This window comes from Lampetra planeri, chromosome 4 (assembly GCF_965212315.1).
Source record: "Lampetra planeri chromosome 4, kcLamPlan1.2.h2, whole genome shotgun sequence".
Taxonomy (NCBI): Eukaryota; Metazoa; Chordata; class Hyperoartia; order Petromyzontiformes; family Petromyzontidae; genus Lampetra; species Lampetra planeri.
Window position 1 is genome coordinate 18,765,833 of NC_136110.1, and position 144,179 is coordinate 18,910,011.

At 52.8% G+C, this 144,179-nt stretch overlaps 2 protein-coding genes across 2 annotated transcripts; both read right to left on the reverse strand.

Annotated features, from left to right (window-relative positions):
• Positions 1-24,349: 24,349 nt before the first annotated feature.
• Positions 24,350-80,521, reverse strand: LOC144717601 (potassium voltage-gated channel subfamily KQT member 4-like). Its single transcript, XM_078593095.1, has 11 exons — positions 80,474-80,521; positions 79,373-79,468; positions 63,614-63,806; positions 56,978-57,053; positions 43,869-44,206; positions 42,697-42,793; positions 42,184-42,255; positions 41,904-42,035; positions 41,632-41,767; positions 28,300-28,472; positions 24,350-27,557 (listed from the first exon to the last, which is right to left on the reverse strand). The coding sequence occupies exons 1-11, from the start codon at positions 80,519-80,521 to the stop codon at positions 26,852-26,854; spliced, it is 2,067 nt and encodes a 688-aa protein (XP_078449221.1). The 3' UTR covers positions 24,350-26,851.
• Positions 80,522-80,974: 453 nt separating this feature from the next.
• LOC144717611 (potassium voltage-gated channel subfamily KQT member 4-like) lies at positions 80,975-113,618 on the reverse strand. The gene is made up of 5 exons (XM_078593108.1): positions 113,468-113,618; positions 102,312-102,487; positions 86,436-86,526; positions 85,700-85,881; positions 80,975-81,310 (listed from the first exon to the last, which is right to left on the reverse strand). The coding sequence occupies exons 1-5, from the start codon at positions 113,616-113,618 to the stop codon at positions 80,975-80,977; spliced, it is 936 nt and encodes a 311-aa protein (XP_078449234.1).
• Positions 113,619-144,179: the final 30,561 nt, after the last annotated feature.

Genomic DNA, 144,179 nt, shown 5'->3' on the forward strand with positions numbered 1-144,179 from the left:
GGGACCTACGCGCCACGGTGGGAGGGTTATCTGGGAGGGTAGCCCGACTAGAGGCGGAGGGTGGACAGCGGCGTAATGGGGGGGGAGGGAGTGGGCAGGGGGCCCACTACGGAGCCGCCCCCCCTCCCCGGGCATGTTATATGTGCAATCGCCGAGGGCATCTAGTGAGAGACTGTCCTGAAATTACCCGAGCTAGGCAGGCGCAGGGGGTTAAACTCCAACGCCTCCTAGTGAGCGGACCAACTAGGGGTGCAATCGACGTGGTCCCGATACAAATAGACGATAATGAGAATAATGGCGAGCGAGTGATCCATAAACAGGTTACAACGACAACACCCAAGGGCGCGGGGACCTCGGGCGATTGGCTGCGGGAGCTGGTGGCAGGGATAACGGGAGCCACGTCGCTGGTGGAAGGCCAGGTGAATGGGCAGCGCACCCGGATCCTACTGGACACGGGCGCCGTGGCCTCTCTCATGAGCGTCGCGCACTGCAGCATGCTCGGGGTGGACGTGGGCTGTCTGCAGGCCCCGGATCGCGCGCTGCACACGGCAAGCGGAGCCGGGATGGGGTTGCTGGGGAAGGTCTCCCTCGAGGTCCGTCTAGGAAACCAGGTGTGCACACAGGAATTCTACGTGTCGAGTGTGTTGTGCCACGAGTGCATTGCAGGAACGGACCTCCTGGAAAAGTTGGGACTTAACGTACAGCCCCGGCAACGATGCGCTACGGTGGAGGGCAGCGGGGAGCGGATTCCGTTCCTAGGACAGGAGCCGAATCGCCCACGCTTCACACCCGTGGCCGCTACGCTGGTGTCGGCCATCACCATCGGACCTCTCGCCGAGATGCTGGTGCCAGTGGCAACCCTCTCCACCGACCCAACCCACCGACCATCGGGCGAGGTAATGCTGACTCCTCACCCGGAGTTGGCATCGCGATACGGGGTGGTAGGGTCAGCCACACTGGTAAACGCAGATGGGGGCCGGCTGTTTATACGTGTGTTTAACCCACACAGTACCCCGGCAATGATACGACGACGCACCCCGGTAGCCACCGTACACCCCCTGCACGCTCGCCACTCGAACGACTCGGTGTTCGCACTCTGGGCGGAGGACCCTGGCCGCCCCGAGGACAGCCAGGATCTGGCCTGGCGGGTCGGCCCGACCCCCCGAGCCGAGATTGTTCCACTGCAGGATGCGTTACATGTGCCTTGGGCAGCCTTACCTAAGGGGGAGGCCGATCAACTGCGCGGGTTATTGCGGGAGTACGCCGACGTGTTCAGTGAGCACGATTCGGACGTGGGCCGGACCGACCTGGTCAAGCACCAAATTGACACAGGTGCAGCCCGACCCATCAAACTCCCCGCATACCGAGTGGGCGCGCCTGAACGGACCCAGATCAAAGAGGCAGTCACGGATATGCTACGCGATAACATAATTCAGCCCTCGGCGAGCCCCTGGTCAGCCCCAGTGGTACTAGTAACGAAAAAGGATGGGTCAACCCGGTTCTGCGTCGATTACCGTAAACTAAATGCAGTCACGCTCGGCGATGCCTTCCCCATATCCCGCATCGACGACACCTTCGACAGTCTCGCAGGAGCGCGGTATTTTTCCACCCTCGATCTGGCGTCCGGTTACTGGCAGGTGGAGATGACGGAGGAGGATCGGCCAAAAACAGCATTCACCACCCCGATGGGCCTGTTTGAGTTTCGAGTGTTGCCGTTCGGACTCACTAACGCGCCCGCGACGTTCCAGCGGTTGATGGAGTTGGTGATGCGGGGCTTACAGTGGGAACAGTGCCTGATTTACCTGGACGACGTAATAGTGTTCAGTAGGTCGCTGTCCGAACACTGGTCCAGGCTGCAGGAAGTATTCCAGCGACTGCGAGCAGCCCATCTCAAGCTCAAGCCGCGTAAGTGTTACATTGCGCAGCGTGAGGTGGGGTACCTCGGACACCGAGTCAGCGAGGCAGGGGTGAGCACCGATCCCGAGAAGGTGCGTGCCGTAGTGGATTGGCCGCGGCCGAGGAACCTGACGGAGATCAGGTCATTCTTGGGACTCGCCACTTATTACCGTCGATTTGTAAAGGGATTCAGTGAGATTGCACGCCCCCTCACCCAACTCACCTCCCCTAAGAACCCCTATCAGTGGTCGGAGGCCTGTCAAACGGCTTTCACCACACTCAAAGACCACCTCACCCACACCCCCATCTTGGCTTTCCCAGATTTCACCACCCATTTTATTTTGGACACTGACGCCTGCAGCAGTGGGCTGGGCGCGGTGCTGTCGCAAGTGCAGGGTGGGACGGAGCGGGTCATCGCGTACGCCAGTCGGACCCTGAGCGGGGCCGAGCTGAACTATTGCGTAACCCGTCAGGAACTGTATGCCGTGATTTTCGCTGTAAACAGTTCCGACCGTACTTGTACGGCAGGAGATGTCGTGTGCGCACCGATCATTATGCACTGCAGTTCCTCCTTACATTCAAGGAACCGCGGGGGCAGATGGCTCGATGGCTGGCGCAGCTGCAGGAGTACAACCTGCAGATCGAGTACCGAGCGGGGCGGACACATGCGAACGCGGACGCCTTGTCAAGACGGCCCGCAGTGCGCGCTGAGACGAGGGAGGGAGACGCCTGCCCGTGTTTCACGGGGGGACGCTGCCGCCAGGCAGCAGAACCCAAGGAGCGCGCGGAAACTAAACTCCCTCCCCCGAGAGAGAGTGCGGTGTGCGCCGCAGGAACCCCTGCAGAAGGAGCCCGGCGACAGACGGATCATCCCACCCCAACCGGGCGGATCCAAGAGGATGTCGGCTGCGCCTTCCCGGGCTTGGACAACGAGCAGCTGCGACAAACCCAGCAGCGGGATCCGGATCTGGCGGCGGTGGAGGCGGCACTGCGAGAGAAGAAGGATGCACTACCAGGGCCCTGGAGCGGTTTGTATGCCCGGTTGTGTGTAGAAAACGGGGTGGTGAGGGAACTGGCCGACGCTGGGCAGCCGGGGTGCATCTGCGTTCCCGCCCATGTGCGACCCCAACTACTACGACTGGTACACGACCACCCGCTCGGGGGCCATGATGGGGAACGGCGCACCCGGGAGACTCTGCGTCGCCAGTATCTCTGGCCTAAATTGGCGCAAGATGTGGCCGCTTGGGTGCAGGGCTGCCGAGCCTGTCAGCAGTGTGGGCAAAAGCCGGCGAGGTACCAGGTACCCCTGAGGCCGTTCCGAGTCAGTCGGACGAATCAGTTGGTCGGAATCGACCTGCAGGGGCCCTTTCCACGATCCCACCGGGGCAACCGATATATTCTCGTAGCGGTGGAGTACTTCACCCGCTACCCCGTGGCGGTGGCTATCCCGGATAAAACAGCCCTCGTAGTGGCCCGGGCCTTCGTGGAAAACTACGTACTTAAGTGCGGGATCCCCGAACGAGTCATTACCGACCAGGGTAGTGAATTCGAGGCCGAACTATTCCAGGCGCTGTGCCGAGAGTTCTGGATCCAGAAGAACCGAACCACGGCGTATCACCCCCAGGCGAACAGGATGGTAGAGAGGATGAACCAGACTCTGGCCGGGAAGCTTAAACGCATGGCGGCCGCGAATCAACAGGACTGGGATGAACACCTCCCCTATGCCCTGTTCGCCTACACCACCGCCGTTCACACATCTACAGGACAGACCCCGTTCCTAATGATGTTTGGTCGCGAGTCTCGCCTGCCCGCAGATCTGCTGTTCGGTGTCCCTCCGCCGCAACGGGAGGAAGGGAGCCACCCCGTGGAGCACTTGCTGGAAACCCTGCGAGGGGCCAGGGGCCGAGCCTACCCGCACGGAGAGGCCGCGCACCAGCGGCAAGAGCAGGGCGCCCGACCCCGTATGGAGCCCCCCTTCTACACTGCGGGCTCCGAGGTGAGGCTGTACACTCCCCGCGTCGGTGCCGGACAGGTGGGGAAGCTGACCACCTACTGGAGAGGACCCTGGATTGTGAGACGGCAGATCTCACCATGGACGGTGCTGATTCAGGGAGGAGAGAGGGGCCGGGAGATGGTGGTCAACATCCGCCGACTGAAGCCGTGGCGAGCAGCCCCCGAGGGGGGGAGCCCCGCCGTCCAAGTACCCCGAAACCCCGGGGTCCCCCCACCCCCCGTGCCCCACGGAGCCCCGGGCTCTGAGGGGCCCCGGGCGGGGCCGGGGGCGACGAGGACGGCGACCCTTAAACCCCACCGCCTCTGAGTTTGTTCCCCAGCCCGCAGGTGCCAGAGGCCGAGGGGAGCCGTTGGAATGGAGGAGGAGACCACCGCCGGAGCCCCAGGAGATGGAGCCGCCACCCCCGAGGCCAGCCACAAGGGCCGGGCGAATCCTGCGGACCCCGCGGCGATACCTCGTGGGGGCAACCCAGGCGAGGTGCTCCAGTCAACCCGGGACGGGGACTGGCACCCCGGGGGGCTATGTGGTGCCACAGCGACGGGCCGCTCTGCCGAGCCAGGGAGCCGCCCGACTTCCACCACCGCACTGCCCCCCATCACCCCCCCCCACATAAGCACGCACCCGCACCCACGTAGGGCCTCGTGGTCGGGTCACCTACCCTGAGTTTTCACCCGAGGGCCCCCTCGGGGGGTTACCCCACGGTTTCTCAGGGCCAGGGAATTGGACAGGACCCTTCCCAGGCCAAGTAACACTGCGGCGCCATGGGCGGATTTGAGATCGCACGACCACGGCGAGCTCAGAGAGCCCCGCAGTTAGAAACGCATACAAACACAAACACGGGTCAGCAGGGCAGATAGCTGGGATCAGGACCCGAGGCGACTGATTGGTCGAAAGGTCAAAGGCCGGCGGGATCGCAAAAGAGCGGGAAATCCTAGGCTCAGGATTGGTTGAGAGACCAAGGCGGTCGGGACGGGGGCGCCTAGCCTTTGATGTGAATAGTTTAAAAGAAAACGCAGGGGCAGTAGGGAAGTCTCTTCTTCTGGAGTTTTGACACGGAGTCAGCGACGAGGGAGTCATCGGGCGAGCCGCTAGATTGTCTGCAGGACGATCTGAGCGCCGCAAGGTCACCAAGAACTACAGACGGTATCGTATTACGCGCCTTACCACACCTCAGAGCGGAGAGTAGGATCCGTAGGAGAGGGTTAGTTCGGGGTAAAGACGAGTAGGAAAGCGGTTTAACAGAGAGCGCAGCATAGAATAGGGCTGCACGCCACCAGAGAGTGGGTTAGAAGCGCCTTGCTGGCCCGCACACACACACGGGTGGCTCGGTGGGTTAACAAGGGCTAATAAAATCTCGAGCGTAGTAACAAAACCGTGTTGTTGGGTGTTTTTGAACGTGGTATTAGCGTGCACTGCATTCGCGGGTGTGTGGTCGTTGTATGCGTAAAGGCCGTGGTCTCTGTACGATTGTGCGGGTACGGAGGTGTGTGTGTTAACGCCCGTGGAGAGCACTTTTGTGTGTTGGCGTGCCTACGCAGCCGTGTGAGAGGAGAATCGTCCTTGTACGATACTTGGGTTGACGTGCACGCGCGAGTGCGGGAGGGGACGAGTCGTCGTGTCGGCGTGCGCCCCGCTCGCGTGTGCGAAACCGCGGTGCGCAGTGAAGCTGTTAGCTTTGTGCGAGCTTGCGTGTGCTCGTTACTTGCGTAAAGTGCGGCGCGGTGGTGGGCCCCTGACCCCCAACCCCGCGGCTCGAGCGCGTAATCGGCTGCGCATTGTTGTACGGTTTGTCTCGCGCGCACGGTGGCGGCAACTTGAGTCGTTGTGTCGGCGTGTGCCCCGCTTACGTGTGCTCGTTACTTGCGTAAGCTCTCGGCGTGCGTAATCGGCGTACCCCAGGTGCGCGATCGTAACGTGAGCGGCCAGCGCGGCGCAGAGCGGCGCAAGAGTGGGTATCGCGTGTGGAGCTGTGTGTGGGTGTGCGCGTACGTAATTAACCATGCCTGCTACGCGGACCCGCGGTGGAGGGGAATCCTCGGGCGACGGCTCCCACACCATGGGTGAGGAACCTAGCAGCGGTTCGCTTAGCAGCGGGGGGGCGATTGATGATGTTAGTCCGGCCGTTAGCATTATCGAGGGAGGGATCTCGGGGGCTAGCGACCTCCACAAATACAATTCACGTCAACACTATGAAACTCAACATAAAGATACATATGATTGTTTGGTCGGAGAAGTGAGAAAAGATAAAATATTAAAACTGAAAAATACATTAACAACTCAGCAAAATACTTTTGTGAAGCAGAAGCAGCTAAATATTTCATCACTGCGAGCAAGTTTTCAAGTTGCCAAGCTAATAGCGTGCACTGGCAGGCCATTCGTGGAGGGAGAATTTGTTAAAGAATGCCTTCTTTCTGTTGCCAAAGAGATGTGTCCAGAGAAGGCCGATTTATTTAGTACAGTGAGTCTTTCAGGACCTACAATTACACGGAGGATTGAAGAAATGGGAGACAATTTGCATCAGCATTTGCAAAACTCCACAAAAAAACTTTCCTATTTTTCCTTGGCACTCGACGAAAGCAATGATGTTCGTGATTCTGCACAACTTATAATTTTTATTCGTGGGACGAATGACTATTTCGAAGTCACAGAAGAGCTTGCTGCACTGCAAAGCATCAAAGGAACAACTACAGGAGAGGATATCTATGAAAAGGTTTGCCAAACTGTGAATGGTTTGGAGCTGAATTGGGCTAAACTAGCCAGTGTGACAACTGATGGTGCTCCTAGCATGGTGGGGTCTAAGAAAGGAGTAATTGCTCGCATTAACCAAGAGATGGACAAACATAACCATTCTCATCCAATAGCCATACACTGCCTCATCCACCAACAAGCGCTGTGTAGTAAATCACTGAAGTGGGACTCTGTTATGAAAATTGTGGTATCTTGTGTTAACTTCATTAGAGCTCATGCACTAAACCACAGACAATTTCAGGAATTTCTGTCTGAACTAAATGTTGACTATGAAGATGTTCTGTACCACACAGAAGTCCGTTGGCTGAGTCGAGGGAGAGTTTTGAAACGTTTTTATGACTTACTTCCACAGATTACAGTTTTCTGCTTTCAAAAAACAAAGAAGTACCAGAGCTCAATGATGCAGAATGGAAATGGCACCTTGCCTTTCTGACAGATGTAACAGAGCTATTCAACAGTTTCAATGTGCAACTTCAAGGAAAGGGGAAGCTCCTCTGTGATATGCAATCACATGTCAAAGCATTTGAAGTAAAATTAGGCCTCCTCATCAAACAAGTTAAGGAGGAAAACTTCTGCCATCTCCCCACAACTCAAAATCTGTTAGCGGAAAAAACATTGGTTGCAATTCCCAAACAAAACATGTGTGGATTCACTGGAAAAATTGCAAAAGGAGTTACATTTAGATTTAAAGAGCTTCATCTCCATGAACAGGACATACAGCTTTTCCGTAACCCATTTTCTATTGACATTGAAAATGTGGATACAATTTACCAAATGGAACTGGCTGAACTGCAGAATTGTGACTCTCTGAAAGACGCATTCAAGTCAAGCAGCCTTCATAATTTATATGCATCTCTCCCCTCTGAGACATATCCTCATCTCAGGAACCATGCACTCAAAATGGCAACCATCTTTGGCAGCACTTATGTCTGTGAACAGACTTTTTCCAGAATGAAACATTTGAAATCTCCAACCAGATCTAGACTAACGGATGCACACTTGCATCACTTGTTACGACTAGCAGTGACAAATATGGAACCGGACATTGACCATCTCATTAGCCAAAAGCAGGCCCATAGTTCCCATTGAAATACTGGCAAGTTTGTTGATTTAACTTTACTTGTTCTTCATTTTAAATATTGTATTTGTTCCCGTTTTGTTTCTTCACTTCAAAATAAGATATATGCAGTGTGCATAGGAATTTGTTTATAGTTTTTTTAACTATAGTCCGGCCCTCCAACGGTCTGAGGGACAGTGAACTGGCCCCCTGTTTAAAAAGTTTGAGGACCCCTGGTATAGTGTATAGCATATTATATAATAATAAATAGTATTAAAGTGTAATGTTTAATACAATGTATAAGGTAATATATAGTATCGTAATTTTATAGTGAATATATAGCAGTGTGCTATACAGTTGAGTGGGTAGAATAAAACATAGTGTAATATGACAAGGTATAGTCAATAAGCATATTAGTTGCTGCGGCGCCATATTATTAACATTCCTTCCCTTTATTAATTCTGACCTTACTCCCTCCCTTTGATGCTGCTAATCCTGCATAATGCATGGGCATAATGACTTTAAACCCCTCGCCAAACCTCCTACGCATTTCACAAGTAGTGCTAATCGCATATCTGCATTTCCCATAAATATGCTAAATTCCTCTTGATATGCAAATTATTTTGTCAAGACGCTCTTCGCCCCTCAATCCCAGCATAAATAGTCGCTCCAAGCCTGGAGCGTGCCATTCAGACTCTGTCTACTTGACGGACCTGTTCTCCACCTGAGGACGGCTGCTTGCGTTGTGGCCGAAACGTCGTGAGAATTCTTTTATTATGTTTTATTTTTATTATTTTATTACTTCCCTTCTACGTGACTTTACCGAAAGAACCAAGAAGATGAATCCCTGCAGTCACGAAAGCTTTAAATCGAAATTTATACAGCAGGCGTCAAGGTCGGGATCGAACCCACGACCTCCTGTAAACCAGGCGAGGTAGTTAACATCTCCACGGGGAGAGACAGACACTACAACTTGAAATATACAGCAGGCGTCAGGGTCGAGGTCGAACCCACAACTTCCTGTACACCAGGCGAGGTAGTTAACATCTCGCCACCTGTACCTTGTACACGCCGGCAGTGAACGATGATCGGGAATCCTCGTCTCACGCGCGATCTCTAAGTCACGATTACGCACGCGTGCAGCTCTTAAGGAATGTATGTATGTTGAACTTACTTCGCACCGTACGTAGCGAACTGTACTAATCTGTGGGTCTCTATAGGTCTCGATGGGTGTTTTTACGAGTGGGTGTCGCTGTGGGTCTCAGTGTATCTTTATGGGTGTCTCTGTGGGTCGCTGTGGGTCTCTATGGGTCTGGGTGTCTGTGGACCTCCGTATGTCTGTTGAACTTCTTTCGCACCGTACGTAGCCAACCGTGCTAATCTATGGGTCTCTTCATGTCTGTGTGGGTATCTCTGTGGGTGTCTCTGTGAGTCTTTGGGTGTCTCTGTAGGTGTTGTTGTTGGTGTTATTCTTACCTGAGGATGGCTGCTTGTGTGGCAACTGAAACGTCGTATTCTATTGTTATGTTATTTTCTACGCGACTTTACCGAAAGAACCAAAGAGTCATTCCTGCAGTCACGTAAGCTTCGAATATAGTTTGAACCACCTCCACTGGGAGGTTTTATTCACAACTCACACTTTGCTTCTAATTTATAAATATTTGGGAGAACGTTAATCAATCAGGCTATGCGTTAACTGTGTGTTAGCCGACTCTCTACGTTGCATTACATTACACTCTCTAATTTTACTAAATTTGTTGTCAAACTTCCGATTTCTCCTTGCTTGTCTGTTCCACACGTAACCTCTAATTTTGCAATCTTTGGAAGAACGTTATTCAACCATCTGGTGTAAGTCAATCAGTTTCAAAGTCAATGCCCATATATTACCGGATAATTTTTGTTGGCATGTTCACCACAAGTATCGCGTGTGGTTAATGCAGACACGATTCCTTGCACAAGATTTCACCTATTTGGTGTTTGAACATCTTAACACCTCCTGTTTTATTGCCAGAAAGGCGTACACAACTATTCAGATTTTTTCACCCCCCCCCCCCCCGCGTCAGTGTTTTGCACATGGCAATTGCTTATTCGGTTACGCTGCAGTCGCGCGCTCGGGCCACGAGATGGAGACGCGTGGACACTGTGGCGCAGCCGCACGGCCAAGCACGCAGCGACGTCTCGTCGTTGTCGTCATCATAATCTCTTTCTTCTTCTATCGCTGTGGTGTTGTTAACCTTTACTGCAGCACCTTGGTTCTCAATCGTTGGAGAAATGTAATAATCTTCATGCACACTTTGGGTTTGATGAAACGGAGTAACTCTTTGGTTCTTTCGGTAAAGTCACGTAGAAAGAAAATCAATTACATTATAGAATACGACGTTTCGATTGCAACACAAGCAATCGTTATCAGGTAGAAAACAAACCTAGTAAACTTAGAAATACAATGCAATACAACACAGAGAGTCGGCTAACACAACAGTCAACACCCTACCTGGTTGATTACGTTCTTCCAAAGATTGCTAAATTAGAAGTTATCAACCAGGCTATGCGTTAACTGTGTGTTAACCGACTCTCTGTGTTGCATTGCATTACATTTCAACAAAAAATTGCTAAGTTCGTTTTCTCAAACTTCCTATTTCTCTCTCTAAAATTTAACAGGCTTGCATAGATCAATTTGCTCTTTCTCCCCCCCCCCCGGCCGCTGCGGGGTGGATTTCCACACAACTCTCTCTAAAATTTACCAGGCTTGTATGGGTCTTCCTCTCCCCAGGCCGCCGCGGGGTGGATTTCCACACAGCTCTCTCATTGACATGCTAATTTCTCTGCTCCAGCACCCCCACCTCTCTCTCTCTGCCCCCCCCCTCTCTCTTTAAGGCCTCGACATAGAGGCGTTGTGTCTGTGTGTCTATGTGTGTGTCTCTACGTGTGTCTGTCTGTGTGTCTCCGTGTCTGTGTTTTGTCTCTCTCTCAAATTTAGCAATCTTTGGAAGAACGTGATCAACCAGGTAGGGTGTTGACTGTTGTGTTAGCCGACTCTCTGTGTTGTATTGCATTGCATTTCTAAGTTTACTAGGTTTGTTTTCTACCTGATGACGATTGCTTGTGTTGCAATCGAAACGTCGTATTCTATTATTTAATTGATTTTCTTTCTACGAGACTTTACCGAAAGAACCAAAGAGTCATTCCTGCAGTCCCGAAAGCTTCAAATCAAGTTTGAAATGGAGTAAGTTGTAGCTTACGTTTTCGATTATTTACTTTCGAAAAAAATCTGGCCATGTCTCGCACCCCCCCAGAAAGGGCATCTTGCACCCCCAAGGGGGTGCGAGATGGACCTCAGGTTAAGAAGAACCACCGCTCTATCACATAAGGCTGATGTAGATTGCAGAGCAACATCTACAATTTCAATTTCAGCTGGTCAAGCCCAGATAACCGCGTCAGGAGTAGCGGAGTAGTGTATCATCAACGCTGCGATGTCTCCTTAGTATTTATGAATCGGGGCATTGCGTCGTTACACGCTGCACGGTCTGTTCTGGATGACCACAGTCGCACACTGCTACTGGAGAGTTTTTTTACTTGCCGTTTGTGCAGCATCAGCTACCCGCATCTATTGCTGCCATGGTTTGTGCAGCGGATGCGGTGTAGGGTGGACCGTGAGCAGCTTTGTGGAAAATCAAACCCCCAGGGATCTTCTGCGTTGGGTCTTCCACAACAAGGCGGTGTTTATGAGTGGCCTGATGGAGAGGGTGGGTACTGTACAGCGTGGAGCAGTGGAGCAGTGGTGTAGCGGTTAGCGTTCCAGTGCGCCACCAACCCGCTGACCCAAGTTCGATTCCCGCTCACGGCCACCAATACCAGTGACGATTATCTGAACCGGTCCTGGGCCTTCCCTCCCCCAGGTTTACTCAGCCTCAAATGGATACCCGGTGTGGTGCGTAAACATCTCCACTTGGGAGACAAAGGCGGCCGGGCGTGGTGCTGGCACGCCCACCTCCTCGTGTGCCGTGTGGACCTTCATAGGTTGCTACTCGCTAACAGCACTTGCCTCAACAGCCTGTTAATACTATACGGGTCATCTTTGTCATAGACATGCAATGTCTCCTGCATGTTATATCCACTGCTTAATATCGTGTCACTGATATTCTCCACCAACGACGCTAATGATTGGTTTGAGCTGTGCATTGTCGAGTTTTGCCTCGAAGAGAGAGAGAGAGACCCACCTATCACAGATAGGTGGGTTTCAAGCAAAGTCTGGCTGCTGAGGAGACACTGAATGCGGAGGAGACGGGCAGACGTGGAGGGGACATTGTCTATCAGGCTCATAGAGATACATAGAGACTCAGATATACATAGAGACTCTACATTGAGATACATACAGATGCATACCGGCTGAGCCCTACGGAAAACGAACATGTTCGGCTGGCGGTTGACGACATGTTAGCTGAGGACATTATTTCACCGTCCACCAACCCATGGGGAGCCCCAATTGTACTTGTTAAAAAGCACGATGGTAGCTTGTGCTTTTGTGTTGACTTCCTAAGCTTAATAAGGTTTCTGTCGCTGATGCGTACCCTCTACCTCGAATGCATGACTCACTGAATTCCTGCAGGCATGACAGCTTTAAGTCAAGATTTAACCACAAGGTTTGTTTGAATTAAATCGGCTTCCGATGGGTCTTCTACGTTCCAGCAATTAATGGAACTGGTTCTGACTGGTCTCCAGTGGGACTCGTGCTTAATATATCTCGACAATGTTATCGTGTTCAGCCGTACGTTTGACGAACACCTGGCACGGCTACGTGCTGTCTTTCTCAAAATGCGTGCAGCCAACCTGAAAATTAAACCACAGAAGTGTCACTTCCTCCAGAAATCGGTTCGGTATCTTGGCCACATAGTAAGTGAATCGGGTATTGCGACTGACCCAGACAAAACCGCGTGTGTACGAACTTGGCCGACCCCCACGTCGGTGGCGGAGTTGCGCAGTTTCATAGGATTTGCGTCATATTTCCGCCATTTTGTCATCAGGTTCGCTAAACCTCCATGCCATGACTGCAAAGGGGCATAAATTCCACTGGGGGGAGGAGCTGGAGGCCGCATTTGGTGCACTCTGGGATGGCTTGGTGAACACCCCTCCCCTCCGCTACTCCGACTTTTCCTTGCCGTTCGTCCTTGATACAGATGGAAGTAACACTGGATGCAAGTAACACCTATCCCAAGTTGTCAATGGCGTCGAGAGTGTTGTCGCATACGGAAGCAGAGTGTTGTCTCCGGCCGAACAACGGTATTGTGTCACGCCGGGAACTGTTAGCTATTGTGTTTTTTGTGCAACAGTATTGCCCTTATGGTAGACACTGTGAGGTGCGCTCTAACCAGGCAGCGCTCCAGTACGCGCTGCGTGTTGATCAGCCATCTGGCCAACTTTCATGCTGGTTGGAGGTCCTCCAGGACTACTCCTTTAAGGTTACTTATAGCAAAGGCTCCCGTCACACGAACGCTGACGTCCTGTTGCGATTATCAACGAGCGGCAGGTGCGCGTGCTTTTTGGGCTCCGGGTGCTGTAAGACACCCAACGAGCCCTCGCCCCCTCCCCTTGCGGCGTCGGCCGAGGTTGTAACATCTGAGGTGGCCGAGGGTCCGGTAGCGCGTGACGCCATCATTGGGTTGGAGCACGAAGAATGGGGGCGCCTCCAGGTTGAGGACGCTTCCCTGCTTAAAATGCGACGCCATGTCAGAGAGACTGATGGGGGCGAGGATCGACGGGGTGTCGCCTCTGTAATTCTTAGAGGTGGATTACTCATGCATTGGGACGGAGGATTGTGCCTTCATAACATTGTAATGCCCACTGCCCTGCAGGGTAAGGTCATTTGGGTGGTACACGAGTGCCTGTTGCACCTGGGTGTGCATAAGACGCTGGCCACACTTAAGTTGGACTTCTTCTGGCCTGGCATGGCTGAGCATGTCGCTAATTTGTTGCGCGCGGCGGAAGCCGCCGGCGAAACCCTGTTGTCCACCATTGCAATCGATTCAGGTTTCCTGCATAAATGAACTAGTTGCTCTGGACACCCTTGGTCCATTTTCCACTACCCCTCGTGGGCATAAGTACTTGCTAGTGGGAGTGGAATATTTTTCACGATGGCCTGTGGCCTGGCTGCTCCCCAACCAGTCGGCAGCGACGATCACTGAGGCATTCCTCAATGGCTATGTAATGGACAAGGGTGCTCCCGAATGTCTTCTGACCGATCAGGGCAAAAATGTTTCTTCAAAATTGTTGCGAGAGGTGTGCGATTTGTTGGGAACAAAGAAAGTATGCACGTCACTGTACCACCTGCAGACGGATGGTATGGTTGACCAGCTGCACAGGACTCTGACCTCCATGTTGAGCCATGAGGTCAGCGAGTCCCAACTCGACTAGAATTTGCATATTCCCGGAGTCCTATCTGCATATAGGATGGCCCCTCACGCATCCACCGGCTACTTACCGTTTTTTAAATGTACAAAAGAGAACATGACCCCCCGATTGATGTTCAGTTACAAGCCGCGCCCAACAAGGCGAAATCTAAAATGTCTTACTCCGTGCGCTTCACCCTTCAAAAGCTTTCCGAAGCGCGGGAAGCTTCCAGGGTTAATTCCGATTCACGCCAATTGGCCAATGAGCAGCTCAGGGGTTTCCATGCTTCTGCACATGAGTGGGCGCCTGGGGACAGAGCCTGGTTGCACTGTCCACAGGTACCGGTGTATATGTCGCCCAAATTGTTCAAACCCATGAGAGGGCCAGTTGATGTGATTCGGGTCTTTCGACCACGGTGTGTCCAGATCCGCTTGAGGTGGCAGAATTGGTTTGTACATCCCTCACGCCTCAAGCCTTTCAACGCTCCACGCGAGTTCGTTCCACACACCACAGGGGCAGAGTGTCAGATGTGTCCGGCGAGCTGAGGTGTGTGCCCGCTGAGGTTGGTCCTCAGTGGAGTCGTGTGATCCCGTCCTCAGGTGCCGCGCGCCTGACGTCCCCCGAGCCGCCGCCTGCGCTGTCTCCACTAGATATGGGAGAGGAGAACCCATCAACCCGGCCTACTGCTCTTCGTGAGGAGCCGGGTTTGACGTTACATTTGCATATTCCACAGGGAGAGCGAGCCCACCTCCCCTGGAGGCCCGGCCACAAGGCTTCGATCAAAAACTCCTTGGTTTTCGTGATCCCCATCACACTCCCACACTGTCAGTTGGTTGTCGCACTCGGTAGGCCGTATCGGCTATTGGCTGAACCTAGCCTTGATTGTACTTGCGGGTGTTTGTTACATGGTGAGGGTGGGAGATGTTGGCGATGGAAAGGATTCCGAGCGTTCGCGGTTTACTGAATTTTTTCTCATGTTGTTCTGTACTTACACCCTTTCCCCCGTTGTTAATGTACATTTGTACGTAGTGTATATATTGTATAGGTGGGCTTGGGTATCTAATTGGTAATTGTTATTGTTGAGGCACACATAGTATTTTAGTCACTTTCATTCACTTTTTATCACCTTATTCACTTGGTTTGTTTTAAGGGGGAGTTAACAGCCGGGACGGCTGAATGCTATGAAGGGGGGAGGGGGATGATGTAGTGACATCGTGGACGTCACTGTGTGGTGCCGGCCCTAGAGAGGCACGGCATGCAATGTACTTACATCGCGGACATCACGTATGTAGCGACATCGTGGATGTCACTGGGTAATGCCGGCTCTAGCGAGGCACGGCGTGCAATGTATTGACATCGCGGACACCCCATACATGTGGGTATAGTAGCAGCCCTAGAGGGGCTCGGCGAGTGCTTATAGAGAGCGCTGAGTGGCACCCCGCTCGGCTTGCAGCACTGTCCCCTATAGGAGGGGATGTGAGGGTGCCGGCCATGAATGGGGTTAATGTAGGCCATGGCACTCTGGTTGACCCTGGAAGGCACGTGACGGATACAATCTACACAAGGGTCCCAAAGGGGGGCTAGGGGTGGTCACGTGTCGGGCCAGACCCTGCTAGAGGATTCGAGGTGGTCGTGGCCAGAGAGGGGGCAGCCACGACCAGTGAGGATATAAACCGGGTCCCCTGAAGATCAACGTTCTACGTTCTACGTCCGAAAAGAGTCACCAACACGTGGACCTGGACCCAAGCCGGGGTCCTGTCCATTGTAGCTACTCCTAGTGTAATTAATGTAGTTAGCCTGGTGGTCCACCACCATAGGTTGTCTGGTAAAGGGGCAGTTACCCCTTTGTGTTGGTGTCAATAAATGTGTTCCCTCCAAAGAGTACGTCTTCGACTCAGTTGAATCCACTACACATAGATACTTTACATTGAGATACACAGAGATACATAGATACTCTACATGGAGATACAAAGAGATACATTAGATACTCTACATTGAGATACACATCGATATTATTAAAGAAAAGCCACAGTTGTGCGATTGTGGCCATGCAACCCAAAGGCGAGGGACCGCACAGTGCACCCACTGCAAGTCTGCACTCCTTCAACGGAGGAGGCGTAGGAACAGCGACACGACACGAACTCTCGTTCTGCTGAAGCCCTCTCATCATGGCCACCAGAAGCTCCACCAGACCCCTCACATTAGCATCTTGCTAATGACCCATCAACGCGCGAGAAGGAGGATAATTAATGAAGATAAATAAACAAGAGAATTAATCAAGATAATGAATCAACAATTCTGCATTTTCATGCGAACAGCAAAAATACGGTCATGTGTGTAAGTCCGTTCTAAACGTTGTACACAGTGAGTGTTGTATAGTTAGTATAGTTAGTTACTGCACACAGAATACTAAGCCCTTACATACTGGATACTCGGTGTAAGTGCCACTTGTGGTGCGGAGGGTGGCCATGGCGTAGTCACGCCCTGCCTGTCTGAAAGTTAAATATGTTTAAATTTATGTAAATATATATTTTTGCCTGTCATATGCTAGACACTGCTTTAGTCACAACTTGCGATTTGAAGATCGGATGTTTAATTTTTACCTTTAATATAATTGGTTGAGGCCAATCATAGCAATGGGGAGATTGTCGTCACAATGATAATGAATGTTCTGAGAGAAAGTGTGAGAATAACCCATCGAGCTGCTACTGATGGCGGATACAAACGTATACGCCGCTGCTGCTGTAGGCTAAATTGCATTCAATCACCAGTGACGACACTGACATTGCATAATTGCTAAAAACAAAAGAAGCGATTACGGTTTTTTTTTTTATAATACCCTTGAGTGTCTCTACAAAACAAAATGAGATGCAAAATGTTTCCTGGCAAGTGTCCGGTCAGCAGGACGCCTGTCCCAGCCTCGGTAAAGCCACCGAACATCTTGGGAGGCTCAGCCCGGGCCACGCTGCCGTCTGGATCTGGCAGCGCCTTACATCGTGAGCCCCGTCCACTGTTACACAGCCACGCCCACTCAACCACGAGCTCCTCCGGGTTGCTGTCAGCTACCCAGGTGAGCACGGTCGGCTATGTACGGTGCGAAAGAAGTTCGACATATGTACGTAGTGCAACCCACCACTCAGGTAGCCCCGCCCACCAACCAGGTAGCTACACCTACCACCCAGGTAGCTCCACCCACCACCCATGTAGCCCCGTCTACTACCTACGTAGCCCCAACCACTACTCAAGTAGCTCCACCCACCACACAGGTAGCCCCACCCACCACTCAAGTAGCTCCACCCACCACTCAGGTAGCCCCACCCACCACCCAAGTAGCCCCATCCACTACTCAAGTAGCCCCACCCACCACCCAAGTAGCCCCACCCACCACTCAGGTAGCCCCACCACCCAAGTAGCCCCACCCACTACTCAGGTAGCCCCACCCACCACCCAAGTAGCCCCACCCACTACTCAGGTAGCTCCACCCACCACCCAGGTAGCCCCGTCCACTACCTACGTAGCCCCGCCCACTACTCATGTAGCCCCATCCACTACTCAGGTAGTTCCACCCACCACTCAGGTAGCCCCACCCACCACCCAGGTAGCCCCACCCACTATTCAGGTATCTTCACTCTTTGCATGGGTGGGTCACCGGGAGGGTCTGTCTGGAAGCACTGGGACTGTCCCGACAAAGCCAGGACATTTTGACGTCATCGCGAGCAGATGGCCTCGACCACCTTCCATGACAACGCGTTAAAGGCCCGTTAAACAAAAAAAAATGTTTTGCACAACATTGCTGGTGGAGCCATGGGTGGATCCGAGTCACTGTTCATGACGGCACTGTTGCATCATCAGAAGAGCCCGAAATAATTATCTGTTGCGTCAGTGTAGCGCACTTTATTATTACATGTCTATCGCAAGTGGTGCATCATGATAAGAGTTGGAGATTTTACTTGTCCAGCCAGGAGAGCTACCCTAAGATGCAGGGATCTTTTTCAGGAGCGTCCTGCCGCTAACATTTTTTTTGCTACATTGCATTTTTTACATTAAGATATTTTCCGCACCAATGAATGAGTTGTCGAGACAATCGAGGAGGCAATGCTGTACCCCTATATAGATCGAAACAGATGGCGATTAGTCCGCTTGCTCTACTGCCTTCTCCTGGTGAGCCAGGGTGTATGGCACCTCTAAGTCTACGGGAAGGATTACAGGCCACGTGCGAGAGTTGCAATTATGATGTTGGTGCTACCTTGACGACAGCCATTGGCACTTCGGTGGCACTTTGTTAGCGCAGGGCTTGGCTGCGATTGTTTAACTCGAAAACGTAAAAGTTATATGCACACACGCACATTCTGGGCGCTTCTAGCGGCAGGACTCATGACACTGATTTGCGCTCGGCTTTCTACCGCACGTGGCTCGGCGCGATGTCCGACGTTTTGCTTCACGTATGGAGGGAGCTTCTTCAGGAACACATTCCTGCTTCCGAAGGAACGACAGAGCGACCGAAGGCAGTCCCAACACGTGGAGCGAAATGTCGGACGTTGCGCCGACCCACACGCGTGCGTCCGAGGGATCTTGGTGTGTGCGAGACTGTTCGAGACCCTCTATTGGATGGCCGGTCGGCCTGTGGCTACATCTGCGGCACAACAGATGAGCTGCTGCACCTATCTGACTCTACACCTCCATTACCTCAAGATCTACAACCTCTGTAGGCCACGTTCGTTCCTCATCATGCCCCACCCATTATTCTTTATGACCCGCCCCTTCGCGACTAGGCCCCGCCTCTTCTACTTCAGGCCCACCCCTACTATTTAGACCCCGTCCTTTCCGGATTAGGCCCCGTCCCTTCCTTTCATTACAACCCCTGACAATTAGGCAGCGCCCTTCATGATTAGGCCCGCCTCTTCCTCTTCATGCCCCGGGCCCTTTCTATTTAGGCCCCGCCTCTTCCCACCTATTAGTGATGAGGCCCCACCATTCAGTGATTCGGCCCCACCACTTAGTGGTTAGGCTCCACCACTCAGTGACTAGGCTCCACCACTCAGTGACTAGGCCCCACCACTCAGTGATTACGCCCAACTACTTAGTGGTTAGGGTCCACCATTCAGTGAAATAGGCCCCACCACTTAGTGGTTAGGCTCCACCATTCAGTGGAGCCAAACCACTAAGTGGGGCATGGTCAGTGGGGGGGTGAGCGGAATCAGTAGGCGGGGTCAATGGGGGTGGGCGGGGTTAGTAGGGGTGGGTGGGGTCAGTGGAGGGTGGGGGTGGAGTGTATTCATGCCCCCCATCTCTCAAAGAGCAGCGAGAGAGCCATGGACAAACTTGACGGATTGGATTCCTTCTTTGTTTCTCTTAAACTTTTATTGAAAATATCCCAACACTTCGCGGTCGAACTTCATGATATGATTTCCAAACGGCTAGACAATTTTGTAATCTTAAGCTGCACATTAACCGATTGGGTCAATGTTCTGTAACCGAGACCACCCTTAGGTGCACGGATTACTGAACATTACTCTTCCTCTGCTTCCTGCTGGGATCTTACACTCACGCTCGCATCCACGAGGGGCCGGACAAACGGAGGGTGGGACATATCCACATTGCACCCCACCGACAAACCCTGACACAACCGAAACCCACTCTCATGACGCACACCGCTCCAGTGGGCGCGTGGCACCGGAGTCGCTCCGCCGCCTTGTTGATCTCTCCGCCGTCGTGGGTTGGGGGATTGAACCGGGCTCCTCTGACCTGTGGCCTCAGTTGTGCCAATACCACCGGACTGAGAAAGCAAAAAAAAACCACCGCCGGGTTCCCAGTGGAGTGTTTTCTTTGCTGCGGTTAGCCAATCACTCTGGTCGGCTAAATTACGCGAGCACCACGGTGCGCGAGGTCAAAGATGACGGGTTAGCCTGCGGAGAGAGGAGTTCATCATCACCAGCATCACAACAAGAGAATGAGTGCCGGCTGGAAACGCACACACACTCGCACAGATTTAACAACGCACAAAAGGCGTGCTGCTCACACACAGCGGGAAGTTTATGGTTATAAATAGACAACTATCTCCCGTGTAGCCTGAGCAGACTGTTGGGGCAAGTGCTGTTAGCGAGCACCAATGAAGGCCGGCATGGCACACGAGAGGGTGGGTGGCCAACACCACGCCCGGACGTCTTTGTCTCTCCAAGTGGCGATGTTTACGCACCACACCAGGTACTCATTTGAGGCTCAGTGTACCTAGGGGAGGCCCAGAACCGGTTCAGATAATCATCACTGGTGAGCGTGGCCGTGGGCGGGAATCGAACTAGGGTCGCCGGATTCGCTAACCGCTACGCCACCACTCCCCACACACAGCAGGAAGTTGGTGGTTATAAAGAACCAGTCCTGCCACAAACATTCAGCTCCTGAGCCGGTGGTTCGGACAAGGCTGTGAACTTTGCACACACAATGAGGGCGACCACGTGCTAATGCACGCAGGGCACGATGGGAGTCGTGCCTTCCTGCTGCTTTGTGAGCACACTTTGGCACGTTGTTAAAACGTATCCTTCCGAGGTCCTGTCCATGTGAATGTGGAATTGGCACCACTGGCGCAGGGGGACACCAGGTGGTGCATCGTTCGAGACACTTTGACGCAGGATAACAAAGCATTGCATTGTGGGCATGTGCACGTGAAATAATTGCTTAGACAAATATGGATTACAAAAAATATGTAATTTGAATGATAATAACCTTCCTCAAATCAAGAATAACAAAGTCGACACGTAGTAATGGTGATGATGATGAGCATGAGAACTGAGCAGAGGTGTGGACTCGAGTCATGTGACTTGGACTCGAGTCAGACTCGAGTCATGAATTTGATGACTTGCGACTCGACTTGGACTTGCATAACAATGACTTTGTCCCACCTATGAGATGTGGACTCGAGTCATGTGACTTGGACTCGAGTCAGACTCGAGTCATGAATTTGATGACTTGCGACTCGACTTGGACTTGCATAACAATGACTTTGTCCCACCTCTGGAACTGAGAAACCAAAGTCATGCGAATTCCATCACATTTCGCATCACCCGTCGACAAACCACAGGCTTCACTCCACATCTCAAATTAGATTTCCCGTACGTCCCATTTAAGTGGCGATAATGATGCCTTCCTGCTCTCACAATACGGTTCGCAACTTATTTAAAAAAAAATATAATTCGGCAGACATCCCCTGCCCTCCCTCCCTCCCACCCACCCACCATGAAAACTCATCGTTTTCTAAGGAAACGAAGCCTAAATTTAGCGAACATGCGTCACATCATGCACGGTTGGCATGAACAGGGTACAGCCAGCGGGTTCAAGATCACGCAAATCACGCCGCTCGCACGAGACGCGCACACACACGCACATACAACAACAACCGCCATTCGCCACTAAGTGTCGGTGACGTCACCACGGCGCTTTGCCAGGCCATGTGCACCTTGAGGCCACGTGAAGTGTTGAACGCCCGCTGGCAGGTCACGGGGCAGACCCAGGTGCCACGGGTCGACTGAGATGACTGGCCGATGCACCACCTGTGCCCCCTACAGTGCCAATTTGCTGTGCTTTATCCACCCGGCGCTCCGCTCGTTGTTGTGAGCGTCGCTCCAAACATGCATGCGCACGCACACACACACACGCAGGTTCCTTCCGTTGGCCTGCCGCGACTCTTGGTGATTGGGGGCACTGTTAAAGACCACCAGAGCACCGGAGCGGCGCGAGTGAGCGAGCGGCAAATGCGCCCCGCGTTTTGTCTTCCCGACACGGGCGCCTGCTCGAGAGAGAGAACGCTTCACCGCACGCACGCTTAAGGCTGACCGGACCAACGGGAGGCTCGCAGCGTTTGCAAACCGTGGCCAGGAATTGGGACCCCCCCCCGCCCGCCTGCCCTCCCGAGGCGGCTCGCTGGGCTTGTGGCGCAGAGCGTCGCACCGGCCGTCACAGCACTGCAACTCGCGTACCAATACCAACACCCGCCACTCGCCACTACGTAACGGTGAGGTCACCATGGCGCCTGTGCCAGGCCAGGTGCACTTTGAGGCCACGTGAATTGTCGAAGGTTCGCTGACAGGAAGGTCTCGGGACGAACCCAGCAGGTTGACTGGTAGATCACACCAGCTGTACCCCACGACTTTACCAACTTGCCGTATTTTATCCGCCCGGCGCTCCGCTCGTTGTTGTGAGCGTCGCTCCTCTGCCCTCCGTTGTTGCTGGAGGACTACTGCCTCCAACTGCCCAGTAGCATCCTTCACGAGCCTCCTCCACAGAGGCCGATCTTGACACCGCTGGTACCAGTCATTGGCAAGTCCACGCAGCTTCACATCCTCTTGTACCACATCACTTCATCTCTTCTCTAGCCCGTGTCGTGCCTGTTTAGCCTCCGCTATCTGGCCAAACATAATCTGTTTAGGTATGCGGTGGCTGGGCATGCGGGCTACATGCCCCAGGTAACGCAGCCTTGCCTGCCAGAAACTCACCGATGGGACTTTGTCCAGATCTTTCAAGGATTTCTGAGCTCCTCACACAATCCAGCCTGGTTAAATCCAGGATAGATTGTATGCAGGCCAGCCTAAACAAAGACAAATATCCCCCGTATAGCCTAATAGACTGTAGGGACAAGTACTGTTAGCAAGCACCTATGAGGACCGGAATGATACACGAGGGGGTGGGTGGCAAGCGCCACGCCCGACCGCCTTTGTCTCCCCAGTGGCGATGTTTACACATCGCACCGGGTACTCATTTGAGGCTGTGTCGACCTCGGGGAGGCCCAGGACCGGTTCAAATAATCGTCACTGGTGTTGGCCATGAGCGGGAATCGAACCCGGGTCGCTGGGATCATAGCGCAGCGCGCTAACCACTACACTACCACTCCCCTAAACACACACACACACAGACACGCGCACGCACTGACATGCACACGGGCCCACACGCACGCTGTTGCTGTTTTTGTTGTAGGAGCGGTGTTGACTCACACGGACATCGATTCACTGTTTGTTTCGTTGTCGCGCAGACAAAACATCGCTCGGTCCTGAGTAGAGTATCTTGAGTATAGCCTCTTGAGTAGAGCATCTTGAGTAGAGCATCTTGTGTAGAGCATCATGAGTAGTGCATCTTGAGTAGAGCATCTTGTGTAGAGCATCTTGTGTAGAGCATCTTGTGTAGAACATCTTGAGTAGTGCATCTTGAGTAGAGCATCTTGAGTAGAGTATATTGAGTAGAGCATCTTGAGTAGAGCATCTTGTGTAGAGCATCTTGAGTAGTGCATCTTGAGTAGAGCATCTTGAGTAGAGTATATTGAGTAGAGTATATTGAGTAGAGCATCTTGAGTACAGCATCTTGAGTAGTGCATCTTGGGTAAAGTATCTTGAGTAGAGTATATTGAGTGGAGCATCTTGAGTAGAGTAATCCGCCTCAAGGACCCTGTACTCGTTCTCTGCAATGTTGACGGTTTGTTGTTGCTATTGTTGTTGTTATCTGTGCTCACACAGCACCACGGATCTTTTTTCGTGTAAAAAAAAGCTGGGCAGCTGGCGAAACGGGATCGTCATCCGTGTAACAAATCAAATATAAGTGCACATCTCAACCATTACCGTATTCTCTGTAGTGAAAGTATCACTTTCGCTCCCCTGTATTTCAACGCAAAAGTTCGGGGACTGCGTCTCACTCTCCAGAGCGTCTCACACTCCGGAGAATGCAGTAGGAGTGTTTCCCAAGGGGCTCTCAGGACGACGGCCTCCAACCAACCTTCCCTCTTGCCTCCACGCTGAGCAAAATCCAAGCAGGCAAATAAAAAGGAAAGTGAGTAGGCATTGCAGAAAAAATGCAAAGTAGCCATGACAAAGTAGCCATGACTTTGGGTTCATGCAGCAGTCTCACAGTAGTTATTTGTCACCCACGTTCACTGGTTGGTGGTCATTCACAGGCTATCTTTCTACGTGGGGCCGCATAGACACGGCGCGTAGGTAATACGGCTTTCTTGCCTACGCACGTCGATTCGCTTCGCTTCATGTACTTGGGGAGGTTCTTCTGAAACACATTCAAGTTCTCCGACGGAACGATGCAGCAACTTGTGGTAGCCCCAGCACGTGGAGCGAAACGTCGGACATAAACCAAAAACGATTAAAATTTTACCAGGTAAAGGCCCACTGAATCATGTAGCTCTTTTTTAGAAACGACCTGGCTATCACAAATGATGGCGCAACGAAGTGGCTTATCACGTGGACATTCATAGGAGCCAAATACTCTAAACGTGTGATTTTTATTCTAAATGTGGAGGGAAAAACCAGGGGACCTGGAGAAAAAGCCACGCGATCACGGGGAGAGGGACATGTAAACTCCAAATATACAGCTGGCGTTAGGGTCGGGATCGAACCCACGAGCTTCTGTATACCAGGCGAGGTAGTTAACATCTCCTAGCCACCGTGACGCCACATCAAAAGTGACTTTTTGTAACGTCTTCCACCTCTCAAGATGCTTCCGACAAGCACGCGAGTCGGTGGGGGCCACTGAGCCGCGGTGGCCCCGGGAGCATGCGCAGTTGTCCCCACGTGTCATTACGAACCGTTCATCACTTCGCTTACGATCGCAGATTTCTCAACATCTCGGAAAATGGTCTGTGACCAACGAGGCTCCCAACCATTCTCACCCCAAGCACCACCGTCAACCGTCAGTGTAATTAAGGGTTGCACATGTGGTAGGCTTTCGCGCCCAATGTTATCCATTAAAGGTTTTTTTTGGGTTAGATCACGTAAATATAAATGTTTCGTTAAACCCGCCACCACGTAAACAAAACACGCCAATTCGTTACTAGTTCAGTACACCGGTGCGTTGGAGAGTGAAACCCACAGCATCTACAATTCGGGCAATTACAACCAGCTTCATCAGGTGACAGCCAGGAATTGGCAAAGTGTCTCAGGGTGCAGCGCGTGGTGTTTAGCAAGAAAGAACTCCAGCCGCAACAGCTCCACGCTATTAATTACCACAGGGCGACGAGCCACTTCGCTACGCTATCGTTTGACAGCCAGGTCGCTTTTGATAAAAAAAGCTACGTCACTCTGGTGGGGCCTTACTTGGTCGAATAAAAAGTAGTTTGGTAGTTCATAGTTTTAGGGCACTTCCCACGGCCCCGCCGAGGACCCCCCCCGGTGTCCATTGGCGAATTGGCATGTGACGGTTATGGCTCGTGCCGCACAGGGACAGCTGTCATTGGGGGGGGGGGTCCCCTAGACTAAAACACCTGCATCATGAAGATGCTCGTCATGTTACGGGTGTGATATAAATGCATGTTGAGGGTGGAATTTAATCACCATCAGTCAAGTTCTTATGTCAGAAAGTCGATCGGCTCTTCAATCAAAAATGCCGAAGGCTATAGATTTGGCACGGCATGGCAGCTGATGTGACTTGTATATCTGCCTCCCAGAAAATCCAAGTAAATCGATGGCAGTAAAAGTATTGGAGGCATGATGATTCTCATCTTTCCATTGTCAAGCTCTGTAAAAAAGAAATGAAGTGGTTAACAAACCAGTGGGCAGTTAGGCACGCGGGGACCTCCCGCTGCGCTTGCGATGGGCTCACGGTGTGCACGCTGCCACGCACTCGACACCGGCGAGTCACGAGGATAGCGACTAAACGTCGCGCCCGTTGGTTCTACAGATACCTGAGCCAACTCCGATCGGTTTGCTGTGCCACCAAAATCGCGGCGTCCGTAAAAAATCGCGACTCAAATCATCGCCAGCAACCGCTTTGTCCATGAGCGAGACTGTCGCTTGGACGAGGAAGCGACGCTGCGCGCACTCTCATGCTCGTGACGACCGCGGTCGGCGTTGTGTGCGCGATGAAACGCATCGCTGCAAACTGCTGAGCAGCTCGCGAACCCGGGCCGAGGCCAACGACTCGCTGCACCGAGAACCTCCCCCCCCCCCGGTGCAACCACGGCAGTGGCTGAGACTTGGATTGGAACCCAGGCTCTGAGCGGTGCCGGCTCAGCGCTCTGACTTTCGAGCGACCCGGCCACCACCTCACTCACTTCCTCTCGACGGCAGGGAAGGCTTCTTGAATGGCTTCCTGGCGGGGTTGGCGTCAGTACTCAAATGGAGGCAACGCTCGGGCGAGAACTAGTGGCACCACGGCTCGGGAAAGCCAAACGACGACAACAACACATAACGCGTTTCCCAGAGGCCCCGGCGCGCCGTGGGGTAGGCAGCGAGCTCATCCGGACCACGGTCACAGGGATCCACCCACAAGTTTCCGGACACAAGTCAACTCGGCCAATCATCCCTCGACGTCTGGGAAAACGGGTAACGCTTTGTAGAAAGTCAATGGTGGTTGTCCTGTGGATAGACCGGCCCCCGTTAGAGAAATGTGGAATTTACACTACTGGCTCGGGGGCTGGCAAGTTAAATAGGTTCCACTCGGCGCTCATTGTAGGTGGGAGACGCACACGTCGGATAAACGAACGGAAACACAAAGCAAACACGAGCATCGTGCCGCGTGGCGACGCCACCGTCTCTCGTGAGCACCTGAGAGCTTGGGGCCATGGGGAACGAAGCCAACGGCTCCTCCACCCCACGCGGGCCCTGGGAGCAGCAGCAGCAGTCTCCACCCACCACACCGTGCATCCACGGTTCGTGATTCATCACCTCCACGATCCCCATCGCCTCCGCTTCCTCCAACATAACCACCCCGCAACCACCCCTACCCTTCGTCACCACCGCCTCTCTTCCGTCTCCTCTTATTCATCCGCCCTACACCTCCGCCTCCTCCAGCACCCCCGCCACCAACCCCCCCGGTGGCGGGAGCGGCAGGGAGGGCGGTTTTGGGGAGGGGTGCCGCCCCTCGTCCGTCTCGTCCACCGTGTCGAGCGAGCCCTGCTCCTCGCGGCCGCACGACAGCGAAGAGGAGGAGGAGGAGTTGCGGGCGAGGGCCGGGCGGGTGCACGGAGCTCGCCATGGCAGCTCCCACGTGCACGGCGCCATTCCCTCCTCCAGCGCTGACGGCTGTGGCGGGGCCACGCCGGGGGCCACGCCAGGGGCCATAGCGGCTACGGCGGCGCTCGTCCCAGCCACGCCGTGGGGCCGCTCGGACGTCCGAGACTTCTGCTGGTGCTGCTGCTGGTGAAGTTGATGATGAGGCTGAGGCCCGAACGGCGAGTCCAGGTCGTCTGGAGAGGAGGCAATGGACCGCCGAGGGTACTGGACGCCATCGAGGGGTGCATACGCCAGGGCGGAGGGGAAGAGGAAGGCCGAGGCGGCCGCAGCCGCGGCGGCTCTGGTGGCGCCGCCATCGCGGTGACCAGCGGCCTCGACAGCCACGTTGCAGGTGCCTGCCGAGTGGCCTGAGCCGCCCGTCCCGCCCGTGTCGCCCGTGCGGGGCGGCGAGGACTCCGCGTCGGTATCAGCGTGCAGCGGCGAGAGCAGGCCGTCCGACGTGGAGCACGGCGTCGCCAGCGACCTGGGGCATCACCGCAGCCATTGAGCACGCTCAGGATTGTGAGGCGACCGCGAAGGGGTGGGGGGCCACGGGGGAGGTGAGAGGAAGGCGTTGTGGACGCACGCGCAGGGAGATGAGATGGGCAAAATACAATTAACCCTTTTACGTGTCATAGACGTCTGCAAGTTGTAGGGTTGGCGTCTCGTTTGCCGCTCAATCAATCTCTGAACGCGTGAGCGGCTCGGTGTTCGTTTTATTTAGAGAGGCGTAGGAGCACCGTTGATTTTAAAGACATTGTACATACCGCAGAGAACCGTAGCGACACGACCGCTATACTCTATGACAGCGGGCGGCAAACAGTGCCACATGCCCTCCCGCACGTCTTTTACTTCCGTTCGGAATCGATTCACGTAGACGTACATCAACGGAATGGGAAAGGGTTAATAAATAAGGACAGGGCTGGGAGTTTTGTGGAATGGGCAGGACGCGTAATGAGAATAGCCGATGAGGAGATGATGGACGCAAATTGAGTACGGGCGGTCATGAGAGGTGGTGGCGGCAGCTTGGGGAGGCCCTCATCCAGCAGTGCACCGATCACGACTCATAACGATGACGACGATTGTGAACGGCGACGAGTCGGCTCCCGCGCCATGAAATCCCGACGCATTTCACCATCGCTTCCTCCTCCTGCCCTGCCCCGTCACTGTCGACAGCTTGGCTCGCGATTCATGGCTCCTCACGACGATGCTGTCGAGGCACGCACCTGGAGACACTGAGGCGGCCGCGCGGCGTTGATGGCGGTGCCGAGGCCAGCGACGCGCCGTCCACGGGGCTGCCGTGCGAGTCCGGCGTGGCGGCCGAGCAGCCGCCCCCCTGGCCCAGCGACTGGCGGTAGAAGTCGATGAGGAAGTCGAGCTTCTTCTCGATGGACTGCACCTGCGCGGGGCCGGCAAAGAAGGATGAGCGACGCCGGCAACGCCGGTGCCTCCGCCGCATGGGCAGGGCCCAGCGACGTGGGCCACCTGCTGCTTACTGCTGCCGCTGCTCCTGCTGCGATGCCTCCAACTAGAGGCCGACCGAAACTGAATTTCTGGTTTTGGCCGAAACCGAAACCAGACTGAAAGTAAAAAATTTACTTTCAGCCGAAACCGAAGCCGAAACCGAAAGTTTAACTACACTTTTGGCTGAAACCGAAACCAAAAGTTTAACTGCACTTTCGACCGAGACCGAAACAGAAAGGTATATAACCGAAGTTACGGAACACAAGATTTATGAAATATGTCATGATGCAATGCTACTTTAATGAAAAATTATCTACAACTAATCATTCAGAGCCTGCATTAAGAGTCGCTAAATATAAAATCTTCAGGTGTTACTTACTTAGTACAGTAAAACCTTGGATTGCGAGTAACTTGGTCTGCGAGTGTTTTGCAAGACGAGCAAAATTTTTGAAGGAATATTAATTTGATAAACGAGCGATGTCTTGTAATACGAGTACTGTAGTACGTACAGTATACGCTTTGTCTGCCGAGCGTCACGTGATCACAACTGAGCCAATGGTTCTTCTCTCTCTCTCGCTGCGGAATTGTGGTAATCGTCTCCCATCCTCGGTCTCAGTAAACGTGCCTCACTCATATAGCCAACATCCGTGCGAGCGTACAGTATACTGTTTACTATAGTGTTGTGACCACGAGTGTGTGCGTAAAGCATTTTTTTATTTTGTGTCCAAGTGTCGTGACTGTTCTTTAGTAACTGTACTGCAAGTGAAAGTCGTCCTACACAATAACCCTCCTCTCCTCTCTCTCGTCTCCCTCACACCAGCCACGATTAAATTCAATTAATAAATGTTATTACTTTATATTAAATTTAAATAATAAAAATATAAAAAGGTATTTTGTATTAATCATTTTTATATGAATACAGTATTTTTGGGTTGTGGAATGAATCATCTGAGTTTCCATTAATTCTTATGGGGAAATTCGCTTTGATATATGAGTGCTTTGGATTACGAACACGTTTCCGGAACGAATTATGCTCACAATCCAAGGTTTTAGTGTAATTATATCCAAACAAACGAATGTTGTAGTTAAGAAACAAAAGTTTTTCCGCATTCAGCCAGACAGGCTGCCGTCTGTTGACCGGTCGTATATACATTTGCAGACCATGGTTGCGGCTGTAACCTCGCTCCCAAGCTGCTGCTGCTGCTGACGTGTGTGTGTGTGTTTTCAGCCTATCGCATAGGATTGGCTAGCGCCGACTGACCGGCCGATAGGCAGAGTGATAGACGTAGCACTCGCGTTATATTCTAAAAATAGATCTTCGGTTGACGAATGACGACCGAAAGTCAATATCAGTTTCGACTGAAACCGAAACCAGAATCGAAAGTAAACCGAAAGTTAAAAATTTACTTTCGGCTGAAACCGAAAGTATGCCGAAAGAAGCCATTTGCCAACTTTCAGCGCCGAAACCAAAACCGAAACCGAATTTTGGTCGGCCTCTACCTCAAACCCATGTTTGCACAATGCCCTTACGGCTCCTCCTCATTTACTTTAGCGAGCTGCGGCATGTACAAAACTCTTGGGCACATGACAGGTACTGCAAGATCTGACCACTGCCGCGCCTCTGATTAGCATGGTTAGCTACTGTCTCGGCCTCGCTGTGCGCTGCTTTGCACCACTATCCGAGTAGATAACGAGGTAAAACTGATGGAAAAACACAGCACAAATACAGCATCTGTTAATACTTGGAAATATCAATACAATGAACACTACAGCATCATAACATTGTCTTAGATAACATGAAATAGATCCTGGATCACCTACATTAGTACTGAATTGCTATACAAGAGAATAAGCTACTGTTAAATAAGGGCACATCGTGTAATCACCATACTGCAGCCTAAATGTACAGCACTAGACACAGGGGCGGTTTCTTCATTAGGGCAATTGGGCGACGCACCACCAATGTCATTCAACCACAGAGTCACGCTAGCCGTCACTGTGCCTCTGGATATAGTCCAATCAGCGTCATGTCACGTTCTGTGGAGTACCGCCTCTTTTTTGGCGATTTCACTCCGGCTGAGAATCGCCCCGTGTGGTCCCATAGACTTACATTCAAAGATGTTTTTTTTCTAACGGGGGGCGCTGCAATGCATTCTCTATGGCTTCCGGGAGGGCTCGCACTAACGTGCTTACGTCATCATACGTAAGCACGTTGCATCCAACAATATTATTTGTCGCCACCTAGTGGAATCTTTAATAAAAGAAACTTGAGTGGATTGTATTAATAGTGAGTATAGAAACAAACAAGATGTATTGTAAGAGTCACTTTATTTTTCATTAATATTAAAGAAGTGAAGTTGCCTTTACATGCTTAAGCTGTTAATTTATCCTTTGCATGGGTGGACCTTATCCTTATAAATCATCCAGACATTTGCCCCCGCTGAGAGATTTTGCAGGAGCCGCCACTGACTACACATAACACTGAACTATGGATGAGATATTTCGTCATCTTTGCTCTCAAGATCGCAATAAGGTTACATGGGTCCAAGTCTGACTCGACTTATTCAATTACAAGTAACATTCACAATAAGGCAAGTGGCAGGCTTCGTTGTTAACTAGGCCTCATATTTATCATAACAATTTAACATCATTATAAAGGCCTTTACAGCATTATACCGGCCATTCCAACATTATAACAGCATTCTCACTATTATAAGAATAGAAACGAACTTACAGACAATGCTTCTTAAAGTCCCACAATGAACAGTTGCACGTCTTCACTGGGACGCTATTTGTGCCACCATTTTGTCCTCTGTGTATGGGCTAATACCCTGCTCACCTGCTGCATGGCTTAGAGCAGGGGTCCTCAAACTTTTTAAACAGGGGGCCAGTTCACTGTCCCTCAGACTGTTGGAGGGCCGGACTATAGTTAAAAAGAACTATGAAAAAATTCCTATGCACACTGCATATATCTTATTTTGAAGTGAAAAAACAAAACGGGAACAAATACAATATTTAAAATGAAAAACAAGTAAAGTTAAATCAACAAACTTGCCAGTATTTCAATGGGAACTATGAGCCTGCTTTTGGCTAATGAGATGGTCAATGTCCGGTTCCATATTTGTCACTGCTAGTCGTAACAAGTGATGCAAGTGTGCATCCGTTAGTCTAGATCTGGTTGGAGATTTCAAATGTTTCATTCTGGAAAAAGTCTGTTCACAGACATAAGTGCTGCCAAAGATGGTTGCCATTTTGAGTGCATGGTTCCTGAGATGAGGATATGTCTCAGAGGGGAGAGATGCATAGAAATTATGAAGGCTGCTTGACTTGAATGCGTCTTTCAGAGAGTTACAATTCTGCAGTTCAGCCAGTTCCATATGGTAAATTGTATCCACATTTTCAATGTCAATAGAAAATGGGTTACAGAAAAGCTGTATGTCCTGTTCATGGAGATGAAGCTCTTTAAATCTAAATTGGAACTCCTTTCGCAATTTTTACAGTGAATCCACACATGTTTTGTTTGGGAATGCAACCAATGGTTTTTCCGCTAAGAGATTTTGAGTTGTGGGGAGATGGCAGAAGTTTTCCTCCTTCACTTGTTTGATGAGGAGGCCTAATTTTACTTCAAATGCTTTGACATGTGATTGCATATCACAGATGAGCTTCCCCTTTCCTTGAAGTTGCACATTGAAACAGTTGAGTAGCTCTGTTACATCTGTCAGAAAGGCAAGGTGCCATTTCCTGTCTGCATCATTGAGCTCTGGTACTTCTTTGTTTTTTGAAAGCAGAAAAGCTGTAATCTGTGGAAGTAAGTCATAGAAACATTTCAAAACTCTCCCTCGACTCAGCCAACGGACTTCTGTGTGGTACAGAACATCTTCAGTCAACATTTAGCTCAGACAGAAATTCCTGAAATTGTCTGTGGTTTAGTCCATGAGCTCTAATGAATTTCGATTTAAAGCTTTCATGACTGCAGGGTTTCATCTTCTTGGTTCTTTCGGTAAAGTCACGTAGAAGGGAAGTAATAAAATAATAAAAATAAAACATAATAAAATAATTCTCACGACGTTTCGGCCACAACGCAAGCAGCCGTCCTCAGGTGAAAACCAGGTCTGTCGAGACGACAGCGTCTGAATGAAACAGCACACGAGCTTGGAGCATATATATAAGCTGGGTTGGAAGGGGGGGGAAAGGGCGCCTTGAAAAAATAATTTGCATATCAAGAGGAATTTAGCATATTTATGGGAAATGCAGGAATGTGATTAGTACTACATATGCCCGTGCATTATGCAGGACTACTTCCCTTCTACGTAGCTCTAATGAAGTTAACACAAGATACCATAATTTTCATAACAGAGTCCTACTTCAGTGAATTACTACACAGCGCTTGTTGGTGGATGAGGCAGTGTATGGCTATTGGATGAGAATGGTTATGTTTGTCCATCTCTTGGTTAATGCGAGCAATTACTCCTTTCTTAGACCCCACCATGCTAGGAGCACCATCAGTTGTCACACTGGCTAGTTTAGCCCAGTTCAGCTCCAAACCATTCACAGTTTGGCAAATCTTTTCATAGATATCCTCTCCTGTAGTTGTTCCTTTGATGCTTTGCAGTGCAGCAAGCTCTTCTGTGACTTTGAAATAGTCATTCGTCCCACGAATAAAAATTAGAAGTTGTGCAGAATCCCGAACATCATTGATTTCGTCGAGTGCCAAGGAAAAATAGGAAAATTTTTTTGCGGAGTTTTGCAAATGCTGATGCAAATTGTCTCCCATTTCTTCAATTCTCCGTGTAATTGTAGGTCCTGAAAGACTCACTGTACTAAATAAATCGGCCTTCTCTGGACACATCTCTTTGGCAACAGAAAGAAGGCATTCTTTAACAAATTCTCCCTCCACGAATGGTCTGCCAGTGTATGCTATTAGCTTGGCAACTTGAAAACTTGCTCGCAGTGATGAAATATTTAGCTGCTTCTGCTTCACAAAAGTATTTTGCTGAGTTGTTAATGTATTTTTCAGTTTTAATATTTTATCTTTTCTCACTTCTCCGACCAAACAATCATATTTATCTTAATGTTGAGTTTCATAGTGTGGATGTAAATTGTATTCTTTGAACACAGACACTATATTCTGGCATATCAGACACACAGCTCTTTCCTTGTACTGCATGAAAAAGTAATCATAAGTCCACTGTTCTTTGAATATCCTACACTCCGAGTCAATTTTTCTCTTTCTTGACATCATTGTTTTCTAGGGAGTCAAAATTGCTATTAGTAAAATACCAATATATATATACAGCGCTACAAAAACAATATACCAGCAATAACTTTGCCCACACAGAGACATACAGACTGCACTGCCCATCAATGCAGTCTGATTGGGGGAACTCCGCTTTTACCCCAGGCTCACACTGGTGCGGGTGCCATTAAAAAATAATTACACCTGCAGTTTTGTTCACAGCGCAGCCGGCCCCTCCCACATGCCCTGGCTTCCTCTGAGTCCTGGGAGGTGGAGTAGTAGTCCGGCTGCGCTGTTCGGTTCCTCCCACCGCCTGAAGCTTGATTGCGGCCGGACTACAATTCCCATGATCCAGCGCTTCAGCCGGCCAGCCAATCGGCGGCGGCCGCCCCCTCTCCCTCTTCCACCAATGACCGCCCTTCTCATGAAGAAAAAAAGTAACAGACAGGCAGCGGCGGCAAAAACACCTGGCGGGCCGGATAAATGTCCTCGGCGGGCCGCATGTGGCCCGCGGGCCGTAGTTTGAGGACCCCTGGCTTAGAGCATGTCAAATCGTAAATTCCTGGTCACGTGACCAAACTCAACATCCAAACAGGAAATTCCTGTGTACACACCCCCACACCTGCCGTGAGGCAGAACAGCTACATATGGTGTGAAAGAAGTTCAACGTATTTCCATGCAGATGCACGTTTCTGTCCAGTGCTCGCTGAGCAGCATTAGCTTCCGGTTGCTGAAGGAATATGCCATGAGGTGGCGATCATCACACACACACACACACAAGTTCTTGCCACAAATGAACCACAATACATCGCTGATCTCGTCAAGGAGCGTAAACTATCATCACGCAAACTCTGCTCATCCTCGCAGCAGCAGCTTTTGGTTGGCCATCGAACAAAGTCGGTCACCGCATCACACGCTTTCAGACGCGCATCTGCAGCCGTCTGGAACTATCTTCCTCCCGATATTAGGAAGCCACTGGATCGATGCACTTTAAAATAATCTAGACTTAAAACACATTTTTTGAGAACTGCATTTTGTCTTCTTGGTTCTTTCGGTAAAGTCACGTAGAAGGGAAATAATAAAATAATAAAAGAAAACATTATAAAATACAATTCTCACGACGTTTCGGCCACAACGCAAGCAGCCGTCCTCAGGTGAAGAACAGAAAGAACCAAGAAGATGAATCCATGCAGTCAGGAAAGCTTTAAATCGAAATTTAACTGCTTTTTGTGTTTAGTTTGTTGTCCTTCCCCTGCACCTCCGATGAGTACGGTTTGCTATGTACGGTGCGAAAGAAGTTCAACATACATACATTAAAGCCTCACTACCTCATCTCCATTGCCCATTCACTTCCCCTTCCGCTCGCCTCTCCACTTCATCCCGACCCGCACACGCCCTCTGTAACCGTCACACATTCCTCGGCTCCTTGTCATCTAAATAACTCCACGTTCGTGTCACCGTTTTTAAACTACGTTGTAGAGCGCCTTGAGCCAAGGTGGCTACGCATGGCGTGAAAGAAGGTCGGAAATACGTACAAACATTCCCATGGACGAAGGGGCAGCAGCAGATTTACAGCGGCTTCAACTGTCCGGACCGAGACGCCGTCGCGCACACATCGATGGCGCTGCACCGAAATAACATCGCACGTAAAACTCTTTGCTGCGTCACTATCTTACCGTCCCTAGATTTACACGATGCGCATTACTCCATTGCCCTTCACGGCAATTATATAATTGTGCATGAGATGATTAGTGGTTGAGATAAAGAGCAGATTTGTTAAAAGTGGTGGTGTAGTTATGGTGACAGTAGAACAGGTGTGAGTGATGAAGGAGGGGTTGGGGTAGTGATAGGGATTGAGGTAGCAGTCGGGGTAGTGATCGGGGTTGGGTAGTGGTAGTGGTGATAGGGGTTGGGGGGGTGATAGGGGTTGGGGTATTGATAGGGGTTTGGGAGTGATGGGATAGTGATTGGTATATGGGATAGTGTACATTGAATCTCTTTCGCATCGTACATAGCCAATCGTGCTAATCGGAAGGTGCAGGGGAAGGACAACAAACTAAACAGATAGGGGTCGTGATAAGCACGGTTGCATACGGAGGGTCTGAAATAATTTCAACATACATACATAGATTGATAGGGGTAGTGATAGGGGTTGAGGTAGGCCTGGTCGTAGCTGTGCGATGCACACATAGAGATGCATATACACAGAGATACAGAGGTACAACACTGTGTTTGTGTACAGTATGCGCGACTCAGCAGGCAGCTGTTTTCTTGACGATCCGTGCGCGGTAACGATGATCATCATGATACGTGACATTCATAAGGCAGCTTTCTACTCAAGGCACTGGGAATCACAAATAAACAAACCATGGGCCTAGGCGGGGGAGAATAGAGGGCAAATTGAAGGCAATTCTGAGAGTGGAAGGCACGGCAAGAGTGAGCGTGCATCGGAGCGGGGCTCAGAGCACACCGCCGCGGACTCCACGTGCGCCGTGGTGGAGAGATGATAACTACGTCGCCTGGTATACAGGAGGTCGTGGGTTCGATTCTGACCCTGACGCCTGCTGTATATTTGCAGTTCGCACGTCTCTCCGGGTCCTTTCAGTGTTCTTCCCTTCCACATTTAGAATCAACATCACGCGATTAGAGTATTTGGCCGCTATGAATGTCCGCGTGATGACGATGAGCTACTTGGCTGAGCTATCATTCGCGATGGCCAGGGTCGCTTTTGAAAAAAGAGCTGCACAGCTAAGTTGGGGGTCAGCCTTACCTGGTTAAATACTAAATCGGAAAATAGGCGCTCCGCGGCCGGGGAGCGGCGGCGCAGTTGTGGTTGTCGCAACGGGTGCACCTCTTTTTGTGATCCGCCAACCCCACGATCCGAGCGGCTGGAATTGATCCTTATGGTGGTACCCCGGGGTACCAAATTTTTCTGGGACACAATTTTTTCCATGATTGTCTTCTCTTTGCGCCTGCAGAGGATCGCTTGTGTTGTGATCGAAACGTCGTGGTTTTATTTTTTTCTTAATTTTTTAATTATTATTTGTATTTTATTTTTTATTACGTTAAGAACCAAGAATAAGTCTACATTATAGACTGTACGCTCACTCAGTTTAATAATAATTTCTGCAGTCTACATTATAGAATGCCAATACGCTCACCAAGCTTAAAAAACAGTCTGCAGTCTACATTATAGACTGCCAGTACACTCACTCCGATTAAGAACCAGGCTACAGTCTACATTAATTTATTTTTGTTTTTAATTATTTTTATTTTATTTGTATTATTATTTGTATATCTACGTGACTTTACCGAAAGAATCAAAGAATAAGCAAATAAACACCCAGAAAATAGAAGGGAATGTTTAAAATAGACATGGAAATTTAAAATAGACAGGTGGAGGTGATGGGTCTAGCAAGTCCAAAAGCGGTTCGAGAGTTTGCTTGCTTTAACAAATGCGGCTTGCTAACAGTGGTCTGGAAAGCGAATCGTCTGATGGACAAAAATAATATTTGTATTCCAGAATCAGAATATGTATTTAGACTGGAGGATGAGTCCGATGGGCTCTGTAGCTCTTGTTCGTTGATGTCAAGTAAGGGGTGGCTGGGTCAGCAAGTTACCACAACAACAAACGATAGATAAAACGGAGTACAAGATAGAGAAAAGGTAAGCCAGTCACGAAGAGTAAATAAATAAACTGCAGTGTGTACGAATACAAATTGCATATTTACATAAATCCCGGCCGATGTATCAACACTAAATGCAAGCTTGGGGCAAGGCAACAAAACAACAAACAAAACCGGTCCCAGACCACGCCAAGATAACAACAACACAGACCAGCAGCAGCAGCCTCAATAAAATGGCACGTTACAATCGAACCCTCAATACGCGGCGGTCACTTCAGCGCGGACACAGAATGGAGGAGCGCTGCCCCCTCGCATCCGCTTCAAAACGAGAACTCGGCGACCGCGAGAGCGCCGCTCCGTGCCAAGCCAACGGGGGGGGCAGCCGGGGGGGGGGAGGGGGGCGACACCACCCCATACTGGACATCTGTGTCAAAAAGAGCTACCTAGCTCAACGGATTCCTCCAGTCTAGATATCTTGATTGTGAGGTGCCACAAGCCCCCCCCCCCCGCTCGCCCTCGCTCCGCTTGCGTGGCCGACCGTTGAGGACGGCAGCTGAAGAGGCGCAAGCCCCGGGGAGCGCTCGGCGCGAGAACACAAAATGGGAAACGCAGAGATTCAGTGCAGTGGCACGCGCGCGTGTGTATGTGTAATAACAGCTATCGTGGGTTCACGTGGGGGATTGGCTTGCCGGTCCTGCTTGTAGCCAATAAGGGTTGAGATAGGGAGTGTGGGGCCGCGTGATCACGGCATGTCAGCAGGAGTGATTGGCCCAGCCAATTGGGGCCCCAGCCAATGGGGATCCGGGTAAGAGGCGTGGTCTCGGGATTGACAGGGAACCATCGAGAACGGTCGAGATTGTCCATGAAGGATTGGCTGGGAGGACCACGTGACGAAGGGATTAAGAGGGAGAGAGAGGAAGGATCGAGGAGGAGTCTGGGAACTGAACGGGGGCGAGAGCCACGCGCGTACGGGGCTCCGGGTGCCACGTGCGCGGTGGGAGCTGGTGGGAGTCCGCTGCCGCTACGTTGCCTGCCAGCAACGGAGCGTGTGGGAGCAAGTGTACCGTCAAGTGAAAATAAAGAGGACCGATTCCGAATCCGTCTCCGGAGAATTATTACATATGTATGCGCGTGTGTGTTTGTGCGCGCGTGTGTGCGCGCGCGTATGTATGCGCGTCTGTGCGCGTGTGTGTGCGCGCGCGTGTGTGCGCGCGTGTTTATGCGCGCGTGTGTTTATGCGCGCGTGTGTGTTTATGCGCGCGTGTGTGCGCGCGTGTGTATGCGCGTGTGTGTTTGTGCGCGCGTGTGTGGGCGCGCGTATGTATGCGCGTGTGTGTGTGCGCGCGCGTGTGTATGCGCGTGTGCGCGTGTGTGTGTGCGCACGTGTGTATGCGCGTGTGCGCGTGTGTTTGTGCGCGCATGTGTGCGCGCGTGTGTATGTGGGAGTGGTGGTGCAGTGGTTAACGTGCCGTGCCACGAACTCGGCCGCCCGAGTTAGATTCCCGCTCACGGCCAACACCGGCGACGATTATCTGAACCGTTACTTGGGACTCCCCTCGGTCGACTCAGCCTCAAATGAGTGCCTGGTGCGGCGTGTGGTAAACATCGCCACTGGGGAGACAAAGGCGGCCGGGCGTGGTGCTGCTCACCCACCCCCTCGTGTGCCGTGCTGGCATTCATAGGTGCGAATGGCAAACAGCACTGACTCCAACAGTCTTTTAAGGCTATACCGGGGAACTTTGTCTTTATCTTTGTTTGTGTTGTATGTGTTTATGTACACACGATAACGTGCGTGCGTGCTTTTACGCACACACGAGACCATGCGTGTGTGTTTATGCACACATGAGACCATGCGTGTGTGCGTGTGTTTATGCACATACGAGACCGTGCGTGTGCGGTCTCATCTGGCAAGCTGCTTAGCTTCCCAGATCTTGACGCGTTGCAACGCGTTCGCTGCTCGTCGAAGAGGCTCGCGGTACGATTCCGGCGGCGCCCTGGCTAATACTGTGCTGTGTAGCAACATTGCCACGCGCCACCTGCTTCACAGTGGACGTTGAAGATCCCGTGACGACGTTCGTTAAATAATGTCACGCGAGCCGGCTTCACGCGGCCCAAAAGCTGCTAAATTTTTAAGATTGCCGTGAAAATTACTCGAAACACCGTATCCCACGGAACTGAGTACTGCCTTTTCCTGGCCGGCCAGGTTATGGGTCCTCCTTGAAGCCCATGGGAAGGGAATTTCACAACATATGTGTGATTCACCAACCCTCGCTGCATCCTCCACAGTGCTGGATTAAAAGTGGGTGTGGCCACCACCACCCAAATTGCAGCTGAAATCCGATTTTGTAAAAAAAAAAACGCCAATTCACCACTAAGGTTCCAGCCGGTGGCTCGAACCTTCATGCAAACTCCTGTCATCCTCGCAGTGGCTTATGGCTAACCATCGGTCATCGCATCGCGCACTTTCAGATGTGCTTCTGGGGTCGTCTGGAACGCTCTTCCTTGTGATATTAGGAAGCCACTGGAGCTGTGCACTTTTAAATAATTTAGTTTGAAAACTAATTTCTTTAGAACTGTTTTCGTGTTTAGTTTGGTGTCCTTGCCGCGCGCCTCCGATGAGCACGGTTGATTACGTACGGTGCAAAAGAAGTTCAACATACGTACAGGGTCGGCACATTGCGAGTCACCAGCACCCTCATCATCAGTCAAGATAAATTCACTGCTGGATGGAGGCCTTACCAGGCCGCCGCCACCTCTCACGATCCCACGATCCACCGAGCGCCTGCTCAGGAACCGATCTCGTCGCTCCGTCTCCTCGCTAGAGGGTCCTCTTGGGTTCGTTCCATTCCTTGGCAGCTACTCTGCCATTAATGTTCACTAGCGGAACATCATCCACCATGGGCGGCACGCGCCTCCTGCCCAAGCCCCACACGCTTCTTTCTCTCTCTGCACGATGGAGATATCGCCGATGGCGAACGCAAGCGACACATTTACGAACGTGGCACCCGCTTATGCGACGGTGGCGAGATGTTAACTGCCTCGCCTAGTATGCAGGAGGTCGTGAGTCTGACCCCGACCCTGACACCTGTTGTATATTTAGAATTTGCGTGTCTCTCTCACCGTGGTCGCGTAGATTTGTCTCCAGGTCCTATGGTTTTTTCCTCCACATTTTGCATCGACATGCGGTTAGAGTATTTGGCTGATATAAAATGTCCACGCGATAAGCCACTTTGTTCCGTGATCATTTACGATAGCCCGGTCGCTTCTGAAAAGAGCTACGTAGCTCAGTGGGGCCTTACCTGGTAAAATAAAAAGTTTATTTTTGCTTTAAGATTTTGTACGCAGGACAAGATCATTGGGTCATTTGGTCAATGTGCGACAAGCGGGGCGGCATCCGGGGCAACCCAGAGTGCAAATGCTACAGCTGCAAGACTGATGCATCGCGTGGAGGAGGGGAAGGAGGAGGGTTGCCCTTTGAGCGAATTTCAACCAATTTTGTTGAACCCGGTGGTGAGAACTCGATGGGCAAGAGTGGGGTGGGTCAGCAGGATGACGACAGAAATGAAACAGAGTAAAAGTAGAGCAATGAAACAAAGTTAAATTGGTGCAACCGCATTCCAGATTAACAAAAACAACATTGAAGAAAATTTATTTTTCGGAACGAAGGTTGGCTCGGACAAATTACTTTTAACAACCATTACACGGTTAAAGTTGGATGCGATTGTCGGTAACCTCGATTGTAAATATGCGAGGTGGCTGAGTTTGGGGACGCAAAACACGGACCGGTGTAAGGAGAACAGAGAGAGAACCTAGAGTGCTGAACCCTCCTGCTGCTGTGGGCCATGCAGGGGCCTGGCCCGGCAGAGCGACTTCACGAGCGGCAGCACCGCGCACACGCCCTCCCCGGGGCCTCGGTCGCTTCCTAGGGCCACGGTCACTTCCCAGGGCCACGGCCACTCCCCCGGGGCCACGGCCACTCCCCCGGGGCCACGGCCACTCCCCGTGGCCACGACCGCTCCCCCGTGGCCACGGCCACTCCCCCGGGGCCACGGCCACTCCTCTGGGACCACGGCCACTCCTCTGGGGCCAGGGTCACTTCCCAGTGCCACGGTCACTTCCCAGTGCCACGGTCGCTTCCCGGGGAGATGGCCGCTCCCCCGGGGCTACGGCCGCTCCCTGGGGCCAGGGCTGGAGGGGAGAGTCACAGCGAATTTTCCCGCGAGGTGCATTACCTGCTTCTCCACCTTGATGACCCGACCCATCATGCTCTGGTCTTCCCGGATATCAGACTCTTGGGACACCTTTTCCCGCGATCGTATTCTCTCAGTGCTCAACGCCGGCTGGACCTTGCCCACGATCTGATCCACCCTGGACGCGGGAACGGGGGGCACAGGGAGATGGCGACGTCCTTATCAGCACGGCCTCCGGAGCCGACGCCGGGCGATCTCGGTGCCCGTGTGCCGGTGCCCGCCCGGGGCCGGCGCGCGGTGTGGTTGGCGCTCACCGGGCCTGCAGGCTCTTGATGCGGCTCAGCATGTCCAGGTGGCCCGCCGAGTACTGCTCGATGACGTCCTTCACGTCGTATGGTCGCAGCGTCTCCTTGAACTTCCTCTTGGCCACGTGGAACTTCATGATCCTGAACGCATGGCGACGAGCGGCGGCGGCCACACGTTTGAGTCTACCGTCTACGCGTGTGTGCGTCGCGTGTGTGTCGGGTGTGTATTGTGTGCGTGTGTTATTGTGGGTAGCGGTAGTGTAGCGGTCAATTTGCTCTACTTTAATACCCAGAGTCCTTCACGTCGTATGGTCGCAGCGTCTCCTTGAACTTCCTCTTGGCCACGTGGAACTTCATGATCCTGAACGCATGGCGACGAGCGGCGGCGGCCACACGTTTGAGTCTACCGTCTATGCGTGTGTGCGTCGCGTGTGTGTCGGGTGTGTATTGTGTGCGTGTGTTATTGTGGGTAGCGGTAGTGTAGCGGTCAATTTGCTCTACTTTAATACCCAGAGTCCCGAGTTCTATTCCCGCTCAGGGCCAACACCAGTGACGATTTTCTGAACTGGTCCTGGGCCTCGCCTAGGACAACTCAGCCTCCATCAAATGAGTACCTGGTATGCTGTGGTGTAAACATCGATACTAGAGAGACAAAGGCGGCCGGGCGTGATGTTGACCACCCAGCCCCTCGTGTGCCGTGCCGGCTTTCATAGGTGCTCGCTAACAGCACTCGCCCCTACAGTCTTTCAAGGCTATACGGGGGATCTTTGTCTTTGCGTGTGTGCACGCGCGCGGTACGTACCGCACACCGCGGATGGCAATGCGCAGTGCAGGCGTGAGCTCCTCCACCGCCATCTCACAGTGGCACCTCCGGTCGTCAAACACCTCGTCCGTGCTCTCTAAGGGACAAACGAGTGACGTGAGCAAACACCTTTGAAGGTCGGCGCCGCAATGCGCGAGGGGGTGAGTGGCCAGCACCATGCCGGGCAGGCTGTGGTTCACCAGTGGTTTATGCGCCGCACCAGCCACTCTTTTAAGGCTGCGCCGACCTGGTGGAGGTCCAGAATCGGTTGAGATATTCGCCACTGTGGTTGGTGATGAGTGGAAATGGAACCACTGCACCATCGCTCCCATCCCTGCTCTGCATATGCACGTACAAACATCTCCTGCACAGCCTTAACACATTTCTAGGACAAGTGCTGTTAGCGAGCACCTATAAAGGCTGGCACGGCACACAAGGGTGTGGATGGGCAACACCAAGCCAGGCCGCTTTTGTTTCCCACGTGGCGGTATTTACACATCGCACTCATGCACTCACTTGAGGCCGAGTCGACTTAGGCGAGGCCTAGGACCAGTTCAGAGAATCGTCACTGGTGTTGGCCTTGAGTGGGAATTGAACTCGAGTCGTCGGGGTCGTAGCACGCCTAGTACCACCACACCTTGCCAGCCTCTCACGATTCCTGGACAATGTACCACCAACCACTCTGAACCAGTCTCTCTCCACTGCTAGACAATGAACCACCAGCACACCGAGCCAGTCTCTCTCCACTGCTAGACAATGTACCACCACCACCAGCACACCGAGCCAGTCTCTCTCCACTGCTAGACAATCTACCACCACCACCAGCACACCGAGCCAGTATCTCTCCACTGCTAGACAATGTACCACCACCAGCACACCGAGCCAGTCTCTCTCCACTGCTAGACAATGTACCACCACCACCAGCACACCGAGCCAGTATCTCTCCACTGCTAGACAATGTACCACCACCACCACACCGAGCCAGTCTCTCTCCACTGCTTGACAATGTACCACCAACACCAGCACACCGAGCCAGTCTCTCTCCACTGCTAGACAATGTACCACCACCACCAGCACACCGAGCCAGTCTCTCTCCACTGCTTGACAATGTACCACCACCACGCCACTATCACACCGAGCCAGTCTCTCTCCGCTGCTGGCTGACTGCCTACCCTCGGAGCACTGGCGAGACTGTGCGGCGCGGAGCCGCAGCGAGGGCCGGAAGCGCGTGCGGTCGTTGAAGCTCCAGCTCTTGGTGACCTTGGCTGGGCTGCCGGGCCCTGCCGTGTCCGTGCTGGGGGAGCGCCGATCCGCGCCCAGGGGGGCCCGGCCCCCCGCGCCCCCACGGGGGGGGCACTGGGCCCCTCCCCCCGACCCCGCCGCCATGCACCCGCCCGTCGCCGCGCCGACGCTGCCGCCGATGCTGTAGCCGCCGCCGCCGGCGGTGGTGGCGGCTGCGGCCCCGCGGGGACTGGAGAGGCGAACTCGCTCGCGCAGACTCAGCTTCTGGCTGCACACGACGCGGGCACGCGGTGGGGCGCTCTGGTGACGACGATACCGCTGCACGCGTGCTGTACACCACGCCCGATGACAGAGACACTCGTACACGTGTGTGTACTATACGAACTATTTATTTATTTTACCAGGTAATGCCCACTGAGCTGTGTAGCTCTTTATCAGAAGCGACCTGGCCACAAATGATAGGGCAGCGAAGTGGCTTGTCACGTGGAAATATATAGCAGCCAAATACTCTAAACGCATTTAATTTCTGAATGTGGAGGGGAAAACCGGAGGACCCGCAGAAAATTCCACGCGACCATGGGGAGAGAGGGACACGGAAACTCCAGAGAAACAGGCGTCAGGGTCAAGATCAAACCCACGACCTCCTGTATACCAGGGAAGGTAGTTAACAACTCGCCACTGTGGCACTACTAGGCAGGTCTCCCAGATTAGACATTTTAGACGATCCAAAAATGTTTCCGCTTCGCGTCCGATTGATCCGAAATACGTGACATCACGTGAAGTGACGTCACTAACGCAGGAAGTGATGCCACATCGAGTGACGTCACTGTCATGAGCAGGAATACGCCGTTAGATCATCGCGTCGTGTGAAACATGAGGAAATCTAGAATGATCTAACATTTTCTCTAACAAACCCAAATCTATTTTCCCCACATTGGAAACTAAACCCTAATATATATACACAGGACATAATCACAAACACAAAAAACAACAAAGACAAAATGTTGGGACAAGAGCTCTCAGTAAAGACAAAAGATCCCCCGCATAGCCTTAACAGATAACAGACTGTTGGGGCAAGTGCTGTTAGAGAGCACCTATGAAGGTCGGCAGGGCAAACGAAGGAGTGTGTGGCAAACCCCACACACGGTCGCCTGTACTGATGTTTACACACCATACTAGGCACTCGTTTAGGGATCAGTCGACGTAGGGGAGGCCCAGGACCAGTTCAAATAATTCACTACTGTTTTTTGACCTTGAGCGCGAATCAAACTTGTGTTGCCGGGTACATAGTTTAGTGCGCTAAACGCTACGACTCACCACTAGAAAAGCAAAGCCCCCCCCCCCCATACAGCCTTAACAGACTGTTGGGGCAAGTGCTGTTAGTGAGCACCAATGAAGGCAAGCATGGTCAGTACCCCGCCACAGAGGCGTAGCTAGGGGGGGGGCAGGGGGGTACATGTGTCCCCGGGCGCCAAGGTAAAGGGGCGCCAAAATGAGGCTTACAACGTTACATTATAACTTGTTGCGGCGGGCGCGGCAGCCTGAAACTACTGCACAAATCTACACCTCAACCTAAAAGTTTATATATCCCGCCACACACCGCCTACATGTCATGTAATTACATTTTGGTGCGCGGAAAATTTGAATGCGGATGAGGATAAAAATGTTGGAAACTTTCTCGCGCTGATCAAACTCGTTGCTCAGTATGACCCATTGTTAGCAAAACACGTACAGCACGCAGGAGAAAATCCGGGATCAGTTTCTTATTTGTCACCAGAAATGCAGAATGAATTTATCCACATACTTGCGTCGACTGTAAAGAACCAATTGTTGAGTGATATCAGGAAAAAAAAGTACTACGGTATCTTACTTGACTCAACTCCTGATCTAGGACATCGGGAACAGCTTTCTCAGGTCATAAGATTTGTGGATGTGGATTTTCAAACTAAAAAAGTAACTATCAAAGAATCATTTTTAGGTTATATCGAGATACATGCAAAAGATGCAGCAAGCCTAGAAAGAGTCATCGTCGAGAGACAGAAATCTGACAACATACCTCTTAGCCGACTGTCGGGCACACTGTTATGACAATGCTGCTGTGATGACTGGGCATATATCCGGCCTTTTACAACGAATATGTGACAAAAATCACAGAGCATTGTTTGTCAACTGTGACAACCACAGCTTAAACTTAGCAGGAGTACACTCAGCTAAACAGGATCCACTTGTCACATTTTTTGGAACAGTTGAAAGTATATATTTGTTTTTCTCTCGTTCAACAATTCGTTGGGAAGAGTTAAAAAAAGCTGTGCCCATCACAGTAAAGCAGGAGTCTGAAACACGCTGGAGTGCACGATCAGAAGCTGTTAAAGCTATCTATGAAGGACTGGATAAACTAGTAGGGCTGCTAGACAAATTATCGGAGGACGTAACTATGACACCTGAAACCAGAAGTGATGCAGAACAGTTACAGGCATGCGTATTAAATTTAACTTCATAGTTTTATTACATTTCTGGAATGTCATTCTTGGAAAAATTGATCGTGTTCAGAAGCGCTTACAGGATCCTACTATGAATTTCAAGGAAGCAGCAACTGATCTTGAATTTTTGGAGCATGAATTTTTCAAGCTTCGTGATGATTTGAGCCAAGTTGCTGTGGAAAACGCCAAAACAAGATGCACGGCATGGGGGATCGATGTGGACAGAAGAATTAGGCGACGTCGGAAGATGCCAGGAGAACTGGCAAGAGATGCAGGACTTTCAGCAGAAGAAATTGTGCGCGTTATGAAGAGCGTATTTTATCGACTTCAACAGGAGATGTCAACATGGTTTTTACGACTAAAAGACCTGAACACAAAATTTGGATTTCTGCTGGACGTCAAAACTCTTCTATCCGACACAGATGTCGATGCAATTCGTCGAAATTGCACAGATTTTGGAAATTTCTATGACACCGACATCAATGGCCACGAATTTTTCACGGAAATTGGAGATTGCAAAATGCTGCTCAGTAACCGGAATGAAGTTCTACCAGAAACTCCTTTGGATCTTCTTGGTTTTATTGTGTTTTATGGAGACGACATATTTCCGAATTTGCGAATTTCACTGCAAATTGTATTAACAATAGCAGTTTCAATTGCAAGCTGTGAGCGGTCGTTCAGCAAATTGAAACTTATTTTGTCGTATTTGCGTGCTTCAATGCGACAAGATCGTCTCAGCGATCTTGCTCTTCTTAGCATTGAAAGAGAAACATTGGAAAAAACAGATTTTGATTACGTGATTGACCAGTTTGCGACAGTGAAATCAAGAAAAATGTATCTTTTGTAAACTATTTCAACCAGTCTACGATGTTTCGTAAAAATTTGTATTGTTATTCCTTATTCGATGTAATAGGAAAATGTGATTAAACGGGGGGGGGGGGGGGGGGGGGCGCCAATTTTATAGTTTGTCCCCGGGCGCAAAATATCCTAGCTACGCCTCTGCCCCGCCAAGTCACCTTTGTCTCCCCAGTGGTGATGTTTTTACATACGGCACCAGGTACTCATGTGAGGCTGAGTCGACCTAGGGGAGGCCCACGACCAGTTCAGAAAGTCGCCCCTGGTGTTGGCCGTGAGCGGGAATCGAACTCAGGTCGCTGGGTTCGTAGTACAGTACGCTAACCGCTACAATACCGCTCCCCACTACGCACATGAATGGACACATATTTACAATACATCATCCGCACACATATATATTTTTTTCTCAGCGTAGTTTATCAGTCGTGCACAAAGAAAACGTGCACACATCATCTCACACAACATTTGTGTCAATGCGTTAAATGCGCGCAAGTCACACAAGTCATTTACAACCACCGCACCGCCCGCTCCCCACACACAGCCCACAGTCCCGGCATGCGTGCACCTTTGTAGGTGCTCGCGAACAGCACAATCCTTTGCAGGGGCTAAACGGGGATGTGGCATCCTCGTCCAACGTTCGCAGGCACACACACACAAGCATGCAATGTGACTGTGGCCAGAAGCCACACGTGCGCTTGCAGGTGCACGGTTATACATGCAGCCCTTCCAAGCGCTCATGCAAACGTGGTGCACACACAGGCACAGGCACTCGGTCGCCTGCTGGGATGAACACAGCACCAGGATGCCGTGTGGATTTTGCCTCCTATTGTACATCGCGGCAATGCTGGTGTGTCGTTGTGGCGTCGTTCGGCAAGGAGAGTGGGACCAGGAGTCCCATTCAGTCAGTCGATTAATCGACTAAACTTCGACTGCTTCTTCCGTGGTCGACTACCCGGGGCCCCTTTAAGAACGGCACCCCGCCTCGCGAGGGCTGGAAACCCCATTGCAAGCTACGCCTAGCGTGATGCGGCCGATGATGCCGATGGTGTGACCGAGCACCAACCTATCGCCTGCCGTCGAGCGGCACACGTGGGGAACAGAGGCGAAATGTTGTGATTCCAGCAATCCGCTAAGTGGAGTAACGTAACCGATAATTGGTAGAGTGATCAATCACCCGAGCAGCCGGATCGCCCCCCCCTTACGCCTCCGTTGCGATTTCAGTTGAGACGAACGATTCGGGAATTCGGTAGTTACACAAAAAGCTCCCCGGCACGCTGTGTAAAACGTCGGACATCATGTCGGCACGCAGAACGACGCGTGGGAGAGCTGCGCCGCACAACCTCGTGAGCGAGCGCCGCATCGTAAAGGAATCCCGGGTTCCCAGCGAGCATCGCTTGACAAGTGGAAAAACGTCTCCCCGGAACTCCGACGGCGAGCAGAGAATGAAAAGTAAGAATAGGTCTGTACCCTTTCTGGCAATAAAACAGGAGGCGTTAAGATGTTCAAACACCAAATAGAAACCTTTTGCAAAGAATCAAGTACTGCATTAACCACACGCGATACTTGTGGAAAACATCCAAACAAAACATGCTCTGATATATGCATTGTTTTTAAAAACGTATTGGCCTACACCAGAGACAGCCTTCTTTAGGGCCTAGAGTCTAGACTCACCAGTGTCAGACCAGAGAACGCCAAAAAGCGAACAGCACAAAGACAATGCACGTTCAGAGCATTTATAGCTCGGGGTGAGCAGCTACAAAATGGGACTTTTTTGCCAGTATCAAAGCATGAAAAAATAAGAATATTATCAGAGCATGTTTTGTATGCATGTTCATCACAAGTACGTGTGGTTAATGCAGTACATGATTCCCTGCAAAAAGGTTTCTATTTGGTGTTTGAACATCTCCTGTTTTCTTGTCAGAAATGGATGAACATCTGTTCGAATTTTTCATTCTCTAATATTGGCAACAATGGTCTCATGGCGAGAACAGCGTCGCGCGATGCCCCGTGGACGACGCCGCAACGGCCCCTAACGTCGTGCAGCAAGCGGCGCTATCGAAGATTGGGTTTGTAAGGGCGGAGCGTGTTTCTTGAGCTGAGCAAGGCTACTGTCGTAAGGGATTGGGGAAAGGGGCGACGGAGGTAGGAGAGAATTCCAAGGTGGAGCGGTGCGAGGGAAGAAGCGAAAAGAGAAGTGGGGTGAGATGCAGCGTGGCGAGTGAGAGGGTGAGTGCGTGAGTGAGTGGGTTGTTGTGACCTGTAGTGTGGTAAGTGAGAAGGTGAGTGGGTCAGTGAGTTGTTGTAACATGTCGTGTGGCGAATGAGAGAATGAGTGAGTGGCTGAGTGTATTGTCGTGACCTGTAGTGTGCTGAGTGAGAGGGTGATTGCGTGAGTGAGTGGGGGAGTTCCTTGTTGTTGTGTTGGCGTGCTGCGCTATGAAAATGGGAACCCGAATTCGATTCCCGCTCAAATTGAGACGCACGTGCGAGTCAAGGCGATTATCGAAAAACGGCAGCCAAGTGTAAACTGTGGAAGAGCGATCCTTGTCGCGGTCTCACCCCCCCCCCCCATTGAGTCAGCCGTGTCCACGCAGAGCGAACAGCAAGACCATCTGAGATACCAAGGCCCTCTGAGACACCAAGGCCCTCTGAGACACCAAGGCTCCTCTAAGACACCAAGGCCCCTCTGAGACACCAAGGCCCCTCTGAGACACCAAGGCCCCTGTGAGACACCATGGCCCCTCTGATACACCAAGGCTCCTCTAAGACGTCAAGTCCCCTCTGAGACATCAAGGCCCCTTTGAGACGCCAAGACCCTCTGAGACACCAAGGCCCCTCTAAGACAACAAGGCCCTTCTGAGACACCAAGGCCCCTCTGAGACACCAAGGCTCCTCTAAGACACCAAGGCCCCTCTGAGACACCAAGGCCCCTCTGAGACACCAAGGCCCCTGTGAGACACCATGGCCCCTCTGAGACACCAAGTCCCCTCTGAGACATCAAGGCCCCTTTGAGACACCAAGGCCCTCTGAGACACCAAGGCCGCTCTGAGACACCAAGGCCCCTCTAAGACGCCAAGTCCCCTCTGAGACATCAAGGCCCTAGAGACACCAAGGCCCTCTGAGACACCATGGCCCCTCTAAGACGCCAAGTCCCCTCTGAGACATCAAGGCCCCTTTGAGACACCAAGGCCCTCTGAGACACCAAGGCCCTCTAAGACACCAAGGCCCCTCTGAGACATCAAGGCCCCTTTGAGACACCAAGGCCCTCTGAGACACCATGGCCCCTCTAAGACGCCAAGTCCCCTCTGAGACATCAAGGCCCCTTTGAGACACCAAGGCCCTCTGAGACACCAAGGCCCTCTAAGACACCAAGGCCCCTTTGAGACACCAAGGCCCCTCTAAGACACCAAGGCCCTCTAAGACACTAATGTCATCTGAGACACCAAGGCCCCTCTGAGACACCAAGGCCCCTCTGAGACACCAAGGCCCTCTGAGACACCAAGGCCCCTCTAAGACGCCAAGTCCCCTCTGAGACATCAAGGCCCCTTTGAGACACCAAGGCCCTCTGAGACACCATGGCCCCTCTAAGACGCCAAGTCCCCTCTGAGACATCAAGGCCCCTTTGAGACACCAAGGCCCTCTGAGACACCAAGGCCCTCTAAGACACCAAGGCCCCTCTGAGACATCAAGGCCCCTTTGAGACACCAAGGCCCTCTGAGACACCATGGCCCCTCTAAGACGCCAAGTCCCCTCTGAGACATCAAGGCCCCTTTGAGACACCAAGGCCCTCTGAGACACCAAGGCCCTCTAAGACACCAAGGCCCCTTTGAGACACCAAGGCCCCTCTAAGACACCAAGGCCCTCTAAGACACTAATGTCATCTCAGACACCAAAACCCTCTAAGACACCAAGGCCCCTCTGAGACACCAAGGCCCCTCTGAGACAGCAAGGCCCCTCTGAGACACCAAGGCCCTCTGAGACAGCAAGGCCCCTCTGAGACACCAAGGCCCCACTGAGACACCATGGCCCCTCTAAGACACCAAGGCCCCTCTGAGACAGCAAGGCCCCTCTAAGACACCAAGGCCCCTCTGAGACACCAAGGCCCCTCTGATACACCAAGGCCCCTCTAAGACACCAAGGCCCCTCTGAGACACCAAGGCCCCTCTGATACACCAAGGCCCCTCTAAGACACCAAGGCCCCTTTGAGACACCAAGGCCCCTCTGAGACACCAAGGTCCCTCTAAGACACCAAGGCCCCTCTGAGACACCAAGGCCCCACTGAAAGACCAAGGCCCTCTGAGACACCAAGGCCCCTCTGAGACACCAAGGTCCCTTTAAGACACCAAGGCCCCACTGAGACACCAAGGCCCACTGAGACACCAAGGCCCCTCTAAGACACCAAGGCCCCTCTAAGTCACCAAGGCCCCTCTGAGACATCAAGGCCCCACTGAGACACCAAGGCCCCTCTGAGACACCAAGGCCATCTGGGACACCAAGGCCCCTCTAAGACACCAAGGCCCCTCTAAGACACCCTGGCCCCTCTGAGACACCAAGGTCCCTCTGAGACACCAAGGCCTCTCTGAGACACCCTGGCCCCTCTGAGACACCAAGGCCCCTTTGAGACACCAAGGCCCTTCTGAGACACCAAGGCCCCACTGAGACACCAAGGCCCCTTTGAGACACCAAGGCCCTCTGAGACACCAAGGCCCCTTTGAGACACCAAGGCCCTCTGAGACACCAAGGCCCCTCTAAGACACCAAGGCCCCTCTAAGACACCAAGGCCCTCTGAGACACAAAGGCCCCTCTGAGACACCAAGGCCCCTCTGAGACACCCTGGCCCCTCTGAGACACCAAGGCCCCTTTGAGACACCAAGGCCCTTCTGAGACACCAAGGCCCTCTGAGACACCAAGGCCCCTCTGAGACACCAAGGCCCTCTGAGACACCAAGGCCCCTCTAAGACACCAAGGCCCTCTGAGACACCAAGGCACCTCTAGGACACCAAGGCCCTCTGAGACACCAAGGCCCCTCTGAGACACCAAGGCCCCTCTAAGACACCAAGGCCCCTCTGAGACACCAAGGCCCTCTGAGACACCAAGGCCCCTCTGAGACACCAAGGTCCCTTTAAGACACCAAGGCCCCACTGAGACACCAAGGCCCACTGAGACACCAAGGCCCCTCTAAGACACCAAGGCCCCTCTAAGTCACCAAGGCCCCTCTGAGACATCAAGGCCCCACTGAGACACCAAGGCCATCTGGGACACCAAGGCCCTTCTAAGACACCAAGGCCCCTCTAAGACACCCTGGCCCCTCTGAGACACCAAGGCCCCTCTGAGACACCAAGGCCCCTCTGAGACACCCTGGCCCCTCTGAGACACCAAGGCCCCTTTGAGACACCAAGGCCCTTCTGAGACACCAAGGCCCCACTGAGACACCAAGGCCCCTTTGAGACACCAAGGCCCTCTGAGACACCAAGGCCCCTTTGAGGCACCAAGGCCCTCTGAGACACCAAGGCCCCTCTAAGACACAAAGGCCCCTCTAAGACACCAAGGCCCTCTGAGACACAAAGGCCCCTCTGAGACACCAAGGCCCCTCTGAGACACCCTGGCCCCTCTGAGACACCAAGGCCCTTTTGAGACACCAAGGCCCTTCTGAGACACCAAGGACGTCTGAGACACCAAGGCCCCTTTGAGACACCAAGGCCCCTCTGAGACACCCTGGCCCCTCTGAGACACCAAGGCCCCTCTGAGACACCCTGGCCCCTCTGAGACACCAAGGCCCTCTGAGACACCAAGGCCCCTCTGAGACACCAAGGCCCTCTGAGACACCAAGGCCCCTCTAAGACACCAAGGCCCTCTGAGACACCAAGGCCCCTCTAGGACACCAAGGCCCTCTGAGACACCAAGGCCCCTCTGAGACACCAAGGCCCCTCTGAGACACCAAGGCCCCTCTAAGACACCAAGGCCACACTGAGACACCAAGGCCCCTCTGAGACACCAAGGCCCCTCTGAGACACAAAGGCCCCTCTGAGACACCCTGGCCCCTCTGAGACACCAAGGCGCCTCTGAGACACCCTGGCCCCTCTGAGACACCAAGGCCCTCTGAGACACCAAGGCCCCTCTGAGACACCAAGGCCATCTGAGACACCAAGGCCCATCTGAGACACCAAGGACGTCTGAGACACCAAGGCCCCTCTAAGACACCAAGGCCCTCTGAGACACAAAGGCCCCTCTGAGACACCAAGGCCCCACTGAGACACCAAGGCCCCTTTGAGACACCAAGGCCCTCTGAGACACCAAGGCCCCTTTGAGACACCAAGGCCCTCTGAGACACCAAGGCCCTCTAAGACACCAAGGCCCCTCTAAGACACCAAGGCCCTCTGAGACACAAAGGCCCCTCTGAGACACCAAGGCCCCTCTGAGACACCCTGGCCCCTCTGAGACACCAAGGCCCCTTTGAGACACCAAGGCCCTTCTGAGACACCAAGGCCCTCTGAGACACCAAGGCCCCTCTGAGATACCAAGGTCCTCTGAGACACCAAGGCCCCTCTAAGACACCAAGGCCCTCTGAGACACCAAGGCCCCTCTAGGACACCAAGGCCCTCTGAGACACCAAGGCCCCTCTGAGACACCAAGGCCCCTCTAAGACACCAAGGCCCCTCTGAGACACCAAGGCCCTCTGAGACACCAAGGCCCCTCTGAGACACCAAGGTCCCTTTAAGACACCAAGGCCCCACTGAGACACCAAGGCCCACTGAGACACCAAGGCCCCTCTAAGACACCAAGGCCCCTCTAAGTCACCAAGGCCCCTCTGAGACATCAAGGCCCCACTGAGACACCAAGGCCATCTGGGACACCAAGGCCCCTCTAAGACACCAAGGCCCCTCTAAGACACCCTGGCCCCTCTGAGACACCAAGGCCCCTCTGAGACACCAAGGCCCCTCTGAGACACCCTGGCCCCTCTGAGACACCAAGGCCCCTTTGAGACACCAAGGCCCTTCTGAGACACCAAGGCCCCTCTGAGACACCCTGGCCCCTCTGAGACACCAAGGCCCTCTGAGACACCAAGGCCCCTCTGAGACACCAAGGCCATCTGAGACACCAAGGCCCATCTGAGACACCAAGGACGTCTGAGACACCAAGGCCCCTCTAAGACACCAAGGCCCTCTGAGACACAAAGGCCCCTCTGAGACACCAAGGCCCCTCTGAGACACCCTGGCCCCTCTGAGACACCAAGGCCCCTCTGAGACACCCTGGCCCCTCTGAGACACCAAGGCCCTCTGAGACACCAAGGCCCCTCTGAGACACCAAGGCCCTCTGAGACACCAAGGCCCCTCTAAGACACCAAGGCCCTCTGAGACACCAAGGCCCCTCTAGGACACCAAGGCCCTCTGAGACACCAAGGCCCCTCTGAGACACCAAGGCCATCTGAGACACCAAGGCCCATCTGAGACACCAAGGACGTCTGAGACCCCATGGCCCTCTGAGAAACCAAGGCCCTCTGAGACCCCAGGGCCTAGGAGCTTGGCTCTCTTTTCGATTGATGGATACGTTTGATGTTTTCCGATTGACGCAATAAAGCTTGACGCAATAAAGCATGATTTTCTTTTTGTGGGAACCATACGTACAGCAGCACTGCACCGACATTTATTTTTTACAATAGTAACTCGTTGGGTGAAGACCTCCCCCCCTTCCCCCAACGCCACGTTGGTCGTGAGCATTGTTTGACCATACTTCACCATGCTGGTCATTGCGTGTTGATGAAGAGTGGAGGAGCGGGGACCGGTTCAGATACCAAGCACCACTGCTGCTAGCCGTGGCCGGAAATCAAACTCAGGTGGCCGTGATGATAGGTTGTGTCGACTCCCAACCAAGAATTGAACTCACGATGACCTGCTTGTAAGTCGAGTGCTTTAAACATCTACTGTCACATCTCCGCTCAGATGATCCCCTGGGGCAGCGCTCATCACCATTTGACCCAGTGGTGTCACTGTAATCTGATTACAGCGTGAAACCCAGGTCAATCGATGGCAATGCAATTGTAATCTGATTACAGGTTTGAAGATAAGTCAATCAATTAAGGCCACCACCTGTAATTGGATCACAGCACGTTGGGGAAATAATATTGCTATTTTCCAATGGAGAACCGGTTAAACGTGACGTTTTGAAAAGTTCTCAACTTGAATTAATCTGATCGTGACCCTCTCATAGGCCAATTGCCAGAGCACGACTTCACGCCTTCAGCGGCCGCCGGTTTCGGAGGGAGAAATGGTAGTTTGCGTGGAGGAAGCCAGCGTTGCCTGTTTCACGTCTCTGTCTGCAGGGAAGATTTTTGGGTTATTTTTGTCTTCCAGGACAAGAAGCGATTGCCGTGCAAGTGGCACCGAGGCTGGCGTGGCGCAGTGACCAGTGACCACACTGCGGTTTTCTAAGTTTATTCAGCGAGTGGCTCACGGAGGAATAGCCATTTAACGTGAAAAAATTAGTAATAAAAAAGTTACACTCAGGTGAAAAAGAAACATCAGCAAAGACGACAGAAAAAGTGCCCCGATGCACGACTTTGGGATTTACGAAAGTGGATTCAAGTCGTCCAAAGACACCTCACACGTCTATTTTATTCTATTTAGGATTTATATGGCAGTGCCCTTTCAAGGGTACTTTACAATGCAAGCCCACGGCAGTACACAATGGGGAAAAAGGAGAGCAATGAGTGGGGTGGTACAGCTATCAGTTAGGGAGGTGACGGAAGGGATGGAGGGACAGGAGCTAGGAATGGAGCCGCGTGATGTTGCAGGGGTAGATAAGGAGGAATGATCTGGAGTGTGATGGTGAATGAGGGTGACAAATGGGTGAAACGTGGATGAGAGGCATGGATGAGGGTATTAGAAGGGGGGTCGGGGCAGAGGTCTGGTGACCGGATAGTTGGGCTGATTGAGGAGCACAGAGCAGGGCTGGGGAAGAGATGTGGTGAGGTGCACATAGAGAAAGTGAGACGTGGGAGCTGGGTCAGGTCGCGAGGGAGAGACCTTCTGGAGCCGCCAACGACGTCATGAGGCAACTTGCCGAGTCCTGAGCTCAGTGAACGGATGCAAGTGTAGTGCGTGTGTGGGATCGCTGCTACTAGGGCATCACGTCCGCGTCCCAGACTGTTGCTCGGGTTTGTAGCTTTCACAGACTGACAGACAGCTGGGAGTAGTCTTTGTCGCGTGATGGTTAATTCGATTTTTTTTTATTCGGCCAAATTAAGCGCAGGACTAAACGTAATGTGGCAGATTCCAGAACCCGGTTGACCCCGAGCCTGGGTTTCGAAGGGAGAACTCAGCGGTATGTACGTTGAACTTCTTTTGCGCCGTACGTAGCCAACCGTGCTAATCGGAGGTTGCGGGGTGGTGCCAGTTCAGTGCTCTGCCTTCTGAGACAGCAGCCGCCTGCCCCTCATCGGTCAACGACGAATTCCTGGAACGCGAAGCAGCACAATGAGCGCATCTCTCCGGAGAGCTGCTAACGAAACCGTCCCTGCCATCACGTCCATCGGTTGATTTTTTTGCTTTCGTTTCCGATCGAGGAAAATTCCCGTCATGCATACCCGCATGCCAGCGGTGAGGACACAAAAGAGTAGAGGCCCTGAAGCCGGCTCCACGCCTGGGCGATCGGTTGTGCAACTCAGAATCACTAGCACGCGGTCGTTCGTGGGACTGGTGGCTCACAGCGGAAACTGACTCGGATTGGCAGCGTCGATCTGCTCGGCGGCGATCGGCAGCGACGCCAGCTGCCGCGAGCGACCTACGAACCGCGGAACGGTCATTACGGCGCTGCGAGTGCCGTTTCATCTCCTCGTTGCAAAAGAGGCGGCAGATTCACGAGAATCCGAGCCACGACAACAACGTTGGCAAGAAGGAGATGCGTCGAGTGATCCTCGCGCGTTACGAGACGAGCGGAGCCACCGCCACCATCGTTAACGAGTCAGTTGCCGCGACAGGACTATGCCACGCTTCCATGATCGCGAGAACCCCGTCGCGCAGCGACCGCTCTATCGGAAGGCAGCAGCGGCGGCGGGCGATGATCCGAGCTGCGCGATTTGGAGAGTAGCGATTTTTAATGCGCAACTCGATCGTCGTTGGGGCGTGAAAACGCGGCACTAGAGCGTCACCACAAACGCATGCCCCGCACGGCACACGCAAGCCGCACCGTGGCCGGTACCTAGCCTTGCGAATGGTCCGCATCCGGGGAAACCGCAGTGTGACATGTTTGGTATTTCTGGTGGGAGTGGAAAGACAGGGCGGGAGGGGGGGAGCATTACGTGGGGAGAGGGAAGGGGGGGCAGGAGGGGAGAGTTACGTGGAAAGAGGGTGTGACCAAGCGAGACCTGGGTGGTGTGGGTGCCATCTGCAGGGAGGTGGATAACGGTGGTGACAAGGTCGATATAACCTGTGGCTACGGTGGTGATGACGATGGTGATGATGACAGTGGTGATGGTACATTTGTAGCATTGTTAGTGATGGTGATGATGACAAAGTTGGTAAAAAGATTGTGGTTGTAGAAAGGTTAATTGAATTATGATGAGCATTATGGTAATCATGCTCGCAGTAGACATGATAAGGACAAATATGAAGATGATAACTGACTCAATTCAAAGCTTCCGTGACTTACAGGAATAACTCTTTGGTTCTTTCGTTAAAGTCACGTAGAAATAAATTAAAATACATAATAGAAAACGACATTTCGATTGCAACATAAGCAATCGTCATCAGGTACGATGCAATACAACACAGAGAGTCGGCTAACATAACAGTCAACACCCTACCTGGTTGATTACGTTCTTCCAAAGATTGCTAAATTCGAGAGAGAGACAAAACACAGACACGGAGACACAAAGACAGAAAGACAAGCAGAGACTCACACAGAGACAAACAGAGAGAGACACACATAGGCACACAGAAGCAACGCCTATGTGTCGAGGCCTCGAGGTGTACCTGATGACGATTGCTTGTGTTGCAATCGAAACGTCGTATTCTATTAATATTTTATTTTATTTCTTTCTTCGTGACTTTACCGAAAGAACCAAATAGTAATTCCTGCAGTCACGAAAGCTTTGAATATAGTTTTAACCACCTATACTCTTGGTTCTTTTCCAAGACGAAGGTACTCTGCAAACCTAACGGCTACCTTCAGAGATTTGTTCATGAAGCCATCCAGATATATAAACACAGACACAACTTCAACCGAGAGGATGGATACAAACTGAGCAATCAATGGAAGGACGTTATTAACCAGGTAAAGTCTTAACTGACTGTGATGTTTCCATCCAACCTGCATATGTCAGCTGTTATTTCGACTCTCTGTCTCTCTCTATGCCTCTCTCTTAGATCTCTCATGCTCACATGTCTGTTGGATTACACTCTCATACTCACAGGCCCTTCGGATTACACCCGTTGGGTTGCACTCCCTCGTCGAGGAGGCCGTTCTTCTTCTCCTTATTTTCTACAGTTACATGCTTATTTCTCACATTAACATCATGCTAATCCCTCACATTAACATCATGCTAATCCCTCACATTAACATCATGCTGATCCCTCACATTAACATAGCCACTTCCGTGCCCTCGTTTAGGAGGCCGCTCTTCTATCTTACAGTTACATGCTAATTTCTCACATTAACATCACTAACCCCGGCCACTTCTTTGTAACCCTTGAGCTACACCCATTTCAAACCTTTTAAAACAGTCTGCCTCAGCAGCAGACCATGCTTTCCCACCTGATGATGGACGCTTGTGTTGCACCCGAAATGTCGTGATGTATTAGATTTTCTACCTACGTGACTTTACCGAAAGAACCAAAGAGTATGGATTCCTGCAGTCACGAAAGCTTCAAATCAAGATTTTAACCACCTCTACGGGGAGGATTTGCCGTGCTTGTTTGTTTCACACCTAACTTCTAATTTAGCAATATTTGGAAGAACGTAATCAACCAGACTATGCGTTACCTGTGTGTTAACCGACTCTCTGTGTTGCATTGCATTATACTTCCTAATTTAACTATATTTGTTTATCCGTGCTTGTTTGTTTAGAAGTCCAGTGCCAGCTCCTCCGTCCGCTTTGGGCAGGCCGTGCTTGTTTGTTCCACACAACTCTCTCATTGTTCTCTACCCTCCCCCCTCTCTGCCCCACCCCCTCTCTATTTAAGGCCTCAACACAAAGGCGTTCTTTCTGTTAGTCTCTGTGTGAGTCTCTCTCTACTTGTGTGTCTGTCTATGTGTCTCCGTGTCTGTGTTTTATCTCTCTCTCAAATTTCGCAATCTTTGGAAGAACGTAATCAACCAGGTGGGGTGTTGACTGTTGTGTTAGCCGACTCTCTGTCTTGTATTGCATTATATTTCTAAGTTTTACTAGGTTTGTTTTCTCATTCATTCGTACCTGACAACGATTGCTTGTGTTGCAATCGAAACGTCGTATTCTATTATTACGTAATTTAATTTCTTTCTACGTGACTTTACCGAAAGAACCAAAGAATGATGACGGTCATCATGATGATGGCAATCCACAGCGATGTAGATGAGCGTGTGAACGTAGGATAAGCAAGACGGCATCATCGGGATGAAGTCTGAAAGATGATATCACGGCAATACAGCTCATGAAACGATGACAGCGTTCGTCAAATGTGGCCACTCTCTCAGTGCCACTCTCCCTGAGCCACTCCATCTGCGCCACTCTCTCTGAGCCACTCTCTCTGAGCCACTCTCCCTGAGCCACTCTCTCTGAGCCACTCTCACTGAGCCACTCTCTCTGAGCCACTCTCACTGAGCCACTCTCTCTGAGCCACTCCCTCTGAGCCACTCTCACTGAGCCACTCTCCCTGAGCCACTCTCCTTGAGCCAATCTCGCTGAGCCACTCTCACTGAGCCACTCTCTCTGAGCCACTCTCTCTGAGCCACTCTCCTTGAGCCACTCTCTCTGAGCCACTCTCCCTGAGCCACTCTCTCTGAGCCACTCTCCCTGAGCCACTCTCTCTGAGCCACTCTCACTGAGCCACTCTCTCCGCTCCACTCTCTCTGAGCCACTCTCTGAGCAACTCTCTCTGAGCCACTCTCTCTCTGAGCCACTATCCCTGAGCCACTCTCTCTGAGCCACTCTCTCTCTGAGCCACTATCCCTGAGCCACTCTCTCTGAGCCACTCTCTCTGAGCCACTCTCCTAAGCCACTCTCTCTGAGCCACTCTCTCTGAAGCACTCTCTCTGAACCACTCTCTCTGAGCCACTCCCTCTGAGCCACTCTCCATGAGCCACTCTCCCTGAGCCACTCTCTCTGAGCCACTCTCTCTGAGCCACTCCCTCTGAGCCACTCTCTCTGAGCCACTCCCTCTGAGCCACTCTCTCTGAGCCACTCTCTCTGAGCCACTCTCCCCGAGCCACTCTCCCTGAGCCACTCTCTCTGAGCCACTCCCTCTGAGCCACTCTCTCAGAGCCACTCTCTCTGAGCCACTCTCCCTGAGCCACTCTCTCTGAGCCACTCTCCCTGAGCCACTCTCCCTGAGCCACTCTCTCTGAGCCACTCTCTCTGTGCCACTCTCTCTGAGCCACTCTCTCTGAGCCACTCTCTCTGAGCCACTCTCTCTGAGCCACTCTCCCTGAGCCACTCTCCCTGAGCCACTCTCTCTGTGCCACTCTCTCTGAGCCACTCTCTCTGAGCCTCTCTCCCTGAGCCACTCCCTTTGAGCCACTCTCTCAGAGCCACTCTCTCTGTGCCACTCTCTCTGAGCCACTCTCTGAGCCACTCTCTCTGTGCCACTCTCTCTGAGCCACTCTCTCTGAGCCTCTCTCTCTGAGCCACTCCCTCTGAGCCACTCTCTCAAAGCCACTCTCTCTGAGCCACTCTCCCTGAGCCACTCTCCCTGAGCCACTCTCCCTGAGCCACTCCCTCTGAGCCACTCTCTCTGAGCCACTCTCTCAGAGTCACTCTCTCAGAGCCACTCTCCCTGAGCCACTCTCTCTGAGCCACTCTCTCTGTGCCACTCTCTCTGAGCCACTCTCTCTGAGCCTCTCTCTCTGAGCCACTCTCCCTGAGCCACTCCCTTTGAGCCACTCTCTCAGAGCCACTCTCTCTGTGCCACTCTCTCTGAGCCACTCTCTGAGCCACTCTCTCTGAGCCAATCTCTCTGAGCCACTCTCTCTGTGCCACTCCCTCTGAGCCACTCTCTCAAAGCCACTCTCTCTGAGCCACTCTCCCTGAGCCACTCTCCCTGAGCCACTCTCCCTGAGCCACTCCCTCTGAGCCACTCTCTCTGAGCCACTCTCTCTGAGCCACTCTCTCAGAGCCACTCTCTCTGAGCCACTCTCTCAGCGCCGTCGCACGCTCGAGGCTGAGCGTCTCACACCGCGTGGGGGAGACCAACCTGCAATGCATGTCTCCTTGTTCCTTCCTTCAGAGAGGGGTCACACAACGGGGGGTGGTGGGGGCACAAACACAGAGACACGCGTGAGCCACAAGCAATAATTATTGTATTCACGTCGTGCGCGTAACATACACGAACCGTCTCTTAGAGAGCAGATGTATTTAATCTTTAGCCTAAGGGGAAACCCCCCACCGGCTGCTTAAAATATGATCACCGGGGGCCAGCGTCGTCGCGAGAAACCTGCGGCTCGCAGTCTCAGGCTCGCGGGTCGGGATAGAGCTGAGATCCGATGAGCGGATCGTCCGCCGCCACGAGAATGTGGAATTTTCACGACCCCTTTTGAGGCCAGGGCGACGCAACGACGTCCGACTTGAGCGCGATTGCTGGGACGCGTTTATTTCGACGAGGTGCGCCCAATCGGTGTATGGGTTGTCTCGCAGGGGGGGGGGCAAATGAAACGACTCTACTCGTGAACAAAAGTGCAACAGGCGACTTGCAACAACGGCTCGCCTTCATTTCCCCGGGTGAGCCACCAAAACTGGGTGAGGTTTCACTTACCGCCGGCGTCGTTCCTGCCCACCCAACCTCATCAGCCCGCGCTGCCCAGTGACACTGCGTGGGGGAGGCCTTCATCCAGCAGTGGATTGACCCTGGGCTCTAATTATTTCCGCACAGAGCCTGTTCTCGTGTAACGCCGCGGGAGTAGGTGCGCTCCTGGAGAACACCGCCTTATGGAAAATCCCGTGGTGATGATTAATAAATCACGTAGGGAAAAGCAGAATCCATGATAACGCGTGAGATGCGAACACAGCCTGAACATAGACCGAGGCGTGTGGGTGGCATCTCGAAGCATCCACCAGCATCCCACTGCCTTGTGCGATCCTACGCCGGAGCAGCCGGTCGACCGCTTATTCCTACTCGCGCGACGTACTTCTGTTCACTCGATCCCGTTCTATCCAATTTGCATCCGGCGTTATTTTAACAAAAAATGTTATTACCCAATACATTCGCTGCGTTATATATCCAATTAGGGTCATGCAAATGAGACGCAGCGTTATAGGGAAACGGACTGTATTTAAAAGTCTAAGTGATTTCCAGATCAAATGAACATCGAGGGATTTGTGCTGATCTCCCGTATGCAGCCCTGCAAGAGAGCCAGTGGTGGAAATTCCACGTTGCTATGGCAGGCACGAGTCTATCCATAGGACGACCACTGCTGACTTCCCCACAAAGCGGCAGTTATTTTAATCGACGACGGATGGCCGACGGGTCGAGTCAACCTCCGCCGAGGGATTTGAAGGAGCAAACTTCCGATCGCTCTACTGCCGAGCCACGCGGCGAATGCTCTGGATTTGATCTTCGCAGAAACGGCCGGGTTGTCGTGATGCCAGCGGACATACTGGTGGGAGGGGGGGGGGAGAGAAAGCGCCTCCGCCCCATCGCACGTTATAGGGTGGCACGGGGGGCACGGGGTACCCGACAGCCACGGGCGAGTACCGGCGCAAGGCTCCCCCTTGGCAGCGGGGAGCCCACCCGTCGTGTAAAACTCGCCACGTCCACCGCAAATGCAATTTAACTTTTTTTTTTTTTCCAGGTAAGGCCCCGCTGAGCTGTATAGCTCTTTTCAGAAGTGACCTGGCTATCACATATGATCGCTCAATGAAGTGGCTCATCACGTAGAAATTTAGTGCAGCCAAATACTCTAAAAGGCGTGATGTTGATTGTAAATTTGGAGGGAAAACCGGAGGACCTGGAGGAAAATCCACGTGACCACGGGGAGAGAGAAACGCAAACTCCAAATATACAGCAGGTGTCCGGGTCGGGATCGAACCCACGACCTCCTGCATTACTGGCGAGGGCGTTCATATCTTGCCAGCGTGACTTAGTCGACACAGAGCAGCACACGGGCAGCTCGAGGCTGGGGGACACGGACGAACGAAGGTCACAGACAGGCACGGGCGCGAACGCGAGAGGCGATGCCAACCGAGCCGAACGCACGGCCACGCCGCGTAGAGCGCGATCGAAGGACGGGGACGCTCGCGAGGCACGGACACGAAGAGAGCGCTGCCACCACGGCAACGCAAGCGGCGAGCGACACGATGGAGTACGCGCGCACACGCGCACGCACGCACAGGCACGGAGATTGCAACTGAGCAGGCACGAAGCGGCACGCAGCGCACGTTGCACGAAGCAGCACGCGCACGGGTGCAATCGCAAACACAACGAAGCAATGCAGTCCATGCAAACCAAGCCGAGTGTGCATATTGCGAGCGGATGAGTGGAGCGAGCAATGGTTACATGGTGCGGGGTGCCCCTGGCGATGGCGCGCGCCGACACACTTGGATAAACGCGGCGATGCGTAGTGCTGTGGAGGTGGCGCTGGTGGATCACTCGGAGATTCCCCGCTTGCTCTGAGATCCTCAGGTAGCCGAGAGGTGGCAGCACAGCCAGTGGGTCGCTGGCTTGTCTATGAGGATTGATTTTGAGTGGCATCCTTTCGTTTGTGTTGCTTTTCTCCGGGCATTTCAGCTTCCACCCACATGCAAATATACAAACATCCCAATGCAGGACCCTGCTGGATAGGAATCTTGATACCGATTTATCGTTGATTTTTTTGTGCAAAGCCAAGTGGACGACCCGGCCAAATTTGTGTTGCCAAGACCCTCCACCACCCAACATAGCTAAACGAGTTTAACCGTCACGTGGTGCATAAGCGTCTAGCGATGCACCATTTTTATTATTGTTGTTGTTGCCATGTCGGCTCGTTCGCCGGTGAGCCAAGGAACGATCTTCACAGCCAAAGTGCATCCAGTTCTCTATCCCACCGACGAGCTGATGCAGCAGCAGCAACAACAATCGGCGCAATGCTACATGCTTGTGCACCACGTGATTATTTAATTGACCATTTTTATTTTACCAGGTAAGGCCCACTGAGCCATGTAGCTCGTTTTCAGAAGCGACCCGGCCACACATGATAGACCAACGAAGTGGCTTTTCACGTGTGGAAATTTATAGCAGCCAAAGTACTCTAAACGCGCGATGTTGATTCTAAATGTGGAGGGAAAACCCGGAGGACCCGGAGCAAAAATCCACACGACCACAGGAAGACATGGAAACTCCAAATATAGATTAGGCGTCAGGATCGGGATCGAACTGACGCCCTCCTGTATACGAGGTAGTTAACATCTCGGGTGATGGAGAGGTCTTCCGACACACATTTGGCCCGATCATTCACATAGCCTCGCCCCAAAAATCAATCACGAATCATAACACCAACGGCGAGGAAGACCTGCCGCGTTACATTCTCGGTTCTCTTGATTTTACGAACGTACAGAGAACGTTGTTGCGTAATGTTCAATGCGGGGCCACCGATGGCTTGCGGTCCTCCGTGCCCAATTAATGAGACTGACTCCCATTTCCACTTTCCCATTCTCTAGCCATCGTGTGCACGGGGGTTGGTTTGCAGAGTCGGCACGCCGTGATGGTGGTGGTGGTGGCTTCATCGGCATTCCGTCCGCGAGCCGGCGGCAGGGAATCCACGCAGAGTCCTAGGGGCATCACTCTGACGTCTGCAGTTCGGCCCCGGGAGGTCACCATGGGGGGTCATCACCATATACCCACAGCCAAACCACCCACTCGTGTCGCCTGCAGCCGACAGCCCTGGGCAGGTTCCCCCCAAGCACCGCTGTGGTCGGATCGCCCTCCTCTCAGGTTCCAGAGGCCTCGGGACGCGAGTCGCAGGGAGGAGGAGGGGGGTTCTCACAATACCGGGCGACGGGAGAATTGCACGCGAGTACCTCGCCGTCGTTGAGTCGGGGTGTTCTCCGCATTCTAGGACAGACGCGCTTCATCTCCTCCTACTTTAAAGTTGAATTTGGGGGTGCGCGTCTTGCAGTCCGCTAGATGCGTGCATGCGTGTGCGAGGCCAGACTTGTGCAGCCCTTAATGACACGTGGCACCAGATTTGGGGTGCTTCCTACGTTCCGGAGCGTCGGGTGATGCGGAGAATGACGACAAGCAAAGCGGGTATGTGCATGCGCGCCGTTCGACCTCAGCTCGACATGCGTGGGAAAATAACTCGGCTGAGCGAGCGAGTGAAATAGAAAACCCTCGCGCCCACGTCCGAGCCAGCTGCACGTTGGCGACAGGGGCTTCATCGCTCACTCTGTGGCACGCAGGCGGCGCTGCTAGACCGGCTGTCGGGGTGGCACGTGACCGGCAGCGGCCACGGCCATAGCGCCGGGGTACAATGGATGTGGTGTGCCGAGTGCAGAAATATTTTGTTGTGGCCGCCGCGTGCGTTCAAGGGAAGCAGAGGGGCCACCCGAGGGTTGCCACCGGTCAAGCCGGGGTCGACCCGGACGGTTTCTGCGAAACTAGCGGCGATTGATTTGTGCCGAGATCTGGGCACCGGGCATTGCTGCGTTGAACTCTTATAGCAGTCAACCGCACGGTGCTGCTCTTGGTAAATAGACCGCGCGGTGACCGAGGATGTGTCCGGGTTCGGTCTCCGGCGGGACGGGCGGCAGCCGTACCCTGGTTGGCGGTGGCGCTTTGTTCAAATGAAGCGGATGGACCATGCACAGTGCGAGAGAGAAAGAGAGGAAGAGAGAGAGACAGAAAGCAAGCGAGTAGCAGAGGCGGTCGAAAGTTACGTGCCTGAGGGTGGGAACGCATTGGTAAATTCTCCACGTGGAGACCAGGTACGGGTGGCTGGGGTCAGTCGAGTAAAAGCGCCAGGCTGCCTACACAGAGGGGAGGGGGGTCAGCGGGAGGTCGTGGTCACAGGGCGAGCGCCGCACAGAGTCACGCGGGCAGAGACACGGAGGGGGGGGGACAGTGACGGTTCATGCGAGGACGCGAGGGCATCGCAAGATTGTTTGTGGAAAAGGAGGCCTCATTGGCCCTGTCACCCTGTAGCAACAAAGATAAAAAAAGAGACAAAGATCCCCTGTTTCGCCTGTAACAGACTGTTTGGCGCAAGTACTGTTTGCGAGCACCTATGATGGCCGACACAGATCACGAGGGGGTGGGTGGCCAGCACCACGCCCGGCCGCCTTTGTCTCCCTCGTGGCGATGTTTCCTCATCGCACCAGGTACTAATTTGAGGCTGAGTCGACCTATGGGAGGCCCATGACCGGTTCACATAATCGCCGCTGGTTTTGGCCGTGAGCGGGAATCGAACTCGGGTCGCCAGGTTCGTAGCGCAGTGCAGCGCTAACCGCTACACGACCGCTCCCCACAACCATGTAGCTCCCACACTCACACACTCGCTCGCTCACTCGCACCCAGTCTCGCTGCACAGGGACAGAGATCCCCGCGGAGCGACCAGAGGCTCGAGAGTCGAAGCGTTGTTAGCGTCTCCCCAATGCAGAAGATGGACACCAACGCACCGGGGCTGCTTATTCCATGCTGAGTCATATTGGACGTGAGCCATTTGAAAGAATACTGTAGAATGTTGAGTCAATGTCAGGGTAGGTTCAGGCACCTCCGATGTGTATGGCTGCAATGGGAATTGAACTCAGGTGGAGGGAAATGCAGTGCAGTACCACCACCACCACCTACAACAGCAACAACACTATCACCACCACCACACTTTGTAACACCACCATTACCACTGCCATGACCACGACAAAGACAAATATCTCCCTGTATAGCCTATAACAGACTGTTGGGGCAAATGTTGTTGGGGAGCACCTGTGAAGGCCGGCACGGCACACGAGGGAGTGGGTGGCCAGCACCACATCAAACCGCCTTTGTCTCCCTAGTGGCGTTGTTTACAAACCGCACCAGGTACTTTTTTGAGGCCGAGTCAACCTAGGGGGCACCAGGTAACAATTCACATTTTCGTCGCTGGTGTAGGCCGTGAGCGGGAATCGAACTAGGGTCGATGGGGTTCGTAGCGCAGCGTGCTCACCACTACCACACTCACTAGCACCACCACCACACAATAATCAGAACAACCCTAAATCACCACAATCACGAACACAACCATTATCCGGTTAATCAACAGCAGCAGCAGCAATTGAATTTACCAAATCAGTAAAAGCAAATAACCCCCCCCTTAAACTCTGCTCTTCAGCCGGCTGCGGTGCCCGAGCGAGGAGGAATCAGCGATGGAGTGGCGCGGTGTTTGCGTGGCCGTGGCTTCCAGAGAGGCGCGCCGCGTTCAGCATCGACGACCGCACTCGGCGGACTCCACAGCGGCACGGAGCGTGGCCGGCGAAGGGGCGCGGCGGGGTGGGGGGGACACTCCAAGACGGGGTTCGAGGGTCAATCGGAATCCTTCGGAAATCCACGCGAGAGGCCGCACGCGGCGACGCGGTGAACAAAGTGGCCCGAATGCAAAGGAGTTCGTTGCGGTGTCGTGCCGGGCACGAATGGCGACTCGCCTCCCGCGCGGGCCGAACATTCTCATTGCCCCATCCCTCCCTGCTCCCCCACCCCACCACGCCCGCACACGCATCCCATGTGGGAGCGGTGTTATGTGAATCGTCGTCCTCGGGAGATGGAGGAATACGAATTAAATTATCAACCGAATGTTCGTGGTGCGATTTTTTTAAAAATTATAATTTATTGTTTTTTAGCCGGGGCGATTGTGGCGGCTATGCACGTGGGCTGCCTGTGATCAGGCGCTGCCAAGCCTAGTGGGTCGGTGGATCGCCGCACGGATGCTGTTAAACTCCCCTTCATGTGGGCATCGCGAGAGGAGCTGTACCATGGCTCGCAAGGAGAATGCAGTAGAGAAACAAGGTTCTGTCTGCACGGGATAGAGTGTTTCCCCGTCGCACGCGCGGGATTTCGTCGGATGCTCCGATTTCTGATACCGATTTATCGTTGATTTTTTTGAGCGAAGCCAAGTGGACGACCCTGCCAAATGTGTGTCACCAAGACCCTCCACCACCCAACATAGCTAAACGAGTTTAACCGTCACGTGGTGCGTAAGCGTCTAGCGATGCACCATTTTTTTTTATTATTATTGTTGTTGTTGCCATGTCGGCTCGTTCGCCGGTGAGCCAAGGAACGATCTTCACAGCCAAATTGCATCCAGTTCTCCATCCCACCGACGAGCTGATACAGCAACAGCAGCAACAACAATCGGCCACCGTGGTGAGATGGTAACTGCCTAGCCTGGTAAGCAGGCGATCGTAGGTTCAATCCCGACCCCGACGCTTGAACATTTGGAGTTTACGGTGTCTCTCTCCCCATGACCGCGTTGATTTTTCTCCGGGTCCTTCGTTTTTTTCCTTCACATTTAAAATGAACATCACGTCGTTGGAGTATTTGGCCGCTATAACATTTCCACGTGGTAGGCCGCTTCGTTGAGCTATCATCTGCGATAGCCAGATCGCTTCTAAAAGAAGAGCTATGTAGCCCAGTAGCTCTTACCTGGTAAAATAAATAGCGAAGTAGTTTAGTAGTACTGTAGTTTAACTGGTCGATAGAACACATTTGTAGAGGACTGCAGAGCTTGGGAAACTGTTGGCTCCAGCTGACCACGTGGCTTCTGCTGCTGCCGTCTTTCGGTTTTTCCGTGGCTCCTCCGAGCACCTCCGAGTGGTTCCCTCTCTTCGAGAGTGGATACTGTGCATGGCGGTGCGCGACACGCTGGCGCTGCTGTTATTTCTGCAGTCACTTGTACCCGGGATGTGCTGTCGACTCTGCACGCCAGCAGTAACGCTCTGGGTGTCAACTCACTACCTTTCTTCTTCTTCTTTCGTACGGCTGCTGATGTAGATTGCAGAGCAACAGCTCCAGTTTCACAATCGGGTTGTCAAGCCCAGATAACCGCGACAGGAGCAGCGGTGTAGTAGTGTATCGCTGTGATGTCTCCTTCGTCGTATTTGTGGATCGGGCTATTGCGTTGTTACACGCTGCACGGTCTGTTCTGGATGACCACAGTCGCACACTGCTACTGGGGAGTTTTTTATTTCTCATTTATGCATCATTCGCATCTACTGCTGCCATGGTTTTAGGATGGACCACGAGCTTCGTGGAAGAACACACCCCAGGCATCTACCCTGACTTGGCCATTATGAGCCACCCATTTACTCAGTGCTCCGGACTTTTTATTTTTTTACTAAACAACGATATAATACAGCCGAACACCCGCGTTCTAACCGTGTTACGTGTATAAGCGATTATAATTGTGCGGCTCTCCGTCGCCCATTGCAACGGCGCTCTACGTGCCAGCGCTGCACACACACAGAGAGCGCGACGCATGCGGACCACTCTCCCTATGCGCACGGCATGAGGTTACACAAAACAAGAGTGCCCGTTAAACATGTTCACGTTACTTTACTGCACGATACCAACGAGAGAATGACGACGCGCGATCCACCCGCTGCCGGATGAAGGCCTCCCCCGAGGGGGCGCCGCCAACCTCTCGCGATCCCGCGGCGCGGTAATTCACGGCCCTCCCACCGCGTGAACCGATTTCATCGCTCCGTCTCCTCGACGGTCGATCAGGACTCGGAGACCCGAGCTGGTGCGTGCGTGCGCATACCGGTGTGTGGTAATGCGCGCGTGTATGTGCGCGCACGCATGCCTTGCTGTTAAGTATAAATTTCGATCTGAGTGGGTGTGTTGACATTCCTGTGCGTTCCCTTGCCTAGGAGTGATTGTACGGATATACAATAATCACACACGTACGTGTGTGATTATTGTGTGTGGAGCGGTGGTGCAGCGGTTAGCGCGCTGTGTTACGCGCCCGGCGACCCGAGTTGGAGTCGCAATCGCACCCAACACCAGTGGCGAATATCTGAAATGGCCATGGGTCTCTCCTAGGTCGACTCAGCCTCAATTGAGTACCTGGTGCGGAGTGTTAACATCGCCACGGGGGAGACAAAGGTGATTGGGTGTGATGCTGGCAACCCACCCCCTCGTGTGCCTTGCCAACCGTCATATGTGCTTGCTAACAGCAATTGCCCCAACAGTCTGTTAGAGGCTACAGGGGGGTGTTGTATTCTAGCCTTCTTCCATCATTGATATATAATGAATGAAAACACTAAAGCGCAGCAAACTGCAAAACACCAGGTGTTGTAGTAATGAACGGGAGGAGGGCTAAGATGGCAGAATTGCAACCTTGCTTCAGGGATAGATAAGGCCTGATAAACGGGCATGTCACCCGTGCAAGGGCAGAGACAGTGGGAGAGTCAGCCAGACAGTTAAAGCAAAAAGCCCAACCATCTATGACCTCAGCACATGGGCAAATAATTGGGCAATGAAAGGAGCAGAGGCGCCTTTGTCTGGATCACGGCCACAGAAGGCCGGGGGGGTCATCACTGATTGTGTGTTAGGGATTTCGAGCTAATTGGAACACGTGCACACAGGGAGGAGGAATACGCCTTGTTCTGCTGCAGCTGGAAAAGCCAAGATAAGCCCAGCTCAAGGTTGTGTATACAGGAGAGGGGGCTGATTAACAACCACTGCACGTCTGAACGTGAGGGGGCCTTGTCCTGAAATTAATCACACTCCCAGAGCAGAAGGTTGGATGACCACAGTGAGACGAAAATAAGGGTGTTGCTCTCTCTCTCAAGGCTGCAGGCTCAGCTGAACAGCGAGGCTGCGGGGGGGGGGGTTACCAAAAGTTCGTGTTCGCCTAGTTAAGTCGAAAAGCTCAATTATTCTGTATTGCTATTAAAATAACGTTAAAGTCGGAGTTTAACAACAGGGTAGGCTAAAGTTATTGATACAACTCGACCCGAAGCATAACGGGATAAATCACCACCAGGTCGAAATAAAATACATAATAAAAGAGCGATGTTAAACCCAGGGTCGGAGAGAAAGGGAGATCCCGGCCGTCTTTGTATCCCCGCAGCGCGGGATATGAGTGTGTACACGCTCGGGGAAACCTCCACTTGAGTCAAGCACCACGATGGGAAATGACAGACCTTAGGTTAAATACAGAATCATAACTGGGAAATGGTAAGGGACAAATGTTAAAACTTTTAATCATTTCTTCGTGCGTCAGCGAAGGTCGGAGGGAGTGTGCCCCTCCCTCCAGGTGGTGCAACACGGACAAAGATGCCTATGAGACGATTTGTAACGTCTGTGTTTTGGTTCATGAAGAAGGCCAAACAAGGGATAATATTGCACCCAGACAGAGAGACGACCTCGAGGCAATTTGTAACACCTGATTGTTTGCTCGTGGATTTTATGGAGGGAATATGACCACGGGATATATCGTGGGTGATGCACACAAGGACACACGGACGTACGGACACACACATGAACACACCTACACACGGACAGATCCTGACACAGTAAATCAAAAGAAAACCCCGCCTTGTGGGCAGGACCCAAAGGGATTTTTCGGCATAAAAGAAAGGACTCTGAGCATTGGAAACCAGTTGGACCAGGAGAGTCAACTCATCACGAGGGCGACCAACGGGTCGACTCATGAGCGAGCTCGACCGGAAGGGTCGGCTCGACTCATCAGCCGAGTTCGACCAGGAGTCAACTCATCACGAGTGCGACCAACAGGGTCGACTCATGAGCGAGCTCGACCGGAAGGGTCGGCTCGACTCATCAGCCGAGTCCGACCAGAAGTGTCAACTCATCAGGAGCTCGACCGAGCGGGTCGACTCAAGGGCGAGCTGCGACTAACGGGTCGGCTCGACTCTTCAGCTTCTGGGACTCAGCCGAGTTCAGCTGGCTCTCGGGGCTCGACTCAAGCAGCTCCCCGTCGCCTCTGCAGGCGGGCAAGACCCGCTTGACAGCTCAACCTGCCGCGTCAGAAGCCCCTGCTGGCAGCCAGGGTCGCGGTCTGGTGACGAGAGGACGACGGTGCGCTGCGAGCGAGCTGCGGGCGCCACCTACCGACCGGGTTCCGAACTACGACAGCGTATCAACAGGCATCCAACCAATTCCCCACGGCGACAGAGGAGCGACTAATACGTATGACGCGCACCGCCCCCTCACCACACGACCACCAGGCGTCTGTTTGACATAAAGAACCGACTCCGAACACTGACTATTGAAGACAACTCTTACCACTCAAACCCACTCGAACCCATAAGCCATCCGTGGCTGTGAAGAAAAACTCGAGACCGAGTGATGGCCATCCGTCATTTGTAAGAGTATTATCTTTAATATTTAGTGGACTGTACTCTTAATCGCATAAATTCCCAACAGATCCATCAATACGAATTGATTCTTGGCACCTCCTTCCGCCGAGCCACTCTGTTGTCAGATAACCTGCGATGTATCTGTTGAGATTGGTGCCTTTAAGAATAATAACTGTTTTGATTGTGTTTTATCGCCGTATAATCTTTCAAGCATCTTTCATTCATTAACGTTAAGGTTTTCTTAGCATAGTATTTGCATGTTTTAACGACTCTCTCTCTCACTAACAACCATCGCGTTACGCGGGATCCATGTGCCGTTGTCAAGTGAAATCAGACAATCATTGATGATACTGTATTGATGCCGTGTTGACGTTCCGGGATTGAGAGTTCGCATACTATATCATAGTTGAGGTTGAATTAGTAATAAATTGATTAATACAGAAGTGGTTGTGTGATTCCTTCCTGGAATCTATGCATAAGATCTGCTTCTGCGTTGAGATCTGAACTTGGTGACCTTAATAAACACACTAACACATACTCAGTAAATGTTAAAGCGATAACGGGGCGAACCGGGGACCTAAATAAGCGAGAATGAGACGAACCTAGACAACGAGGCCGAGTTAATCTAAGTTAATCTTGTATACTTACACCACACCTGCATAACTGCATACGATTAATTGCCTTATTCCGATCGATAACCCACCCTCGTCACCGAGGCGGGGTCTGGTTATCATAACGACTTGCATTATCATAATTACACCCACTCGCATAATTACTACAATTACCTCTCGAATTGGCATAATTAAATGTGCGTAATTACATGGATTAAAGTATTTCCGGATAATTACACCTTTGGCCAAATTTCGATTGATTATTATTATTTTCACTGAATATTCATAACCCACATATACAACATAATAATTTCACCCACGCACGCATACAACACATCAAAATTTTCACACCCAACATATACAACAGGGGTCTTTGTATTTGATTATTGTATGGCGAGGGGTGGTGCAGTCAATAGTGCGCTGCGTTACGCGCCCGGCCACCTGAGTTGGAGTCTAATTCGAATCCAACATCAGTGGCGAATATCTGAAATGGGCATCTCCTTGGTGGATGCGGCCTTCAACGAGTACCTGGTGCAGTGTAAAAATCAGCGCTGGGGGAGAGAAAGGTGAACTGGCGCGGTGCTGGCCACCCACCCACCCACCCCGCCGCGTGCTCCGTGCCGAACTTCATCGGCAAGGGGCACGAGGGGGTGGGTGGCCAGCACCACGCTCGGTCACCTTTCTCTCCCCAGTGCCGATGTTTGTTGGGGCAAGGGCTACACCACGGGTTACCTTTGTATCTGCGCACTTTTCGTGAGCGGGAAAAACCAAATGACGCCGCTGGTTTGAACGTTTTCACAAATGAGCAAGTCGTTGTGTTAGCGACCACCCCCCTCTCCCCCCCAGAGGGATGACGGGCCGAGTCAACGCCGGGGGCTGGGAGTGTTGACGAGCAGCCCTCCATCCGCTCCGCGAGACCACCGCAGTGGTGGTGGCATCAGCGGCCGCACCGGCGGCAAGGGGCCAAACTCTCGTGGAACACGCGGAAAAGGTCGAAAGTGACACGCTCGGCGGGGCGGTCACGCTGACTTTCATTAGCGGCAGAGTTCCGGACGGACGGCACTTGGCACGCGACAAGGGGTGGTGGGTGGGGGGGTACCGGGAGGGTTTGATGGGCCGCGTTAATTAATCTGGGCTCAATGTCGCCGGCTTGGCGGCGGCGGCCGTCGCCATGCTCGAGTCTCGTGTCCGGTTTCGTGACGAGCGAGCGTGACATTTAAATTGGAATTGATCCCGTTCGGAATGTCCAATGCAGTGCGTAAAGGACAATCGGTGCTCAAAATGTGTCTTCTATTATTATTATGATCACTATTCGTGCCGTGGTGTGAAAGAGACGCGGTGTTCCTTTACAGCCAGACAATGTCTGCATGTGTCTGGGTGGGGAGCGGTGGGCCAGCGGTTAGAGCACTGCGCGACGAACTGAGCTCAATTTGTCGCCATGGCTATCGTCTGTATTCGATGAAGCTGATAACCGGACGGCCCCGGTTCTATACCCCAACGCTCACTCGTGCGACGGGCGGTGCCAAACTTTAAATCTTGACTTAAAGCTTTCGTGACTGCAGGAATTCATATTATTTGTGTCTTTCGGCATGGGGAATGGGGGCGTCTGCGTCGGGAGTTGAACCATGGTCATCCCCTCTCCCGTGAGTCCTGAGCGGCCCGACACCTCAAACCTTCGGCGGCTGTGGGAGGATTTGCCGCGTGGCTCGGCAAAGGTGGGCCGGTCGTTTCGGGTGAACGCCAGCAGGACGTCGCGGGACGTCGCAGGTCGCCGAGCTCCTTCGTTCCCATTGCAACTACGCGGCCCTTCTCGCGCCTTGAAGCAAGAAGGCTCGTCAACGCGCTCGTCGATAACACCGTGGCCGCAACGACGAGGCGTGTACAACGGGCGACCATTCGGCGGCAACGCTTCTCCCTACCCTCTCTCTTTTTGGCCGCCAGGGAGTAGGGGACACTGGCCAATAATCTCAGTTTTGTCGTTTTCCTTGCACGGTGACGCATGTGCGATTGACTTCACGTGCTGAGCGTTATATCCAATGGAACCTTTTTTTGCTAGTTTCAAAAATGAAGGAAAAATAAGAATAGGTTTGATCCATTTTTGATTGTGTCCCCATAGATGCAACTGCTCGACCTGAGCTATAAATGCTCTGATACGTGCATTGTCCGTGTACCGTTCGCTTTCTGGCATTCCTTGGTCTGACACTGGTGAGACAAGGCCATCTAAAAGCCAGTCTCTGGAGTAGGCTAATCAGTTTCAAAGACAATGCCCGTATATTATCAGAGGATGTTTTTTTGCGTGTTTTGCCACATGTACAATACGTGTGGCGAATGCAGACGATGCCTTGCAAAAGGTTTCTGTTTGGTGTTTGAAAATCTGAATGCGTGTTGAACGTCCTCATTCTCGGTGGTGGTGGTAGTAGTGGCGAAAGTGGTGGTAGTGGTGGTGGTAGCGGTGGTGGTGGTGGCGGTAGCGGTGGTGGCGGTAGTGGTGGTAGTGATGGTGGGGAGCTATTGTGTAGCGGTGAGCGCGCTGCGCTATTGACCCGGCGACCCGGGTTCGATTCCCGCTCACGGCCAACACCAGTGACGATTAACTGAACCGGTCCTGGGCCTCCCCTAGGTCGACTCAGCCTCAAATTCGTACCTGGTGCGATGTGTAAACATTGGCACTGAGGAGACAAAGGTGGTCGGGCGTGGTGCTGGCCACCCACCCCCTCTTGTACCGTTCCGGCCTTCATAGTTGCTCGCTAACAGCACTTGCCTCTACAGTCTAATAAGGCTATACGGGGGATCTTTGTCTTTGGTAGTGATGGTAGTGGCGATAGTGGTGGTGGCGCTAGTGGTGGTGGTGGTGCCGGTAGTGGTGGTGGTGGCGGTAGTATTGTTGGCAGTAGTGGTGGCGGTAGTGGTGGTGCTGGCTGTTGTGATGGTGGCGGTGGTAGTGGTGGTGTTGTTTCACTACCGCCGCCACCACTGCAGCGGTCTCGCCGCCCAATGCGATGCAAGCAGTTGGCCGCTTGGAGCGAGTTGATGGCGTCAGCCTGACAAACAAGGAACGCGTGCACAGCAAGCAAAAACAACAACAAACCCCAACCTCGCAACATGCGCAGGCCGTCCACGCTTAGCGCTCCTCAAGACGCGCTCCTGGAGAAGGAAGCGCGAATCAAATCGGTGCTAAAAGGGGCCACGATACCATTGTATACATGGGGATGCGTTCCCGACGTCGTTGTTTGAGGAACGTATGTGGGCTTCGTCTGAGTTTCAGTAATCGTGGTGAATAAAACTAATATTAGAATAACATCGGTATTATGTACTGTACTCACGAGTGCGTTTTACTGTACTCCTCCTACAAGGCAGCGGTAGGAGACGAGGTGAGAGACGTGGAGAGAGACGAGGAGAGAGACGTGGTGAGACGTGGTGAGAGACGTGGAGAGAGACGTGGTGAGAGACGAGGAGAGAGACGTGGAGAGAGACGTGGAGAGAGACGAGGAGAGAGACGAGGAGAGAGACGTGGAGAGAGACGAGGTGAGAGACGAGGAGAGAGACGTGGAGAGAGACGAGGAGAGAGACGTGGAGAGAGACGAGGAGAGAGACGTGGAGAGAGACGTGGAGAGAGACGAGGAGAGAGACGTGGAGAGAGACGTGGTGAGAGACGTGGAGAGAGACGTGGAGAGAGACGAGGTGAGAGACGTGGAGAGAGACGTGGAGAGAGACGAGGTGAGAGACGTGGAGAGAGACGAGGTGAGAGACGAGGTGAGAGACGTGGTGAGAGACGTGGAGAGAGACGTGGTGAGAGACGTGGAGAGAGACGAGGTGAGAGACGTGGAGAGAGACGTGGAGAGAGACGAGGTGAGAGACGAGGTGAGAGACGTGGTGAGAGACGAGGTGAGAGACGTGGAGAGAGACGTGGTGAGAGACGTGGTGAGAGACGAGGTGAGAGACGTGGAGAGAGACGTGGAGAGAGACGTGGAGAGAGACGAGGTGAGAGACGTGGTGAGAGACGAGGTGAGAGACGTGGTGAGAGACGAGGTGAGAGACGTGGAGAGAGACGTGGTGAGAGACGAGGTGAGAGACGTGGTGAGAGACGTGGTGAGAGACGTGGTGAGAGACGAGGTGAGAGACGTGGAGAGAGACGAAGTGAGAGACGAGGTGAGAGACGTGGAGAGAGACGTGGAGAGAGACGAGGTGAGAGACGTGGTGAGAGACGAGGTGAGAGACGAGGTGAGAGACGTGGAGAGAGACGAGGTGGGAGACGAGGTGAGAGACGTGGAGAGAGACGAGGTGAGAGACGTGGTGAGAGACGTGGTGAGAGACGAGGTGAGAGACGAGGTGAGAGACGAGGTGAGAGACGTGGAGAGAGACGAGGTGAGAGACGTGGTGAGAGACGTGGTGAGAGACGAGGTGAGAGACGAGGTGAGAGACGTGGAGAGAGACGAGGTGGGAGACGACGTATTCCCCGCTCCGTCAAATAAACATTTCTAGGGTGACTGACTCGTGCCCAACACTCTTCGCGTGGCACGGCGCGGCCTGCGGACATGGGCACCCCTCCCACCCCACTCCTCCACTGCATAAGCGAGCTCGGAAGTAGTTCTGCGAAGACATCTTCTGGGGGGGGGGGGGGTGAGGTAGGGGTCGCCACTCTTGCACAGGATGTGGGGGGTACCGTACACACTCCATGAGAGTAACAAGCGAGAATTTCACGGATTCTCACAAAGGCACGGGAATATACTTCATATATAAATCATCGAGCACGGCACAAACCCTCCGGGGGAGTGTGGGTTTTGTCAGTGCGTAATATCCGCATTTTGTGAGCACAATTCACGCTGCGCATCAAACATTCATCGGCTATCACGACCCTTCGAAGTTTAATAATTCAGTGCTCGATTAAGGAAACAAACAGAAAAAATACACGGCTCAATATGAAATATTGAAGGACGAGGCGTTGGGTGAACACGTGTACCTGTAAAGCCCACAGCTGTCAACCCATATGGTTCACGCGTATTCTTGTAACAGGGAAATTGAGTTTCCAGGACCATATGGCGTACAGCCGTATCAATGCGGGCAAAATAAATAAAATAATATGCCTTATTTGTTTGTGTTTCTCCCTTGTGATGGGACTTTGTAGGATGAACGTTGAGATTTATGAGGACACGGGGTGACCAATAAGGTCTGAATTGGTCTGTAATAAGGTAGGGCACTGATAAGGGGTTGACAGGTGTGCACTTGCTGTGTGTGCTGTGTGCTGTGTGTGCGGTGTGCTGTGTGTGCTGTGTGCGGTGTGTGCGGGGTGTGCTGTGTGTGCTGTGTGTGCTGTGTATCCTGTGTGTGCTGTGTGCTGTGTGTGCGGTGTCATGCTGTGTGCTGTGTGTGCTGTGTGCGGTGTCGTGCTGTGTGTGTGCTGTGTGTGCTGTGTGGCGCTGTGTGTGCGGTGTGTGTGCTGTGTGTGTGCTGTGTGTGCTGTGTGTGCTGTGCATACTGTGTGTGTGGTGTCGTGCTGTGTGCTGTGTGTGCTGTGTGCTGTATGTGCTGTGTGTGCTGTGTGTGCTGTGTGTGCTGTGTGTGCTGTGTGTGCTGTATGTGCTGTGTGTGCGGTGTCGTGCTGTGTGCTGTGTGCTGTGTGTGTTGTGTGCTGTGTGCTGTGTGTGCTGTGTGTGCTGTGTGTGCTGTGTGTGCTGTGTGCTGTGCGTACTGTGTTCTGTGTGTGCTGTATGCTGTGCGTACTGTGCGTGCTGTGTGTGCTGTTTGCTGTGTGTGCGGTGTGCTGTGTGTACTGTGTGTGCTGTGTCGTGCTGTGTGTGCTGTGTGTGCTGTGTGTGCTGTGTCGTGCTGTGTGTGCTGTGTGTGCTGTGTGTGCTGTGTCGTGCTGTGTGTGCTGTGTCGTGCTGTGTGTGCTGTGTCGTGCTGTGTCGTGCTGTGTGTGCTGTGTGTGCTGTGTGTGCTGTGTCGTGCCGTGTGTGTCGTGTTGCGCCGCGTGTCCAATGTGTGTTATGTTGTGCTGCGTGTAGAAGGTATGCCGCGTTTGTGCTGCGCTGTACCTGGATGAGGCTGGCTGCCGGGTTGCGCCGCTTCTCGAAGTGCTTCTGCCGGTGCTGTTCCTGCACCTTGAGGGCAAATCCTGAGCCCAGAATGCCCTAGGGGCACCGAATACAACACCAACAATTGGACCTCCCATTAACACGGTTGGCCACGTACGGTGAAAAAAAAGTTCAACATATATATACAATAATGGGCGTTCGGCACCAAGTGGCAGTGACGTCACCGTCGCACTTATGTCAGACTAGGCGCACTTTGATGACACGTAAAGTGACAGACCCAGGTGCCACGGCTTGACTGATTGAGATGACTGGCAGATGCGTTTTAGTCACCCCGGTCACCGCCCGTTGTTGTGAGCATCACTCATTTGTCCTCTGCTGTTGTTGGATAGGCGACTGTCTCCAATCGCCCAGTAGCATCCTTCAAGAGACTCCTTCAGAGGGTCTGATCTTGACAATGCTGATACCAGTCATTGACAAGTCCAATGAGCTCCACATTTTTCTGTACCGCACGATTCCATCTCTTCTCTAGCTCATGCTGGGCTTATTTAGACCCTTCTATCTAGCCAAACAGAAGCTGCGTGGGCACGTGCTGGCTGGCATGCAGGCTACATGACCCAGCCAATGCAGCCTTGCCTGACAGAGGAGCTCACTTATGGGAATGTGTCCAGATCTTTCAAGGATCTGTGAACTCTTCACACAATCCAGTCTGGTAGGATGGATCTTAGACATGCTTTTTTTTCTCCGGGTCCTCAGGTTTTCCCCTCCACATTTAGAAACACGCGTTTAGAGTATTTGGCTGCTATAAATTTCCACGTAATAAGCCACTTTACTCATATGTTATCATATGTGGCCAGGTCGCTTCTGAAAAATAGATGCGTCGCTCAGGGGGTCTATGAAAATGGTTTAGTTTAAAGGGCTCCATGCTTCATAATCATAGGCAAATTAAGGGCATAACTGCGGCCAAGACGACCCAGAGCTGTCTATGCAGTGATAAGACCAGGTGACTTCCAGACAGCGTTATGCAGCTGATGAAAAGATAATGCCGCTCGAGTGATTCTGAGTAAAGACTGCTCCTGCCAAACTGGATCTGGTCATAAGCACGCTGCCCAGGTACAGAAGCTTCTCCACCCTCGCCACAGCTGCCCCCATCACTCGCGAGGAGTGGAGGGGGTGGAGTATTCGATGCCACAATACTGAGTGTGTGGTGCTTTGTTTTTGTGGGGCTGATGGTAAGGTCCCACTTCTTACTGGCACGCTCCACTGTCAGCAGCAGCGTCTCAACATTTTTCTGAGTGAGCAGCAATTACCAGATCATCAGCTTTCATAGCACGGTTAACTAATAGGGTAGTAATCCCTTGACCACAACTGGGCATAGATCAGCCTTCATTGCATCTGTACCAGATAGAAATTATCTGGTGCAGCCATGGAAATATTTTCAAATCATGTCATCAAACAAGATGTTAAATAGTGTAGAGGCCAGAGGACATCCCTGTCACAACCAAAGGTGAACAGGGAATGGCAGTAACTTCTGGCCACGCAGCTTTACCCGGGCCTGCCCACCATCATGAAATACCTTAATAATTGTGGACAGAGGGTCAGGGACTACAAAAACACGAAAAACAACCCAAAGCCCTGGCCTGTTGATGGTATCGTAGGCCTTGACCAGGTCAATAAGGCAAAGATGTACGTCCCGTTGAAATTCCCTACATGTTTGCCGTCGGAGACAGACAGAGAAAACGGCGTCGGTGCAGGACCGCACTGGTCTGCCACCACGGCACACGAGGGGGGAGGTGGTGTGGCAAGGTCGGGGGATTGGCGCACGCTCACCGCCGGCAGAGAGAAGAAGGAGATGCCCAGCAGTGCGAAGCCAGAAGCGAGCAGCTTCCCTGGCCACGTCTTGGGGTACTTGTCTCCATAGCCGATGGTGGTGAGCGTGATCTACGAACAACAGCCCACGCGGACGTGAGCGGAGATTAATCTGGCTGAGTGACGCTGTGGCCGCAGCGCCTGTAATGCAAGAAGAAGGCCGTGAGTTCAAATCCTGGCCAGATGACAATTTGGCCCATCATAAAGCAGGATCAGCAGGATATCCATCAGCATCACCACCACCACCACTGGCATCATCATCATCACATCAAAATCAATCATCATAATCATGCTACTCATTCTGGGATCATAAAAAAGGTAATCACCACTTTGTGTGAAGGAAACAGTGGTTGTCTTGTGGATAGACTGATCTCTGCCATGGGAATGTGGAGTTTCTTCCATTGGCTCAAAGCTGCCAATGGAGATGAGTCGAATTCTCAATGTGGAGCAGTGGCGCAGTGGTTAGCATGCTGCACTATGAATCAAAGGATCCGAGTCCGATTCCTGGCCGCATCAGTGATGCGTGATATCTCAATGGGTTTTCTGGGTCCCCTCCAGAACACCAGCACGGGCATGGCGCTGTCAAAGGAAATCAGAAAAACGGCGTGGGAGTCACGATAAGTTATCGCAGTCGTTCAGTGGTGCTCGTGCCATCGGGCCACACGGTGGCATCCGTTTAAAAGCCACAAGCTGCTGATGCCGACGAGAAAGTTGAAACCGGCCGAGGGTTTTACGCAAACACAAGCGCTGCCAGGATGTGTGGTGCCACGACCGCGGAGCAACTCCGCAAGCTCCGCGACTCCCTCCCGGCCCCCGCACTAAACACGCCACCTGCATGCAGCGCACCCACGTAGTGTCCTGGCGGGGGGTTTCCTGGCACATCGGGTTTTAATCTGAAGGGCCCCTAGGAGGAGAGTCCCACGGTTTCCCGGTGCCAGGAGATTGGCCGATCCCCACAGGACAGGTTACATTCTGGGGCCCCTAAATTGGCTTAAAATTGTATGGGCACAAAAAGAAAAGGTTTCCTGGGCCAACCACAATGAGTTACACACAACATTGGGGGGAGGACGGAGGGTGGGATATTAGGCATAAAGAGCAGACCCCAAGACGCGAACTACTGGGCACGGGAAAACGATGAGGGGAGCAAGGCACCGTGAGCAAGGAACCCTGAGCAAGGGACAATGGGTGGGGGAGTAACAGATGCTTCAGGTGAGGGCAGGGCATCAGTTGTAAATCAAAAGGTAGGCGCGTGATTGGCTTCGCGACGCGACGCCCCCCGGGCCTTTGAAGTTGAGAGTATAAAGGTGGGAGCCACGGGACGATTGGGGCAGTTGTCTACAGCCTTTGGGCCATCACGACCCACTCCCTGCCTGCCATCCTGCCTCTTCAAGCCGCTCACAGCATCCGTGTGATGCCAGCGAGTGCTGCTACGAGGCAGTGATTGGCTGGAAGTGGGAGGCTGGGAAAGCTGGAGATGCGGGGGGGAAATTAACTCGGAAAAATTAACCCATAAAAACAAAGTTTTTCACTATAAATCCTTTATATGCGTGGCGGCTAGAGTCCTCTCGTCCTCTGGCTTGAGATGGCTGCCACCTATGGGTCAGATGATTGCCTGCCACCATTAAGCAATTGGTAATTAAATATAAAAACATTTTTCCTCAAAAGTGTAAAAGTTTTGAAAACATTTTTCACGAAAATAAATTGTCACGCACAACGAGTCTGTGTGCAAAATTTCAGCTCGATTGTATCACGGGAAGTGGGTTAAAAAACGACCGAAAGATTTGCACGGTCGTAAGCGCGCAAGCAAGCAAGCAAGTGAACTTAATATAACGGATTTAAAAATAGACTAGTACCCGGCAAATATGATGGAAACAACCATAAACAGTTCAGGTTTTACCTGGTTAATAACTTCCTTCCAATGATTTCTCAATTTGTATCCATCTTCTCGGCTGAAGTTATGTCTATGTTTATATATCTGGATGGCTTCATGAACAAACCTTTGATAGTAACCCGAAGGTTTGCAGAGTACCTTGGTCTCAGAAAAAAACAATATCACGCGAGCTCACAGCGTTATAACAATGGTCAGCCACGGCAGAGGTATTGGTTCTGCCGTGTTTCAGATCTGCTTTGTGTTTGCGAACACGGTCCGAGACATGTCGGTTTCGTTTCCCCAATGAAACTGCTACCGCAGGTACAACTCAGTTTGCAGACTCCAGGATATTGCATGTCAGGAATGACATCCTTCACAGATGGGATTAGATCATGGATTTTGTGTACTGTATTGAATCGGACCTGGATCCTGTGTTTGTTTAAGATTTTGTAAATCTTTTTGGTAACACCTGCTATGTATGGTAACGTGATGGTTTTGATCGGCTTCTCACGCGTGCGCGTGAGGTGCGTGTACTGCAGCATATATACGGCCGCCATCGTTTTCGCGTGTTTACGCTCGCGTGCGTGTTTACACAGCGCGCTTTACGCGGCGCGTTTACACGGTAAAAATAGCGTTAACGGTGAGGCGTGCCCCATAGCCCTATCCCCGCCGTTCCTTTTCCGCTTGCATTAGCATTGCGGGCACGCGGATTAGGGCTTATCCACCCGGGGGTGGGGGGGGCGGGGTAGGTGTGCATATTCATACTGCCGCCATTTCTGTTGAATAGCGCTCGGCGGGTGCGGGATAACCTCGGCGGTGGTAAGCCAGCCGTTCAGATATGGCCCTCAGAGAGGGCGCTGGCGTGGGGGGGGGGGCGATCACTCGATCGGCGGGGCCTCGGCGAGAGGCGGCCGAAGAAGAGGGGGGAATGGAGGGGGTTGACGTCACGCCCCGCCCGCTCACGGGAAGCGGGGAGGTGGACGTCGGACCCCACAGATGCACCGGCCCCTGAAGGATGATGAATAATGCAGTGAAATGAGCGTGCCGGTAATTTAAAGTTATGCCCCTCTGAGCGATGACCAATCTCTCGTGCCAGCAGACTATAATAGCCACTTCGAATCGCGGCGTGTCCACCGAAGGATTTGACAGAGAGGCTACACGCCGGGGGTTAATAACGTGATCTCGCCGGGGATGCCGGGATGACCGCGCGTGCATATTCACAATAAACATCATACGCGACAAGTTAAATTAACTGAATGTCAGCGGCGAGCTCTCACGCGAGTGACCAGTCTCCAGTCTGACGCAGACCATACCCAACGGGGGGCAACACGACCAGCGGCTGGTCACTGGTGCTCCCACACCTCGCCATGGCATCCCGACTTTAGCCGCATCCCGCAGTCTTTGCATAGCGGCAGTTAGGGTGCTCACCTGAACCCCAATTACGTGACCGCATTTCTCCGGCTATCTTATCATTACGCTAGCTTCCGATCTTGAAACGAGTAGAGTTTAGGAGTCTTCTACGAGTTTTTAAAGCCTTGCATAGGCTAGCACCACGACCATATATTCAAGAGCCAATTCATCTGTACACCCCCTCAAGGTCGTTATGATCCGCAGACTCTGCCCTTCTGTGCGTACCTCGATGCTGGCTGCATTCCTGGAGTGAGTGGCCACTTCCTGTGTCTGAGTCACGGTCGTGTAATTGCGTACCATTGGAAATTCGTTTATGCGATAATGCGGATACTTTGAAATCTCGTCTTAAAACACATGTTTTTAAGTCAGTTCATTTTATTTAGCTTCTGTGTCTCTCTTTTCTTATCCTTACACTTACAAGGCGCCTTGAGACAGTAGAAGGCGCCTTACAGATACATACAAATTATTATTGTCATCTCCTCCTCCAAGGAGCACTCTTAGAGTTCCACTACCACCACCACCGCGACCACCGTCGCCACCACCACTACCACCACCGCCACCACCAATGGCACCACGATTGCCATCACCTGGCATGGTGTTTGCTCCGTGGTCGCCCACCTCTGGGTGCCACCTCAGCGTCTGACTTTGGTGGCCTGTGCCCTCCTCCTCCCATAGCCTGCACACGCGTCCCACCCACCACAACCTCCTCCTTCTCTCCCTGATCACATCTACAGCACTCTCCTGCCACTTTCTATCCTGAACTCCCAATGTCCTTCTTCTGGCTCTGCAAGTCCACGGGTCTCTATGGAAATCCGGGGATCTCTGTGCGAGTCTATGGATCTGTACGTAAATTTGTGGACCTATGTGCGAGTCTATGGGTCTCTATGTGAATCCGTGGATCTTTGTACGGGTATATGGGTTTCCATGTGATTCGGTGGATGTCTGTGCTAGTCTATGGGTCTCTATGTGATTCCGTGGATCTCAGTGTAAGGCTATGGGTCTCTGTGTGAATCCGTGGACCTCTTTGCGATTCCAAGGGTCCCGATGTCCAATTTATCTCTCTCCTTCACAGCCCCGGTGCCTGGGTCCCGGCGCAGTTTAACCGCTTGCACACCCGGGGTCTATCGCTCCGAGGGACATCTCCGTGGGGCCAAGTCGCCGCAGGGCAGCGCACGGCGTACCGTGCCCCACCACAGCGCGTCGGCGTAGGTGGCGAACTGGTCTTTGTTGTCGTCCTTCTCGGCCAGGTAGACCAGGAAGGAGGAGAAGACGAGCGCCAGGAAGCCGATGTACCAGGCCGTGATGAGCTCCTGTGGGACAACACACAGAGAGAGGCCAAAGGTCCCCACCACGACCGTAGAGCCTTTAACGGGCCACTGGGGTCAAGTGTTGTTAGCGAGCGCCTGTGAAGGCCAAGGCGGCACACCAGAGGGGTTGGTGTGGCGCCGTGTTGATTGGGCGGAAGAGAGGGCGACAGTGGGTTGGAGGACGATGTAGGGCAGTGGTTGTCAACCTTTTTACAGCTACTGTACCTCCCCCCCTTGTTGAATTTGGTTTCAACCGAGTACCCCCTTGCCTGACCCAGAATGGTTCTGAGAAATAAATGTATGAATAAAAAACGCCAATATTTTAATCAATTGTCCACTTTGTGAGGTATCCTAACTCACTAAAATTCAACGGACACTCTGCACATATGGCGTGATGTGCTCCTGCTCGCTGGTTACTCTGGGAAACCACGTTGTTAATGATGAATGCGTTTATAAAGGTCTTTAATATCGTTCTAGATGATCATATGGATTAAAATTGGATCGTAGTTATTTTATATTGGCAGATTCATTCCAATGACTCTCAAGTACGATATAATTTCACACGTTTATAAATCACCTCACGTACCCCCTGGGGACATTGCCACGTTACCCCAGGGGTCCGCGTGGAACCACAGGCTGAGAACCACCGGTGTAGGGGGACGATGCTGGCGGCGCTGGTGGTGGTTGCAACGCGAGGTGGGCTGAGTGCGCGCGAGTGTCGAGAAGTAGGCGACGGTGAGAAAAGTGATGTCAGAGCTCTTGCTGACAGCCCATAGAGCCGCCGCTCTTACCCCGCATTGAACAACATACAATTTTTTGTCGTTGCACGAATCACTTCACACGCCACGTCAAAAATCCCCCGTGTAGCCTGAACAGACTGTTAGGACAAGTGCTGCTAGTGTAATGTAGTAACTCGGCGGGAGACGACTTCACGGGTAGCACACTCTTTTATTCACCAACTTCGTTACACAGGTGACTAACACCCACTTGGTTACTCGGGTGACTAACACCCACTTGGTTACTCGGGTGACTAACACCCACTTGGTTACTCGGGTGACTAACACCCACTTGGTTACTCGGGTGACTAACACCCACTTGGTTACTCGGGTGACTAACACCCACTTAGCTACACGGGTGGCTAACACCAGCCTACCCCACACGGTTCTCCTGGCTACACCAACACGGGCTCTTACGCCCCGTAGCCTCTCGGAACACACCCAGCCGGGGTGTCCCTCTCGACTCTGGGTCCCACAGTCCCGACCCACATGGGCGTCGGACCACGGGTCCCACAATCTCGCCTCCGAGCCACACAGGGCCCCGGTCCCAACAAGGACAGCGGGACTAGGGGTCTCAGGGCACTACCTCTTCACTCCGTCTTCGATCTTCAACTGGTTAACAACAACCCCGAGTGCTCTCGCGCGTCACCCTTTATATGTAATGTAGTAACTCGGCGGGAGACGACTTCACGGGTAACACACTCTTTATTTTATCAAACTCGTTTACAGGTGACTCACACCTACTTTGTATCTCGGGTGACAAACACCCACTTAGTATCTCGGGTGACAAACACCCACTTAGTATCTCGGGTGACAAACACCCACTTAGCTACTTGGCGACTAACGCCCACTGAGCTACTCGGATGACCCACATCCACTTAGTATCTCGGGTGACAAACACCCACTTAGCTACTCGGCGACTAACGCCACTGAGCTACTCAGATGACCAACATCCACTTAGCTACTCGGCGACTAACGCCACTGAGCTACTCGGGACACTCCCTGCCCGGGGTATCCGTCTCGACTGTGGGTCCCCAGCCCGACCCACGGGGGCGTCGGACCCCGGGTCCCACAGCCTCGCCTCCGAGCCACACAGGGCCCCGGTCCCCACAAGGACGGCGGGACTAGGGGTCTCGGGGCACTAGGTCTTCAGCTCCGTCTTCGGGTCTTCAACTGGGTAACTCTCCCCGAGTGCTCTCGCGCGTCCCCCTTTATACCCCACCTGCGGACGTCGCTGCGAGCACCCACTTATTCGACCAATCGCCGGGCGCTGGCTACGATCCTCTTTTCCCACATCTCATCGTGCCCCACCACCCACGCCGCGCCGCCCCGCCATCTGTCACTCCCGGCGCGCGCGTCCACACCACGCCCACAACGCGTGCCCAACCCCGCACCCCGCGCCGCCCCGTGATCCATCACTGTCACCGTCGGCGCACGTCAATACCACCACTACATCACCCCCTACCACATAGCTCGCAGCCGACCCGGCTGCTATAAAAATATACAAACCGCCCGTGTGCCCCGTAACACAACACAACAACAAGAACAACAACTAACTTAACAACACAACACGACGCGAACACTACCATCCGCAACCCTCAACCCATGCCACCGCGACAATAGAACAATATATACAAACCGGCGAGTGACACTAGCAATGTATATGCAAAAAGGAAAATAAATGGAAAAAAAAAAAATTTTCTTTCGACTCGTGCAGTGTCCCCTTCTTCTTCCGAGCGTCCCTACAACGGGACAGTACCCCGGCAGAGGGGAACACCGGGCGAGCTCGGTGTAGAGAAAAACGTCTTCATGAAAATTGTTGAGACCTAGCCCGAGTCCGCCTTGCCGGTCCGTCGTACGGCACCAGACGCGGTTGAACGTCCGGTGGTGCCGGCGGTTCAGGAAGACATCGGCCAGGCAACGAGGACCCGTGCGTGCCCCGGGGTTCAGGCTCTCGACGGTCAGCAGCCGTCAAGCCCGAGGCACCGGGTTTTGTTGGGATGACTTGTGGCCCTGGTCGTCGTCCCGACGTGGTCCTGTGGCGCGCTGACGCGGGGCCCGGCACCCGGCTGCGACGTGACCCCGAAGGCCGCAGTTGTAGCAGACGACGGACGTCGTAGGTTTCGGTTGCTCCAGCTTGCGGGGCGAACGTGTGGGCGAACGACCTCCCGTTCTCCACTCCCCCGGACGCGATGCAGCGAAGGCCTGCTCCTGCACCGCAGCTGGCTGAGGTTCGGCGATCGTGGCGGCCAGTGCCGCGTTCCCCGCCCATTTGCAGACGACCCCCGGCTTGCGTTTGAGGACCTCGTACGCGTGAATGCTCGTGGCGATCGCCAGGGAGCAGATATCCATCTCGTCCGCCACGTTGATGGGGACCCCCAACTCGTGGGCCAACACCAGCAGCTGCTCCGTCACCATGGCGTCCTTCCCCTCCTTATCCATGCGGGGAAAAGCTGCGTCCGCCAAGGCGAGTAGTGCCGTGCGGTAGGCGAGCGTCGTTTCTCCAGCCACCTTCCGCCGATCGTAGAACTGGTGGCGACACGTGGAGGGCGGCCCGAACACCTTCGCCATCAGGTGTAGTGCGGCCTGGAGCGTAGAGCGGGACGACCTTGCAGCAGATGTGAAGGCTGCAAGCGCGTCGTCGTCAAGCATCGCTGGCAACGCACGCAGGGCAGTGGTGTCGGACCACCCCGACATCTCCTGATGAGCGAGGAACCTTCGTTGGAAGGCTCCCCAGTCGCCCCCATCCGCCTTGAACGCCGACAGCGCGGGCAATCTTTGCTGGAGGACCCGATCGTCGTCGACGTCGGAGAGATTTTCCCGCGCTCCGCTGTAGTTGTGTAAAATGTCGGCTCGGTTGTCAGGCGCAAAATGGAGGGCTCCGGCGCGCGCTGATGACGTGGGCTGCGCTGCGCGGAGGTGTCCGGCCACGTGGCGTCCGTCTTTCCCGCCAATCGGTGGCGGCCCCCCAAAAACGGCGGCAACTTCCAGACTTTTGGCGCGAAGCGCCTTTTGGCGGGAATCCTCCACCGTCGCTTCCTCCACGACCCCCGCAGCCGTTTTTCCGCTCGCCGGAACGGAGATGTCGGCCAAGACAGCGGCGGCGGCGAGTAGCAACTCCGCCAACCGGGCGTGCGTGTCCTGGAGGCTGGTGTCGGAGGCAAGCGGAGCGTCGGCCATCACCGCGAAGTGCTGCATCGGCGGCAACTCCTCGTCCTCTACTCCCGAGGTCGGTGTCCCCGGTACGCCGTCGTCGTCCCGACCTCGCTCGTGGGTACGGGTAGTCTTCCTCGTGTCCATACTCCTTGAAGACAGGTTTACTTCTGACGCCAGTTGTAATGTAGTAACTCGGCGGGAGACGACTTCACGGGTAACACACTCTTTATTTTATCAAACTCGTTTACAGGTGACTCACACCTACTTTGTATCTCGGGTGACAAACACCCACTTAGTATCTCGGGTGACAAACACCCACTTAGTATCTCGGGTGACAAACACCCACTTAGCTACTTGGCGACTAACGCCCACTGAGCTACTCGGATGACCCACATCCACTTAGTATCTCGGGTGACAAACACCCACTTAGCTACTCGGCGACTAACGCCACTGAGCTACTCAGATGACCAACATCCACTTAGCTACTCGGCGACTAACGCCACTGAGCTACTCGGGACACTCCCTGCCCGGGGTATCCGTCTCGACTGTGGGTCCCCAGCCCGACCCACGGGGGCGTCGGACCCCGGGTCCCACAGCCTCGCCTCCGAGCCACACAGGGCCCCGGTCCCCACAAGGACGGCGGGACTAGGGGTCTCGGGGCACTAGGTCTTCAGCTCCGTCTTCGGGTCTTCAACTGGGTAACTCTCCCCGAGTGCTCTCGCGCGTCCCCCTTTATACCCCACCTGCGGACGTCGCTGCGAGCACCCACTTATTCGACCAATCGCCGGGCGCTGGCTACGATCCTCTTTTCCCACATCTCATCGTGCCCCACCACCCACGCCGCGCCGCCCCGCCATCTGTCACTCCCGGCGCGCGCGTCCACACCACGCCCACAACGCGTGCCCAACCCCGCACCCCGCGCCGCCCCGTGATCCATCACTGTCACCGTCGGCGCACGTCAATACCACCACTACATATACACCTCCTGCGGACGTCGCTGAGAGCACCCATCCCATTTGACCAATCACTGGGCGCTGGCTACGATCCTGTTTTCCCACAGTGTCAGCGCGCCTCACCACTCACGCCGCGCCGCCCCGTGATCTCTCACTCCCGGCGCGCGCGTCCACACCACGCCCACAACGCGTGCCCAACCCCGCACCCCGTGCCGCCCCGTGATCCATCACTGTCGGCGCACGTCAACACCACCACTACATCACCCCCTACCAAATAGCTCGCAGCCGACCTGGCTGCTATAAAAATATACAACACCCCCTACCCCCCCATGTGTGCCCCGTAACACAACAACAACATAACAACATAACACAACACGAACACCGCCATCCGCAAAAATCAGCAATGCCACCACAACAACAGAACAATATGTACAATCCGGCGAGTGACAACAATAAATGTGTATGCCAAAAAAAAATCTTTTTTTTCTTTCTTCTGACTCGTGCAGCGTCCCATTCTTCCCGAGCGTCCCTTGAACGGGACATTACCCCGGCAGAGGGGGAACACGGCGGTGAGCCCGGGTTTAAAAATTTTGTTATTTTTTCTTCTCATGAAAAGTGTTGTGTCTTAGCCCGAGTCCGCCTTGCCGGTCCGTCGTACGGCACCAGACGCGGTTGACCGTCCGGTGGTGCCGGCAGTTCAGGAAGGCACGGGCCAGGCATCGAGGATCCGCGCGTGCCGCGGGGTTCCGGTTCCCGACGGTCAACCGCCGTCAGGCCCGAGACACCTGGGGGTGGGTCAGGTGGAGACACGTGAGGATCAGCCTGCGACACATCCCTCCCCGAGTCGACGGTCACATCACACGCTCGTTCGTTACGGCACAAAACGGGGTCACGCGGTGCCGCGTAGGGTTTCAGTCGGGAGGGGTGCACGTACCAACGGCGTTTTTCCCTTTTAATCTGTATACTCTGGGGTCGTGCAACCCGCACAATTTCCACCGGTCCCCTCCATGGTCTCAACAATTTGGGTGACGTAGCCAACGGTGCATGTGGACAATGCAGCCAGGCCTTATCGCCTGGTTTCCAATCGTGCGTATGCACCCTCCGTCCATGCAATCTCTCGTTCGCGATCTGCCGAGACTGCGAATTCAATCTCGCAGCCTCTCGCGCTTCAGCCAATTTGGCGATATTAAACTTGATGTGGTCTGCCAATTTAGATTTTGCACGTGGCTGGGAAATCCCCAGTTGGACGTCCATGGCCGGATCGGCCTCCCGCCCATACATAAGAAAAAATGGGGAAAACCCCGTCGCCGCATGAGGGGCCATTCGATAGGCCGCGAGCACCCCCGGTACCTGTAAGTCCCAATCAACCTGATCGTCGCAGACCTGTTGGCACAGCATAGACGTAATCGTCCTGTTCAGACGTTCAACCATTCCGTCAGTCTGCGGGTGGTACGGGGAGGTACGCACTTTCTTTGTACCCAACAGGTCGCACACCTCGCGCAACAAAACGCTCGAAAAATTCTTCCCTTGGTTCGTCAGCAAGCGTTCAGGGGCGCCCTTGTCCAAAACATAACCTTGGACAAAGGCGTCCGCCACTGCCGCAGCCGACTGGTTGGCGAGTGGCCATGCCATGGGCCAGCGGGTGAAGTACTCTACGCCAACCAGTAGGAACTTATTTCCCCTAGGTGTAGCGGGAAAGGGCCCCAAGATGTCTAACGCAACCAATTCGTTTGTGCGCGAAACCTGAATGGATTGCAGCGGTGGATTAGCCGCTACTGGTGGCGGCTTCCTTTGGGCGCACCTTACACATCCCTTAAGAATGTTCGCCACGTCGTTGCCCATCCCCGGCCAATAATAGTCTCGCTGGATTAGGGCGAGCGTTTTGTGAAAACCCAGATGCATGAGTCGTTCATGAGCAGCCAGAACGACCCTACCCCGCATAGCAAATGGCACAACGAGTGCGTGACGCCGGGACATGTTGTCCCACTTCCGACGTAGCGTGAGTAGGGAGCTGTCGGCCATTTGGAGACGGCCCCACTCGATGAGAGGCAACGCTAACAGCGAGTCCCTCCCCGTGGGAGCGTCGACCCCCGTAGTATCAGTGGCGGTGCGCACAACTTCCGCGGGGACGGCGACAGGGGGTTTACACCGCGCCGATCCCAGCAGACATGCGTATTCCGTGCGCGGCGGCAACCGCGACAAGGCATCCGCGTTCGAGTGGCGCAATCCCTTGCGGTAAATCGTCGTGAATTGGTAGTCCTGAAGGACCTCCAACCATCGGGACAATTGACCGGATGGCTGCGCCACCCGCATAGCATACTGGAGAGCCGCATGGTCCGTATGAACCGTAAAATGACGGCCGTAAAGATACGGCCTGAATTGCTGTATAAAAAACACAATCGCCAGCAATTCACGACGTGTCACACAGTAGCGTTGTTCCGCAGGGGACAGAACCCTGCTACCGTAGGCGACCACCCGTTCGACCCCCCCGACCACCTGTGAGAGCACTCCCCCGATACCCGTGTTACTGGCATCCGTGTCGAGCAAAAACGGTTGCATGAAATCGGGGTAACACAAGGGGGGAGCCTGCCCCAAGGCGTCACGAAGGGAGCAGAACGCAGCCTCCTCTTCCGGCCCCCAGTGAAAGCGCACACCTTTAGCCGTCAAAGCGTGCAAGGGGCCTGGCTATGGTGGCAAACTGCTTGACAAAACGACGGTAATAGGAGGCGAATCCTATGAAGCTGCGGACTTCAGTGACCGAGGTTGGCGTTGGCCATGAGCTGACGCAGTGCGTCTTAGCAGGGTCTGTCGAGATCCCTGACCGACTAACGATATGGCCCAAGTACCTGACCGATTCCCGAAGCAGAAAACATTTAGCCGGTTTAAATTTAAGCTTAGCGGAACGCATCCTGAGGAACACCGCTCTCAGACGCTGGAGGTGCTCCTCAAAAGTCCGGCTGAAAACGATGATATCATCGAGGTAAATCAAACAGGTGTCCCATTGGAGGCCCGACAAAACCAATTCCATGAGCCTCTGGAACGTGGCGGGAGCGGAATGTAAGCCCATGGGCAATCGGTTGAATTCAAATAGGCCTCCCGGCGTCCGGAAAGCGGTTTTAGGTTTTGATTCGTTATCGAGGGGCAATTGCCAAAATACCGACAGCAGATCAAGCGTCGAAAAAAACTGTGCTCCCGCCAAGGCATCCAGCGACTCATCCATCCTGGGGAGAGGATACGCATTGGCCATAGAGATTTTGTTTAGGCGGCGGAAATCGACACAGAACCGCAAGGACCAATCCTGTTTTTTAACTAGGACGATAGGAGCACCCCACGGACTGGAAGAGGGCGAAATGATGTCGGCCGCCAACATGTCATTAACCGCCGACTGCACATGCTCCTTCTCGGCTGGGCTGAGCCGGAAGGGATTCTGTCGAATAGGAGCCGCGTCCCCCGTAGCTATGTGGTGGCGCAACAGGTCTGTGCAGCCAATATCGTACTTGTGACTGCTAAACACGTCAGCAAACTCGAGTAGCAAGCCTCTCAATGCTCCCAACTGCACACTGGACAGGTTACTAGACCCGGCACACAACGAGTCCACCCACTCTGTCCCCTCCTGACTTTGAGGATGCGTATCGGCACTCAAATCCGCGTGAGCAACGAGCTGTTCCTCGACGGGTAGCGGCGCGGCGTGAGCCAGCACCGTTCCCTGTGTAATCACGGCCGGCCGCGACCCGTATTCAGGACCATAACGAACGGCTCACTGTCCCCCCTCACCATGGTCTGAGCTACCGCTAAGTCGAGGCCCCCTTTGGCTCTGTTAGACGGCCCCAACAGAACTCCCTGTGCCCCCGCATCCACCCCGAGGGATTTTCTCAACCGAAGGGGTACCAACATTTGCGATCCCGGGGGCACCCGTACAGTCTGAGTTGCCAGCGCCTGCACCGTCGCACAAACCGTGCGTATTTTAGTAGGGCTCGTCAAAAACGCAACCCGCCATCCCGATGGAAGCTCAATGCAGGCTTGATCTATGAGAATTTTGATGGGCATTTTAGACAGAAAGTCCGTACCTAGTAAACAAGGAACGGCCAGCGATGATGATACAAAAATAGGACCCGCCAATTTGATATCACCAATACAAATAGTCGCCCGAATCTGGCCGATGATTCCCAGGGATCCCCCGTTCGCCGCGTAAAATGGTACGTCCACCGGCAGAAGGGGTCGACATTGGACGGGAAGAATGTTATAAATAAGGTCCGAAATGATAGTGGCCGATGCACCCGTGTCCACAAGCACCCGGACCTCAACCCCGTCAATAAACCCCGTTACCACGGACGACCCGGCCGACGCAGCCACTATCCTGTGGGCCAATTCGGACCATTCGACTGCTTTCGGGCCGTGTACGAACCCCCCTCGCCGAACCGAACCCCCGGTACCCATATGTGGTCCCCGCACCGCCAAGCGGCGACCCGAACGTGCCGTGTATGGGGACCGAACGTGTGAGGTGCCGCGACTTGCCGGGTTTAGTTGCGATGACTTGTGGCCCCGGTCGTCGTCCGGACGTGGTCCCATGGCGCGCTGACGCGGAGCCCGGCACCCGGCTGCGACGTGACCCCGAAGGCCACAGTTGTAGCAGACGACGAGGGACGTCGTAGGTTTCGGTTGCTCCAGCTTGCGGGATGAACGTGTGGGCGAACGACCTCCCGTTCTCCACTCCCCCGGTCTCGATACAGTGAAGGCCTCCTCCCGAGCCGCAGCAGGCTGAGGCTCGGCGACCGTGGCAGCCACTGCCGCGTTCCCCGCCGATGCGCAGATGACCGTCGGCTTGCGCTTGAGGACCTCGTATGCGTGAATACTCGTGGCAATCCCCAGGGAGCAGATGTCCATTTCGTCCGCCGTATTGATGGGGACTCCCAAGCCGTGAGCCAACGCCAACAGCTGCTCCGTCACCATGGCGTCCTTCCCCTCCTTGTCCATGCGGGGAAAAGCTGCGTCCGCCAGGGCGAGCAGCGCCGTGCGATAGGCGAGCGTTGTTTCTCCAACCACCTTTCGCCGATCGTAGAACTGGTGGCGACAGGTCGAGGGCGGCCCGAACACTTTAGCCATTAGGTGTAGCGCGGCCTGGAGCGTTGAGCGGGACGACCTAGGGGCCGATGTGAAGGCTGCAAGCGCGTCGTCGTCGAGCATCGCTGGCAGCGCGAGCAGGGCAGTGGTGTCGGACCACCCCGACATTTCTTGATGTGCGAGGAACCTTCGTTGGAAGGCTCCCCAGTCGCCCCCGTCTGCCTTGAACACCGACAGCGCGGGCAATCGGTGCTGGAGGACCCGGTCGTCGTCGTCGTTGAAACGATTTTCCCGCGCGCCGCCGTGGTTGTAGAAAATGTCGGCTCCGTCTGCAGGCGCATAATGGAGAGCTCCGGCGCGCGCCGATGACGCGGGCCGCTCTGAGTGGAGCTCTCCGCCCACGTGGTGTCCACGCTTCCCGCCAATTGATGGCGGACCCTCAAAAACGGCGCCAACTTCAAAACTTTTGGCGCGAAGCGCCTTCTGGCGGGATCCCTCCAGCCGCGCCGCCTCCTCCAACCCCGCAGCGGTCCCTCCGCCCGCTGGAACGGAGATCTCCGCCAAAACTGCAGCGGCGGCGAGCAGCAACTCCGCCAGGCGGGAGTGTGCGTCCTGTAGGCTGGTGTCGGAGGCGAGCGGAGCGTCGGCCATCGCCGCGAAGTGCTGCATCGGCGGCAACTCCTCGTCCTCTCCTCCCGAGGTTGGTGTCTCCGGTACGCCGTCGTCTTCCCGATCTCGCTCGTGGGTACGGGTAGTCTTCCTAGTATCCATTCTTCTTGAAGACAGGTTTACTTCTGACGCCAGTTGTAATGTAGTAACTCGGCGGGAGACGACTTCACGGGTAGCACACTCTTTTATTCACCAACTTCGTTACTCGGGTGACTAACACCCACTTGGTTACTCGGGTGACTAACACCCACTTGGTTACTCGGGTGACTAACACCCACTTGGTTACTCGGGTGACTAACACCCACTTGGTTACTCGGGTGACTAACACCCACTTGGTTACTCGGGTGACTAACACCCACTTGGTTACTCGGGTGACTAACACCCACTTGGTTACTCGGGTGACTAACACCCACTTGGTTACTCGGGTGACTAACACCCACTTGGTTACTCGGGTGACTAACACCCACTTGGTTACTCGGGTGACTAACACCCACTTGGTTACTCGGGTGACTAACACCCACTTAGCTACACGGGTGGCTAACACCAGCCTACCCCACACGGTTCTCCTGGCTACACCAACACGGGCTCTTACGCCCCGTAGCCTCTCGGAACACACCCAGCCGGGGTGTCCCTCTCGACTCTGGGTCCCACAGTCCCGACCCACATGGGCGTCGGACCACGGGTCCCACAGTCTCGCCTCCGAGCCACACAGGGCCCCGGTCCCAACAAGGACAGCGGGACTAGGGGTCTCAGGGCACTACCTCTTCACTCCGTCTTCGATCTTCAACTGGTTAACAACAACCCCGAGTGCTCTCGCGCGTCACCCTTTATACACCTCCTGCGGACGTCGCTGAGAGCACCCATCCCATTTGACCAATCACTGGGCGCTGGCTACGATCCTGTTTTCCCACAGTGTCAGCGCGCCTCACCACTCACGCCGCGCCGCCCCGTGATCTCTCACTCCCGGCGCGCGCGTCCACACCACGCCCACAACGCGTGCCCAACCCCGCACCCCGTGCCGCCCCGTGATCCATCACTGTCGGCGCACGTCAACACCACCACTACACTAGCGAGCCACCTATGAAGGCCGGCACGGCACATGAGGGGGTGGGTGGCCAACACAACGCCCGGTCGCCTTTGTCTCCCATCGTACCAGGTAGTTATTTGAGGCCGTGTCGACCTAGAGGAGGCCCAGGACCGGTTCAGATAATCGTCACTGGTGTTGGCCGTGAGTGGGAATCGAACCCGGGTCGCCAGGAATTTTAGAGCAGCGTGCTGACCACTACACTACCGTTCCCAAACACACACCACACTTCACACACCACACTTCACATGTGTGCACTTAGCGAGAGCTCCAAGACATCCAGTGGAGGCCGAGCGGAGCCGCGCTCGCGTTTGCATTAAATGAGCATTAGCGGATGAGAGAGAGCGAGAAAGCACGTGGGTGGGTGAGTGAATGAGTAAGTGAGTGGGTGAGTGAGGAACCCCCCCACCGTGCCTCCGGAGCACGGTGCACGTGCGCTGCCTAAGCGCTCACGCGCCATACCCGGAGGAACGCGATAACCACGCGGCCTCTGTGGCGGCCTAATGAGTTTCGGGCGATACACGCCGGTGTGTGTGTGTGTGCGTTTCTTTTCTTCTCCAAATGGACAGCGCACTTAGCCCCACAAAAGGAGCCCTCGCCGCCGGGATTTAAGCAAACACGGCCTCCGAGGTTAAGAGCGGCTCCTGGAGAGAGTCCGAATCCCAAGCCATGCCGTGCGGCGGTGCCATCACGAAGGGTGGACCGTGTCCCGGGGATGTGCAGCGTTGAGAATCGCACACCGAAGAATTCAACATCCATTGCCCGCATTTCTCATGCCCCCACCCCCCCACACTCAGAATATCATAACTTAAAATCCCAGTGGGAGCTTCCAACCCAGCCAATAATATCTTCAGGGACGATAAAATGAGAGCCCGCTTTGCGGGAAGTCAACAGTGATTGCCCTGGGGATGGACTGGCCTCCGTCATATGAATGTGGAGTTTCTGCCACTATCTCAGGGCTGTTAATGTAGGTGAGACGGCTTCTCGGCATGGAGTGGCAGCGCAGCGGTTAGCCCACTGTACTATGAACCCGGCAACTCGGGTTCGACTCCTGGCCTGCGTTGCGAACCTGCCCTCCTGCATCCTGTTTGCGTGAACCACCCACGGCAATCTCCTCTTCCTCTTTGATTACATCTCTAACACAGCTTTCTTCACACGTTCCATTGGTCTTTGAAGAGCCAGGAGAGCTCCCGCATTGTCGCTACAGCCACCCGAGCTAGGATCTCACTGAGAGAGGCAAAAAGTGGGATGCACTTCGATCCAAATCACACATGTACCAATTTGGGCCCTGCTGGGACGTCAACGCTCCTGATCTCACGACATCGATGCCGATTCTTTAACAACTTGAGATGGGTGCTGTGTACTTTGGCTGTCTGCAATATCGCCAGGAGGCGGACGATTTGCTCCAAAACAACAGCAGCAGCAGCGGGCGGCTGACAACTACGTTAATTAAAGCAACCTTTTGCGTCCGCATTTCTATTCGGCAATTAAGCTAGTGTTACACAAACACGCACAGCGTGGCATTTGCAGAATAAATATCACCTGCGATGCCGCGAGGCACAGAAACCCACTTAAGCCCCGGTTGTTAATGAGAGACTTATCCTGTAAAGATATTCGGTTGATTCCAAATTAAGATTGTTTTGGTGGTTTCTGTGGAGCCCGCTCCTTCACGCAAATCGAAATGCAAAACATCAGTCTGTTCCAGAGCAGCGCCGACAATGCTCATTGCCACCGTTGATTGACATTCACCAGTGGAAATTCCGCATTACCATGGCTGGCGACAGACTATCCATAGAACAACCATGCTCATAAGAATGATAATGATGATGCCAGTTATTGAACCAGAAAAGCCACACTGAGTGTTAAGACTCATTTTTAGGAAAGTTCTGCCCTGGCATGTTTGGCACGTTGCATTGCGAATGTTTAGAACGTGGGAGCCCGGTAAACTTGCATAGCTGTCAACCTATACGGTTTAATCCGTATTCTTGTACAGGGAAAATTAGTTTTCAATACGGGCAAAACACATGTGTTGTTGTCTTTTGTTTGTGTTTCTCCCTTGTGATGGGACTTTGTAGGATGAACGTTGAGATGCATAAGGGCACGGGGGTGACCAATAAGGTCTGAAATGGTCTGTATTGAGGTAGGCACTTATAAGGGGTTGACAGCTATGAATTTGCAACAATGCACCAACGTTGGCATAGTATATGGATGGAACCACAGATCCAACGTTAGCCCAACGTTCCACGTTTACTGAGAGAAAAAATACCGACAAGACGGGTCTCGACACAGCAGCGGGAGATTTCGGACAAACAGACAAAGAGCGGGGGGGTGCGTGGGAGCCACGGAGGAACGCGTCCCGTGGCGGGAAACCTCGCCGGCCACGGCCAACGGCGGCGGCTCCATTGTGCGCTCTGCTCACATCGCTGATCGCCGTGCCCTGGCACGAGCGCGGGAGGCAACAACGGCGGGGGGAGGGGAGCGGTGCGGGAGCGCTTGGAAGGACATCACAGGCAGCCGCCTTCATATTGTTCACAGCACCCACTTGGATATTCACAGAAAGTCGTGCCCGTCCGCCCACGCACGCACGTGTCCCTTGACTGCTTCTCAACGGATCTGGTTCCGTGCTGGGTCCAATTCTGTTCTCCTCATATTTAAACAATCTTGGACTAAACTTAAATCACTCAGAATTTTGCTGATGCCGCTGTCAGGATAGTATCGGGCTATTCTCCAAACAAAATCAAACAGAATCTCCAATACAATTTCGACTTAATTGAATATCAATTGTCATCACTTAAATAACATTATGGTATTTTCTTCAAACAAACATTCAGTTTTACTCCAATCACCTATTATGGATATCAGATACAGCATCATTGAACAGAGTGCTTCAAATACCTGAGTTTCACTGATTGATTTGAGACTTACATTCCAGCCCCTATATCGATCACATCTCAAATAAAATCAAATGCAAAAGTGGGCCTTTGTATCCAGAAACAAACATTGTTGTTTCCCCATTCGCCTTTGGTCGCACATTGTTGTTGAAGCTATCACTCTACCACGTTTTGACTGCTGTGACGCTGCTTGTAGGTCAGCTACTAATAAAACATTAAGCAGGCTCAACCCGCGTCATCATTCTGCTCTTCGATTTGCACAGGATGTACCATACAGGACTTGCCATTGTGACGTCTACTTAAAATTCAATCTCACATCACTTGATGCGGGGAGAAATCTACATTGGTGCCCTGGCCATCCATAAAATCCCGATTGTCAAATCTGCGCTATACTTCGCTAACCCAATCACCCTGTTGTCAAAAACAAAGAAAACCAAGGCGTCCATCTAATTGCCTTTTTTTACTTTCTAAAGAACAGGGATAGGAATAGGTGACAGACAGCCTCTGACGTTGAAGCACCAACGTTTCAGGAACAAACCTCGTTATCTCCCTTGGCATCATAAATCTACCTTAAAAAAATATCCCGAAGCAGACGGATTAGTGCTGGATACAGCCGCATTTGCCAATTTGATTTGTAACTTTGATCCTTACCCACGTGCCAATAGAATACCTGTCAACGCATACGGTTCACGCGTATTCTTGTACAGGGACATTTATTTTCAGGTCCATATGGCGTACAGCCGTTTCTATACGGGCACAAAAATGTGTTTATTTATGGGAACCTCATTTGCCAGTAAAAATATGATAATTGGTTCTTTACCCTTCTATCTGGCAACAAAAAAAAAGGTGTCAGTTTTGTTGCCAGATAGAAGGGTAAAGAACCAATTATCAATGTGTTTATTTGTTTGTGTTTCCTCCCTGTGATGGGATTTTGTAGGATGAACGTTGAGATTTCTAATGGCAGTGGCTGCCAGCGGGTAACCAATAAGGTCTGAATTGGTCTGTAATAAGGTAGGGCACTGATAAGGGGTTGACAGATTTGCGATAGTTCAATTGTTATGTGCAATTTTATTGAGGGGCTACTGTGTTGTTGTCTTGATGTGGTCTGGGACTGCTGTTGTTGTTGTTTTGCCACCTTGCCCAAGCATGCATTTAGTGTTGAAACATCGGCAGCAATCGATGTACTTACATCATTTGTACGTATATACCTTTTTCATTTTTATTTACGTCTTTATTTTGAGTGACATGCTCACCATTCCTATGCTTTGCACTCCTACCATAGTTTGTCATTGCAACTATATTACCAGACCCTACTGGACATCTGTGAAAAAGAGCTTGAAAGCTCATTGGATTTCTCCAGTCTAAATACATATTCTGATTCTGATGACTTTTAGGTCTGTACTATAGAGTTGGTGATGTGTTCAAGGTCTGGGCTATAGAGTGGTTGATGAGTTCTAGGTCTGGGCTATAGAGTGGGTGATGAGTTCTAGATCTCGGCTATGGAGTGGGCGATGAGTTCAAGGTCCGGGCTATAGAGTGGACGATGAGTTCTAGGTCTGGGCTTTGGAGTGGAGGATGAGTTCCAAGTTAGGTCCCCGTTTAGGTGTTGCCTCCCCTAGGTCATCTCGGCATTCAATGAGTGCTTACTGCGGTGTGTACACGCCAGCACTGGGGAATCAAAGGTGCTCGCATGCAGTACTTGCTGCAACAGCCTCCAAGGCTACCCCGTCGGGAATCTCTGCCTCTGTGCACGTATGGTGCCGGCGCGTGTGAGCGTGTGCCCGTGCGCGCGAGCATGTGCGGGTGTGGGTACGCACGTGCGGGCACGCGCCAGCGTGTACGAGCACGTGCTGGCATGTGCGGGCGTGTGCAAGCTTGTGCGGGCGTGCGCGTCACCTTGCTGTGTGCATATACCACGGAGCCCAGCAGCTTCCAGGTGCCGCCCCTGCGGTCCATGCGCACCATGCGCAGAATCTGCAGGAAGCGCAGCGAGCGCAGCGCCGATGTCGCAAAGATGTTGCCCTGGGTGCCGGCGGCGATCACCGCCAGGGACGCCACCAGCACGATACTGTCTGCAGCGCAGTGATGCCAGCCGTGAGGACACACACACAGCAATGTGTCTCTAGAACCAGCCGTGATGACACACACACAGCTACGTGTCTCTAGAACCAGCCGTGATGACACACACAGCTATGTGTCTCTAGAACCAGCCGTGATGTCGCACACACAGCTACGTGTCTCTAGAACCAGCCGTGATGTCACACACACAGCTACGTGTCTTTAGAACCAGCCGTGATGTCACACACACAGCAATGTGTCTCTAGAACCAGCCGTGATGTCACACACACAGCAATGTGTCTCTAGAACCAGCCGTGATGTCACACACAAAGCTACATGTCTCTAGAACCAGCCGTGATGTCACACACACAGCTACGTGTCTCTATAACCAGCCGTAATGTCACACACACAGCTATGTGTCTCTAGAACCAGCCGTGATGTCACACACACAGCTACGTGTCTCTAGAACCAGCCGTGATGTCACACACACAGCTACGTGTCTGTAGAACCAGCCGTGATGACACACACACAGCTACGTGTTTCTAGAACCAGCGGTGAGGTCACACACACAGCTACGTGTCTCTAGAACCAGCTGTGATGTCAAACACACAGCAATGTGTCTCAAGAACCAGCCGTGATGTCACACACATAGCTACACGTCTCTAGAACCAGCCGTGATGACACACACAGCTACGTGTCTCTAGAACCAGCCGTGATGTCACACACACAGCTACGTGTCTCTAGAACCAGCCGTGATGTCACACACACAGTTACGTGTCTCTAGAACCAGCCGTGATGTCACACACAGCTACGTGCCTGTAGAACCAGACGTGATGTCACACACACAGCAATGTGTCTCAAGAACCAGCCGTGATGTCACACACACAGCAATGTGTCTGTAGAACCAGCCGTGATGTCACACACACAGCAATGTGTCTCTAGAACCAGCCGTGATGTCACACACACAGCTACGTGTCTCTAGAACCAGCCGTGATGTCACACACACAGCTACGTGTCTCTATAACCAGCCGTAATGTCACACACACAGCTATGTGTCTCTAGAACCAGCCGTGATGTCACACACACAGCTACGTGTCTCTAGAACCAGCCGTGATGTCACACACACAGTTACGTGTCTCTAGAACCAGCCGTGATGACACACACACAGCTACGTGTCTCTAGAACCAGCGGTGAGGTCACACACACAGCTACGTGTCTCTAGAACCAGCTGTGATGTCAAACACACAGCAATGTGTCTCAAGAACCAGCCGTGATGTCACACACATAGCTACACGTCTCTAGAACCAGCCGTGATGACACACACAGCTACGTGTCTCTAGAACCAGCCGTGATGTCACACACACAGCTACGTGTCTCTAGAACCAGCCGTGATGTCACACACACAGTTACGTGTATCTAGAACCAGCCGTGATGTCACACACACAGCTACGTGCCTGTAGAACCGGACGTGATGTCACACACACAGCAATGTGTCTCAAGAACCAGCCGTGATGTCACACACATAGCTACGCGTCTCTAGAACCAGCCGTGATGACACACACAGCTACGTATCTCTAGAACCAGCCGTGATGTCACACACACAGCTACGTGTCTCTAGAACCAGCCGTGATGTCACACACACAGCTACGTGTCTCTAGAACCAGCCGTGATGTCACACACACAGCTACGCGCCTGTAGAACCAGACGTGATGTCATACACACAGCAATGTATCTCTAGAACCAGCCGTGATGTCACACACACAGCTACGTGTCTGTAGAACCAGCCGTGATGTCACACACACAGCTAAGTGTCTGTAGAACCAGCCGTGATGTCACACACACAGCTACGTGTCTCTAGAACCAGCCGTGATGTCACACACACAGCTATGTGTCTGTAGAACCAGCCGTCATGTCATACACACAGAAATGTGTCTGTAGAACCAGCCGTGAGGTCACACACACAGCTACGTGTCTGTAGAACCAGCTGTGATGTCACACACACAGCAATGTGTCTGTAGAGCCAGCCGTGAGGTCACACACACAGCTACGTGTCTCTAGAACCAGCCGTGATGTAACACACACAGCTACGTGTCTGTAGAACCAGCCGTGATGACACACACACAGCTACGTGTCTCTAGAACCAGCGGTGAGGTCACACACACAGCTACGTGTCTCTAGAACCAGCTGTGATGTCACACACACAGCAATGTGTCTCAAGAACCAGCCGTGATGTCACACACATAGCTACGCGTCTCTAGAACCAGCCGTGATGACACACATAGCTACGTGTCTCTAGAACCAGCCGTGATGTCACATACACAGCTACGTGTCTCTAGAACCAGCCGTGATGTCACACACACAGCTACGTGCCTGTAGAACCAGACGTGATGTCACACACACAGCAATGTGTCTCAAGAACCAGCCGTGATGTCACACACATAGCTACGCGTCTCTAGAACCAGCCGTGATGTCACACACACAGCTACGTGTCTCTAGACCCAGCCGTGATGTCACACACAGCTACGTGCCTGTAGAACCAGACGTGATGTCATACACACAGCAATGTATCTCTAGAACCGGCCGTGATGTCACACACACAGCTAAGTGTCTGTAGAACCAGCCGTGATGTCACACACACAGCTACGTGTCTCTAGAACCAGCCGTGATGTCACACACACAGCTATGTGTCTGTAGAACCAGCCGTCATGTCATACACACAGAAATGTGTCTGTAGAACCAGCCGTGAGGTCACACACACAGCTACGTGTCTGTAGAACCAGCTGTGATGTCACACACACAGCAATGTGTCTTTAGAGCCAGCCGTGAGGTCACACACACAGCTACGTGTCTCTAGAACCAGCTGTGATGTCACACACACAGCAATGTGTCTCTAGAACCAGCCGTGATGTCACACACACAACAATGTGTCTCTAGAACCAGCCGTGATGACACACACACAGCTACGTGACTCTAGAACCAGCCGTGATGTCACACAAACAGCTACGTGTCTCTAGAACCAGCCGTGATGTCACACACACAGCTACGTGTCTCTAGAACCAGCCGTGATGTCACACACACAGCTACGTGTCTCTAGAACCAGCCGTGATGACAAACACAGCTACGTGTCTCTAGAACCAGACGTGATGTCACACACAGCTACGTGCCTGTAGAACCAGCCGTGATGTCACACACACAGCTACGTGTCTCTAGAACCAGCCGTGATGTCACACACACAGCTACGTGTCTGTAGAACCAGCCATCATGTCACACACACAGCAATGTGTCTCTAGAACCAGCCGTGATGTCACACACACAGCAATGTGTCTCTAGAACAAGCCGTGATGTCACACACACAGCTACGTGTCTGTAGAACCAGCCGTGATGTCACACACACAGCTGCGTGTCTGTAGAACCAGCCATGATGTCACACACACAGCAATGTGTCTCTAGAACCAGCAGTGATGTCACACACACAGCAATGTGTCTCTAGAACCAGCCGTGATGTCACACACACAGCTACGTGTCTGTAGAACCAGCCGTGATGTCACACACACAGCTACGTGTCTCTAGAACCAGCCGTGATGTCACACACACAGCTACGTGTCTGTAGAACCAGCCGTGATGTCATACACACAGAAATGTGTCTGTAGAACCAGCCGTGAGGTCACAAACACATCTACGTGTCTGTTGAACCAGCCGTGATGTCATACACACAGAAATGTGTCTGTAGAACCAGCCGTGAGGTTACACACACAGCTACGTGTCTGTAGAACCAGCCGTGATGTCATACACACAGCTACGTGTCTCTAAAACGAGCCGTGATGTCACACACACAGCAATGTGTCTCTAGAACCAGCCGTGATGTCACACACACAGCAATGTGTCTCTAGAACCAGCCGTGATGTCACACACACAGCTACGTGTCTCTAGAACCAGCTGTTATGTCACACACACAGCTACGTGTCTGTAGATCTAGCCGTGATGTCACACACACAACAATGTGTCTCTAGAACGAGCAGTGATGTCACACACACAGCAATGTGTCTCTAGAACCAGCCGTGATGTCACACACACAGCTACGTGTCTGTAGAACCAGCTGTGATGTCACACACACAGCAATGTGTCTGTAGAGCCAGCCGTGAGGTCACACACACAGCTACGTGTCTCTAGAACCAGCTGTGATGTCACACACACAGCTACGTGTCTGTAGAACCAGCCGTGATGTCACATACACAGCAATGTGTCTCTAGAACGAGCCGTGATGTCACACACACAGCTACGTGTCTGTAGAACCAGCCGTGATGTCATACACACAGAAATGTGTCTGTAGAACCAGCCGTGAGGTCACACACACATCTACGTGTCTGTTGAACCAGCCGTGATGTCATACACACAGAAATGTGTCTGTAGAACCAGCCGTGAGGTTACACACACAGCTACGTGTCTGTAGAACCAGCCGTGATGTCATACACACAGCTACGTGTCTCTAAAACGAGCCGTGATGTCACACACACAGCAATGTGTCTCTAGAACCAGCCGTGATGTCACACACACAGCAATGTGTCTCTAGAACCAGCCGTGATGTCACACACACAGCTACGTGTCTCTAGAACCAGCTGTTATGTCACACACACAGCTACGTGTCTGTAGATCTAGCCGTGATGTCACACACACAACAATGTGTCTCTAGAACGAGCAGTGATGTCACACACACAGCAATGTGTCTCTAGAACCAGCCGTGATGTCACACACACAGCTACGTGTCTGTAGAACCAGCTGTGATGTCACACACACAGCAATGTGTCTGTAGAGCCAGCCGTGAGGTCACACACACAGCTACGTGTCTCTAGAACCAGCTGTGATGTCACACACACAGCTACGTGTCTGTAGAACCAGCCGTGATGTCACATACACAGCAATGTGTCTCTAGAACGAGCCGTGATGTCACACACACAGCAATGTGTCTCTAAAACCAGCCGTGATGTCACACACACAGCAATGTGTCTCTAGAACCAGCCGTGATGACACACACACCGCTACGCGACTCTAGAACCAGCCGTGATGTCACACAAACAGCTACGTGTCTCTAGAACCAGCCGTGATGTCACACACACAGCTACGTGTCTCTAGAACCAGCCGTGATGTCACACACACAGCTACGTGTCTCTAGAACCAGCCGTGATGACAAACACAGCTACGTGTCTCTAGAACCAGACGTGATGTCACACACAGCTACGTGCCTGTAGAACCAGCCGTGATGTCACACACACAGCTACGTGTCTCTAGAACCAGCCGTGATGTCACACACACAGCTACGTGTCTCTAGAGCCAGCCGTGATGTCACACACACAGCTACGTGTCTGTAGAACCAGCCATGATGTCACACACACAGCAATGTGTCTCTAGAACCAGCCGTGATGACACACACAGCTAGGTGTCTCTAGAACCAGCAGTGATGTCACACACAGCTACGTGCCTGTAGAACCAGCCGTGATGTCACACACACAGCTACGTGTCTCTAGAACCAGCCGTCATGTCACACACACAGCTACGTGTCTGTAGAACCAGCCGTGATGTCACACACACAGCTACATGTCTGTAGAATCAGCCGTGATGTCACACACACAGCAATGTGTCTCTAGAACCAGCCGTGATGTCACACACACAGCTACGTGTCTGTAGAACCAGCCGTGATGTCACACACACAGCAATGTGTCTCTAGAACCAGCCGTGAAGTCACACACACAGCAATGTGTCTGTAGAACCAGCCGTGATGTCACACACACAGCTACGTGTCTGTAGAACCAGCCGTGATGTCACACACACAGCAATGTGTCTCTAGAACCAGCCGTGATGTCACACACACAGCAATGTGTCTGTACAACTAGCCGTGATGTCACACACACAGCTACATGTCTGTAGAATCAGCCGTGATGTCACACACACAGCAATGTGTCTCTAGAACCAGCCGTGATGTCACACACACAGCTACGTGTCTGTAGAACCAGCCGTGATGTCACACACACAGCAATGTGTCTCTAGAACCAGCCGTGAAGTCACACACACAGCAATGTGTCTGTAGAACCAGCCGTGATGTCACACACACAGCTACGTGTCTGTAGAACCAGCCATGATGTCACACACACAGCAATGTGTCTCTAGAACCAGCCGTGATGTCACACACACAGCAATGTATCTCTAGAACCAGCCGTGATGTCACACACAGCTACGTGTCTGTAGAACCAGCCGTGATGTCATACACACAGCTACCTGTCTCTAAAACGAGCCGTGATGTCACACACACAGCAATGTGTCTCTAGAACCAGCAGTGATGTCACACACACAGCTACGTATCTCTAGAGCCAGCCGTGATGTCACACACACAGCAATGTGTCTCTAGAACGAGCCGTGATGTCACACACACAGCAATGTGTCTCTAGAACCAGCCGTGAAGTCACACACACAGCAATGTGTCTGTAGAACCAGCCGTGATGTCACACACACGCTACGTGTCTGTAGAACCAGCCGTGATGTCACACACACAGCAATGTGTCTCTAGAACCAGCCGTGATGCCACACACACAGCTACGTGTCTCTAGAACCAGCTGTGATGTCACACACACAGCAATGTGTCTCTAGAACCAGCCGTGATGTCACACACACAGCTACGTGTCTGTAGAGCCAGCCGTGAGGTCACACACACAGCTACGTGTCTCTAGAACCAGCTGTGATGTCACACACACAGCTACGTGTCTGTAGAACCAGCCGTGATGTCACACACACAGCAATGTGTCTCTAGAACCATCCGTGATGTCACACACACAGCAATGTGTCTCTAGAACCAGCCGTGATGTCACACACACAGCAATGTGTCTCTAGAACCAGCCGTGATGACACACACACCGCTACGTGACTCTAGAACCAGCCGTGATGTCACACAAACAGCTACGTGTCTCTAGAACCAGCCGTGATGTCACACACACAGCTACGTGTCTCTAGAACCAGCCGTGATGTCACACACACAGCTACGTGTCTCTAGAACCAGCCGTGATGACAAACACAGCTACGTGTCTCTAGAACCAGACGTGATGTCACACACAGCTACGTGCCTGTAGAACCAGCCGTGATGTCACACACACAACTACGTGTCTCTAGAACCAGCCGTGATGTCACACACACAGCTACGTGTCTCTAGAGCCAGCCGTGATGTCATACACACAGAAATGTGTCTGTAGAACCAGCCGTGAGGTCACACACACATCTACGTGTCTGTTGAACCAGCCGTGATGTCATACACACAGAAATGTGTCTGTAGAACCAGCCGTGAGGTTACACACACAGCTACGTGTCTGTAGAACCAGCCGTGATGTCATACACACAGCTACCTGTCTCTAAAACGAGCCGTGATGTCACACACACAGCAATGTGTCTCTAGAACCAGCAGTGATGTCACACACACAGCTACGTGTCTCTAGAGCCAGCCGTGATGTCACACACACAGCAATGTGTCTCTAGAACGAGCCGTGATGTCACACACACAGCAATGTGTCTCTAGAACCAGCCGTGATGACACACACACAGCTACGTGACTCTAGAACCAGCCGTGATGTCACACAAACAGCTACGTGTCTCTAGAACCAGCCGTGAGGTCACACACACAGCTACGTGTCTCTAGAACCAGCCGTGATGTCAAACACACCGCTACGTGTCTCTAGAACCAGCCGTGATGACACACACAGCTACGTGTCTCTAGAACCAGCAGTGATGTCACACACAGCTACGTGCCTGTAGAACCAGCCGTGATGTCACACACACAGCTACGTGTCTCTAGAACCAGCCGTCATGTCACACACACAGCTACGTGTCTGTAGAACCAGCCGTGATGTCACACACACAGCTACATGTCTGTAGAATCAGCCGTGATGTCACACACACAGCAATGTGTCTCTAGAACCAGCCGTGATGTCACACACACAGCTACGTGTCTGTAGAACCAGCCGTGATGTCACACACACAGCAATGTGTCTCTAGAACCAGCCGTGAAGTCACACACACAGCAATGTGTCTGTAGAACCAGCCGTGATGTCACACACAGCTACGTGTCTGTAGAACCAGCCGTGATGTCACACACACAGCAATGTGTCTCTAGAACCAGCCGTGATGTCACACACACAGCAATGTGTCTGTAGAACTGGCCGTGATGTCACACACACAGCTACATGTCTGTAGAATCAGCCGTGATGTCACACACACAGCAATGTGTCTCTAGAACCAGCCGTGATGTCACACACACAGCTACGTGTCTGTAGAACCAGCCGTGATGTCACACACACAGCAATGTGTCTCTAGAACCAGCCGTGAAGTCACACACACAGCAATGTGTCTGTAGAACCAGCCGTGATGTCACACACACAGCTACGTGTCTGTACAACCAGCCGTGATGTCACACACACAGCAATGTGTCTCTAGAACCAGCCGTGATGTCACACACACAGCAATGTGTCTGTAGAACTAGCCGTGATGTCACAAACACATCAATGTGTCTCTAGAACCAGCCGTGATGTCACACACACAGCAATGTGTCTCTAGAACCAGCCGTGATGTCACACACACAGCTACGTGTCTCTAGAACCAGCTGTGATGTCACACACACAGCTACGTGTCTGTAGAACTAGCCGTGATGTCACACACACAGCAATGTGTCTCTAGAACGAGCCGTGATGTCACACACACAGCTACGTGACTCTAGAACCAGCCGTGATGTCACACAAACAGCTACGTGTCTCTAGAACCAGCTGTGATGTCACACACACAGCTACGTGTCTCTAGAACCAGCTGTGATGTCACACACACAGCTACGTTTCTGTAGAACTAGCCGTGATGTCACACACACAGCAATGTGTCTCTAGAACCAGCCGTGAAGTCACACACACAGCAATGTGTCTGTAGAACCAGCCGTGATGTCACACACAGCTACGTGTCTGTAGAACCAGCCGTGATGTCACACACACAGCAATGTGTCTCTAGAACCAGCCGTGATGTCACACACACAGCAATGTGTCTGTAGAACTAGCCGTGATGTCACACACACAGCTACATGTCTGTAGAATCAGCCGTGATGTCACACACACAGCAATGTGTCTCTAGAACCAGCCGTGATGTCACACACACAGCTACGTGTCTGTAGAACCAGCCGTGATGTCACACACACAGCAATGTGTCTCTAGAACCAGCCGTGAAGTCACACACACAGCAATGTGTCTGTAGAACCAGCCGTGATGTCACACACACAGCTACGTGTCTGTACAACCAGCCGTGATGTCACACACACAGCAATGTGTCTCTAGAACCAGCCGTGATGTCACACACACAGCAATGTGTCTGTAGAACTAGCCGTGATGTCACAAACACATCAATGTGTCTCTAGAACCAGCCGTGATGTCACACACACAGCTACGTGACTCTAGAACCAGCGTGATGTCACACAAACAGCTACGTGTCTCTAGAACCAGCCGTGATGACAAACACAGCTACGTGTCTCTAGAACCAGCCGTGATGTCACACACAGCTACGTGCCTGTAGAACCAGCCGTGATGTCACACACACAGCTACGTGTCTCTAGAACAAGCCGTGATGTCACACACACAGCTACGTGTCTCTAGAACCAGCCGTGATGTCACACACACAGCTACGTGTCTCTAGAGCCAGCCGTGATGTCACACACACAGCTACGTGTCTGTAGAACCAGCCATGATGTCACACACAGCAATGTGTCTCTAGAACCAGCCGTGATGTCACACACACAGCAATGTGTCTCTAGAACAAGCCGTGATGTCACACACACAGCTACGTGTCTGTAGAACCAGCCGTGATGTCACACACACAGCAATGTGTCTCTAGAACCAGCCGTGATGTCACACCCACAGCTACGTGTCTGTAGAACCAGCCGTGATGTCACACACACAGCTCCGTGTCTCTAGAACCAGCCGTGATGTCACACACACAGCTACGTGTCTGTAGAACCAGCCGTGATGTCATACACACAGAAATGTGTCTGTAGAACCAGCCGTGAGGTTACACACACAGCTACGTGTCTGTAGAACCAGCCGTGATGTCATACACACAGCTACGTGTCTCTAAAACGAGCCGTGATGTCACACACACAGCAATGTGTCTCTAGAACCAGCCGTGATGTCACACACACAGCAATGTGTCTCTAGAACCAGCCGTGAAGTCACACACACAGCAATGTGTCTGTAGAACCAGCCGTGATGTCACACACACAGCTACGTGTCTCTAGAACCAGCCGTGATGTCACACACACAGCAATGTGTCTGTAGAACCAGCCGTGATGTCATACACACAGCTACGTGTCTGTAGAACCAGCCGTGATGTCACACACACAGCAATGTGTCTCTAGAACCAGCCGTGATGTCACACACACAGCAATGTGTCTCTAGAACCAGCCGTGATGTCACACACACAGCTACGTGTCTGTAGAATCAGCCGTGATGTCACACACACAGCTACGTGTCTCTCGAACCAGCCGTGATGTCACACACACAACTACGTGTTTGTAGAACCAGCCGTGATGTCATACACACAGCAATGTGTCTGTAGAACCAGCCGTGAGGTCACACACACAGCTACGTGTCTGTAGAACCAGCCGTGAGGTCACACACACAGCTACGTGTCTCTAGAACCAGCCGTGATGACACACACAGCAATGTGTCTCTTGAACCATCCGTGATGTCACACACACAGCAATGTGTCTGTAGAACCAGCCGTGATGTCACACACACACCTACGTGTCTCTAGAACCAGCCGTGATGTCACACACAGCTACGTGTCTCTAGAACCAGCCGTGATGTCACACACACAGCTACGTGTCTCTAGAACCAGCCGTGATGTCACACACACAGCAATGTGTCTCTAGAACCAGCCGTGAGGTCACACACACAGCGATGTGAACAGGGACGGGGCGGGTTCTTCACCGATGATGCAGAAGGGCTTGCGGGCGAAGCGGAGGCGCCCCTGCCAGCCGCGGTAGCGGCAGCAGCACCCGGCCGCCCAGATCCTCACGAAATACTCGAGGCCGAACAGAACCATCATGATGCCCTCCTGCGGAGACACGAAGACAAACATCCCCCGTGTAGCCTACATAGCCTGTCGGGGCAAGGGCTGCTGGCGAGCGCCTATGAATGGCAGACGCGGCGTTCGAGGTGGTGTAGCCAGCACCGTGCCCGGTCGCCGTTGTCTTTCCGGCGCTGATGTTTAGCCAGCACACACCAGGGAAGGTCCAGGACCCGGTTCGAGTTTATTGGTCACCGACGTTCGAGGTGGCTGGGAATCGGACTCGGGTCGCCGAGCTTTGTAGCACACAACGCTAACCACTGCACTCGTGCTCCTGCTGTTTCCATATACGCGGCACTGCGTCTGAGAACCCCGCCTCGCTATCCACCCTCACACCCGGCCCTGGTGCGCTCTCAGCTCGGATCGCTTCTAACTCCAGAGCATTGTTGCTAAACACAGGAGCATTTGATCATCTTCAGCAATGACGACTCCACTCTCGGCAACGACAACTCCACACACGGTGTCTCGGGGCTGTTATTGATCCATACTCGTTTTCCCTCTGCCTGTCCTTGCTCTCTGTCTCTTGCTCTCTCTTTAATAAATATTCAAGCTATTTCTGTGCAGCGCCTTCAGATGTCGTGACGTTAGCTACCACAAATGAAGTCAAAACGAATTGTATTACATGATGGGGACCACTTTATATAAAGGCTCATCGTTTGAAGAGGCAAGTACTGTTAGCGAGATGGTGGTGTGGCGAGCACTAATGTGTACACACACGATGCACTTTCTTACATTGCATAAGCACACAATATCCACACATGCTATGCTTATCTTTACGCATTAGCACACGCGCTGTACAAAGACAAACATCCCCCCAGGCAGTGGCGGCTCCTGCAAAATCTCTCAGGGGGGGGCAAATGTCTGGATGATTGATAAGGATAAGGTCCACCCATGCAATGGATAAATTAACAGCTTAAGCATGTGTAATGCGGGCGTAAGCGACCTTCCGGATGTGACGTCACGAGGAGGCGGAGCCAGGTGACGTGGGTGAAAGGTTGGGGTCCTTAAGCGGGGAAACCGGAAGGAGAAGGCAGTCGGGGTGTGAATGGAAAGGTGTGGGGCCACGCGGGCGTACGAGCCGAGGGGGCACCGTCAGAAGCGGGAGCCAACCCTGGGAACAGTAGGGAGCTACTGGGAGGTGTAAAGCTGCAGATAGAGATAGGCAGTAAGGCTGTGTGTGAGGGGCAGCGGGGTGGCTGCCAAGAGTCGCAGGAGCGACGAGAAGGCGAGACAGCACGAGGCTGTCAGAGCTGCAGCAGGAACAGCCAAGGGAGCTGTGTGAGAGTACAGCAGCGGAGCTGCTGTGGGGCTGCAAGAGCGACAAGAACAGCAGCGGGGCTGCTGATGTGGACTGGAGTGACATCGGAACCAGCACAGAGAGAATAAGAGAGACAGCCGTGTGGGAACGCAGTACGGACCGAATAAAGGACACTGAGCCAGAGATCGTGGTCAAGTCTTTTATTACACTGGGGTCAGAAGTGAAACGGCATGTCTAAGCAAGTAAGGAAGAAAATTCCCCCGGCGCCAGCATCGGCTTCTTCGTCCGACGACGACGAATTCCCTCCGACCACGGATTCTGCTGGGGTGGTGGAGGAGAGCCCTGCTGAGGCGAGCACGGGGACGGGCGTGGAAGATGTCGGCGCGATGGCGGGTCCGTCAACAACATCGGACGCTGAGCAAAGATGGCAACAGGTGGCAGAACAACTGGAGACACTCAAGGACGTCCTGGCGCATCTATGTCACCTCGTTACGCCAAGGAAGACGATGGAACGAGAAGGTGCTCCACGGGCCGCCACGTTGCCTGCCCTGCCGCCGCCATTGGCCACGCGGCAAGAAGACGCCATCTTGCGCGCTCCGCGGCGCCAAACCGCCATCTTGGCCACGCCGCGGGCCGACGCCATTTTGAATTTGCCTCCAGAACAACCATCATTGGAAGACGGCGTAAAGAGGAGTCGGAGTCGCCACCTTACTACAGTTAAGGAATTCTCTATCGGGGGCGATTGGAGCGCTTTCGCCTGCCGATTTTTGGCGGCGGTTCGTTCAGCAAGATGGACCGATGCGGAGGCCTTGGAAGTGTTGCCGACTCTACTGGACGACGAATCTGTTCGATTTTTCCGTTCCATAACGGCCGATAAGAAGAAGACTTTATGTGGAGTTTTTGAGGAAATGGCCGACGCCTATGAGCCACCTGACGACGCGCATCGGCGATTCGCTCAACGACAACGAGCACCCGAAGAATCGCCCGTGGCGTTCAGGGGTGCGGTGTTGGAGCTGGCCATGGCAGCATATCCTGACACGCCACAGGATCTGCTCGAGCCTCTCATATTGGGAAAAATGCTGGAGCTGTCTCGGGATCTGGGGATCCCCATGCCTGTGTGTGGGCATGAGAAGCTCACGTCCCGGGCGGCAGCAAAGTGTCTGGATGCGCAGTTTAATCTCCGTCGCTGGAAGCAAGTGGCGGCATGGACGGGTGGGCCCGTCAAGGAAGGAGGCGCGATGGGGTGGGACCCCACAAGGGCGATCTATGTGCCGGATGAGCGGGGTCCACAGGAGCTGACGGCCGCCTCCTCTCCATGGTCGGGACGCGGAAGGCCGGGGCCGCGCGCTACGCCATCGGGACGGGGCCGCCGGGATGCAAGACCTGCGCTTCGGCGCAACGAGGCCGATTGCTTCCGCTGCGGCCGTAGGGGCCATTACGCCAAAGATTGCTGGGCCCGCTTCCCGGGTCCGCCGCAGCAGGAGCCCACAACACCGGACAAGCCGACCAAGGAACCTCCGAAACAGGCATGTCGGCACGCACCAGACACTCGGCAAGGCTTTACACCTCACCCACCACCTTTGTTGCGCGATCCTATTGTTGTTGTTAAAGAAAGGCCATCGACGGGGCCTTGTCATTCAGTTACGCAGTGGCGCAAATTGGCACGGAGAGTTGTCGCGGCCGCTACGGGTTCGTCCACTGTACCGGGGTCTATACAAGGTGTGGACGTGCGCATTTTGGTCGACTCGGGAGCGTCTGCGACTATTATATCGGATGTCATTTTCCATCTGTTGGGCATTCTGCCGGGGGCTGTGCGTCCGGTTTATGGGTCTTGCGTCGCTGCGAACGGGGGTAGTATGGGTATCGTGGGCCAGGTGGATGCTAAGATATCTATAGGGGATGTGTCGGCTTCGGGCGTTGTGTTAATATCGAGATCTTTGGCGGTTCCTTGCTTACTAGGCACGGATTTTTTGGCTAAGATGCCCATTTTGATTAAAATCAATGAGAATTGTATTGAATTGCCGGGGGGCCGTCGAATCTCGTTTCTGCCGTCGCCCTGGGGGCGACCTGCTTCGGCCGTACAGGTGCAGGCGCTGTCCGTCGCATCTGTGGACATCCCACCTGGTTCACAGATGCTTATACCCTTGCGGTATCGGAAGCCCCTGCCCAATCGGCTAGGAGCATTAGGGGTCTTGTTGTCACCATCCGCCACGATAACAACGGGATTGGCGTTAGTTGGGGCACATACCATCGTCCGGCCGGATCAATTACCGGTTTTACAGGTGCTTAATGCGGGGGTGGAAAACATCCGTGTTCCGGCCGGTACGGTTGTGGCACATGCCACTACGGCGTTTGCGACGCACGATTGTCCGCATCGCCGGGGAGTGGTCGCTGGTGTTTCCGAGCCAAGGGGTTCGGATAATCGTTGGATCGCTACCTTATGTGACGAAAATTCTTCCCTGTCCGTGGGGCAACGTGATGCGCTGCGTAAATTGTTGCTGACGTATTCGGATGTGTTCAGCTCCGACGATTTGGATTTGGGACGCACATCGTTGCTTTCCCATCACATTGAGACGGGTGACGCTGCCCCTATTCGGTTAAATTCGCATCGGATGAGTCCAGCGGAGCGAGAACACGTTCGGGGGGCGGTGGAAGACATGTTGGCTGCGGACATTATATCGCCATCTAACAGCCCATGGGGCGCTCCTGTGGTCTTGGTTAAGAAAAAGGATGGCAACTTGCGATTTTGTGTCGATTTCCGGAAATTGAATAAGATATCGGTGGCAGATGCGTACCCCCTGCCGCGTATGGACGACTCCCTTGACGCATTGTCGGGGGCTAAGTTCTTTTCCACACTGGACCTCTCTTCGGGATTTTGGCAGCTTCCCCTTGACGAGTCCTCACGGGAGAAAACCGCATTCCGTACGCCGCAGGGGTTATTTCAATTCAACTGCCTCCCGATGGGATTGAATGCGGCCCCTGCTACGTTTCAAAGGTTGATGGAGCTCGTTTTGACGGGGTTGCAGTGGGAGACGTGTCTTATATATTATTGTGTTCAGCCGCACATTCGAGGAACATTTAACGCGGCTGGAGACAGTGTTCACGAGGATGCGCTCTGCCAAAGAAATGCCACCTACTGCAACGGTCCGTCCGTTATTTGGGGCACATTGTGAGTCCACGGATCCGGAAAAGACGGCGTGCGTCCGGGATTGGCCGACTCCGGCCTCCGTGGGGGATGTTCGGCGGTTTTTGGGATTTGCCTCGTATTACCGAAGATTTGTGCCGGGGTTTGCGACGATTGCGAGGCCCTTGCATCTCCTTACGGGTAAAGGACGGAAATTTGTTTGGGGAGAGCCGGAAGAGGCGGCCTTTCGGAGTCTGCGTGATCTATTGGCTACGGCCCCGACATTGGATTATCCCGACTTTGATCGCCCTTTCATTCTTGATACGGACGCGAGTGACACAGGTATTGGGGCAGTATTATCACAGTCTAAAGGGGGCGTAGAGCGCGTCGTGGCGTATGGTAGCCGAGTCTTGTCGCCTGCGGAAACACGCTACTGTGTCACTCGTAGAGAACTTTTGGCGGTTGTTTTTTTCCTACGCCAATTTCGACCGTACCTTTACGGTCGTTCGTTTATTGTGCGTACGGATCATGCGGCCTTGCAATATGCACTCAAAATGGACCAGCCATCGGGACAGTGGGCACGTTGGTTGGACACGCTGCAGGAATTTTCCTTCCAAATTCAACATCGGAAGGGAGTGCGCCATGCGAACGCTGACGCACTTTCCAGATTACCAGGGCGCGCCCCTTGTAAATGTGCGTCGGGGACGCATAGGTGTTCGCCGATTCTAAACCCCCCTCAGCCGCTTACGTTGGCCGTCGAGAAGTTGGATACTCCGATGGAACCGGGACCGACTGACGGGGTTTTGAATCTGCCGCGGTCTGTCTGGATTCGGGAACAGATGATGGACGAGTCGTTGTTGTCCATGCGGAAGCGGTCTATGAGGGACAATGGGAGTCCGAGCTCGGCTGTGGGGCCGCGAACCGCTCTCCGAGATGGTCTGCTTATGTGGCAAGAAAGGTTCCAGGAAAGCTGGCGTGTGGTGGTACCAACGTCCTTGCGATTTGAGTTGATTAGATCTCTCCATTGTGACACACTATTGCATTTAGGGGTGCAGAAGACTCTGTTGACGTTACAACGTCATTATTTTTGGCACGGCATGGCGACAGATGTCGTAGGGCACGTGCGCGCGTGCCCTGAATGCGCCCGGCGTAAGCCGCCTAAACATCCTTACGTGCCGCCTCTCCAGTCGATTCAGGTGTCTCGAGTCAATGAATTGGTGGCACTGGACATATTGGGACCCTTCCCACCATCGGCGAGGGGAAATAAATATTTGCTGGTAGGGGTTGAGTATCTCTCCCGTTGGCCGATGGCCTGGCCGTTGCCCAATCAGTCGGCCGCGGCCATCACCGACGCCTTTTTGTTTGGGTACATTATGGACAAGGGGGCGCCTGAGAGACTCCTCACGGACCAGGGCCGAAATTTCTCTTCTAAATTATTGGCTGAAGTGTGCGCGGGCCTTGGGACTAAGAAAATACGGACATCTCCATACCATCTGCAGACGGATGGTATGGTTGAGCGGCTGAACAGGACATTGTCTGCCATGCTTTGCCATACTGTGAGTGAACAGCAATCAGATTGGGATCTGCACATCCCCGGAGTGCTTTCGGCGTACAGGATGACGCCCCATGCGGCTACAGGGTATTCGCCGTTTTACCTTATGTATGGTCGGGAAAACGTGCCTCCGGTGGATGTGCAATTGGGTACTGGGGTGAAGGGACCTCGTAAACCACTCCCTGAATACATTCAGGACACGGTTCGCCGGGTTACGGAGGCGCGGGAAAACGCCCGCGTGGCTACGGCCAAAGCCCAGGCCCGGAACGAGCGGTATGCTCGGCGGTCTGAGGGGGAGTGCCCCTGGAAGGTGGGAGACCTGGCCTGGCTCCATTGCCCGCAGGTGCGGCCGGGGACCTCTCCTAAATTGCACAAACCTTGGCATGGTCCTGTGCGCCTCATTGAGGTTCCCAATCCACAGTCGGCGCGCGTTCAGATTGGGTCTCGCCGTTGGTTTGTTCATACGTCGCGGTTGAAACCATATGTTGCTCCCCTACGTGATGCGTCATCTCCCAATGTTGCCTTGCCGGCGTCTGTTGCTGCTGACTCTGACTCTTCCCCGCCTGCGTCCATTGATCTTGCTAGAGCGCCTGTCGTACCTGTTCCAGACAGGCCGACCGTGACACCGCGGGGGAGGAGTGGGCCTGTTCGGAGGGCGCCTGCCAGGGCTGCGGGACCTTCGAGCCCTGCGACCCTTCCGACCCCGCTGCAGGCGCGTTCGCGGAACACGACCAAGACTGATTCGTCAGGGACACGAGACGTCGGTGGACTTCCAATCGCAGCAGGGGAATTACCCCCTGCCATTCCTCGTGTTCCATTGCGTCCCCGTTCTACAAGTGGGCCGCCGACCGTCCGGGACGGGCCGGCGACCCGCACTCGTTCCAAATCGCTTACGTTTCGTTGATTGTATGTTGTTATTGTTCTTGTTCTTGCCGTCGTATTTATCGCATGCTTTCGTACGTTCGTCGATGTTACTTGTGTTGTTGTTCTTGTTGTTATATTGCATGCTTAGTGTCCTTTAAGGGGGAAGGTCGGTTCACCGCATTACGCTTTGGTATTGTTCAGCCGAGGTCGGCTGGGTTTTTTCTATGGGGGAGGGTGGTGTAATGCGGGCGTAAGCGACCTTCCGGATGTGACGTCACGAGGAGGCGGAGCCAGGTGACGTGGGTGAAAGGTTGGGGTCCTTAAGCGGGGAAACCGGAAGGAGAAGGCAGTCGGGGTGTGAATGGAAAGGTGTGGGGCCACGCGGGCGTACGAGCCGAGGGGGCACCGTCAGAAGCGGGAGCCAACCCTGGGAACAGTAGGGAGCTACTGGGAGGTGTAAAGCTGCAGATAGAGATAGGCAGTAAGGCTGTGTGTGAGGGGCAGCGGGGTGGCTGCCAAGAGTCGCAGGAGCGACGAGAAGGCGAGACAGCACGATACTGTCAGAGCTGCAGCAGGAACAGCCAAGGGAGCTGTGTGAGAGTACAGCAGCGGAGCTGCTGTGGGGCTGCAAGAGCGACAAGAACAGCAGCGGGGCTGCTGATGTGGACTGGAGTGACATCGGAACCAGCACAGAGAGAATAAGAGAGACAGCCGTGTGGGAACGCAGTACGGACCGAATAAAGGACACTGAGCCAGAGATCGTGGTCAAGTCTTTTATTACACATGTAAAGGCAACTTCACTTCTTTAATATTAATGAAAAATAAAGTGACTCTTACAATACATCTTGTTTGTTTCTATACTCACTATTAATACAATCCACTCAAGTTTATTTTATTAAAGATTCCACTAGGTGGCGACAAATTATATTGTTGGATGAAACGTGCTAACGTATGATGACGTAAGCACGTTAGTGCGAGCCCTCCCGGAAGCCATAGAGAATGCATTGCAGCGCCCGCCCTTCGAAAAAAAAACATCTTTGAATGTAAGTCTATGGGGCCACTCGGGGCGATTCTCAGCCGGAGTGAAATCGCCCAAAAAGAGGCGGTACTCCACAGAACGTGACATGATGCTGATTGGACTATATCCAGATGCACAGTGACGGCTAGCGTGACTCTGTGGTTGAATGACATTGGTGGTGCGTCGCCCAATCGCCCTAATTAAGAAACAGCCCCTGCCACCAGGTATAGAGATTAATATACTGTTGGCAAGCACCTATTAAGGCCGGTTAAATACACAAATATAAACTATTTTATTTTAGCAGGTAAGGCCACATATTATAGCTCAACGACGTGGCTTATGTGGAAATGTATACCAGCCAAATACTCTAATACTCTAAATGTTGATCCTAAATGTGGAGGGAAAAACCAGAGACATGCAAACTCCAAATATATAGGCGTTAGGGTGGGAATTGAACCCATGACCTCCTGTATACCAGGCGAGGAAGTTAACATCTTGCCACCGTGTCACCCGGACGCATGCAGGCTGAGGGTGGCCACAAATCCGACGTGATAGAAAACTACGCGCCGTGGCTCCGAAACGTCTCGTGGTCACGGTCACTTCCAGACCGCATCAGCAACGCCAAAACCCGACACTGGGGAGCCATGCAGGCAAAATTGATAATTTAAGAAGGTATTTGTTTATTCATTATCAGCATTTCCTTAAGGCCGCCATACATTTCGAAGCTACTATAGCGGATAGAGAAATACAAATCGAGGTGTACATGCAGTGTCACACCTCCCCTGGGCTCTATCTATCGTTCTAAACAACTTGTCCAAACTCTCGAGTGAGGATGGCCATTTCTCTCTTTCCCTGCACCTGCTCCAGGTGCGGTAGCAGGCCGGTGGAAATGAGGTGATTTTGGCCAAACAAAATCCACAACACTGAACTGTACAAGAAGACCGGTTGCCCCAATATCACATAAAACCTCAAGAGATGGTGACTCAGTTGGCTTGGACATGTACTCAGAATGGACCAGGACCTTTTACCAAAAATTGCCCTAAGATGGACACCACCGGGCAAAAGGAAACCTGGGAGGACCCGAGACCACCTGGTGCAAGACCGTGAAGGACGAGCTGGTGGCAGCGATCAACCTCGCTTGAAGCGAGGCTCAACATGTGGCCAAGGACAGGAATAAGGGAAGGGAGCTCATTGCGGCCTTGTGTCCCATAGGGGATGAAGAGAATTCACTAACGGGGGGAGGGGTACACAGAGCCCACCTCAAACGTCTCACTTGGAACCACGTTCTGTGCCAATGGCCGAATTCACAATAGTCATGAACGAGCCGGTATGTAGCCACATCCTACACTTTTATTACCTTGATTTAATTAAGTTATACTTCTGTAAGCCCTGTCCTTCATCTGTAGGCCCCTGCCTTTCCTCTTTAGGCTGCACCTCTTTCCTCTGTGTGCCTCGCCCCCATACTTCTTAAGCCCCACCCCTTCCTGTTTAGGCCCCACTCCTTGTTGTTTAGGCCTCCAACCATTCCTGACTAGGCCCCCACCCCTTCCTGTTCAGGTCCCCACTCCTTCCTGTTTTGACTTTGCACTTTTCCATTTTAACCCCCCCCCCCCAACCACTTTTTTAGGCCCCACCTCTTTCTGTGCAGGCTGCTGCTCCTTTCTCAAGGGCACTGTGTTGGGCTGTTTTAGGTGATTGTGGGGGTTGTGGAGGCAAGGGAAGGGGGGCAGCAGTGGTCAAGGTCGGTGGGGACGGTAGGGGTAGGTGAGGGGTGGCTTCACAACAACATCAGCCACAATGCCTCTTAGAGCAGCGATTGAATAATAGATAATTACCAGTCGACGGCGATACCGATGATGATTCCAAAGAACACAGGATGAGATGTTACTATCCTTTGTGCAAGCACTTCCAAGAGTTCATGAACAGTGAGCCTGGTGAAATTTGGGGAGCGCATCGTCAGTAGTGAACCTTTGGTTCCTAGGGTGTTTCGACCTTTCATACTATACACCCTCCCCAAAGGCGGCCAGCGACAGGGTGATCAATCCTACGCTTGCGTCCCATTCCCAATTAGTCATAGGAGTTGCCTTGTTGTTGATAGCCAACATCCCATGGGACTATGCATGGCAGGGGCGTCCTCCTCCCTGAGTCAAGCATTGTTGACTGCATACCTCCTGGCCCTCTCACTTTGGGGCCCAGCTGGGGTCTTTCCTCTTCATCCAGAGCCACTGCCTGCTGCCTTCTGCCGCCTCCGATACAGCTCTGATTGCCGAACGCTGGCTCTGGCCCTTAATAAAAACTATACGTACATTGGCCAATGCTATGCACGCACAGACACGCTATATAAAGACAAAGATCCCCCGTATAGCCTGAACAGACTTTTGCGGAAAGTGCTGTTAGCGAGGGCGTAGGTGGCCAACACCACGCTCGGCCGCCTCTGTCTCCCTCGTGGCGATTATTCCACACACTGCACCAAGTAGTCATTTGAGGCTGAATCGACCTGGGCAAGGCCCAGGACCAGTTCAGATAATCATCACTGGTGTTAGCCATGAGGGGGAATTGAACTCGGGTCACAGGGTTCCTAGCGCAGCACGCTAACCACTACACTACTGCTTCCCACAATATATACACACACACAATCATGCATTATGCAGACACGCAGTCACATGATGTACACACATATGCTACACATCCAGTCACACATTACAAAAACACAGCAGGCTCTCGTGTTGGGTCAGAGGGGCTTTTTGAACATCTCCTTCCGTTGGCGTCATCTGTCACGGGCCGAGAGGTGACAGGATGGCGTGAGACGTCGGTGGCTCTGTAACTTTCATCTGAATATGGCTGCAGTCAACTTCAAAAAGCCGGATCTCTCTTTGTTTGTGCATGGGGGGAGGGGGGATCGCGCAGTCGAGGGGGAGGTCTAAGAGCGGATACTGGTGGGAGGCTGTGGGGGGTGGTCAGAGTCTCGGAGGTGGCTGCCCATCTTTCTCGGCAGCAAGCGGTGGAATCTGGCGGAGGGGAGAAGGCGCTGCCGAGGAGGTGCGGGGCGGCATAAACGCCCTTGGCCACGATCACATCGCTTGAGTCACTGTCGGCTGGGCAACCGTACGTGTCACTCCCTTTCGGGATCTTGGCTTATTTGTGGGGTGGCCGCAGCCTTGGATTAGAACCCACCATGTCTGCAAATGCCGACTCAAAGAGACTCTGTCATGGCCATTATGAGCCACCCCCTCTTTCCCCGAAATCATCTCGCAGAACTACGGCCAGCTCTCGATTTGCCTGGCCTAGTGGAGGGGTGTGGCCCATGTGAATCGAAATCAATGGACAATGGTGAACATTGTAAAAGTTAGGCGACACAAACGCGTCATCTGCCGTTAAGCTCCGTAGACCGGGGTGGGGGTGACGATGCAGACTGTGTCGTCACTATTTCGTGCTTCTCTCACGAGTCTCGAGTAGGAACAGTGGGCAGAAGTGGCAGCGCAGTGAGCGAAGGCGTCAACGAGCGGGGAACACCAGACGCTGAAGCCGCTGAATGGATTGCGAACCTCAACGTCAAACCATGACTGCTTCCCCAGCCATACGGAGCATGCTGAACCTGTTATCGAGATGATCAACCCACAAATAATCAAGAGACAACTTCACGTCAATAATTCAGTTTCTGAGATTTATAGCTAATAGCTAACGCTCTTTCTATCTTTCTCTCTCTATCTTTCTCTCTCCATCTCTCTTTTCTTTGTACGACTCTTTTGCTCTCTATAGCTCGCTCTGCCTCCTGCATCTCTCTCTCTCGCCCTCTTGCTCTGTCACAATCGCTCTTTCTCTCTCGTATGTTTTGTACATTTTTTAACTAAACAATATTTGCACAGTAACAATATGGATTCGTGATGCGTCTGTGAGCAATGGAATGGGTTTTCAAGGCGAGGGCCTCTCCCTGTTCTCTCCTCATCTCTCTCGCGATTACTCGCGCTCTCTCCCTCGCTGCAGCAGCTCAGCGTCTCTGTATCTCTCTCACGTTACCAGGATGAGCAGCACCTGGTTGGCCAGGATCTGAAAGTCGGGGATGGTGGAGAACACGGAGAGCACCAGGCAGGAGAACACCATGATGAACCTGCACAGGCACACAACGACAAAGAGAAAGATCCCCCATGTAGCCTTAACAGACGTTTTTGGGCGAGTGCTGTTTGCGACCACCGACTTAAGGTCACCACTGTGGCACAACGAGGCGAGCTGGGCCACCTTTTTCCGTCCGAGTGGGGATGTCCCGACATTGCACCGACTAAATCTAGATTTTAAGTTATCGTGACTGTAGGAATCCATACTCTTTGGTTCTTTCGGTAAAGTCACGTAGGTATAAAATAAAATAAATTAAATCACGACGTTTCGATTGCAACACAAGCAATCATCATCAGGTGGGAAAACCACAGAAATATTTTTTTTCTCTCCCACTTCACTGTGCTCGGCCTTGCAATGGCTGAAGACCTGATGGGGGATTTGGAGTGCCTGAACACCTCCCTGCATCTTAGGAAACGGACTGTTTCAGGCATACTCTTTGGTTTCAGGCATGTTGGAGGCTGTGAACCATGTCAAAACAAGCATGCAGGACAAGCGAACGGAGGATCACTTTGATGTCTTGTTCACAAAAGCAACTGCAATAGCAACAAAGTTGGACCTACAACCTATTCAGATGCCTCATATCCGCAAACCTAACAAGCGTTACACCAGTCAGGCTGCAGCACATATCCATCCGGATGCCCAGTGTTTGTACAGAGCCAAATTCTACAACGCCTTGGACACAGTGAATACTCAATTCATAGAGAGGTTTGATCAAGCTGGATTCCACAAGCTTGAAAATGTGCTGCTACGCGGAGACATGGACAAGGTGGTAGACGAGTCTCTTGAATTTAATTCAAGATTACTGCAGGTACAGCTGGCCATGTTTGGGGCTAATTACACATATCAAACGAGCTCAGATGTTGCTAGCATTATTAGGGAAATGGTGCCATAGGTGAGAGGTATCTTCAGTCATAGAATTAAACAAGAAAAGGTAAAAAAGAAAACAGAGCAATGTAATACAATATACTATTAGACATTATTGTAAAACATAAAAAAAGTTCATATCATGTGTTTGTAAATTTTTTTTATATTTCAGGCAGGCAATGAGTTTTTACATTTAGATTTTTTCTGAGGGAGACCCCCAGACCCCCGGGAAGATTTGGTCCCCCCCAATGTTGACTCCATGGCTACGGTCTTGCCACACACACACGCTTTTGACTCCACACGCACACACACGCGCATGCTTTGATTCCAAATTGAGTGACTGTCACCAAATGAGTTCAAATTGCAGTGGCCGTGGACACAGGCGGCTAATTTGTATTTTTTGTTGTAGTTGGCCGACTCCACGGTTCCTCACACAGTGACGGCATTTTTTCAAAGGTCGAAGGTCGAACAACCAATTCCGCGCACGTGTCACTGCTCAATTTTGCACAGATAAGCTCGCCGCGGAAAGACGCGCGCTCCTGAAACGCGGGGGGAGCGAGAACGGGGGGGGGCGAGGCGCGGAACCATCGGCGCGCTCCGCGATTTCCAAAAGAAAAATGAATGAATCTATTCTTTTGTTGATCGGGGATCGAGCTCGGGTCGCTGGGCTCGCAGCGCAGTGCGCTAACCGCCAGTTCTACGGCTGCACCCAGACAATGAAAGACACAGATCGCCCTATAGCCTTTAACAGACTGTTGGGGCAAGTGCTGTTAGCGAGCACCTATGAAGGCCGGAACGGCACACGAGGGGGTGGCTGGCCAGTACCACGCACGTCCCCCTTTGTCTCCCTCATGGCGATGTTTACACAACTTACCAGGTATTCATTTCAGACCGAGTCGACCTTGGGGAGGCCCAGAACCGGGTCAGATAATCGCCAATAGTGTTGGCTGTGAGCGGGAGTCGAACTCGGGTCGCCGTGTTCGTCGCGCAGCGCGCTAACCCGCGACACTACTGCTCCCCACAATCGCACACGCACGCGCCACATCACGTAAAAATGCAAGAAAGTACTCACGCTCACAAAGATGTTTGTTTTCGTTCAAGTTTAGTCTGCACGGAGGGTTGTGGCGTGAGCCCCAGAGGGATGCCTACAGGAGGGAACGGTCTGGCTGCCATCACGCACTGCCCTCCGTACGTCTGGTCGGGGGTGGCCCAAAATCAGTTCGGATTCCACTCGCCACTGTTGTACGCTTTAGTCGGGAATCAAACTCAGATCGCCGGGGTTTACGGTGTACTACACTAACCACTGCACCATAACACCCACCCCCATACACAGACATACAAGAGACAAACTTCACCATCCCTTGGAGCCGACACGTTCACAGGCGGTTGGGGCAAGCGGTGTTCGCGCTGCTCGCGCAGTGCTAACCCGGCGATGTCAACTACACACCGTACTAGGTACTCATTTGGGGCTAAGTCGACCTAGGGGAGGCCCAGAACCGGATCGGATAATCGTCACTTGTGTTGGCCGTGAGTGGGAATTAAATAAAGGCAAAGATCCCCCCAGCGAGCAGCTATGAAGGCCGGAACGGCACACGAGAAGGTGGGCCGCCAGCACCACGACTGGCCGCCTTTGTCTCCCTAGTGGCGATGTTTACACACCTCACCAGGTACTCATATGATGCTGAGTCGACCTTGGGGAGGCCCAGGACCGGTTCTGATAATCGTCACTGCTGTTGGCCGTGAGTAGGAATCAAACACACACACACGACAACACAACAATCGCCGTTCACCACTACACACACGCACACTAAACTTTTTAAACTAAACTTTTAAAAACTAAATACAACTTTTTATTTTACCAGGTAAGGTCCACTGTGTTGTATAGCTCTTTTTCAGAAGCGACCTCGCGACAAATGATAGCTCAACGAAGTGGCCTTATCACGTGGAAATGTATAGCAGCCAAATACTCTTAACGCATGATGGCGATTCTAAATGCGGAGGGAAAAGTGGAGGACCCCTGCGACCAAGGATAGAGAGAAAGAGAGGGAGAGACACGCAAACTCCAAAAATACTGGCGTCAGGGTCGGGATCGAACCCACAACCCCGTGTATACCAGGCAAGGGAGTTGACATCTCGCCACCGTGGCACCCGCTATGACGAGGCAGTCGGCGTGAGAGAGCCAAGCGAGCGCGCGGGGGAGCCCAGGTCGCGTGGTCAGCGGAGAGTGTCGAGAGGGCAACGTCCATACGGCGGCCACTGGCGACAAATCACAGGTCAGCTCTCAAGCGGGCCCCGTGAGCGAGCGAGCGAGCCAGCGACAGCCCCGGCACACTTCACACCATTTCCTTTCCGTGCACCTTAATTATCTCTCGACGTTCGCCCCGCAAGCGAACGCGACGATCTCACCGGGCCACTCTTCCGCCCAATTGCTCCGCTGCGTCGGTCACTGCGGTGGTAGGAACAATACGCGCGGGGGGAGCGGAGGCGCGGTGGTTTGCGCACTGCGGAGTGAACTCCCTGACCCGAGTTCGGAGCGAGCGTCTCTCGCGATCGGAAAGGGTTTGAGTTGAAATTCAGGCTGGGGATTGGCTCAGCCATGCATTCCCCCCCCCCCCCATCAGGGTCGATACAATGGGTTTGTGGGGAAGTCAACAGTGATGGACTCACCCCTGCCATAGAGGCAACTATGAGACAGGATGTAACGGGCTAAGTGAGAATACATGAGACGGTGGAGAGACTTGGTAGACAGCTATGGGACTAAGCATCCAGCTGTTGCTACTCTATACCGTGTGGTCGGAACGACACCCAGCCACCTTTTGCCTCCCCAGCAATAATTTTGACAGGTGGAACCAGTTGACTTAGGTGAGGCCCAAAAGAGGAGGGAGGTGCCGCTGCGGGTGTAACGGTCAGCCCACCGACCGGACTTGCAATCCAAAGGTCGCCAGTGCGGTTCCGTCTCCTGGCATGGCAGCTCAAATTATGTTGCTTAACTCCTCCTGCCTCTGTCCACCAGGCAGTCAACAATGGGTACACCGCAGTTAGCCGATCGGAAATTCCATCGGCAGGTGGAGTAGAGTGTGGGTGGGCTCACACCTGCCAACGCTTCAAGGGAAGACCACATACCGTCGTAGAGATCGCAGCGGTGGAGCTCCTTCTGGCAGCAGTGGCGTGAACGAGCAATTGCAGGAGCTGCGCCTTTACTTCTTTCCTGGGACAGCTTCGGTCACGACTCCGCGCGCGCGATGTGACGCGGGGCGCGGCCGCGAGCGGACCGCGGGAGGCCATTGCCGCCGGAGGAGGAGCGAGAGGGACGAGATCGATCGCTGGTAAACGCCGGAGCGCAGCGCCGGGCTCTCTCGTTGCGACGAGCGCTTTGCCCGACGAGCCGTGTGGTGCCGCGCCATCGTCGGTTCTGGCTGCGGGATGACGCTTGGCAAGCCGTCGTAATCCGCCCCACCTCCCTCTCTCCTCGAAACATTTCGCTGATTGCGCGCGCGCCGCACGCTCGCGCAATTAGGCACCCATAAGCACGCGATGGCCGCATAAACACTCACGCGAGCTCGCCAAACAAAAGCACAGGTGCACGCGCGCACGCAGGCGCTCCGAGTCGGCGCTAATCAAAGGGTAAGCTGACGCGACACCATTCAGTCGTTTGCTAGTGTCCTTGAGAAGCCCTCGCTCGAGATGAAAAGTTGAGGCCTCCTTATCAAAGGAGGCGCGAGTTGCAGCAAGGCCGGCGAAATGAAGCCAAAGGGAATGGCATAAAGACAGCGGGCAGGAGAGTTTGAAATTTGTGCTGTTTCCCTCTCGGCCGTGATGTCGGGTCGAGCCGCGCGATGTTTGGCATGATGTCCGACGTTTCGCTCCACGTGCGTGCTTCGAGCGTCCGTTGCCATTCAGTTCCTGCAGAAGTTCCCAGCTCGAAAGATCGAATACTTTGTTCCGCAATATTTAATTCGCATTTGAAGCACAGCAAAGTACAAAAGATAGGACGATAAAAAATACCAAACCCGTTTGCATCGAACCGTTGAAATTGGACATCGTATTGCATCGTAAAAAATCGTAACGCGGAAAACGTCCCTACGATTCTCTGTATGTTGAACTTCTTTCGCACCGTACGTAGCCAACCGTGCTCATCTGAGGTGCGGGGGAATCGGAGGTGCCAGGGAATCGGGCGGTGAGGGAGATGAGGTCATCACTAGGGTCGGACGGCCTTGTCAATCGCAGCGACTCTGGGATGAAAATAAAACCCCGTTCGTTATTAAGGGGAAGCCTTTAAATATTTTGTTCCCACGTGATTATCGTACAATCGGGGGCGGGCCGGTTCAATGGAAGTGAAAACCCACTGATTGCGTATTCGATGGTCGCGGAATTATCTCCAGAAAAACGTGTTTTCGCATCACGGCGATATCGTGAGGTTCACAACGCCCAAGAAACCCGGCCTCACCACGAGTGGCTTCTCTGGGGTGACCGCTATCAATAGAGATTACCGTTCGTAGGCATATTTTAATAAACACAATAAACAGGAAGGACAAGTTCAAAGGGCTCGCATAATGCACATGTGCGTAATTACGTTGCCTCAGTAATCTCCCCGCCCCCCCCCCCACATTTTGCAAGAGCGCAGAAGCGTGGTCAACACTTCTACGCCTCTACAGTGAGGGAAAAAAGTATTTGATCCCCTGCTGATTTTGTACGTTTGCCCACTGACAAAGAAATGATCAGTCTATAATTTTAATGGTAGGTTTATTTGAACAGTGAGAGACAGAATAACAACAACAAAATCAAGAAAAACGCATGTCAAAAATGTTATAAATTGATTTGCATTTTAATGAGGGAAGTAAGTATTTGACCCCCTCTCAATCAGAAAGATTTCTGGCTCCCAGGTGTTTTATACAGGTGTAATGCGGGCGAAAGCGACCTTCCGGATGTGACGTCACGAGGAGGCGGAGCCGGGTGACGGGGGTGAAAGGTAGGGGGTCCTTAAGCGGGTAAACCGGAAGGAGAAGGCAGTCGGGGTGTGAATGGAAAGGTGTGGGGCCACGCGGGCGTACGAGCCGAGGGGGCACCGTCAGAAGCGGGAGCCAACCCTGGGAACAGTAGGGAGCTACTGGGAGGTGTAAAGCTGCAGATAGAGATAGGCAGGAAGGCTGTGTGTGAGGAGCAGCGGGGTGGCTGCCAGGAGTCGCAGGAGCGACGAGAAGGCGAGACAGCACGAGGCCGTCAGAGCTGCAGCAGGAACAGCCAAGGGAGCTGTGTGAGAGTACAGCAGCGGAGCTGCTGTGGGGCTGCAAGAGCGACAAGAACAGCAGCGGGGCTGCTGATGTGGACTGGAGTGACATCGGAACCAGCACAGAGAGAATAAGAGAGACAGCCGTGTGGGGACGCAGTACGGACCGAATAAAGGACACTGAGCCAGATATCGTGGTCAAGTCTTTTATTACACTGGTGTCAGAAGTGGGGTGCAGAAGACCTTGTTGACGTTGCAACGTCATTATTTTTGGCACGGCATGGCGACAGATGTCGTAGGGCACGTGCGCGCGTGCCCTGAATGCGCCCGGCGTAAGCCGCCTAAACATCCTTACGTGCCGCCTCTCCAGTCGATTCAGGTGTCTCGAGTCAATGAATTGGTGGCACTGGACATATTGGGACCCTTCCCACCATCGGCGAGGGGAAATAAATATTTGCTGGTAGGGGTCGAGTATCTCTCCCGTTGGCCGATGGCCTGGCCGTTGCCCGATCAGTCGGCCGCGGCCATCACCGACGCCTTTTTGTTTGGGTACATTATGGACAAGGGGGCGCCGGAGAGACTCCTCACGGACCAGGGCCGAAATTTCTCTTCTAAATTGTTGGCTGAAGTGTGCGCAGGCCTTGGGACTAAGAAGATACGGACATCTCCATACCATCCGCAGACGGATGGTATGGTTGAGCGGCTGAACAGGACATTGTCTGCCATGCTTTGCCATACTGTGAGTGAGCAGCAATCGGATTGGGATCTGCACATCCCCGGAGTGCTTTCGGCGTACAGGATGACGCCCCATGCGGCTACAGGATATTCGCCGTTTTACCTAATGTATGGTCGGGAAAACGTGCCTCCGGTGGATGTGCAATTGGGTACTGGGGTGAAGGGACCTCGTAAACCACTCCCTGAATACATTCAGGACACGGTTCGCCGGGTTACGGAGGCGCGGGAAAACGCCCGCGTGGCTACGGCCAAAGCCCAGGCCCGGAACGAGCGGTATGCTCGGCGGTCTGAGGGGGAGTGCCCCTGGAAGGTGGGAGACCTGGCCTGGCTCCATTGCCCGCAGGTGCGGCCGGGGACCTCTCCTAAATTGCACAAACCTTGGCAGGGTCCTGTGCGCCTCATTGAGGTTCCCAATCCACAGTCGGCGCGGGTTCAGTTTGGTTCTCGCCGTTGGTTTGTTCATACGTCGCGGTTGAAACCATATGTTGCTCCCCTACGTGATGCGTCATCTCCCAATGTTGCCTTGCCGGGGTCTGTTGCTGCCGACTCTCCCCTGCCTGCGTCCACTGATCTTGCTCGAGCGCCTGTCGTACCTGTTCCAGACAGGCCGACCGTGACACCGCGGGGGAGGAGTGGGCCTGTTCGGAGGGCGCCTGCCAGGGCTGCGGGACCTTCAAGCCCGGCGACCCTTCCGACCCCGCTGCAGGCGCATTCGCGGAATACGACCAAGACTGATTCGTCAGGGACACGAGATGTCGGTGGACTTCCAATCGCAGCAGGGGAATTACCCCCTGTCATTTCTCGTGTTCCATCGCGTCCCCGTTCTACAAGTGGGCCGCCGACCGTCCGGGACGGGCCGGCGACCCGCACTCGTTCCAAATCGCTTACGTTTCGTTAATTGTATGTTGTTATTGTTCTTGTTCTTGCCATCGTATTTATCGCATGCTTTCGTACGTTCGTCGATGTTACTTGTGTGTTGTTCTTGTTGTTATATTGCATGCTTAGTGTCCTTTAAGGGGGAAGGTCGGTTCACCGCATTACGCTTTGGTGTTGTTCAGCCGAGGTCGGCTGGGTTTTTTCTATGGGGGAGGGTGGTGTAATGCGGGCGAAAGCGACCTTCCGGATGTGACGTCACGAGGAGGCGGAGCCGGGTGACGGGGGTGAAAGGTAGGGGGTCCTTAAGCGGGTAAACCGGAAGGAGAAGGCAGTCGGGGTGTGAATGGAAAGGTGTGGGGCCACGCGGGCGTACGAGCCGAGGGGGCACCGTCAGAAGCGGGAGCCAACCCTGGGAACAGTAGGGAGCTACTGGGAGGTGTAAAGCTGCAGATAGAGATAGGCAGGAAGGCTGTGTGTGAGGAGCAGCGGGGTGGCTGCCAGGAGTCGCAGGAGCGACGAGAAGGCGAGACAGCACGAGGCCGTCAGAGCTGCAGCAGGAACAGCCAAGGGAGCTGTGTGAGAGTACAGCAGCGGAGCTGCTGTGGGGCTGCAAGAGCGACAAGAACAGCAGCGGGGCTGCTGATGTGGACTGGAGTGACATCGGAACCAGCACAGAGAGAATAAGAGAGACAGCCGTGTGGGGACGCAGTACGGACCGAATAAAGGACACTGAGCCAGATATCGTGGTCAAGTCTTTTATTACACAGGTAACGAGCTGAGATTAGGAGCACACTCTTAAGGGGAGTGTCCCTAATCTCAGCTTGTTACCTGTATAAAAGACACCTGTTCACAGAAGCAATCAATCAGATTCCAAACTCTCCACCATGGCCAAGACCAAAGGGCTATCCAAGGATGTCAGGGACAAGATTGTAGACCTACACAAGGCTGGAATGGGCTACAAGACCATCGCCAAGCAGCTTAGTGAGAAGGTGACAACAGTTGATGGGATTATTCGCAAATGGAAGAAACACAAAAGAACTGTCAATCTCCCTCGGCCTGGGGCTCCATGCAAGATCTCACCTTGTGGAGTTGCAATGATCATGAGAACGGTGAGGAATCAGCCCAGAACTACACGGGAGGATCTTGTCAATGATCTCAAGGCAGCTGGGACCATAGTCACCAAGAAAACAGTTGGTAACACACTACGCCGGGAAGGACTGAAATCCTGCAGTGCCCGCAAGGTCCCCCTGTTCAAGAAAGCACATATACATGCCCGTATGAAGTTTGCCAATGAACATCTGAATGATTCAGAGGACAACTGGGTGAAAGTGTTGTGGTCAGATGAGATCAAAATGGAGCTCTTTGGCATCAACTCAACTCGCCGTGTTTGGAGGAGGAGGAATGCTGTCTATGACCCCAAGAACACCATCCCCACTGTCAAACATGGAGGTGGAAACATTATGCTTTGGGGGTGTTTTTCTGCTAAGGGGACAGGACAAATTTCGATTTAAAGCTTTCGTGACTGCAGGGATTCATCTTCTTGGTTCTTTCGGTAAAGTAACGTAGAAGGGAAGTAATAAATAATAAAAATAAAACATAATAAAATAATTTTCACGACGTTTCGGCCACAACGGATGAAGATGAATCCCTGCAGTCACGAAAGCTTTAAATCGAAATTTAACCGCCACTACGGGGTGGGATTCCATAAAACTTTAAGATCCTTCAACAAGCTCCGTGATAAGAAGGCTCAGCTAATCGAGTCTCTCACCTTTCTGAAGAGATGCCGCGACTCTAAGGTAATACCAATCGCATTTACACTAACCTCTGCTACTGTAACCTATTCTAATGCTAAACGAATTCTGTCTAGAACCAGCTTAGCTCTTATCTCAGAGAAAATCAGACTTACGCGCACCGAACTAGATCAGTTAGACAAGACACTCTACGAATCACACTTATCTTTGACTGCAACAATGTCCACATCGGATTTGGAACATGTAGATAATATGACTGCCTCTTCAGCTGCCGCTATGTCGACCAAATGTAAGAACAACTTGATTTCCAAATTCAACCGCTTCTCAAATAAGAGACCGGACCCACACACTGAAAAGCTAGACGTTAACAAAGTCGTAATTAATCGCAGTAACAGTTCTATTTCTGATGGTCTGAAATCCGTGTTGGCTAAAGGACTAAACTTTGCAGTCACACCTAGACACATACCAGTTAATGATATCATTGCCCGAGTAGATGTGGCTCTCAAGGGCCTGGGTCACATCGCTGCAGATGTAGCAAGATCTGAAATCGCTGCAACCCTCAAAAACGCTAAGATGCCAGCTAGTAACATCAGCAAAGATGAGCGTTTTGAATTAGCTCAATTAAAAAAGAGGGATGACATTGTCATCCTCTCAGCCGACAAAGGCAATGCCACTGTCATCATGGACAAAATAGAATACAACAACAAAATTCAAGAACTACTCAACGATGGCAGCTATACAAAAATAAAAGAGACCCCACCAACAGTCTCATCATTAAAACCAACAAAATAATTTCTGATTCAACCGCATTAATTGATCAAACCAAACAGTTCTCGTTGAAACCTTCTGCAGCCAGGCCACCAAGATTATATGGCCTTCCAAAGATACATAAAGAAGATACACCTCTTCGTCCCATTGTCTCTACTATCAACTCCCCCACCTACAAATTGGCTCGTTTTTTGTCTGAAATCCTGCGGCCTTTCACTGGAAAAACCACCTCTGCGGTACTAGACTCTACGGACCTGGTATCGACAATCAAGGGAATGTCCCTGTCCCCAGACGACCTGCTTGTCAGTTTTGATGTGGTTTCCTTATTCACCAAAGTTCCTGTACCTGACACCATCGCAATCATTGAAGACTTGGTTCATCAAGGACTGAATACTGGGGTACCCCCCCTGATGAGACACTGCTTAACCAATACATACTTCACCTGGAATGGAACTTTCTACAAACAAACTGAGGGCACCCCAATGGGCTCCCCCCTATCTCCGGTTGTAGCTAACGTTTTCATGGAGAAATTTGAGACTGACGCCATCCAGACTGCCACTCTACGCCCGACCTTATGGAAGAGGTACGTAGATGACACTTTTGTCATCTGGCCACATGGCCGGCCTGCTCTAGACCAATTCCTCGACCACATCAATTCCATACACCCAGCCATCAGATTCACCATGGAAGTCGAAAAAGATGGCAAGCTACCCTTTTATGATGTCCTAATTAAAAGGAGACCTGATGGTTCAATGAGCCATTCTGCTTCCTCTTAGCATCTTTCACGCGACGGTCAATGGTATAGTGTATAGCAGATTGTATAATTAGTATAAAATTGTAATGTTTAATACAATGTATAAGGTAATATACAGTATCGTAATTGTATAGTGAATATACAGCACTGTGGTATACAGTAGGGTGGGTAGAATAATACTTAGGGTAATATTATAGTCGAAGGTATAGAGTGGTGTATAGTAATACAGTATATAATTTAATGTTGGTTTTGTCTATGGTAGTATATAGTACGGGGTAGACCCGTGTGATGTAAGAGAAAAACGTTTAGCTGGAAGCATATTATATTTTTTGCGACATAGAATTGTAATGTATTACTTACTGTTAGTAGCTCAGCTTATTGGAGAGTATATTTAGTATACTGATGATACTATGTAGTTTAGTTTTTTACGTGGTTGTTTAGTAACTGCAGCTACATACTATTAACATTCCTTCCCTTTGTTAATGCTACCCCCATCCCCTCCCTTTGATGCTGCTAATCCTGCATAATGCACGGGCATAATATGACTTTGAAACACCCCGCCCACCTCCTACGCATTTCCCATAAATATGCTAAATTCCTCTTGATATGCAAATTATTTTGTCAAGGCGCTCTTCTTCCCACCTCCCCCCTCCAACCCAGCTTAAATATACGCTCCAAGCTTGGTGGTGTTTCATTCTTCACCTGAGGACGGCTGCTTGCGTTGTGGCCGAAACGTCGTGAGAATTATTTTATTATGTTTAATTTTTATTATTTTATTACTTCCCTTCGACGTGACTTTACCGAAAGAACCAAAAAGGGACTGGACAACTTCACCGCATCAAAGGGACGATGGACGGGGCCATGTACCGTCAAATCTTGGGTGAGAACCTCCTTCCCTCAGCCAGGGTATTGAAAATGGGTCGTGGATGGGTATTCCAGCATGACAATGACCCAAAACATACGGCCAAGGCAACAAAGGAGTGGCTCAAGAAGAAGCACATTAAGGTCCTGGAGTGGCCTAGCCAGTCTCCAGACCTTAATCCCATAGAAAATCTGTGGAGGGAGCTGAAGGTTCGAGTTGCCAAACGTCAGCCTCGAAACCTTAATGACTTGGAGAAGATCTGCAAAGAGGAGTGGGACAAAATCCCTCCTGAGATGTGTGCAAACCTGGTGGCCAACTACAAGAAACGTCTGACCTCTGTGATCACCAACAAGGGTTTTGCCACAAAGTACTAAGTCATGTTTTGCAGAGGGGTCAAATACTTATTTCCCTCATTAAAATGCAAATCAATTTATAACATTTTGACATGCGTTTTTCTGGATTTTGTTGTTGTTATTCTGTCTCTCACTGTTCAAATAAACCTACCAGTAAAATTATAGACTGATCATTTTTTTGTCAGTGGGCAAACGTACAAAATCAGCAGGGGATCAAATACATTTTTCCCTCACTGTATATAAGGAATGAAACAGTTAGACTTCTCCACAAATCTGGCTGTCGCCTGATGAAACTAGTTGTAATTACTGGTGAAACGTCGTACTCAGGTTGTAAATGTTGTGGCTTGGCTCTCCAACACACCGGTGTGCTGTACTAGTGACGAATTGGCACGTTCTGTTTACGTGACAACCCTTACTAGTTGGCTGTGTCGGTTGGTGGCGGGTTTTAATGACAAATTGATGTGGTTGTCCCACCTGATGACGATTGCTTGTGTTGCGATCGAAACGTCGTGATCTATTATTTTTCTACCTACGTGACTTTACCGAAAGAAGCAAAGAGTATGATAAATTGATATATGTACGCGTTCTAACCCAAAAACCTATATTATGGATGCATTAGAGTATTTGTACATTTCCACGTGATAAGCCGCTTTGTTAAGCTATCATTTGTGGCCAGGTCGCTTCTGAAAAAAAGCAACATAGCTCAGTGGGCCTTACCTCATGAAATAAAAATGTAGAAATATGTTTTAACAGTTTATAAGAGGACAACGCGTACCTCATCAAACAATGCGTGCATCTTTTGCCACAAGCACGTGCGGTTGATGCAGACTTTGAGGAAGCCTCGCAATAGGCGCGTCTATTTGGTGTTTGAACATCGTGACACCTCCCGTGGTTTTTTTTTGTTTTGTCGGGAGAGGGCATAAAACCCCGTGCTTTTTTTCACCAGGCCGAGGTGACGTTCACGATCTCAGCAGGCGACTTCCACGCGGAGCGAGGAGCGCTCTGCCGAACGGAACGACGCCTTCCTTCTTTCTGATATTTCTCATTCAGTGGCTGTCCCCGCTGACCGGACACAGACAGAGAGAGAGAGAGCGGACGGTAAAGGGCTCCAAAAACGCACGCCGCCGCCACCGCCGTGCTCAATGGAGGCATGCGCCCCCACCCCACCCTCTCCCCCCATCCCCGCTCAAGCTGAATAAGTGCACGGTTTATGAAATTGTAATGCACTCCGACGACTTCCAAGAAGATGAAAACATTTCCATTACGGAAAGCCACGGGAAATCTAGCAAGATGCAGCGGCAGAAAGAAAAAATATGTTGCAATGTAAGGAAGTTAATTGGGTCATTTAGGGGACTCGCGTTATTGTAGTGTCAGAGCTCTGAGGCACCGTCATCATGAAAAGCCGTGATTCGCCTACTGCTGGATGATGAACTGCGATGCCGCAATCATTCTCACCGGGAGACGGGTTGTGGCATGGCTTCTGTCCTTTGGCTTCTATTCTGTCGTGGGCCTTATCCATCGGTCTTGGTTTTACCGTCTCATTCCGTCCGTCGCCTTCCTTCTTTCTCCCCCTATTCACGACGGTGAAGGGAACATCCCGGCGTCCCTTGAGTGTGTAATGACATCGGGGATGTCACTGTATGGTGCTGGCCTGGGAGAGCCGTGGCGTGCGATGTCCTTACATCGCGGGCAGCACCGGGTGGGTTGCTGTGTGATGCCGGCTCTAGCACAGCACGGCGCGCGATGCACTGTCATCGGGTACACCCCGTAGGCGGGTGTAGTACCAGCCCCAGCGGGGCTTGGTGTGCGCTGGGATAGCGCGGGCACCACGCATGGCGTGCAGTGCGGGCTCCCACAAGGGGGAGCGGGAGAGTGTCAGCTCAGGAGTAGGGTTGCCCCGGGCCATGGCACTCTGGTTGACCCCATAGACACGTTATCTGGAGTGTCCACAGAGAAGGCCCCAGGTGGGGGGGGGGGGGGGGGGGGCTAGGGGGTGATCACGTGTCCAGGGAGAGTTCTCGAGGGGGATCAAGAGGGAACTTGAACGCTCGAGAAGGCCGGCCGGCGGGGCCGAGGGCGGAGCGGCCCCAACCCGGGAGGATATCAGGTGGGTCCCTGAAAGGGACCGGGGTCGATGCATTCTACAAGCTGAAGCTCCTCGTCTACAAGCTGGAAGTTCTACGGCCTACGAGGCATCAACACGTGGTCGGGGACCTGAGTGAGAGTCCGACCCTTCGTAGCCATAACTCCTATGTATAGTGTAGTTAGCTGGGTGGTCACCACCCTAGGCTGTATCTGGTAAAGGGTCAGTTACCCCTTTGTGTTAACATGTTGATGTTAAATAAATGTGTTGCCTCCAAAGAATAACGTCTGCGACTCAGTTGGACGTGCATCGCGGTGGGGCGTCGTTGAGTTTCACAACGACAAATAAAACCCGCCCTGCGCCACTTAGCACCTGTGCCGAGGCGAGGGTAAACTCTGAGGCTTTCACGTGAAGCGTCGAAGGCTCGCTGCTGGCAGGAGGTCACGGGACAGACCCAGGTGGTGCCATGGGTCGACCAACTGAGATGACCGGCCGATGCACCCGTCAGCTGTTTGCCCCCTACTCGCACGCGCCATCCCACGCCACGCTTCGTAGCGATCCGGTTCACGGCCCGGGATGCCCAACCGCTCTGTGGTTGAGACTGGGGTGGTGGGGGGTCAGCCATAGTCACGCGCCTCACAGCGGACTTAAAGGTCCCGCGATGCCGGTCGCACAAATAGTCTATCAGCAGCTGGCCGCGTGCGCCCGAGACGCGGCCTGAATTTGCCAAATTTGTTCAATTACAGCGCAAATGACTCACTTGGGAAAACACGGAGCGCACGCCACCGCGAGTGAAACTCCTGCAGATGGAGGGTTTGAAACACCGCGCCTTTATGACAGCGCTCGTGCTGTAAACAATGCCCAGAACACCAAACGTCCTCGTGATTTGGTCGGATTGTATGATCCGACCCGTTGATTCTGGTTCGTGAATCCATGGCAGCGAATCAGCGAGCACGCATCACGGGAGCGGCACAGGAACGCACCGTCGGTTCTGTGGGCTAACATACAAGAAGGTCAGAGTGGCGAGATGTTAACTACCTCGCCTGGTATACAGGAGGTCGTGGGTTTGATCCCTACCATGACGATGCCTGTATATTTGTAGTTTGCATGTTCTCCCAATGGTCGTGTGGATTTTTATCTGGATCCTCCGGTTTTCCCCTCCACATTTAGAATCAACATCACGCGTTTGGAGTATTTGGCTGTTTTAAACTTCCGCCACTTAAACCACTTATTTGGGTTATAATTTGTGGCCAAGTCGCTTCTGAATAAGAGCTATATAGTTCAGTGGGCTTTAACCCGGTAAAATAAAAAAAGTTTACATCGCAGTTTAGTTTATAGGTCTGCTGAATGAGCATTTAGGGAGTGGCTTTTCTGCTGTCTACAGCCCTGAGCAGCCAGTGGTTAAGAAAAAACAATCCATAATCAAGGTTTTTTTTTTGTTAGATCGCATGAATATAAATGCGTCTTAAAACCCGCCACCACACGACACAGCAAATTAGTAAAGTGTCACGTATTAAGAAATCTGTCACGTAAACATTTCTGGCTGTCGCCTGATGATGCTCGTTGCAATTATTGGCGATACGTTGTACTCAGATTGTAAATGTCGTGGATTTATTCTCCAACACACCGGTGTGCTGTACTAGTGTAATGCGGGCGTGAGCGACCTTCCGGATGTGACGTCACGGGGAGGCGGAGCCAGGTGACGTGGGTGAAAGGTTCGGGGCTTTAAGCGGGTAAACCGGAAAGAGAAGTTAGTCCGGTGGTGAATGGAAAAGGGTGAGGCCACGAGGGCGAACGAGAGGAGGGAGGCACCGCCGGCGAGCGGGGGCCGACCCCAGAGTACAGCCAGGAAGGCTGTGTGTTAGAGGCAGCGGTGTGGCTGCAGAGAGTCGCAGGAGCGACGAAGAGAGAGAAGAGTACAGCCAGGAAGGCTGTGTGTTAGAGGCAGCAGTGTGGCTGCAGAGAGTCGCAGGAGCGACGAAGAGAGAGAGACAGCACGAGTCTGTCAGAGCGCTGCGGAGTAAGCAAGAGCGAGAAGAGCAGCAGCGATTACAGCCAAGGGGGCTGAGAGTGAGTAACAGCAGCGGAGCTGCTGTGGGGGCTACGAGAGCGACCGAGGCCAACAGAGGGGCTGCTGGAAGAGAAGAGAGAGACATCGGAGTCGGCACTGTGGGGACTGAGCAAAGAAGAGACAGCCGTGTGGGTGTACAGCACGGACCGAATAATAAAGGACACTGAGCCAGACATCGTGGTCCAGAGTCGTTTATTACACTGGTGTCAGAAGTGAAACGGCTTGTCAAGACGGCTCGGAAGAAAGAATATTCCTGTGCCATCATCTGCTACATCATCCGACTTACGATTGAGACAGATGGCGCAGCTGGAGACCTGGAAAATCGTGCTGGCGAAACCGTGTGAGCTCACCACGCCGACGACGGCAGTGGGGAGAGCCGATGGTGGTCTGCAGGCCGACGCCTTGCCTGCGCTGCCAGCGCCATCTGCCACGCGGCACGGAGACGCCATCTTGGGCGTGGCAGGGGAGAAACGGCGGGAAGCCGCCATCTTGTCTTCACCGCGGCGGGGAGACGCCGCCATCTTCAACATCGCGGCGGAGAGGCAGCCTTGCGCTGCCATCTGGAGGTGCCGCGGGGAGAGCAGCCTGCTGTGAGCTGCTGTTTTGCGAGGGGGAGCTGCGAGGAGAGGACGACGACGCTACAGCTGCTGGGGCGGGAGCTCTCCCGTCCTGGCTCGGGTGCGTGACAACGGAGCAGTCAAGTCGCCGAACGAGTTCTGCGAGACGACTCAAGTTGCCGCCCTGCCATCCTCTTCTTGCTGCAGCCCCGGGCGGGTCGTAACGATACGCAACCGGCCTTTACACACACCTCACCCATCTTTCGAGGGCCGGGTGGGGGCGATTTTGTTCTCTCATGACTCGATTGTGCGGAGCGCGGTTCGGAAAGTGTGTATGTGTGTGTAATAACGATGAACGCGCTATCTGCTTGTTGCTCGGTGTCAATTAAAGTGTGTACGTGTGTTGAGAATGGACGGAGAGTATGCTGTGCTTGCTGAGTGTTAAATTGTGTGTGTGCGCTGCGGTGTGGAGTTGTTATATTGATGGCGAAGTTAATTATTAACTCGGGAGCGTCGGGTATCTTGCGCTGTATCATCTCGTGGGTTACCTTGTGCGATGGGCTTAATTGAAAAATATATATATATTTTTTTTTGGTGTATTGTGCTGCGAGGTGCTATGTGCGATGTGGTTGTTGCAAGAGAGATAATATTTGTGTTGTTGCTGCAATGTTACGACTGGATTAATGGTGTGTTGGTTACCTGCAGATCGGCTTGCTATTGTGCTTAAATGTGCGCGTGTGATCGCGATATGCTGACTGTATGTTCTGTTACACCGTTCTGTACGGTTATGGGGTGCGATGCATTGATTGACTATTGGGGTTGGGATGTTATTAATTGTGCGTACCTGTTTGGAAATTGGTAACAAATTCGAGGGGGACCCTATTATTTGGTCGTATGGATGTTATGTACACGCGATTTTGTGTATATTATGGGTAACGGCGCTTTGTGAGAGAGAGAGCGCGCTTTGAGGGTGCGTGATGACGCCGTTGTGGGTGTCTCAAAGGTTAATGCTAATGGGACCGTAAATTGGCGCCAAGTTGCGTCGCGTATTCGGTTGATCGCATGCAGCCACGAGTTGCTTATTTTGTGACCCACAGCAAAGGGAAGCTGGGGTGCACGAATGGAGAAAACTGGCCACGTGTTCGCACGTTGGGCCGCCATTTTGCGCACACGCGGGGTATGGCGACGATGCGCTTTGCGGAAAGGGCCGCCATTTTGAGTGCGCGCGAGATATTGCGCGAACGCGCTGGGCGAAGGGGGCCGCCATTTTGAGCGCGCGGGAAAAACCTCGGTGGGGCAAATATTCCATCTGTTATGCCTGCCATTGTTGATTGGGTGATGCACGAGTGGTGGTCACGTCGGCCTATGGCTGATGGCTGACCTGACAGCCGGGAGGCGAAACCTCCGTGGTATGTCTTAAACTAATGGGCCGTGTGCTCATATGGCTCGGGGAGTCATGGTTCAGTTGTGCGGTGGCAGACTGAACCTGGTGTGCCGGGGGCTCACGGGATTTGGGTTAGGGCGTTATTGTCTCTATAAGAGAACATTACCCCATGGGGGGGGTCGTTGATATCTGGCCTTGCCGAGGGATTGATCTTCCCTTGGCTATAAAGCGTCAGACTATAAGAGGCTGGTGTGTGTCCATCGCTGATGGGATAGTAAGGGAGGAGCATGGCCGAGTGCTGCTCATCCCCGAAATGGCACTAGCCGAGAGTATGGTAAATGGATGTTGCTGTGGGTTGA

Bases quoted from the DNA above. Each gene is read 5' to 3' on its own strand.
- LOC144717601 (XM_078593095.1), bottom strand. From the start codon at position 80,521: ATGGGGGCAGCTGTGGCGAGGGTGGAGAAGCTTCTGTACCTGGGCAGC. The intron at 63,807-79,372 runs GTACAGCGCAGC...GTGCCTGCTCAG, and splicing joins CGGCAGCCAGCCTCATCCAG to TTGCAATCTCCGTGCCTGTG. The intron at 42,794-43,868 runs GTAGGCAGTCAG...TTTGTCCCTTAG, and splicing joins GTCTCGCCAGTGCTCCGAGG to AGAGCACGGACGAGGTGTTT.
- LOC144717611 (XM_078593108.1), bottom strand. From the start codon at position 113,618: ATGTTTGTCTTCGTGTCTCCGCAGGAGGGCATCATGATGGTTCTGTTC. The intron at 102,488-113,467 runs GTGAAGAACCCG...ACTGCGCTGCAG, and splicing joins CAAGCCCTTCTGCATCATCG to ACAGTATCGTGCTGGTGGCG. The intron at 86,527-102,311 runs GTGACGCGCACG...GCGCGCACTCAG, and splicing joins TGGTATATGCACACAGCAAG to CCCACCTCGCGTTGCAACCA.